Consider the following 121,896-nt stretch of genomic DNA (forward strand, 5'->3'; position numbering starts at 1 on the left):
ACAAGTGCGAGTTTTGGGCACTAACCCTGAACTCTGTTTTCTGAGTACCCCCAAATTTCTGCAGCTGTAGCTGAACTGAGGATTAGAACATTGCGATGACTCTACAAATTCATTTGCATGGAATGGAAAAAATGAACTAAAGTTTTTCTTTCTTTCTTTCTTTTTCTTTCTTTCTTTTCTTCCTTCCTTTTGCAGGTGCCTGCTAAGGAATTACACTTGTGATTCGATTTATAAGACCAAAAACTAGATCTCTGTGTCTTGAAGTTGTTAGTCTCTTAAAAATCAAATAGTTTGGACCAATGTTTTTTTCTTGAAAAAACATGTTAAAATGTTGTTTTTTTGTAACCCGAGTGCAATTTTCAAAGGAATAACGTTAATGTGATATGTTTTTTAAAAAACCTCTAAACATGGATTTTGCTATCTACTGCCTGTCTCATTTAACCTAGCCTCATATTTTAATTTTTAAGTAACAAAGCCTGGTGGGACAAGAAGCCTGATGCGAGATTGATAAAGTGTGAGCCTCTCATTCCAAGTTAATATGGTAGAACATTTACTGCTAGTAACTATTAGTGCTGAAATGCCCCAATTGGGATAGGGGCCCCACTGTGATGGCTGTTTCTAGTCAGACAACTGGCATCAAACAACTTCAGACTAAGAACACAATATGGGATCACACAAGAGGCTGGCTTTCTAAAAGCCTGGAATACTGAATCCCTGGTTCCTCTTAAGGGTTGAACAAGCTCAGCCTCATCAAAGCCCTGTGCAGCTGCTTGATCCAAGCTCCTGGCTACTAGTCCTAACAATAGGTATCAAAATTCTTCCCACCACCTTCCTCCACCCTCCTGTCTCATCATCTGGGGAACAATAGGTTTTTTGCTTTTGTCTGTGCAGAGAGTCAGAGAAGTAATGGGTAGTAGACCGTTCCTCTTAGGAAGATGTGGGGGACCTGAAAAGGCATTTCTCAGTCACACAATTCCCTTTCCATGGGACATGACTGATCCTCAGATGTTAGTGGTTTTCTGTAAGAAAGCTAAACCCACTGACTTGATATACCGCGTTATGCTATATCACCCTTGATATACCACCCTGTAGCAAGGGCATCTTTCTGTGACTAGTAATTACTTGGGATAAGACTGCAGCCAAACCAAAGTGCATGATAAGACACTGGCACTGCCGAGCGCTTGGCAAATGACTGACTTTTCAGTTTGCTGGCAGTTGGGAACAATTGGGGAAAAGCTTGGTTGTAAATAGCATATAAATGCCTTTGTTAAAGGCTCTTCTAGCTTGAGTGTGGACAGTGCACCAGGAATGTGGTGAGCTCTCCCTAAAGGATAAGTGGTTTGTTCTCCCCAAGCCCCTAGTCTGCATTGCCCCTGGTATTTAGCTGTAACAGAAGTATGCTAGTTGAGGCTAGCACAGTCTGCTCACTGCCCTTCCAAGAGAGTCTTCAATTGTCAGGAAGGGGAGAAAGATTGCTAAAGCCATGGGCAGAACCTAAACCGGAGTAGGAAATGCATAGATACTCCCGACCGGAAAACAATTTAGATACACACTAGTAACCTGTATGTAAACTACTGTCGCGTGTTCTGAATAAACGTACGCAGTCCGTCTGGTCATACTGGACTAATGCAGTAGTCAGTGGAATGATTTAACGCCTTACTAATCGCCTCTCTGTCCTTTAAGGTAGTATCAGGGATGAGTTGGGTCAACTTAGGACTCCATCTCAATTGATTAGAGAAGCTAAAGTCTTAACTTTAGCCTTTGATGAAGACCCTTGGACCAATATGCCACCTTCTGGAAAACTGGGATCTTTAATGCTCATACATAATTAGGACCTGGGTGTAGCCCAATTGGTGTATTGAGTATTGATTAATTTCTTAGACTCCAGTGGTTGGTAAGAGTTCAGTCTCCTAAACAGCTACAGCACCTGGGAAATTATTACCAATGGTATTAGAATAAGAGACCCAAGGGGCACTGGAGAAACAACTGCAATTTATCACAAGTCCCTTTATTAACAAATCTGCTAAACAGATAAACAATCCCGCCAACACTGAACAACCTCAGCAGACAGGGAGAGAGTACAAAGTGTTTAGCCCCGTGCCTGGCATTACTTACATCTCCTAGCTCCATGACAGCAACTGAGCCCCAACGCTCCACTGCACCGGTGTGCCCTGCAGACCCGCTATGCCAGGGGCCAGGACTTGAGGACACCAGGGGCCCATTGCAGCCAGAAGCAAGGGCTGTCACTGTCCCAGCAAGGGACACCCACCCTTCACATCCAGCTACGCCTGGGGTGTGGGGGGAGACTGGGAGCATGTGCATTATTGTTAGTGGGCATGTTTCAGAGTGCAGTGCGATGGGTCAGTTATTTGACATCCTGGAGCCAATTCCCTTTCTAGTCTTTTAATTTATCCCCATCCTTTACAAGAATCAAACATTGTTTATTGTTCTCTATTGTCTTTGATATCCCCTCACAATAATCCGGGATGTCCTAGAAATCACAGTGGTTGTCTGTCATAGGTGAAGGCTCTGTGCACAAAGAACCTCAGACCCACCGCTCTTATGGTGAGTCACTGAATAAGGGTGCCACCATCCTGGGGGCTCAGGGCTTTCCCAGCAGGGGCCTAGATAATGAAAAGCATTACAGGAAGAGTGGGTAGCGATGCCTGTGGTGAAGGTTGCTGGACACTGCCCATTATAATAGCCTGTTTTCAGTGCTTTTAGATTTTAGCCACTTAGGCTGAAATTTTCCATGCAGCAAAAGCTACACCAGTATGTTTGACATATGGTAACCCCAAACCTGAGCTTTCAGAGCTGCTAAACACCTGCAACTCCCATGTAGGGCTGTGGATGCTCAGCACTCCTGGAATCCCCCATGTCTATAAGCCAGGAAGCACTGGGGGAGAGGAAATTCACTATAGCTCATAGCAGTGTATAGGAGGGAGGAAATATACTAGAGTAACAGTTCAGGATAGAATTTCAACGAGTGGGAGCCGGTGATGGATCCTTACGGGAACATCATAATAGTTTCATTAATACAGAACTTATAAAGAAAAAACCACCCTATGGAATTCACTGGCTAAGCCAGCCTTCCTATAAACACTGAACCAGCCTATGGCATTATTCGCCTGCAGTGGCATTTAGCTAAGGATTTGAAAGACACTTGCCCGTTGAAGTAGAGTAGTCTGAGGAGTGTTAGCTGCTCCATCTGTGGATTAGAGCCAAGCTCCTAGAATTCTATTTCTTGGTCAGCAGAGGCTGAGAGATACGAGAGTGAACTGCCCTCTTTCCAAGTGCTGCCATTTCATCAGCACGGAGCTGCCAACCTGCCACCACAAAGGCCCTCCCCACGCCCCCACCTCCCTCAAGGCAGATGTTGCTTTGCTCATGCTGAGAACAATGAATGGCCATTCAGAAAGTGGGCCTTTCTTCATGACAAACTTTCAGTTATGGAAAATAATGGCATCTTATCATTATGTACCTTTTCAAAAGCTTCTCATTGCACCAGAGCTCCTAAAGTGGTCATGCAGGCAGGAGGTGGGTATTCGGGTGTACATATGTATAGCTAGAGGTGCAGGAGAGGGAGGGATTTGGGTAGTATGCACACAGAGGTGTATGGCAAGAAGGAAGAGGCAGGAGTATTTTAAGGTATGGAAGTGCATAGTTAGGACAACCACTCAACTTTAATTTTGCCCTGTTAGACTCTTCTAGCGTCCCATGGCATTAACTCACTGAACTCTTGGGCGTGAGCTACACTTGAATATTTTGAGTGTCAGCTCCCCCCCGTATTCTTAACTTAAATTCTCCTTCAGCAGAAACCATGGCAAATACCTACCCCTGATTAGATCATTTATTTTGAAAGCTAAAAGTTTCCCCCTCCGCAAGGTCTCACTTCAGGATGCAGCATTAAGGGGCCTTAGCTCTGCATTTCTAGGCATTAACATTGTTGGATGTCTTTTAAGTTAAACGGTAACTGTCTTTTCTGGTTTTGACGATCTGTACGGGAACATGTACAACATATCTATAGTGTATTTTCCTCTGAATTACTGAGCTCTACGGCGATGGAGTGTTTACACGGTATTATAATGTTCAGCCACTAGGTGGTCTCCTGTGTAACCTGCCTTTCTTGAGCTGGGAACAGCCAGACCTGGCAGTGCATTGTATACTTAAGAGAACACATCTCTAGTATCTCTCTCCACAGTGAAAGTGATATAGCTAGTCCATATCTTGTACAGGAGTAGCAGCCCTGCAACCTACTGTGTACAAGGAGTACATGACCGCTGCTCTCAACCATCTTAACTTCATCTTGGGGGTTGTTCCCTAGGCCTATAATCAACAAGGTAGCGGAACAAAACACATGGTGGTGGTGGTGGTGGTGGTGGGGAATTGCTGATGGCAGTGACACAATCCTGACACTCAAATGTGGAGGTGGACCAGTCGCCTTTGAATCCACAATGCCAAATGCTTCCTCCATCTTACTATACAGCTGATTTCATATTGCAATTCAAGTATGCATGCTTTGTTATACCGGTGAGGTATTTTATATCATCACAGAGAATATGTTCATAACAGAGGCTTGTTCCTCCATTGTAAAATAGCCTAGCTATTTCCACTGCAGTGATCTTTCCCTCTCTGAGTACTTTAAAAACACAATACAAAGTGCTCCAATTCTGAGGGACCCGATTAAACCCACAAAGCGCTTTGAGTTATAAAATAGTCATTAGCAAGTGCACAGAGGTCTCATCTAGAACTGTGCAAAGTAGCAGATTTTTCAGTTTGGGGGCCACAGTCTTTCAGATCAAGGTCAAACTACACTTTGTTTTGTTGGAGTTTTTACCTTTTTAAATAAAACTGAAGCAAAATTCAGAACAAAGTTGCTTTGAATCCGAGTCAAAATGTTTTGTTTTGAAATAGGGTCAGTTTGTTTGTTTCTTTTTTTGTTTTCTTTTCCGACCAAAACAATCTGGCAAATTTGACACGAATTCATGCGATGTTTTGTTCGCCCCAAATACCCATTTTTGGTGAAAAAATTTAATCTGACAAATATTGCCCAGCTGTGCATTCATATGAGCTCAATATTCATTACTCCTTTGTTTTGTGTGAGGCTATAATCTGCTGTAAAATACTGCAAAATACACCATTCCCAAGTGTAGATTTTCTAGTTTAAAAACATGTCCATTACCAGCCATCTGTCACATACAAAAGCATGTAATGCCCAAATCTGATAAATTTATAAAAGCCTCTAACTGGAGCCTCTCTAACAAACATTTTGCTGGCCATGAGGGTAGCCATGGCCCAGGATTTCTGTCATAAGGCCTCGGTTCGTTTAAGACAAGGCACACTGGGGGTTGTAGTCCGCAGCATGAGCATGTGACTGGGAGGAAGCAAGGCCTGCTGGGAAGAGGGAAGTAGGATTTAAAAGTGCAGTGTAAAGGAAGGTGAGGTGAGAACAGCCGCTGGCTGGGGATACTCTCCAGAGACCCAGCTCTGAGCTGGCGCTATGGGGCTCCCTGCTGCGAGGGACCGAGATGAGGCCTGAGAAGACCAGTGGGGGTGAACAGCCAGCGAGGGAAGGTGGCTTGAACCTTCTGAGCAGAAGGGAGAATGAAAGAGGCCAGGGTCTGTGCTGGTGACGCCTGGCTGGGCGGGGGGGAAGGTACCCGCAGCCCCCTGAGGCGGAAGGACTTTGCTCATGCAGGCGAGGGCCCAAGGGTGAGCAAATGGCTGCCTGGAAGCTGCTGCACAAAGGGGTGAGGAACGTTGTACTCCCTGCTATAGAGGGACAACAGACTGCACTGAAATCCCAGAATCCCCCGGGGCAAGGAACTGTACTAATCCCTGGGAGCCGGGGAGAAGAGGAGGGCAGAAGAGGCTGTTCTGTTCACTCATTGGGCCCAGCAGCAGCAGCCCAGCCAGCCAGTATCCCACGTCCAACCAGCACTGCAGCTCTGGTGAGGAAATTCAGTCCCAGCCGTACCTCCCCTCACAGGAGAACACTGTCCTCCGGGCCCAGGGCGTGAGTTGCTGGCTCTGACTCCATACATCGACACCAGGCTCCTGTTACCCCAGCATTCGGGCGGACTAGCTCTATTGCAACCACTTGAGTTCCACCGGCATGTAAGAGGCCAGGCCAAGGCACAGTTATTTCTTCTTCACTTTCAAATACTGTTTGGGACGATACTTGTCTTCAAGCTCCAAAGAGTTCGCAGCGAGAACAGGAGTAGAGTGTTGTAGGCTAACCCGCTAATTCCCTTACTAGTGAGGCTGGAGTTGCACCAGAGGGTTATCGTTTGCAGCAGCATAATCCCACTCTGCTGCGCGCTGGAGACAGATGCAGATTTCTCTTCTGGCTGTTGGACGGTTTTGCACTCATGCGAGAGCTTCAGTGTACTGCACAGGAATGGAGAAGAGGCCTGGCTTGCTCCAGTAGTCGACGGCACGCACTCTGTAAAAGCCTGAGACCGTGGTTCCTGCCAACAAAAAAGTTAAAGCGCGGTCACTGCAAAAGACCAACATCTGCTGGGTGCTCAGAGAGGCTGGGACCATCCCTATTCCTGTGAGAGACGTATTGGTGGGATGGGACTGGGGGCTGGCTTCTAACAGGAGTACTTGGTAAGTGTGGCCCATTTGTTCCCAGCCCATGTACCTGGCCAGCTCTACTGCCAGCTGTAATGATAATCCTGAGGAAGTTAAATGTAATACTCTCCCCAGCAGCTCCAAATATCTCCCCTCTCCTAAGGCAGATATGTGGGAGGATCCAGTTTTACACGGGATGAAGTGAATAGCTGGGGATTGTCTTTAAAAAACACGAGAAAAGTTAAATGCAAAAAGCTGGCAGTGATAAGCCAGGTAAGGCATAAGCCAACATTCCAGCAACATAAAAGGTAGCTAGGCCATTCAGAGGGGAATTATTCCTGTCAAAATGCAGAGTTTACTGGATTAAGCTACACATCCTGTGGGTAACTGTGATACAGCATGGCCAGAGGGCAGCAGGAGAGGGTTAGAAGGGAGCCTTATTCCCTGTAGAGGGAAGAAAGTTTGCTATAGATTAATTAGAGCACCTGAAGCCAATCAGTGCACCTGAAGTCAGTCACATGATACAACCCCCCTGCTTCAATCAGACAGGGGAAAGTGTTGGAGCAGAGAGGATTGGTGTTGGCACAGAGAACAGTTTGAAAGAGTAGAAACAGAGTGGATTGGAGTTGGAGCAGAGAGCAGTTTGGAGGGAAGCAGAGGACAGTTTGGAGAAGTGCTGCGGTGGGCTAAGAAGACCAAGACCCTAGGTAAGGGACACCTGGCTTGTGCAGAGGGAGGGCAGGAAGCGCCCACAAGCTGAAGGGCAGGAGAAGGAAGTAGCCCAGGGGAAGGAACCACTAGTTCAAGTGGTTTACCGCTATCCCTAGGGCCCCTGGGCTGGGACCCGGAGTAGAGGGCAGGTCCGGGTCCCTCCCTCTCCGCTCCCCTCCTCTAGGACACTAGTGGGGCAGTTAATATCCCAGTTCAGGGACAAGAAACAGTGCCCTGACCCCCCCCCCCCCCCCCACCAGAAGAGAAAGCGCGAGACCCATCATAGTAGTGCTGGCAATTTGCCACAGTAACATTATATGCAACAGTTCATATTGCCCTTGGGGTCTTCACTAAGGCACTACCTTTCTTTGTGCTTATCTGTGCAACTTTAACACTGCACGAACACAGCCTTTTGAATTTGAAAAAGCACCTGATTTTAGTGTGTCATACTCAGGGGCGTGCTGTGATGTTTTCAGCAAGGCATGCAATTCTGCACTGGCATGCAAAGCGTGACCGCTTGCATGTGTGTTCCGGGGGCCAGAGAGACTCGTCCCCCAAGCACAGCTAGTCCTGGGGCACGCAGAGCATGCACAGCATACACCGCTGGCATGCCACTGGTTGTACTAGATGACGTCGGGCTGTTTCCAGTTGATGGCTCTGTATCTCATTAGAGCACATCACTCAGAAGCCAAGTTCTCCTCTATTCCATACAAACCGGATCAGTTTTTATTAATGTAACTAAGAACATGCAGTTGAGTCGAGAAACTTGTCTGGAGCGCTCTGTATTATAGATACTCATCCCGCATTGTTTTCAGCTTCTTTCTCTGAGCCAGTTGCTGGAGCACTTATCCCTTACTTTGGCCAAATACTTGTTGACTTCAACAGCCATGTTCCCTGATTCGCAGGGAGCAGCCCTGATGTCGTTAGGGCTGTATGTGGTCTCACGTTTGGCCATGGGAAGGCTGAGGCTATTTTGTGTTCAGCCCTCTGCCAGTCACCGGCAGCACACGTAGACCTGAGCCCGCACCCAGTTTTCCAGCTGGTTATTCAGACCCTGTGGGGTTGGCTTGCTGTTTGGTGGAAGTGCAGAATCATGGAATTAAGACAAGTTTGTGAAAAAAAATCACGGTGGATTGCACCACCTGACTGTCCAGGGTCAGAATCTGCCACCTGTGCTGCTCCGGTCATGCCACCTGTGTGGCACAAAGGGAGGACGTTTGGCTGGGAGGGCAGCCCCAGCCTAATAGCAGGTATAGAGCTGATGTGGCTGGCTCCCATGCCCAGGGAGGGGCAGTGTGCTCTGGCGATCCCTCCAGGAGCCTTTGCCAGCTGGTGCAAATAAACAGCAGCTCCCAAGATGTTCTAACTTCAACCACAGCAGAAAATCAGGGACCCATACCCTGCTCCTGCAAGACCTCTTCCCCTCGCCCACGCTGCGGTTCACCTTGTGGCCCTAAGAATCCCTCTCAGTGCCAACCGGCAAAGGGTCCACTGTTCTGTAACAGCCACTCTCAGGCCTGACAAACTCACTACACCTGTCACACTGCTTTCATAGTACTTACTCCAAAAGGCTTGCGTGAGGTGTCTAATGGGAGCTTACGTCACACTGAGCCTCACAGGCACTGGGTGATGTACGTACGGGTGACATTTAAGAAGCTGTGCGTATGAACTGAAAATAGGTGGATTTAGACTGTCTCCCAGGCAGGGTTGGTAAGTTGGTTTTGCCAGACAAAAGGATGTGAAATCCCCTGCCCTCCGTTCATATGTTCATCAAGCACTGTAAAGCCAGCACAAAGGCCGTCCCATTTACACCTGCGAGGCAACAGGTCGACGGGGGATGGGAAAGAAAGAGTAGCTGGCACCCCTGGAAGGAAACCACAGGGAAGTCACCCTGAGTCTGGGGACAAAACCAATGGGCTCAGGGGGGTGTAAGAGGAAAGCACAAGGACTCCTCTTTTATCCTGCACTTGGCGGGTGACCGGGCAGTGCAGTTACACCACAAAAACAGGATCTCAGCCAACCTTGGCTGAAACGCTGCAAGACAGGGCTGAGGTGAGAAATCGCTTTAGACAAGGTTAACCTCCTGTTAACGTTAAGTCTGAGTCTAGTGCAAGCAGGTGATATTTCGGTGTTATTTGTAACCTGTTGTTGTGGTTACCCGTGGTCACAATCTCATTTCCCTTGGTTAAGAAACAGATTTGTTTTCTCGATCAATAGATTACAGTGCTGTGTTGTTCTGCTGCAGCTCATACTCAGCTGAATCAAACAAGTGTGTACTATTCCCTTGGGTGTATCGAACCTGGTCATGGCTGTGAGTGTCCAGCAACACGGGCTGCACGTTACGGGGGATGGCTCGGGGGCCTATTAAGGTGCAGAGCAAAGGACGGGCTGGCAGAGCCCTGAGGAGAGTGCTTGAGTGGCTGGAGGGGTCCGGGAGCTGACATCCAGCTTCCACAAGCAAAACTCCCTCACACAGGAGGTGGGGGACAAGGTGACTCACAGGCCTGGGCACCCCAAGAGAGTATCACACACCTACACCTTGAATTGAAGCACAGCAGCTGATCTGGCCACTGATGTCATCTGTCTAAAATGAGATTCTGCCCTGCTTCTGATGAAGTCACTGGCAAAACTCCCATTGCCAATAGCAGAGTCAGGATCAGGCCTGTGGCGGGTAAGCGCCCGGGGCATGGACCATATCCTCCGGTGCTGTAAAGAACCACGTCCACACACGGCACGTAGTGACAGGAATATTACTGTGAATAACTGTGTGGATAACTCAGTACAGCAACATTTGGCGTGAGCTTTCCTTGGGTGTCCTGTCCGTCCTGCCCGTGTGCTGTGGCAATGGAACACAGGGGCCAAGGATGGAGGTGCTTCTAGCATTCGAGCCACAGTGGGAGTTTGCTTCAGTGAAAACTGAGCAAGGACCTCAGGATCGTGTGCTTTGGGACAGATGGTACAACCACTGTCCATGGTGACCAGGACTTACTCACAATAAGGGCTGCATCCGCTAGCCCTAAGGGTATGATCCCCGGGAGAGGAACCTGGTCTCATTTTTGGCAATGAAGCACTTTGAACACATCGGGCTCTATATTCCCTAAACTCAATGACAAACATAACTTAGTACACTTTCAACCGAGTGAGAATGCCGAGGGGACAGATGAAGCTGAGTGTGAGTGCTGACTTTACCTGGACTGTAGATCCAGAGAGTGAAGATCGTGTCTCTGGCATTAATCCGTCGGTATGCTTTTCCGTCCGATGAAAACTCAACTTCGAATGTTTTCAGACATCTAGGAAATAAACCAAACACCTCAACAGGCTGCTGGTGACCACGGGATGGCCACATCTCCCCGTCCCCGTCTCGTCTGTGCAGGAGGGTGAGGAACAGAAATGCCTGGCATTGCACACAACTGACCAGGGAAGTCCTGTGCTGCAGCAGACACCCCAAATACAAAGAGCAGGGGTCATGGCTCGAAAAGGCCACAACACAGCACCAGAACCAGCTGACCTGCGAGGTGGTGAGAGCCTTTGACAAACTGGTGAGCCCCTTCAGCTTCCCCAGATGCCAAGGGGGGAGACAAGGCTAAGCACCTCAGTGGAGACATTCAGCATCTCACAGGCGTAGGCCCAATATGCAGGAAAGCCAGCACTTCCTGAGGGGCACTAACCAACCCCAAAGGATGCACTGAGTTGGCTGTCCTGTGTCCCCAGTCTGCACATTAGTCTATATTGGTTGGTTTCTGGGGTAGCATGTCTACAGACAGACGGCTACGTCTTCTGACCTGGACACAATCCTCCCCCTTTATCTCCGCATTGCTCGTTACTCACATCTGGCAGGGGCAACTTGGACAGGATTGGATAAAGCAGCATCTTTTAGTACAGGGGCTTTGTGGAGCCTCCCATCTCCTCCAGGGGAGCAAGACACCCTGAATTGCCATCAAAAACAATGCAGAGTCCTTGTGGCACCTTAGAGACTAACACATTTATTTGAGCATAACTTTCGTGGGCTAAAACCTGCTTCACAGATGAATTGCCATTGTGTGTCAGTGAGGCTGCAAGCTCGGCTCACGCTGAACGGGCAGGGTAGCCAAGGACCTGCTCAAGATTTCCTCCCGAAGATATCGCACATGGGTTCGAACAGTCGTTTTGATGTTTAAAGCTACTGTGCTTTGGAAAAAAATTGACAAAGTGCCAGGGATAATGCCTATCACTTCACTGAGAGAGTAAACATTGCTTAGCTATTTAATACCTAGGCCTGATAAGATTACATCTGTGTCCTGGTCTTACCTCTACCTCTGTCTTAAAAACGCACTTACTTCGAATCCACGCAGTCATCGTCCCAAAGTACTGCAACCTGCCCCTTTGTCAGAGGGATCAAGTGGACGCCTGTCACCTGAGAGCAGAGAGAGGCCCACGTTAATATAGAGGGAAGAGGTGCGTTGCTATGATAACACACTGATGATGCAGCAGCATCGGATCATATTTCACCCCTTTAATACGTAGTCTTGGCTTAACTATTTTGAAGTAAAGGGGTAGCTAAAATTCCGGTGCCTCAATATGGACTTCAAATGAAGTAGCCTGGTTTTCCCAAGTCGGGAGTAACAAGGAGCTCCCTTTGATTTCAGTGGGAACCTTGAAAAAAAATCATTCCACTTATTTTGATGTCTCAATCTGGACTTAAACTCAGTTTTAGATCCTTTTGCTCCAACTTCTTGGCCCCACAGTTCTGTGGCCCAATGCTCTCAACTCCCCATATGTCCCCTGGCAGTTAAGGGTACTCAGCACCTCATGCTTACCAGGCTAACAGGTGTCATCTCAGCTATGACTGCGTCTTATGTGTGGTTATAAACCATTTAAACAGGCCCTTAGCTGAAATGTTATTTTTAATGTTTGGCTTTTAAAGCATCTGACCCATCTTCAAGACTAGGAAATGTTGTACTTCCCATCATTTCATTAATGATTTTTTCCAGCAATGGGTAGGTTTGACTTTTAGCTCAGCTAGTTGCTCACACCATCTGCTGTGGGGATGTTAATCCTGGAAGGTGAGTCATGGAATCACTTTGTCACAGGAAAATTTGGCTCCTTGCTTAAATAATTCTCCTATGCTACCTTTTAACAGTGAGCAGACTCAGGCATTGCTGCCTTCATTAATTGAAGTCTGATAGCCCAACAGGGTATGTCTATACTACAATCACACACCTGCGGTTGGCCCGTGCCAGCTGACTTGGGCTATGGGGCTGTTTAATTGCAGTGTAGCTGATCTAGCCTGGGCGCAGCCCAAGGGCTGAGACCTTCCCCCCATGCAGGGTCCGAGAGCCCAGGCTCCAGCCTGAGCCCGAACGTCTACACTGCAGTTAAACAGCCCCTTTGCCTGAGCCCCATAAGCCCAAGTCAGCTGGCCCAGGCCAGACCCTTCAGTGTAGACATGGCCGTAGACAGGCTGTACGGGAACAGTTACAAACTCAGTCCCCTGACACCAGGGGGGCTCTAGGCACCAGCAAAGCAAGCAGCTGCTTGGGGCGGCCCATTTGCAGGGGCGGCAGCTGGCAGGGATCCAGCCTGGGAGCTGAGAACCAACAGGGGGCCCTGGGAGCTGTAGTTCCTTGGTTAGCTCCCTGCCTATAGAGCCAGCCCTGGAGCAGGGAAAGAACTACACTTCCCAGCATTCCCTTGGCCGCTATCAACAGGAAAGGGAGGGGGAGGGAGTATGGTAGCTGAAACCTCATGCTGCAACTTGCTGTGAATGGAGAGCTCACTGCTAGAGCGGGGTGGCACTGTGAATGGGGAACAAATGTGCCCAAGGAGTAGAAGGATTTGGCCCAGATATCCCCTTCGGAAAACATCCCCAGACTGGATTAGGGTTACTCCTTGCAGCCCCCAAAGAAGGAATTGGGTGGACTAAATGGACAGTGCACCTCTCTGTCTGAAGCCTGGCAAGGGAGGTATGTGGATCCCACTAGAATTTAAAATGAAAAGTAAGGGAGGGGAGGCTCTGGACCTGGGCAGCTTTAGATACAGTACCAGGCACGTAGGAGGATTTCCACTTCTGAGCCATGGAAGCAGAAATTGACTTTTCCTTTCCAGATTTAGCTAATATTCAGAAAGGGAATCTAGCACCTGCCTTCCAGAATTGAACACATAGAATCATAGAATCATAGAACTTGAGATCAGAAGGGACCATTATGATCATCTAGTCTGACCTCCCGCAAAATGCAGGCCACAAAAGCTGACCCACCCACTCTTGAAATAATTCTCTCCCTTGACTCAGCTGTTGAAGTCCCCAAATCCTGGTTTAAAGACTTCAAGTAGCAGGTAATCCTCCAGCAAGCGACCCCTGCCCCATGCTGCGGAGGAAGGCGAAAAACCTCCAGGGCCACTGCCAATCTACCCTGGAGGAAAATTCCTTCCCGACCCCAAATATGGTGATCAGCTGAACCCCGAGCATGCGGGCAAGACTCTCCAGCCAGACACTCAGGAAAAAGACTTTCAATATCCCAACATTGACTCTCGGTACTAATTACCAGTGGCAGCACGTTATTGACCTATTGACTAAATAGTGTTATCCTATCAAACCATTCCCTCCATAAACTTATCAAGCTTAATCTTAAAGCCAGAGAGGTCCTTCGCCCCCACTGTTTCCCTCGGTAGGCTGTTCCAGAATTTCACTCCCCTGATGGTTAGAAACCTTCGTCTAATTTCAAGCCTAAACTTCCCGACTGCCAATTTATATCCATTTGTTCTCGTGTCCACATTAGTACTGAGCTGAAATAATTCCTCTCCGTCCCTGGTATTTATCCCTCTGATATATTTAAAGAGAGCAATCATATCTCCTCTCAACCTTCTTTTGGTTATGGAAAACAAACCGAGCTCCTCAAATCTCTTTTCATACGACAGGCTTTCCATTCCTCGGATCATTCTAGTGGCCCTTCTTTGTACCCGTTCCAGTTTGAATTCATCCTTCTTAAACATGGGAGACCAAAACTGCACACAGTACTCCAAATGAGGTCTCACCAACGCCTTGTATAACGGGACTAGCACCTCCTTATCTCTACTAGAAATACCTCGCCTAATGCATCCCAAGACCGCATTAGCTTTTTTAACGGCCACATCACATTGCCTACTCATAGTCATCCTGCGATCAACCAGGACTCCGAGGTCCTTCTCCTCTTCCGTTACTTCCAACTGGTGCGTCCCCAGCTTATAACTAAAATTCCTGTTAGTCATCCCTAAATGCATAACCTTACACTTCTCACTATTGAATTTCATCCTATTACTAATACTCCAGTTTACAAGGTCATCCAAATCTCCCTGGAGGATATCCCGATCCTTCTCCGAATTGGCAATACCTCCCAACTTCGTGTCATCCTCAAACTTTATCAGTCCACTCCTACTTTTGGTTCCAAGGTCAGTGATAAATAGATTGAATAAGATCGGTCCCAAAACCGAACCTTGAGGAACTCCGCTGGTAACCTCCCTCCAACCCGACAGATCACCTTTCAATATGACCCGCTGCAGTCTCCCCTTTAACCAGTTCCTTATCCACCTCTGGATTTTCATTTCTATCCCCATCTTTTCCAATTTAACCAGTAATTCTTCATGCGGTACCATATCAAACGCCTTACTGAAATCAAGATATATTAGATCCACCGCATTTCCCTTGTCTAAAAAATCCGTTACTTTCTCAAAGAAGGAGATCAGGTTGGTTTGGCAAGGTCTACCTTTCGTAAAACCATGTTGTAATTTGTCCCAATTGCCATTGACCTCAAGGTCCGTAACTACTCTCTCCTTTAATATTTTTTCCATGACTTTGCATACTACAGATGTTAAACTAACAGGCCTGTAGTTACCCGGGTCACTTTTTTTCCCCTTCTTGAAAATAGGAACTATATTAGCTAATCTCCAGTCAAACGGTACAACCCCCGAGTTCAGAGATTCATTAAAAATTATCGCTAACGGGCTTGCAATTTCATTCGCCAATTCCTTTAATATTCTAGGATGAAGATTATCCGGGCCGCCTGTTTTACTACCGTTAAGCTGTTCAAGTTTGGCTTCTACCTCGGATACTGTAATTTCCAACCCCGTACCTTCCTTCCCATCAGTCACTCTGTCACTATTCCTAAGCCCTTCATTATCCTTATTAAAGACCGAGGCAAAATATTCGTTTAGATATTGTGCCATGCCTAGCTTATCCTTGATCTCCACTCCGTTTACAGTTTTAAGCAGTCCCACTTCTTCATTCTTAGTTTTCTTCCTATTTATATGGCTAAAAAACCTCTTACTATTGGTTTTAATTCCCTTCGCAAGGTCCATCTCAACCCGGCTTTTGGCCTTTCTCACTGCATCCCTACACCCTCTGACCTCAATAAGGTAGGTTTCTTTGCTGATCCCTCCCATTTTCCAGTCCTTGTACGCTTTCTGTTTTTTCTTAATCACCCCTCTGAGACGCTTGCTCATCCAGCTCGGTCTAAAACTGCTACCTATGAACCGTTTTCCCTTTCTCGGGATACAGGCCTCTGACAGCTCCTGCAACTTCAACCTGAAATAATCCCAGGCGTCTTCCGCCTTTAGATCCCTAAATATGTTAGTCCAATCCACTTCCCTAACTAGTCACCTTAATTTCGTAAAGTTAGCCCTTTTGAAATCGTAAACCTTAGTCTCAGATGCAATTGTGTTTATCCTTCCATTTATTTTGAACCGAATTAGCTCATGATCACTCGAGCCAAGGTTGTCCCCTACAATCATTTCCTCAACAAGGTCCTCACTACTCACCAAAACCAAATCTAAAATGGCATCCCCCCCTTGTCGGTTCAGTAATTACTTGATGAAGGAATTCATCAGCTATCATGTCTAGGAAAAGCTGAGCCCTATTATTATTACTAGCATTTGTTCCCCAATCTATATCCGGGAAGTTAAAGTCTCCCATGATCATACAGTTCCTATTAGTATTTACCTCCTTAAAAACATTAAAGAGTTCTCTATCCATATCCAGGCTAGATCCCGGCGGTCTATAGCACACCCCAATCACTATCCCAGGAGAGGCTCTAGTAGTTTTCTTCCCTAATGTGACCATTGCCCAAACAGACTCCTCAACATTCAGGAGTGCTCAGGCTCAGTTTGGGCAGTTCTTACTTCATTTCTCCCAAATCAAATATACGGATCCACTGTAATTTGCTGTAGAAAAAGTAGGATAAAATTGAGCAAGAGATGCTTCCCAGTGGTTTTTAGGACTGGAACTGCTATTTTCAACAGCCACTGCCTTTTTTTTTTTTTTAAAGTTTTATTTGTTTAAAAGGAAGACAGTGACCTGCATTGGCAAATTCCCCATAGAAACAAAGAGTGGAACAAAAGAATAATAAAGGCACCTCAACTTTTCTTCATTTATAGAGGACAGTCTTATAATATACATCCAGATATCCTCCAATCACACAAGCTGAAAATTGTTCCACTTTATTGCAGTTCTGTAACCATATGGGAACCAATACTGTCTGTGTTCTGTGCACATCCAAAATTCCTTCTGAATGACCCGCCCTGGGAGCAAGTTATCAGTGACCCAGGGCTGGGGCGGAAAGAGGGTGCAGGTGGGGTGGGGGGAGTCCAGGGCTGGGGCAGCAGGGGCGTGCGGGGGGGACTCCAGTGCTGGGTTGGGGTCAGCCAAATTTTTTTTTGCTTTGGGTGGCAAAAAACCAAAGCCAGCCCTGCCTGACACTGAATCATGGTACCTACTTGATTGGGAACAGAGTGAGGTCTTGCACAGACATGGATGAGGAAGACCGATGGAAGTGGGAGTTCCTGTTTCAAGATCAGGCGGCCATCCCCAGGAAATGGGAATGGTCCGGTCACCACCGGGTCCTGCAAAACCAAAGCCGAATGGAGGCGGTGTGTAAAGAAATCAATATTCACCATTCTTTCTACACTCATTTTATAGCTGTGCTGATTCCGCAGAGTAATGTTGCTGTACCTCTAAATTAGCACTGCCAGTTTTAATGGCATTTAAAAAGTTTACAGCCCGCTAGATCATAACTTGCAGCATTTCTCAGTGAAACAGGAGACTAATATCTATTCCTCTCCTTTATCTAACTGTTCAGTGATTGTAGGGCCTGTTTGCCTGACTAATTAGTTAGGACCCAGATGCCCCAAATGTGGGTTGTGACCTCGGAGAGGGGGAGTCAAAGCAGGTCATACAAGATGCCCAGGTTTGCAAATTTGGTAATGTTGAAAACAGGGAAAAAAGGACAAGCGAGAGCTGTGTAATGTGTTCCATATGGCCAGCCCATTGCTGGGACCTCCGTTCAGTGTAGATTAGTGCAGGATGTGAGGGGGTGCAGCAGGCGGCTAAGAGTATTAGACCTCTTCCCGTGTGTGTGTGTGTCTGATACAGGACAAGTCCCACGAAGAGCCCTTAGGATGACATGAAGTGCAAGACGCCATGCACGAACCCCACGGCAGGACTGGAGCAGAGGAGCAGTTGGCCAAGCCTGAGAGCATGGCTGAGCCTCGCATGGACTGGCCGTTGTTTGGTCTTCGCCGGAGCTCAGTTCCGGTCGAGGGATGACTGGGGGAAAGGGCGGTGTCAGGCTGTTCCCATGCCAATGTGGAACTGGGATGGACACGTATGATATATAGTTTATTAGCTTTGTGAGTGACGTGTGCAGTTTGTTCCAAAGGGCTGCATCGGAGTATGAAGCCTGCAGAGTCACTGTGATCTTTAGAAGCCAAACATCCATCACTGAAAGGAGTCTGAGGTTTTAAGGAGGGAGCCTGAAAACCAAGGCCACTTGCATGCCAGTTTGAGTAATGACACAGTAACGCCCTTCTGATTAGCTATCTTTGCAAAGCTCACCACAGTGCATGGTGTGCAAAAGAGGCACCTTCCCCGTGCAGTGCAAATGACTAAGTTTGAGTAATGACACAGTAACGCCCTTCTGATTAGCTATCTTTGCAAAGCTCACCACAGTGCATGGTGTGCAAAAGAGGCACCTTCCCCGTGCAGTGCAAATGACTAAGTTTGAGTAATGACACAGTAACGCCCTTCTGATTAGCTATCTTTGCAAAGCTCACCACAGTGCATGGTGTGCAAAAGAGGCACCTTCCCCGTGCAGTGCAAATGACTAAGTTTGAGTAATGACACAGTAACGCCCTTCTGATTAGCTATCTTTGCAAAGCTCACCACAGTGCATGGTGTGCAAAAGACGCACCTTCCCCGTGCAGTGCAAATGACTAAGTTATAGGAACAGCTACTCGCTTGAAACCAGCGTCAGACCCTTTCATGCCAGTGAGGGCGTTTACAAGCTGCCAACTGGGCAGTTGAGGAATAGGTTAAGTGTCTGGCCTGCAGACAGAGCCTGTAGTTAGCTCTGTCCCTCAACATCTGCCAGGTAATTCAAGCCTGGGGGTGTCCTCTGCAGCTGGAGGGAATAAGTGGGAGAAAGCAGGTTTCAGAGAGCTGGTAGAGCAAGGATCTCATGGACGCCTGAGCGATAGGTAAAGCAGACTGGGGGGAGGAGACGGGAGAGTGCTGGATACCCAAACCAGGGGAAGTTCCTATCTCCTTCGGACTGAGAAGGGGGAGTTGCATTGCCCCACATCACCCTTACCTTAGTCCCTAGACCTGAAAGTGCAGAAGGAAGCCAGCAGGCTTTCCCTGAGGGGAAGGAAAGTGCGGGCTACAGACTGTTCATTCACACAGTCAGTGGGCAGATGGGGCCGGCTGTCCTCAGTCCCCCAGCCCGCTGAATTTAAGGCACCGGCTCTTTAAATGCCCAGTGAATGAGGGCAACTCCAGACCCCTCTAAGGGAGAAGGGACTCACAGAATCATAGAATATCAGGGTTGGAAGGGACCTCAGGAGGTCATCTAGTCCAACCCCCTGCTCAAAGCAGGACCAATCCTGGGAGAGGGAAGGGAGGCTGGGAGAGACCTACAGATACATTGATTTTTGTCCCTCTGGATCTGACCCCAGCTGTTGACATCCAGCACAAGATGCTGGTTTTGTTATGGAAGGGTTCTCTCTACCTCTCCACGCGGGGCTTTTCTGTCTAGTTCTACTGCGGCCAGTCAGCTCTCTCCCACTGGCTCCTTGGTAAAGCTGGCCCAGGACATACAGGGTGCTTATTTGAGACTTTCCATGAAGCAGCCGCAGAGCTCTGCTTTCCGTGTGAGTGGCGTATTGCAGTCTGTGGGGACAGAGCCCAGCTGATGACAGTTAAAAGCAACCTCATCATATGGATCCTAAACATCCAACCCAGTGCCTCACACTTTCATACGCTGTGTGCCTGCAAACCTGAGCCGGCCCTTCATCAAGCTCTGCACTAGTGACCTTCCCAGAAAGCTGTTCAGTGAATGTAGAGCTTTTGCATTGCCCTAGTTTGCAATAGCGAGGTGGCTTTCATGCAGCAAAGTTCCCGTTCTCCTCTTGATTTTAAGGACAGAGGTGCAGGTTTTCCTGCATGATCAGCATTCTCCCCTTGCTGACGCCTTGACCAGTTCATCCTTAGTTTAATTTACTGAGGTACGTGGGCACGTCATCGAACTTCACTCTTCTCTCCAGCCGGGAATATCTATGTTCTGTCCAGGCGCAACAAGGCAGAGGCACTTAATGTAGAAAACACCTGGAAGCTGATAATCAAGTGGAGTTGTTTCCTCTTGTTTCAGACTCTATTGAAGAAACTGAGCAGCTGATAACTCAGCATTTGCAGGGAATTTCAGACAAACCCTTTGTCCCCCTTTTAAGATGCTGCAGCACTTGGCAGCAAGATTCATGCCAGGCTCTCAGCCAGCTTTGGATAGCTCTAAAGGAGGAGAATGACTAAGGTGTCAGATCTCATCCCACTTTTCTCCTTGTAGTTCAGCCAGTCAAGTGCCTAAGATGGTGGTGATAAGTGTAGAATTGCCGTAAACTGTCAATCAAGGTTCCTTAAGCCTGTTTAGCCAATCCAGTCTGCACAGTCTTCCACAGCCAGACAGGTTTCTCCACTGTACCGAGTACAATGTTTCTCTTTCATGAATTTTGCTAGTTAGAGCATGGGTAGTTACACGCCTTTCACCTAGTCATGGTTAGGGATCAGAAGTCTTGAGGGAGGGTTTGCAGATATTCTTTAATCTGTAAAATTAGTATCAGCTCCAGAAACTTGAGAAACTCTGTAATAGGGCATTAAAAAACCACAAAGGTGAAGCCCAGCCCGTATTAAAGTCAATGAGAGTTTTGCCACTGGCTTCAGTGGTGCCAGGATTTCACCCAAGTGTCACGTTCACTTTCTGGTTTGGATTTATCTTCAGAGGAATGAGAGAGGAGATGTTACTGCTTGACCAAGGCAGGGCAGTCACTTCCTAAAGGGCGAGACAATCGGTAAGGCAGGTGGGTGATCTGCATTCAGTCCTTTTGGCTGAATGATTAGTAAAAGCTGCTACAATGCCAAAGGTGTTTGAATTGCCCATCTCTAGTGGTTGGAGGGCTGCATGTGCTAACTGACTTACAGCCACCTGTCTGAGACTTGTCCTACACTTTGTTTCGCCTGGTCAGTACCACTATGGTCTTAGATTTAAAATCTCATGAGAAAAGCAAAGAGCAGCCACAAACAAGAGGGTTCCCACTCATCACTGCAGTCCCTGAGCAGTCTGAAAGCTTTCGAGCAAGCTGTAATGCAGCTCCCTGTCTAGGCTTCTCCTGCTAATCAAGGAGGAAGGAGGTGATAACCACATGACTCAGTCCATGCTAAACTCAGTATCTAAATAATCCTCCAGAAACAGTGGTTCTCAAACTTTAGCAACCTGAGGACCCCCATATTGTTTTAAAATTTTTCAGGGACACTCCCCGCAAGCCCTCCGGATCAGCCTCAGGCCCCGCCCCAACTCCACCCATTCCCCCCAGGCCCCATCCCCACCCCACCTCTTCCTGCCCACACTCACTCCATCCCCTCTCCCTCCATCACTCGCTCTCCCCCACCCTCACTCACTTCCACTAGGCTGGGGCAGGGGGTTGGGCTCTGGGAGGGGGTGCAGGCTCTGGGAGGGAGTTTGGGTGCAGGGTGTGGGTTCTGGGATGGGGGCAGAAGGTTGGGGTGTAGGAGGGGGTACGGGCTCTGGGAGGGAGTTTGGGTGCGGGGTGTGGGTTCTGGGATGGGGCAGGGGTTGGGGTGTAGGAGGGTACGGGCTCTGGGAGGGAGTTTGGAGTGCGGGGTGTGGGTTCTGGGATGGGGCAGGGGTTGGGGTGTAGGAGGGTACGGGCTCTGGGAGGGAGTTTGGGTGCGGGGTGTGGGTTCTAGGATGGGGCAGGTGGTTGGGGTGTTGGTGGGGGTACGGGCTCTGGGAGGGAGTTTGGGTGCGGGGTGTGGGTTCTGGGATGGGGCAGGGGGTTGGGGTGTAGGAGGGGTTACGGGCTCTGGGAGGGAGTTTGGAGTGCGGGGTGTGGGTTCTTGGATGGGGCAGGGGGTTGGGGTGTAGGAGGGGGTGCGGGCTCTGGGAGGGAGTTTGGGTGCGGGGTGTGGGTTCTAGGATGGGGCAGGGGGTTGGGGTGTAGGAGGGGTACGGGCTCTGGGAGGGAGTTTGGGTGGGGGTGTGGGTTCTGGGATGGGGCAGGGGTTGGGGTGTAGGAGGTGCGGGCTCTGGGAGGGAGTTTGGAGTGCGGGGTGTGGGTTCTGGGATGGGGCAGGGGTTGGGGTGTAGGAGGGGTGCGGGCTCTGGGAGGGAGTTTGGAGTGCGGGGTGTGGGTTCTGGGATGGGGCAGGGGTTGGGGTGTAGGAGGGTGCGGGCTCTGGGAGGGAGTTTGGAGTGCGGGGTGTGGGTTCTAGGATGGGGCAGGGGTTGGGGTGTAGGAGGGGTGCGGGCTCTGGGAGGGAGTTTGGGTGCGGGGTGTGGGTTCTAGGATGGGGCAGAGGGTTGGGGTGTAGGAGGGTACGGGCTCTGGGAGGGAGTTTGGGTGCGGGGTGTGGGTTCTGGGATGGGGCAGGGGGTTGGGGTGTAGGAGGGGGTGCGGGCTCTGGGAGGGAGTTTGGGTGCGGGGTGTGGGTTCTGGGATGGGGCAGGGGGTTGGGGTGTAGGAGGGTGCGGGCTCTGGGAGGAGTTGGGGTGGGGGTGGGGGTTCTAGGATGGGGCAGGGGGTTGGGGTGTAGGAGGGGGTGCGGGCTCTGGGAGGGAGTTTGGGTGCGGGGTGTGGGTTCTGGGATGGGGCAGAGGGTTGGGGTGTAGGAGGGGGTCTGGGTTCTGGGATGGGGCAGAGGGTTGGGGTGTGGGTTCCGGCTGGGTGGTGCTTACCCTGGACGGCTCCCGAAAGCAATGGCTCCTAGGCGGGGGACGGAGGGAGCAGGGGGTCTCTGTGCGCTGCCCCTGCCCACAGGCACTGCTCCCACAGCTCCCATTGGCCACAGTTCCCAGCCACTGGGAGCTGTGGAATCAGCACTCGGGGCGGGGGCAGCATGCGGAGACCCACTGCCACACCGCCCCCTCTGGGGTCGCAGGGACATGCCGGCTGCTTCTGGGAGCAGTGTGGTGCCAAGGCAGGCAGGGAACCTGCCCTACCTCCGCTATTCCGCTGGACTTTTAGCGCCTACAATCTCCCGGCGTGCAGGAGGCGCTGGGAAGGAAGGGGAGCAGTTGAGGAAAGGCAGGGGAGGAGTTGATCAGTGGGGCACACGGACCCCCTCGAGTACCTTTGAGGACCCCCAGTTCTGCGGACCCAATTTTTAGAAACACTGCTCCAGAACATAAACCAGTCATCAGGTTCCCTCGCCATAATGTCACCAGTTCATGAACAGTGTGTTGACACTGACAATTTTTACCGCATATGCATCATACCTCGGCATCCCTTATTTGTTGGAATTGCTTTACAGAAGGAAAATCGGGGCTTCCTACTTTCTTCCACTCCAAATAGGGATTGGTTAGGTTGTTGTCCAGGTAGTATGTCACATACACAAGGTCTTTGGAAACACAAAGGAAACATGTAAAGCTCCTGATCTGGGTTTAAAGACGAAGGGTAAAACTTTCAAAAGTGCTTAAATGACTTAGGAGCCAAAGTCCCATTTTCAAAAGTGACTTCAGAGCCTGAATCTCACTGAAATGGGACTCAGGGTAAAATTTTCACAAGTGCCTAAGACTAAATATTTTCAAGCCTTGGTCCTTAATGTTATTCTCTTAAATTCCTATCTAGGCTCCTAAATAGAAGTGCCCTGACTGCCACAGGTGCTGAACCCCGTAGTAACTGTTGAAGACAACACCAGTAAATCCTACACACTGAGCAATGTTCAATATCTGGATTACATTGTGATCAATCCCAGAGGGAGCTCTTTGCTCAGCGAGACCTGGCTCAGGGGCAGCTGGGCTGAATCGTTTCTGAAAGGACAGAATTCACTGTATCCCTTAAAGGCCAGAGGCAGGCCCAGCTCTGGGATCAGGATCCACAATCTTTCCTAATACAGTGCTCCTAGTCCCCAGAAAATCGGGGGCTGCCAGGTAAGGAGAGATCTCTAGCTTGGTAATATACAAATTCTAGATGTGACCTCAGTTATGAAATGAACGCTTTGGAAATGTTTAACGTGAACCTTTTCCTGGGGCTCCAGTACCCAAATCCCCCCCCACCCCCAGCCCATTTACCTGCATGCCTGGGGAAATGGGTAACGTTCACTGTCACAGCACTGATGTTAGAGGATGTCCGGTTGTCATCACTAGCGTAGATCAGTACGGTGGCCTGCCAGCTGTCTGACGGCTGTAGCTCAGCAGGACTGTGCACCGTGGCTAGTACTCCAACAGTGTCGGTGTTGGCACTTTCGTCTTTGCTGATAATATCTGCAAAAACTTGGTTTTCCCCTGAAAGTAAAAATACATTTTTGACACAAAAAGGAACTAGACCAGCGGTAGACCTGTGACGAGGTGAAACACAGAACTGTCTATACGCAGGGCTGAGCTATAGATTACTTGGTTATACCAGGATGAATTGGGAGGAGCACTGGTGAAGTCACTGGATTTACCCTGGCATAACTGAAACTGCCCCTGGTGGTCAGCTCTGGAAATACAGCCCTGGTTCTGCAAAGCACTTCAGCATGTGCATAAATCTCATTTACGACGTTTGTACAGCATCCAGCACAGTGGGTCGCCAGCCTATTTGGCCTTTAGGTACTACATGCCTAATAACAGTTTTAAGTCAATAAGACTTAAGTGTGTGTCTAAGAGAACCAGGGCCTAGATTAACACCTTGGCGGGAGCTCAGAGGGATTGAGAGGCCGGAGAGCTTATTAAAGAGAAATATAGCTTGAATGGACCTGGCCCGGGGGGATACCAGTCCACAAATATAAACAGAAAGGTACTGACCGAGGTGGCATATGGGGGTATAAACAGAAGCAATAGGATCAATTTAGAGCAGAGGTGGCCAACCTGAGCCTGAGAAGGAGCCAGAATTTACCATTGTACATTGCCAAAGTGCCACAGTAATACGTCAGCAGCCCCCCATCAGCTCCCCACCCCGCTCCCAGGGCCTCCTGCCCACTGGCAGCCCCACCTATCAGCGCCTCCCTCTCCCTCCCAACACCTCCCAATCACCTGTTTCATGGCGTGCAGGAGGCTCGGGGAGGGGGACAAGCGAGGGCACTGCAGGCTATGGGGAGGGGGCAGGAAGGGGTGGAGTTGGGGGCAGGGCCTGTGGCAGAGCCAGGGCTTGAGCAGTGAGCACCCCCCGGCACACTGGAAAGTCGGTGCCTATACAAGGAGCCACATATTAACTTCTGAAGAGCTGCATGTGGCTCCGGAGCCACAGGTCGGCCACCCCTGATTTAGAGGATAACAGGCTGTCAGGAAAACAGCCTGACACCAAGACTGCTCATCTCCCAGGGGGAGGGGTGGAAGCACCATTCCTTGTGACACATCCAACTGGACTGGACAAACTGCTAGTAAATGTGGAGGAGGGACTGACCCCGCATTAGCAGGAAGAGGGAGTAGATGACCTGTTGATAGATTTTAAGCATGTAACTTGCATGTGACTGGAGATTGGCATTTAGCGACTTAAAACAAACATTTACCATACCTAGCAGTGCCAGCAATCCCATTACGGTCAGCACAGGCTTCCTCACCATCTGGACATGAGGTGGCTTTGTGTTGTTCATCTGGAATCGGGCAGTCAGCGTTCTCTGGGTGAAGTAATGGGGATGGTAGTTCATGAAGGCATTGTCGTTACTCAGTAAAGTGTAGTTGATGGTGTTGTTGGCTTTGGAAATGAGCAGGTTTTGATGTTGGATGATTACCTGTAAAGTAACGGGAAAACTGGCCGTCATGCTGGGGGAAAAAACACTTCTTGCTGACACTCTAACGAATAGATTCCTGTTTTAAAACCAACAGTCTTATTTCTGTTGAACTGCATATTCAGCCTACATGATCCTGCAGCAGTTCTACATGATGGGCTGCTTCTGCCTGGGGCCACTTTAACTCGTTTCCGTGCATTCGCTTACCCGCTGGAAACAGCAGAGTAGAGCACTCTTGCTTCATTTGGATACTGTAGTGAAGCTACTGAACTAGTTTCATCCCTACATCCTGCACACACGTGTGGCAGTGAAGATCTGTACATGCAATGAAAGCAAATGCATGCAACGTTTTGGCTTCAAAATTCATGAAGATCATCTCAGCGTGGCTTTAGTTCACATAAGCTCTCAGGTTGGCTAAAATCAGGGCATCAGTAGGACTGCGGCAGTGCGTTGACTCAGATGTGAAGGATTAATCCTACCTGTGGGGATGCACGGGGAGCAGCGGGCTCTCTGTGAGAATGCCAGGTGCTGCACAAAGAAGAGTTCTAGACACGCTGTGTAAGCAGGCGGTGAAGGGGCTCAAGCCATGTTAGCTGGACACTGGGATTACAGTCAATGGAGATAGCTCTACTAGCTTTATGAAGAGAGTTCTGCAGTCCTTTCGGAAAATCTGGAGACTTCACACCATCCCTGAGCGGCTCTTTCATGAATAGTGAAGGTTGATACACACTTCCTCAGGAAGTGAAGTCTTACGTGTCCAGAGGATGGAATTACTAGCTTGGTTTAGAACTTATGTAAAGAGCTCGTATGAGAGATGTGATTTCCATCCACATTTTTGTCAAAATAATGTTTCATTAGTGACCTCATTGTACTTCATTTATAAGAACTTCGCAGCGTTCGGCCGTGTTGGTCCAGTATCTTTTCGTGGCCCAACTTCTGTTGGTGAGAGAGACAAGCTTTCGAGCTTACACAGAGCTCTTCTTCAGGGCTGGGAGATGTACTCAGTGACACTGCTAAATACAAGGTGGAACAGATTGAAACTACTTACGCTAAACAACCTTTCCCAGACTTGAAGAAGGGCTCTGTGTAAGCCTGAAAGCTTGTCTCTGTCCATCACAAGTATACTACAGACAGGAAGTATTTGAGAAATGAGATGCGCCAGCTCACACTTAGAGGCTTGTGCACATCCAAGTGTGCAAACCCAGTCGATTTTTTGGGTCAATACTCCCATGGGCTTTCCAGGGATCCATCTAATTGCTCACATCTCCTCTCCACATGCAAGGGTTCGGTTCAGCAGAGACCACAGGGAATATTCACAGGTTGGTACAACTGGCATGCTCCCAAGAGCAGGGGCAGTCTCTTCCCCAGCATTGCAGTTGCCTCCATGGTTATGTAGTTCTGCACTGCCCCCCTAACTCATGGCCATATGCCCATTGCATGGCCTGCCCCTTGGTGCGGGCAGTAATAATGAGGTCATGTCAGCCCTCTGTGCAGAGACCTCACCCAAAATCCAAGAACTACTGCATTAAGCAGTCAAGAAGGATGGTAGTGGTGCTTAGGGCTTTCTGGGAAAGGGTGATTTTGTACAGTTGTGGGTGTATAATGCACCACAAGAAGATAGTGGCGAGCCTATTACAGGGAATGAGGGAAAGTGAGTTTAGCCAATCATGCAGAAGGTTTCACGGTAACAGTGTCCCCAGCACATTCTCCAGTTCTCCTAGGAGGAGGAGGAGTTTTCATAGAGTTGTTTTCTACAGGGACATTCGGGAAAGGGCAGATGAATTAACTACAGCTGTGAAGTTAAAGCACCTGACACCCTGGTGGGAGAGCATTCAAACCTCAGGATTTGGCTTGTAATTTTTTCCTGAAGTCCATTCAGAAACCTAATAAAACATTCTTTTGGCAACACACTTGCTCTGCAGATTAGCGTATTAGGTGAGGACACTAAGTGAGCGTTGAGTTACCTTCACCACCATGGCTGCATAGGTCACATCAGCTCTCCACGTTTGTGGAACTGACCATCCAACCAGTGGGTCTGCTTCATCATTGTATACAGGAACCGAGGTGAAATTTGGGAACAACTTCTGAATTTGCTCCATTGCTTCTGTTTCTTGCTCTAAGATGTGAAGAGAACTTCCAGCTCCCTGTAACAATGGGAATCGCATTTCATGCAAAGTGAGGAAGCAAAGTGTCATGTACGGTACTTTGAACAGTGGTTCTCAAACTTATTGGTTAGGCCTCCCATCTTTGTGTCTGTAGTAGTTTCTTGCCCCCAAGTACATATATTGATTTAAAAAAATCAACATGCAACTCTCACTAAATATTAAAAACAGTGAAACACTGAGTCAAACAAAGCCAACGATTCATTGTAATAAGAACAAAAGCAAAACTGTGATTGTGGTCGATTTGTTTACCATTAAATATGCCCACCGTGGCATAGCAAACGGATTAACGTGCAGATGGCACCGACTTTGTATAATGCTAGGCATGCTTAACAGGAATACACCAAAATGCACAGCACCATCTAAGGACCTGGTATGGCTGGAGGAGTCAGCGTTGCTAATTATTCATTGCTGTGGGTAAAACGTGTGCAGTGAAGTTTTTCCCCCTAAAGCTTCTCATGCTCCCCCTACCCTCGAATACATTCCGTGCCCCCTCAGGAGGGCCCGGCACCCAGTTTGAGAGCCTCTGCTATGAAAGACAGAGCACAAGCACCTATGTCCCTGTCAGATTTGTGTGCAGTGTTGTAGCTGTGTTGGTCCCAGGCTATTAGAGAGACAAAGTGAGTGAGGTAATATCTTTGATTGGAACTGAAGAAGAGCTCTGCGTGGCTCAAAAGTTTGTCTCTCTCACCAACAGAAGTTGGTCCAATAAAAGATATCACCTTGCTCAACTTGCCTGTCAAATTTAACATTTCTACCCTATCTGCTCAGGCACTAGAACTGTTGACAGGCAGTCAGGGTCAGGACTATTGTTTTAAAGGGGAAATGTGTATATTTTCCCCCTCTCCACGTGTGAAAGTGGCAGAAAAGTTGTTTTCAGGTGGAGACTATACATGGAAGCATTCCGCTTGGAAGGAAGTTTGTCTGTTAGAACATCTTTAAAAGGCCCTCTGGAATTGTAATGGTTATGTACCCCAGCACAGGCAGAGCACAATTCTGAAAGTGAACTTCATAAACCAGAGGGGCTGCACAGTCAACCTTAGCAATAAATTGGATTAAGAAATATTTTCCCATACACTTTTCTTTATTAAACAGCTAGAAGCCTTGGACTGACCTTCTTATGTAGGGCTATGTAGTCCAACCTCACACCAGTCGCTCCAGTGAAGAAGTTGGTTCCATTGTAGCAGTGATGTAGAAGACGCCAGCAGATGGGCGACTTTGGGAATGGATGGAAAGAATCTCCCGGGCCTCCAAATTTCAGTAAAGAACTAGCTTCTCTTAACCCTTCTGAGCATGCGTCGTAATAATTGAGAAACCCTAGAGTCAGAACAATAATGTATACTGGAGATGGTTACAGCTTAAAATTATAATGATGTCTTGATTCAAGTTACCGAAGAGTACGGTCAGTCCTCATATTGCTGCAGCAGGCTGTGAGCAATTAGAAAGTGCGCACAACTAACAGCATACAATGTGTCTGAAGCCACCTTTTTCCACTTCCTCTCTCCATTATTGATCACAACAGGAATCTCGAAGTCCCCCCCTTGGTTTCATACAGTCTCAGCAACAGGAAGCTCCTTTAAAGGATTTTGTCTGGGCAAGCTACCAAGACACACATCTATTAAAACACATGGCTTTAAAGCAGAAAAAAAACCCTTCATAGCACAACTTTAGTTTATAACCCAACAGTGAAAAACGCGATTGTATTGTAGTCACCCTTACTTCCCATTCCCCACCCTCATTTCTGTTTTTGCTCATGTTAAAGTCTAACCTGAGACTTTATGAAAATCAGGGCAGGAATGCTATTAATGGAAGTTACATGGATCACACCCAGGGCCAATCCCTTATAAAACAGAATATACCTGTATATACCCTATTATTTATCACCCACCTACCCCTACCCTACTCCACCCCCACACAAATTAAATCAAGGTCAAAAGAAACAAACTTACCTTTGACACTCATTGACACATTATCGAAGTCATGGTGATCTGGCTCGTTCCAAGTTTCAAAATTCCATTTGGCAACATGTTCCAATCCATATCTATCTGCAGACGAAACTACCCTTCATTACTGCACGGTAGGCTTCCATGTGGCAACGAATAATTCATACTTCAGGGGTAGAGCGCAGGACCAACCCGCAGCCTTCCAAACGTAGTGGATTAAATTCTGCCCTTTGAGGTGTCTATGCAGCTCCCATGGATTTCAATGGCTGTGGTATGTCTGGCTCAAATGGCTGAATTTGAGCCTCTGTGACTAAAAAGTAGCTTATCTTTTGCTCATTCTCTGTGGCTATCAACGCCAGCTTTCTTCCTGTCCATCACTGTTGTCTATCTTGCCCTTTACACAACCAGCGTAAGGCCACGGTGGGATCCAAATGATCATGTTCATAACATATGTACAACATGCAGCGCCTACCTACCTATAAACACACGGCTGCCCTGGCACAGCTCTGGTGGCTCCCGAAACAAAGACAGAGAGGGCTACTAAAGGCCTCGAACTATTCAAAGGTTTGCTATCTAATTGCTTTAAACTACAACCACAATTGCAGCCTTGTTCTCTTCGACGCCCCTCTTCTTTTCTCCTGACCAGGACTTTGCTAAATCATGTCACTTTTTGGTCAGTCTTCAAAATCCATCCCTTCTTCAAGTCTCATTCCTGACATTGTCATTGACTTCCTGTGCGACCCTGGCCATATCACTTCACTTGTCACTACCTCAGTTGACCCATCTGGAAAATGGGGGTATTGGTATTTATTTTATCTATTTCCCAGGGATGTGAGAGACTTAAGAGGTTCATTAGTTGTACAGGGCTTTTAGCTGTGGTTGAACAGCTAATCCCCATAGAATCATAGAATATCAGGGCTGGAAGGGACCTCAGGAGATCATCTAGTCCAACCCCCTGCTCAAAGCAGGACCAATCCCCAACTAAATCATCCCAGCTTTGTCAAGCCTGATCTTAAAAACCTCTAAGGAGATTCCACCACCTCCCTCATGATTTCAGCCTACATAGTTTGGCTTAGCCTAATTTTTTATTGGGCTACGCACTGTATTTGTTGTTTTTAGTGTTGTATTGTCTAATGTTGAGTGGTGAAAATGAAACTAAAAAAAGACAAGAAGTGGCGTTGGGCAGATAATTCTCAGCCTCAATTAGAACTCCTCACTCCATGGGCAAGAAACGTAAATGTACTGAGCTCCATGACTTGTTTCAAGTGGCTTCAGTCTCTCACCCTTCTATGAAGCTTTTTCCAAAATTGAGTTCAAGAATTAGTGTTGCTTAAATGAACCCACTCAAACCTCTCCCATTCACCCAATTGCTGTTATGCATCCTGAAATCAAGTATAAACCACACAACTGTGGAAGAATAAAGGACTGATGATTAAACAATGATTACTTAATGACTCACCTATGTATCTCTTGGCCAGAAGTGCAATTAGGCTCCTCCATTTTATAACCTGTTTTTTGTCTTCAAAATCTGTAAAGTATCCTGAAGGGCTTCCCATCAATTCAAATCCTTAAATAAACACAAGAAGTCTAACTCCCATTTTCATGAACTGGTTTACTTTTGATTAGCTAAGGAAGTCATTGAGTCTTATTGACACTTAAGAATCTGAAACTACATAAGACACAGGAAATTAGTTACATTAAATGGGCTCCCTTTCCTGATGCCACACGCTAATTCCACACCAATAGTTACTTTGGTCTTGAGGTCGTTCAAACTCATTGCTTGTCAATGAAATCAACAGTATAGGAGTTACCACTTCAGCTTCTGAACTGGCGTGTGACTTAGAGGCATGGGAGGTGTGTATAGCTGTATATGGGTAGTGAAAGCAAGATGAGTTTAGGAACGTGTCCTCTTTGGTCCCTTCTTGAGCGTATTTCAGCGAGGAGAGAGTTGATCACAGCTTCCAGTTCAGAGTCTCAGATTAATGCCAAAGCTCTTACAAGTAAAGCACTAATGTGCTGCTTTACATTATTCCCAGGGTTCTGTGTGCAGAATTTCCATTTACATTAATGGGAGTCAAATGTAAGTAGAAGCGAACTAATTTTGGACCAAAATCTGCTCTGGCAAAAGCTGTTTAGTCTGATGACTGTACATTTGATCCGACATGTTTAACTGACCAGGAAAAAGCTGTCCTTACCTGGAATGAGTTTGTTTTTCCAGAGAAGATCCATCAAGTTATCCAGACTGGTAAAGTTGTAGTGAAGTTTTCCATCTGTCACTCTAAAGAATATAGGCAATTTAAAGATACAAAACAAAGAAAATAGCTAAAGTAAGCAAGAGAGACTGAAATATGAACATGACAAAGCAGGTCCCTAACTAAGTTTTGATTGTAAGTTCTTCTGGCCAGGGACTGTATTACTGTTCATATAGCATGTGACACAATGGTGCAGGGCGCTGTTTTTGGTTGACCCCTAGGTGCTACTGTAAAACAAACAATAGCATTTGTTAAATAATGAAACTATCACTGTTATGCTTAATATAAACGAAACCTGTGTCTCAAATAGATCAACTGCTTTAGTTCTATAATTCACAGCAGCATTTCAGTTGTTTAGAAATACATACGTTATTCTTTATTCTGATTTTAAAACAGTTTTGTCATAATGTGATCATTCTAACAAAGCCAGCATGTGGCTCCAGTAGAAAGAAGGCTGTATTACGTCCGGGTAAGCTGCCCATTCTCTTTTAGCACACAGGACCAGTATGGTACTTCTAAAGGAGTGACATATGAGATTTTTTTCTTTTAAAGTGATAGATGTCTATAGCATCTAAGCACAGGCTTTTCCTTGCCCAGCCCATGGCGTTTTCATCTCCCAAAGGCAAGAACATAAGCAACATAGCAGATCTGATGAGAGAGCAGGGGCTTTTTACCCATGCTATCATTTGGACCCTGTGTTATTTGAATCTCCAATTTCTTACCCACGCACAAAGCAGCTTTACCAAGATTTTCTCCACTCCATTTGCTTTCTTGCAGCCACCAACTGGTTGCCTAGTACACCCCTGGTCCAAAATGAAAATATGCCTGACTGTTTAATTCTCATGATTTTAATTCTTACTCTGGTTGTTTAGCTGGATTCTTCATTGCTTTTGGCACAGCTGAGGATTAATAAGTGTATTTGCTGGGTAAATAAAAAGGTCTTTCCTGCACCTGTGGAAGCACACACCTACAGTAACTGTGTTCCAATTTTAACAGCCTTTAATATTTTCCACATACAGTGTGGGTGTAAGACTGCCATAAAAGCCATTCCCAGCTTACATCTAGGGCCAAATTTTTGGATGAGTTTCCTTCTAACCTCCTGTAGCGAGGGGGTGTGGCCTCCCTCAGAGACAGATGGAGGGACAGCCGCGAGCCCTCCCTGGTGGGCAGAGCTGGGACACCCAAACCCGCAAGGCCGGAAGCAGAGGGGCGGGACAGAAACCAGAAATATAAAAGGCCAGTCCTTCAGCTCAGTTAGAGAGGAGCCGTCAGAGGAGAAAGACATCTCTCACCCACTGCTGGGGCTGCCATTAGCCATTTACCCCAGTGAGATGGATGACGACCCTGGGACTCAGGTACCCCCCCTCAAATGGGAGTGTAGGAAGTAGCCCTGAGGAGCTGAATATAGTTCGGCTGTGTTACTGACTGACGGCTGGCTAGCGTGTTGCAGCTGGATTTCCCCGCTGACCTGGGGTGGGACGCAGTGGAGTTGGGTGGGCCTGCATCCCCCTAACCCCTGCCACCCCACCTCTGGGGTGGCAGCCTCCCCACCACAGGCCAAAAAGACTGTTTGTCAGTGGTCCCCCAGAGCCAGGATCCCTGTCTGTTTGCTGCCCCGCCCTATTTGAGGACTTGGGCTTAGAGACTTATTATTGCTTGGTCCTGAGAACAAGCCTGAGCATCCTGACTTTGCTGCCCAGTCCTGTACGAGGGCCTGGGGGAATAGACTGGTTACTGCGCTGTCCCGAGTACAGGCCACAACTTCCTGACTTTGCTGCCTGCCCTGTTCGAGGGCCTGGGGGAATAGATTCCTTAGCTGCTCTGTCCTGAATACTGGCCAGGGCCACCTAATTGCTTGCTGCTTTGCCCTGCCGGAGGCTTGTGGACACTCCTGCTCTACCCTGACTGTAGGCTAGAGCCCTCTAATCGTTTGGTGCCCTGTCCAGTCGGGGGCCAGGGCCCCTAGACTCAGCACTGGATTACCCCGCCGAGTGGCAGAGAACCCGATGCTAATTCCACCCCAAATTGTGCTCATCCAGAGGACTTGTAGCGAGAGGGCTTAGCCTCCCTCCCAGATAGATGGAGGAATAGCCGTGACCGCCCTACACCTCCTTATATGTGCATAACGCTCGGCAAGCAGTGGCAGGTGCCAGCACCCCAATCTGAACACTTGCACATAAGGATTAGAATTTGCCCCACAAAATCCATTTATGCCAATTAATTTTGCAGGTGTAAATTAACACTCGCTAACAGCATTTTTCATGTTCATCTGCAAAATGTGCCCAGGCATATGTGTGCATTGGTAATTTTTTATTTTGTTTTGCTTGGAGGTTGAATATTTAGTCCTGAAATTTGTCCTTGGTAAAGTTGAAACTTGATTTTTAAATTTGTGGAAGTTTTTAATAACAATATCTCCACTTGGTTGTTCTGGCACATACCAATTGTCCAAATAAAGAATCACTATAATCCTATGTAACAATATTCTGAAAATGTAATTTATTGTTGCCTTGGCATAAAACCTGTGCATGTGTAAAAACTGATTCACACCATATTCAGAGTAACTAGTTAATTAACCATTTAGGGATTGATCATAGTGCAAGAGATGAGTGTAGTGCATAGAAATCCAGTGTTGGACACTTTAAATCATGTAGCAGGGGAAATTGTGAGATGGAACTTCTGCCTCTTCTTTAACTGCTCTCCTTTATGGGGCAGATTTGAACGGAGAGCCTGGAAGTTAGTGATCCTGGAGCAATGCATGAGCTAAGAGGATTTATAAACTACCTAGAGAAGAAAGACCGGAATGTTGGTGACCTGAAGAGGAACCAAGACTGTCAGTGTAGAATCACAGACATAGAGCGCTAGATGGGACCTAGTGCAGTCCCCCACACTGAGGCAGGACCACGTATAGCTAGACCTCACCAATCTATTAGAGTTCTGTGAGGGAGCCAACAAGCATGTAGACAAGGGGGATCCAGTGGATATAGAGTACTTAGATTTTCAGAAAGCTTTTGACAAGGTCCCTCACCAAAGGCTCTTATGCAACGTAAGCTGCCACGGGATCATAGAAGATTAGGGCTGGAAGATTAGGGCTCAGGAGGTCATCTAGTCCAACCCCCTGCTCAGAGCAGGACCAACTCAACAAAATCATCCCAGCCAGGGTTTTGTCAAGCTGGGCCTTAAAAACCTCTAAGGATGGAGATTCTAGCACCTGCCTAGGTAACCCATTCCAGAGCTTCACCACCCTCCTAGTCAAATAGTTTTTCCTAATATCCAACCTAGACCTCCCCCACTGCAACCTGAGACCATTGTGCCTTGTTCTGTCATCTGCCACCGCTGAGAACAGTCTAGCTCCATCCTCTTTGGACCCCCGCCTTCAGGTAGTTGAAGACTGCTATCAAATCCCCCCTCACTCCTCTCTTCTGCAGACTAAATAAACCCAGTTCCCTCAGCCCCTCCTCATAAGTCATGTGCCCCAGCCCCCTAATAATTTTTGTTGCCCTCCACTGGACTCTCTCCAATCTGTCCACATTGGGATAAGAGGGAAGGTCCTCTCACAGATCAGTAACTAGTTGAAAGATAGGAATAAATAGTCAGCTTTCCTAACGGAGAGAAATGAACAGTGCCCCCCCCCCCCAAGTATCTGTACTTGAACCTGTGCCATTCAACATATTCATTAATGATCTGGAAAAGGGGGTGAACAGGGAAGTGGCAAAGTTTGCAGACGATACAAAAATTATTCAAGATAGTTAAGTCCAAAGCTGACTGCGAGTAGTTACAGGGGAACTTTCTAAAACTGGGTGACTCAGCAACAAAATGGCAGGTGAACTTCAATGGTGATAAGTGTAAAATAATGCACATTGGAAAAAATAATCCCAACTATACATATACAGTAGTGGGTTCTAAATTAGCTATTACCACGCAAGAAAGAGATCCTGAAATCAGCATGGATACTTCTTTGAAAACTTCATTGCGGATGCACAGCAGTGGTCAAAAAGACTAACAAAATGTTAGGAACTATTAGGAAAGGGATAGAAAATAAGACAGAAAATATCATAATGCCACTATGTAAATCCATGATATGCCCGCACCTTGTATATTGTGTCCCGTTCTGGTAACCCCATCTCAAAAAGGACATAGTGAAACTGGAAAAGTTTCAGAGAAGGGCAACATAGATCACCAAAGGTATGGAATGGCTTCCGTATGAGGAAGACTAAAAAGATTAGGGCTGTTCAGCTTAGAAAAGAGATGAATAAGAGGGGACATGACAGAGGTCGATAAAATCATGAATGGTGTGGAAAAAAGTGAATACAGACGTTTTATTTTCTCTTTCACGCAATACAAAAAACTGAGGGTCGCCTGATGAAATTAATAGCAGGTTTAATACAAACAAGAGGAAGTACCTTTTCACACAACCCCAAGTTAACCTGTGGAACTCATTGCCATGGAATCTTGTGACAGCCAAGAGCATAACTGGGTTCAAAAACGAACTGGACAAATTCCTAGCAGATCAGTCTATCAGTGGCTATTGGCCAAGATGGGCAGGGACACAACCCCATGCTCGGGGCGACCCTAAACCTCTGACTGCTGGGGGGGAAACACTACATACTTGCCCTGTTCTGTACATTCCCCCTGAAGCTTTGGCATGGGCCACTGCTGGAGATAGGATACCGGGCAAGATGGATGACCCAGTATGGCAGCTCTTATGTTCTTATATTCTCAGTCTTCTTTTCTCAAGACTAAACAGAACCAATTTTTTTTAAACCTTTCCTCCTAGGTCAGGTTTTCTAACCCTTTTATCATTTTTGTTGCTCTCCTCTAGACTCTCTCCAGTTTGTCCACATCTCTCCTAACGTGTGGTGCCCCAAACCAGACACAGTCCTCCAGCTGAGGCCTCACCAGTGCAGGACCACCTTTGACTTACATTCAGGTAAAAAAAAAAAATTAAGTCTGACAGTCAAGGTCCAAAGCTGAATTCGATTGTTGCAAAGAGCAGTTCTGCTCACTCAGATCCATTAACGATATTTCCAGTTTCGCCTTGCGTCCCACTGAAATATTTGCTTACACGCAGTCAGCAAGTATAACAATGATTAACTTTACTTTCATGCAAAAAACCTGACAACACAGTTCAAACAATAAAACAGAAGTGTGTCCTTCTGACTTCAGGGGTCTAATTCAAACAGTATACATTGTAAAAAAAACAAGGCCCTGTTTCCTTTGCAGGCACATTAGAGATTCCAGGAATATGAATGTGTTGCCAAAACATCCCCTTGTCTTCCCTCTTAAGCAGATTGCCTGCTGCCATCCAAGAGAAGCAGCTGCATTTCAGTGATGCTGCATGCGTATAGACAGAAGCCTTTCTGTGTTTATTTCTGCCAGTAAACCGCATTAACAGAACCCTGACTGGGAGGCAAATTAGGGTCACCCACTCCCATTAATAAGCAGTTACCTGTCAGTGAGAGTACTTCATCCTCACAATCTGGCCCTTTAAGTGTCAACACTTGTTGTGTGGTTGTGCAGAAACGACACCTGCTTCTCACCTTTTTTGTCCCATTTGTCATGGTACTATGGCTTGAGCTGTATCTTCCTCACCCTCAATGAAATAACACTACTGTCCTCAAACACAGGGACACTTTGCAATGGCTGCAGTTTTGATAAAACATTAATATGTAGGTTAATAAATGCTCTGTCAGAGAAGTGAACACCTGCCGCTGTAGGTGGTCTTGAAGAACATCATTGTAGCTACAAAAACAACAAGGAGGCCGGTGGCACCTTAAAGACTAACAGATTTATTTGGGCATAAGCTTGAAAGTGAGGTTTTTAACCACGAAAGCTTATGCCCAAATAAATCTGTTAGTCTTTAAGGTGCCACTGGACTCCTTGTTGTTTTTGTAGCTACAGACTAACATGGCTACCCCCTAATACTTGACATCATTGTAGCTGGCATCCCAAGGAATTGATCAGTTCTTTGTCAAGTCATGATGCTTTTGTGGAAACTGAAGGAATCCCAAACAGTGTCTATTCCACTGGGGGTGAGACACCTAATATTATATCTCCAAACAACCTGGAGACTAGCAGAAGGTGACAGGTTATGAGTCCACGTCTTTGCAGAATTGTTGGAGTGTACTTCTTGGAGTGTTCACTGAAAAGATTTGAGAGCATAATATCCCATTCCCGCTCAATCTCTTCTGTTGCTGAGTTTGCCAGTCTCGGTCCCCTTAGCAGAGAAAGCACATTATCCAAGTCTGGAGGGAGTTACCAGAGGCATGAGGGATCGGAAAACCCTGGGTGCTCGCTCTATCTGCTGAATTTCAGGAGGAAGGCCAAGAACTCTGCAGAGACTGAGTTAATATGTTTATTTTTTCCATTAGGGCTGCTGATTGCCTTCCAAGTCCCTAACTCTTTTTGGTTGCTATTAGCAGTGAACTTGGGCAGGTTTAAAGTTCAAGCTATTACTAATCTCTTATTGGCTCCGAGAGGGCCCTGTTCTGCTGAACACTCAAAGCTCTCGTTGACGGTAAATCCCAAGGAACTGGTTCCCAGAGCCTGGAATGGGCGCAGCATCTTATCAATGCCCACTCTTTGGAGAGCTGTTTCTTCAGCCCTTGCTGGGCGGGTTTTGTTCCATGTGCCTTGTAAGTCAACAACTCCTCCAGCTCTGGGTGGGCACGAAAAACTGCTGCAGAGTAGATATAAGGAAGAGCTGGTATTAATGAGTAACAGTATGCAATGAAAGGGGCAAAGGGTTTATTTAATGGGTAAAGGATTCCATTCTGAACCGCTGACCGCAAGCGCGGCTCCTCTGAACTCAACGGAGTTGCACTGGCTGCACATGTTGCTTGTCATCTCTGCTGCTACATGCAGTACAGCCAGTTATTCTGGGCACCAGCTGACACTGTTTGAGCAGCAGCAGATCCTCAGGCCTTGCCGCTCCTCCAAAATCCCCATGAATCGTGGCACCTGGGTTTGCCTGTGGAGCAGTGCAGAGCCCTTGTGTGGGCTCCTGAGTCCTGCCCCTTCCTCAGTGCACAGAGGAACTTTTGTAAAGGGATAAAAAATAACAAAAATAACACTCTACTCAGATTCCCAGGCCAGAAGGGACCACGGTGACCACCTAGTCTGGCCTCCTGTACTTCCTCAAAGTAATTCCTAGAGCAGATTTTTTAGAAAAACACCCAATCTTAATTGTTGGTGATGAAGAATTTACCGCAACTCTTGGTAAACTGTTCCAGTGGTTAACTACTCGCATCGTGAAAAATGCACATCGTATTTCCAGACTGAACTTGTCTAACTTCAACTTCCAGCCATATGGGTCACGTTATACCTGTCTCTGCTAGACTGAAGAGCCCATTGTTACATACCGTATTTGTTCCCCGTGTAGATTCTTATGTACTCTGATCAAGACACCACTTAACCTTCTCTTTGTTAAGCTAAATAGATTGAGCTCTTTGAGTCTATCACTACAAGGCATGTTTTCTAATTCTTTAATCATTCCTGTGACATTTCTCTGAACCCCATCCACTTTATCAACTCATAGGACTGCAGGCTGGGAACTTCCTGCTTTATCCAGATGCATCACAAACAGTAGCGTAGCTAGACGGGGAGCAGCCGCTCCCCCACCGAGCACAAGTGACGCTTTTTAAATTTTACTCACCTAAGAGCGAAAAAAAAAAAGGCGCCACCCACTGCAGCACTTCAGCGGCGGGACCTTCACTCGCTTCGGGTGTCTTCGGTGGCACTGACGCTTCATAGCCGAAATGCCGCCGAAGACCCATGGAGCGAGTGAAGGTCCTGCCACCGAGGTGCCGCTGAAGACCCGGAGCACCACCCCGTCAGTAAAAGCGCCGCAATGGGTGGCACCTTTTTTTTTCTGATCCCCCTCTTCCCTCCACCTGGCTACACCACTGATCACAATGTGTGTGTGTGTGTGTGTGTGTGTGTGTGTAGGGTGGGGGAGTGTGGAAATTCCCCCTGACAAAATCTGAAATAGGGAGGGGTAAGAGCATGTGTCCATCCCCTAGTACTCTGGGTAACTCAGTTAACCCCATGATGACCACTTGGCTACAGGAACTCGACAGGTTGTGCTGTTTCTCGGTTCTTCTGCAGATAGGATTTTCCCTTAACCCGTCGTCTTAAATATAATCACAAGCCTAAGCAGCGGCGTATTTATCGCCTAGGCGAACAAGGCCTAGGCCTAGGGTGGCAAATTTGCGGGGGCGGCACTTGCGCTCTCGGAAGTTGTTTTTTCTTCTTCTCTTTTGCTTCAGCACTTCGGCTCTCGGAGGGTTTTTTTGTTTGTTTGTTTGTTTTTTGCTTCAGCGCTCGCAATCTTGGGGTGGCAAAAATCTGTGGTCCTAGGGGCGGCAAAATCATTAATCCGCCACTGAGCCTAAGAAGCACTGTACTTGTACCCAACCCCAGTAAATCATTTTCTGATTTTTTTCCATTAACACTAAGTATGGATCAGGTTCCGAGGAAGTAATTTCAGTTGTCAACTGAAGACTTAACACCTTCATTCACTTGAATTTGGAAGAAAAAGTCAGATGTTTAACACCCAGCAGAACCTTTGGTGCTCAGATATACAGGCACCCTGCCACACACATCAGTGGGAGCTGTGCCTGTATCAGAGGGCAGAATGGGGCCTTGGCTGCATATAACTAGGCCCCGTTACTGACAGAATGAGCTAATGCAGTGATGAACAAGGGACATGATGTGGATGGTAGGTGCATGACATGCTATCCGATGATCCTTAGCCTCCCTGTTGTGATGGCTTGTCACAGTTCATCTATCCATACAAATGACCTGCATGATATGTGTGAAACAAAGGAGCAGAACAAATCTTTTGCATTTTAGAAACAAGTGAGGGTGCACCTTAAAAAAGTAGAACTACTACTCCTTCAAAGCTCCTGCGTTTTCCATAAACCATCTGAAAGTTGGGCATTGAGCCAAGGTCTTTCTTAATAAGCTAAAACATTTGAAGCCAATGTTCATTAACCTATCGCATGTCACACAGTTTATTCCCCTTTGAAATCAGCATTATTGACCTTTACTATGCCCCTCAAGTCATAAATCACCATGATATGGGTACATTTAGCAGGATACAGGAGAGATACAGAAATGTGAGCAAACAATGCAAGCTTTCAAGCAGATAAGATATGGCCTATGATTCACCACTTTTCACTCAGCCTGCTTCTGTCTCCTCCGTCCTTTCCTCAGCAATGATGCTCTGTGGCAGGAGGGAGGCAGAGACAAAGCATCAGTAGCTCCCTGTGCTGAGGTGAGTTTCTTTGCCAGAAAAATGTTGTTAGTCATTTTTTACAGAGAGCGTACAAAGCAAATTCAAGATTTGGAAGGGGAAACAGGCTAAGAAAATAAGCAGTTTAGTCTACAGTATAAGGTCTTTTAATAACCGGACACATTCACATTTCAAATCAGGCCATTTAAGCACGGATCATTTGAATCTAAGCATGTCACAAAGAGAGTCATGATTTCGTCCCTCTTTTACAAAGACATATGATAGGAGGAGCGATTTCATGGCAACAAATGCTTCTGACAGTTTTTCACTACAAATCTAGGGTAGCATTTCAAGCTATGCACATTCACTGTCCTCTCGCTGCATTTACTGAGCTGACACTTTTCCCGTATCAGATTTGATTTAGGGAATACAATGCCTAACTACATCTCTACAATGCATGATTACAAGAAAATCCTAAATGTGATTTTTATGCTAACCTTGCCAATAACATTCTGATGTAACATATGATTTCTGCATGAATACACACCCTGGAAAACAATACATCCTCGACAAAAGACTAAGAGGGAGATTTTTTTCAAAGGCACAGATGGTAGCTAGGGTGCCCAACTACAGCTGCCAGACTGAGCTGGATGTCTAACTGCCTTTGTGCTATTGAACGTCTCCATTTAGCTTAGCATTTTTAAACATGCCCATGAAAATGGTTATTGAAATTCCCTTTTAAAGTGGCTACTGAACTGAGTATATACAGCATTAAATGAAACAGCCTAGATTCTCGTTTTCTGGGTAATGACTCTGAATGGTACTGTATAAACTTATTTCTTTTTGTTTTATTAACATATGAGACTATGTAGTATTGCATTTAATAACTTCTATATGTTTCATATATTTTTTTCCTTTTGTAATTGATAGTTTTATAATTATTTGACCTGTCAATTTTAGCTGAAATCAATGTATAATTCCAAAATGTATGTTTTGTTGAGAAGCTTACTAACTCTTAGAAACCTAGAGATCTTTAAAAGGTGTTTTTGCCATATGCAATGTAACGGCCTAATCCTGCAAACATCTACTTAGGCAGATCCTTGCATCCAACAGGACTTCAAATGGATATACGGTTTTTCTCCCGTAGAACCCTTTGAAAGATCGGATCTTAAGTTTTCACTGATTGCTTCATTTTTAATTTCAGATTATTAACTACTTTGCATCTTATTTTTTCAAAGTGTATGGAGAAACATACAAACTTCTCAGTGAGAAACATACTTAGGAATCTCTCAAGGGACAACTGACAATCTAACAATATTATGAAATATTAACAGCCTAGCTCACACGTGAATGAGTAAAGATTTACGGTAACGTGGCTAAGTTTCCCAGTTCTACTGTTTCCATAATGCCTACTTTGCATATACCTATCTACTTGACATTCCTGCACCTGTCTGGAGTCTGTTTTATACCTTCAACTTTTTCCTTTTACCATGACCTGTACAGGTAACCTTTACCTACAGGTAACCTTTACATGGCCGCTCACATTTGAGTTGCCAATGTTGTTTGAAAAAACAAACAGAACCTCACTAATTCACATTAATGCCTGAGGTCTACTGCAACTTACTGAAGTTTGGCAATTAGCAGTAACAAAAAGGTAAAGAATAAATGCCCTAGGGTAATTTGTAAAGTGTATGCCTTAGTGATATGGCAGCTCAGTACAGCCTCTTAGCTGAGAGGTGAGGGGGGCTGTTTTTGTGCAGATTATGAAGTGTTTAGTGAGGTTCTACTATAAATGTAAAAACAGCAGAAGCCTCTTAAAAATCAGAGCTATAATACAAATATGTTGCATTATGTTCCACATTCTATAAAACACAGATTTGAAGTGAGAGGACTTCACTTCAAACCAAACCTTCAACACGGGGTCATTATTTTCATTCTGAATCCATTCTTGGCATTTCCGTCCTGCAGATTCGGCTAGTGACTCTGTCATTACAGTGGAGATAGCACTTTCACTCCAAACTTTGGTTCCCATGTAGTATTTCACAGCAGCTACCGTTGGTGCTAAAAAGGGCCCCAATTCTTCATTTTATCTAATCTAATCTATCTATCTAATTTGCCTTTTTCAATTGCTAAGATCCTGAGAAAACTAATTAATTAGCTGATGAACAAAATATTTAGATAACTTTCTTGCGCTCAGCTCAAAAATGGGATTCAGTTGTTCCAACTTATTATGTACGTGGATCACAGAGAGGAATGGGTGCTTCGCTATGTTTTTAAAAGGCTGAACGTTTTATATGTATAAGTAAGAAGTTCAGATTCCTGTGCATTCACTAATATCTTAGTAGTTGAAGAATACAGCAGTATTGCTAATGCTACACATGTACGTTGTGCAGCTCTTGCCGAAGGCAATGAGAGTAGGTTCACACCAAGCTACGTCTGTTAGGGAGGCTGTCAGGCCAACTAGCATATGCTCCCTCAGGCCTTGTGATCCCCATCAAAAACTCATCTTAAAACAACCTAATTCAAGTAAGAGTTTAAATACTTTAATCTCTGTGTCAGTTCATTTACCTCACAAGTACCCCATACAGTTTTCAATTTAACATGTCTTGCAAACTAGATGAAAAACTGCACAATATTAATATTGGGTCCCTGTACATAAGTCAATCATACGACAAAAAGCAATCAGTAAACAAGTATATTTGATTAGTACTTAATGGTCAAGATTAGCATTTCTTTACTGACTAATCCTTGTCTAACTTTGCTTCTTAAAGCTGAGTGCTGGATTGTACCACATAATTTTCTATTACTTATTCCAATTACTATTGCTTCTCTGACATCCTCAAATACCGACACAGGAAAGCAGTTCACTCAGACCTCAATCCTGCAATCAGTCAGCCCCTGCCCCTGTGTCAAGCCTCACTGATGTTAGTGGTGCAATGAAAGTACAGGGACCTACCCACTCAAAACCCATTACAGGACTGGGACCCTAGCTGACGACTTCATGTTGTGGAGGTGGCCAGTGACACCGCAGTTAAGGTCCCAGCTGGCTTTCCGTTATGAGTTGATCTAAGGTTAAATACTCTCAGTTTTTAATTTACTAGGACGACATGCTAGCCGTGGGGCAAACCTCAAAACAAGCTGCCCATCAGAAGGAAGTCTCCATACTTGTCTATTTTTTTTAGCAGTTTAGAAATAACATGGGGGTTCTCACTAGGAGGTCTTGAAAAAAATATTTCACAGTGAGCCTTGGGTAGCTTTGCCCTCTCACGTTGTCTAGTGACTGACAAAGATTCTTCCTCTGAAATGTTTGAGATATCACCTGCTCTTTGAAGTCTTCCATAGGATCCCCATCTGTTTTATGGGTAGGGCCCTACCAAATTCACCGTCGATTTTGATCAATTTCATGGCCAGAGAGTTTTTCAATTGGTCAATATCACGTTTTCAGATGTTTACATCTGAAATTTCACAGTGTTCTAACTGTGGGGGTCCCTCTTCTGGCAGCGGGGACTCGCAGCTAGGAGCCCCCCCAGCTGGGTTGTTCCCAGCAGCAGGGGGAGGTCGATGCATGTCCACAAGCCTCCTCCAGCTGCAGGAACCTTCGGAGCACAGTTGCCAACTTTCACACGGTAAATAAGCTCCCCGACTTTCACAATAAACCCAAAATCAAGCTAGTCCCATTTCAAAACAAGGCTAAAATGAGCCAATCCCTAAGAACCCCAACACTCTCTGTGACTAGACCCCCCCGGTATGCAGTCAGGGACTGTGGTGGGCCCACTGTGCACCCTGACTCTCTCCCCACCCCCTTGCCCCTGCTTGCCGGGAGCTGATAAACAAAGAAGAAGCAACAAGCTATAAGCCACAAACTAGCCAACAAGCAACTCACAAGCCAATTAAGCCAAAGCCAAGTAGAATTTCTGCATTTTTTTCCGCGGGTTTGGCATGTCTGCTTCAGAGCTTCCTGCAGCAGGGAGGCACTCAGAGGTGGATCTGATCTCCCCACCCGCTGGGGCGCTCCCAGCAGCAGGGGGAGATCAGACCCACATCCACAAGCCTTCTCCCGCTGCAGAAACCGTCTGCACCAGAGCTTCCTGTAGCAGGGGGAGGCACCCGGAGGTGGGTCTGATCTTTCCCTCCCCCTGTCCCTCTCCAGCCCAGCGGGGACTCACAGCTAACAGCAACAAGGGGGAGATTGGATTTCACTGGGAAGGGCTTATTTCACGGTCTGTGACACGTTTTTCATGGCTGTGAAATTGGTAGAGCCCTATGTATGGGATTTAAATTTCTTGTCATCACCCTGAAACTCTATCCTCTATCTATCTTTCCTTGTTGAGCCTTGCTCCATGGCCAGGCCCCAACAATATTGTCTCTCTGCCAGTGTCTCACTCAATCACCTCTATGCCTTCTATTCAGCCCTCCTGTGCTCTGCGCAACCTAAGTGTTCACCCCTGTCCACTTTAAGTCCTTCTTTAAAGGCCCACTGATGCTGTGCTGCTTAGTTTTTCTAGCCAGCTTTTATATCAGTGTTGTAGTTTGTTTCCCTTCATCTAACTGCTTTCTACTGGGCTGCCCCCCCAATTTTCAGCTCCTTGGACTGTCTCTTCTTGGATATCTGGAAAACACCTAGCATAGCGTGGGTGCCACCATAAACAGATACTGAAGTTCTACCAGAAGCTCGAGACTTCAGATTCTGTGACTCTGTTTGGCTCAGTTGTTGACTAGAGCCTTTACCCGTGAGATGCTCAGGAAAGACCACTCTTGCCACAGTGACTCTGGCAGTGCGGAGAAGTCGGTCACTTTTCACAGTGCACTTTAGTGTCTCTTGATTTGATGGACCCTCTTGACACCGAAGCAGGAAAGTGGTGCATTTTTGGAGGCTGTGCTCGGTAAGGGAAAAATACTTTCAGAAGAGCTGCCTCTGACCGTTAACAAGGAGCAGGCCTTTCCATCTAGGACCCCAGGATGGAGAACATTTCATATATGAACTTTAATTAGGGGAGTCAATATTTCAGGTGGCTGAGATACACAAACATAAGTATATGGGGGGAGGGATAGCTCAGTGGTTTGAGCATTGGCCTGCTAAACCCAGGGTTGTGAGTTCAATCCTTGAGGGGGCCACTTAGGGATCTATGGCAAAAATTGGTCCTGCTAGTGAAGGCAGGGGGCTGGACTCAATGACCTTTCAAGGTCCCTTCCAGTTCTAGGAGATTGGTATATCTCCAATTTAAAAAAAAAAAAAGTACTTGTAAGCTTCTTAAAGCCATCACAGCTGACATTTAACTGAAGGAAGCTGATACTAAACCATATGTTTCCTTGCACATGAGAGGTAGAGACAGAGTGAACAAGGAAAGTCATTAAAGTTATGTATCGCTGAGTATCATCAACATAAATATTATAGTTAATAACTAGTGCACATAATATGTTTGCTTGAATGTGAAATGTGACTTAAATAGCGGTTAATGTGTTTCTATGAATGCCTGACTGCTCCACTGCACATTTAAATAATTCAGTGCACTTGAATGTTCCAGGTATGGCGTTTACAGGTGCATATATCAGAGCACTGTATCTTGGTACACTGTAAACACTATATTGACTAGTAGTGTATTGCCCACGAACTGTAAGCTTGTAATTCCCCTTTGTGCAGAGGCTAATGCACTTCTGAAGTCCTGAGTGCTCTGTCACAGATGTGCCTGAAGTAGTGCCTGGCCTAGACCTCTGCTAGCCTTCTGCACAAGGGGAAATATTGCCTCGAGTGACTACTGAGCACCTTGGTTGTTGTGCAGTTTAAGCATTTAACATTTCAGCCAGGTCTCTGAAGACTGCATGCCCACCAAGTTAGAACGGTTAAAAATTAAGCAGGTTTCGAAATACCTGATGGTCAAGAAAAAGTTGGAGCAATTTTCTGTGCATAGGAAACCTTTTATTCATGCTCTGATAGTTCAGATATGGATGAACTGACTTCTCCCCTCCACCCCCCAACAGTAAGAAATACCATTTTGGGCTTGGAAGAATGAGAAGTTTCAGAACAGTGTAAGCTTCTGAGAACGGGATCTTGGAACGAAGCCCTGATGTTTCAACTTAATAGCACTCAGGTGAAACCACTCATCTTGGAACTGGATTTTCCCAGTTTGAGTTGTCTTTCTTTGGCCCCCTTCAGCTCCCCTCTTCCATACTTTCATGTTGTAGAGCCCTGGAGCCGCTTGGCATCCCTTCCCCATTCCTCCGCAGCACTTCCAAACCCTGCTACCCTAGTGAACGAGGACTTGAGTTAGTCTCAGACGTCACATGGATGACTACATAAGAATTTTGATCACATTCATCTAACTTTCAAAATCCAAAGCCATCCTCGCCCAAAGCAGCCGACAGCTCAAATTCAAATTGGGAAAGTGATTTTAAATTCAACAATATTCTGACTCAGCTCAATATAATTTTGAGGTTGCCAGCAGTTAATGTTTAGCCATTATTTATACCAAGATCATACTGAAATATAGCAGGCAAGAATGTCTATGATCAAGGTTATCTAATACTTTCCATCATCAGACTGTTTTCAATGGCTAACTTTTCCAAACTTTAACTATTTGAGATGAACTTTTCCCTGCTTGCCCTTTGCCTCAGGCTGAATTTTGGCATATTTCAGCAAAAACAGCCAAGCTGTTTCCAAGAATGAGGCTCCATCATGCACATGTCGGGTGTGGGGTAGCTTCTCCTTAAAAGTCAAACTAAAAGGAAAATTAAACCAAGTTTGTTTTAGAATCATGGTTTATGAAATCATAATGTTTTGCAAACAAACTCCTGCAATTAAGGTTGTCCTGCAATTTTAATTTTCTCTCCTTGTGCATACACTTAATGTGTTAAACTAATGTCCTCAGCTACGTAATGACATGCTATTTATTGTACAGGACCTCTGCTCCACTGAGTACACAAGATGGATAGTGAATGAGGTGCATTATTGTAGGAAGAAATGGGATGTTCTTTTGTGTTTGAGACCCTGGACTGGGAGCCAGGAGCACAGAGCTCCATTTTTGGTTCTGCCACACACTGATCTGGTCCTGACGATTAATATATATGTTCGTGGGGGGAGGGGGGGGGTAAATGAAGGATTTATGGATAACCTTAATTCTGGCATTTCCTATTTGTGAGTGCTTGGCTTTGCAACCTTAGTTTTTAATGTTGTTTTTAATGTAACCTGCTTATGTTTTCTGAAGCTAAACAATTATTTGTAGCCCAAAAAAGCAGAACTTTGAATATTCAGTTACAATTAACTGTAAGTTTTCTAGTTATTAAATATTACTATAAAACAGGGTAAAACTTCACTGACATTTATTGCAATACACACTAACCACAGTCAATACAGTGAACACTCTATTCAGGTTGAAACAACCCTCAGGTGAGAGTTAGTGAAAGCCCGGAGCTCTGAGCCCCAGTGTCCCTGCAGGGCTGAAAGCCTGGAGCTCCGAGCCCCGGCGCCCCCCGCGGGACTGAAGGCCAGAGCCTGGAGCTGCGGTGCCCTCACGAGGCTGAAACCTGGAGTCACGGGGCTGAAACCCAGAGCCACAAGCCCTAGTGCCCCTGCGGGGCAGAAGCCGCAAGCCCCTTGCCATGTGGGACTAAAGCCAGAAGCCCTGAGCCCTGGCACTCTGCAAGGCAGAAGCCCTGAGCCCGGTGGCTGAAGCACCAAGGCCACCCCCCGACCTGGCCTGGTGGCTGAAGTCCGGAGCCCCAAGCTCCCCACTCTGTGGCTGAAGCCCCAAGCTCCAGCCTCGCAGGGCCCTGGAGCTTTTACAGCATGTTGGGGGTGCCTCAAAGAAAAGGGTTGAGAACCCGTGACTTATACCACAATAAAACAGTCCTCAGATAAGTACATTTGGTTAGCAGTTATTGGTCAAATAGGCCTGTCTCGATGGACTTGAAAAAGTACTGCTGAGTTAAATGTGTATTGTTAGTAAAAGCTGGGAAGAACTTAGGCTGCGATGATGATGAGAAGTTTATTACCTACTACAAACAGAAATCTGAATACAGTGAAGAACGTAAATCCATCAGTTAAAGTACTCCCACTCCCGAGCTGCACAAGTGCCCTTATCAGAGTAAAACTAAGTGATAGTTCAGAACATACGGGCATTAGTACAGCAATAAATCAGTACTATAAAAGTCAAGCGATGACGTAAGCATACGGTCATATGCAGTTTCAGACTGAAATCAATATTTGCAATGAACGTTTGAGAGCCGTGCAGTTTGACTAGAAACAGTTCAAAGAAGTTCCACTTGCGGATTAAAATGTTCTGTTTCAGGTTAGTCCACACTAACTGGATGTGCGATAGCTGACCCGGTACTGAGGATGGCTTCTACATGGCAGAAGTGCCCTAAGGACTGTGCCCAAAGGCACACCATCAAGGTATTTATATGCTCATGCCTTGTGCACGCTGGAGACTCAGCACAGGCTCACTTCTGTAGCACTCATCCAGTGTACCTTTCCATCTCTCCACTACTCACCTGGTGGCAGAGGATCTTACTAAATAACCCAGACCAGACCACTGTTGGACACTGGTGGCCATTTGCTACGTAGGCTCCCTGTACGCATGTTTGAATCCATTTAGCTAGAATAATTTTCTGAGTTCTAAACCCCTCCTTGCCACTTATGCAAGCCAGATGAAGAGCTTTTCCCCCACCGTCAAGTCTGTGTTAAACTGAAATTTTAGAAGTTAATGTTCTGAACTTCGGTAGTACATCCAAGGGTCTCGAAGGACTTTACAAACAAGCCTCCAAACACCCCTGTGATATAGGTGGCATTCCCATTTTATAGATGGGGAACCTGACAGAGAAAGGCCAATTGACTTGCTCAGTGTTGTACCAAGTCAGCAGGACAGCCATTAACTCTTTTGGATTTGTCCAGATTTCAAGTAGTGGTGCCTAGTCTCTGAGCCATTAAGGTCTTTCCTCTACAAACACCGTGCCCAGCAAGGAGAACAGATCAGATGGGCATAAAATATGATGTATGCAGGATATAGCTTCCTAAGATAGCCAGAACGTCAAGGATGGCCTAGCTGAGCTCTCAGCCATAGATAGTTTGATTTCTAAAAACAGAGCATGAGACTGATGAGCCTATATCCGCCAAGGCCTCAGATGGCTGCTAGAGCTGGCTGCATTGCACACATCCCAGGCTGAACACTTGCGTGGATCCTTTACTGCCTTTTTCTAATTTGTGTCACCTTGCTGAAAAACTAGATCCTACTGACTACAGTATTACTGGCCAGACAGTCAAGAGACATCTGCTTCCACTTAGACATTTACGTGGCCAGATTTTCAAAATGGGGCTCAGCACATTGTGTCCAAAGCACTTTTGAGAATCGGGCCTTAGTGTCACAACTGGAGTTTCTGGGTGCTGGACACTTGAAAAATCTGGCCTCCTTCAGCAGTTCTCCAGCTGTTAGTCCATGGAGTGGCTGGGGGTGGCTTGCAGAGAGCTGTCTGTCCGCATTGCTGGCTCTCCTCTGTGTTTCTGTCACATGGCGGCTGGCCCTTTTTAAGGGGACGTGGGCCTAACCCCAACGGTGACTAATCAGCTGCCTCCACTGAGCCTAATCAGCTGCCTCCCAAGTGATAACATGAAGATCACCTGGTCCTCAGAACAGCCAGCAAGTAGCTCAGTCATGTGGAGAGCTGCAGGAAGCAGACAGGCCCCTTCAGGAAGCCCTGCGGCAAGGGAAAGAAGTTCATACGAGACTGCCAGGCAGATGCCTGCAGAGTGTCATCCTGCGGAAGCAGATCAGACCCTAGAGCAGAGGTCTTGAGTTGCACAGTTTTATTTTGAAGAAATAAAACCAAAAGGCCTAAAGAAAAGGACTGAAATCCTGTGGCTGGAGCACATGCTTCTATGGTGCATGGGCTAGTGAGAGAACCCACCTGCTCACAGTTTCCAACTGGCAAAAAAGCATTAAAGAGCAGCTAACGTATCAATACTTTCCTATTATTCAGATAATCAATGGCTGTCGTTACCTCAGGAATACTGCGATGGCAAGGGGGCGAGAAGATGACCTAATCAATGTTACTAACATGTAGTCCACCCTGTGAGCTAGTCCAAGGGGTTGGAGAGCTCTAGCTTGACCTTACTGTTCTAGAGGAAAAGAGCAGGAGAAAAGGGTATTATTCCAATGTCGACAAGCCCATTAACTTTTGGACTGAAAATAAGCATGAGAAATGTCACAAGGGGTAATTATCAAGTGCCTGGTAATAGCTGAATGGTTTTATCTCCGCTCCGCATCCTCATTTACGTAAAAAAAAACCAAACCCTTCTTGACCTGGGCTGTCTGAGGACAGGCGGACTTGGCTGCATTTAGTGCTCACTAATGTTACTTCCATCCCCCAGTGATTCTGCAGGCCTAGGGAGGGAGGCACGACCTTTGACTAGGCAATGAGATGGCTTTTAGTCTTACTGCTTTGTACCTACCAGCTGAGATCCTTCTCGCAAGGCATAAACATTAAAAACCAAATATCGCCTCGCTGTGATGGGGTGTACAAATCCCACACTGGAAAGGAAGGGGTTAAAGAGCTGCTCTAGGTCCCACACACCTGCACGACAGGCAGGGGCTGGAGAAGGAGCTTGAAAAGGGAGCAGAGGAACTGGCAGACAGTGGAGGCGAAGGCACCTACACCCTGAACTCCTGAGCCCCGGCAATAGCGGCTTGGTCAAGCCAACCAAGGAGAGACTTGCGACAAACCTTTACCTCTGGGTGCAGTTATTTACTGGCTTTATCTGCTGGGAAGTGAGGCGACAGGTAGGAAGTGATCCAGGGAGGCAGCATTATAGCACTTAGGCGTGCAGGACATAGCTGCTTACCCCCAGGCCCTGGATCGGAATTCTGTGCAGAGGGTGGGTCCGGGTTCCCCTGCCAACCCCTGGCGAAGGCTGAAGACAGCACACTACACTGGTGTGGGGAATCCGGTTGAGGGAAGGCCTAGAAGACAGAAAGGTCCAGACCATGAGGCCCCAACCCAAGGGGAAACCCACAACCCCTCGCCTAACCCAGAGGGCTACCCCTTTGCTGGATTCTTCATGTACCCCAAAAGAGGCAGACAAAGCGAGTGACCTGGCTGGAGGGCTGAGTCATGACAAAGACAGACCACTGCAGGACGGGAGCAGCTGCCATAAGGGGGTGCCCAGAAAGGAAAGGACAATTTCATGCCCCCATCTGACCAGCAGGTGGCGACAGTGATAAGCAAACGCCTTCACACACACCCATTAGTAAATTAGTCTTATTATTTGAACTGTGGTAGCACCTAAGAGCCCAGTCACGGACCGGAACGCCACTGTGCTAGGCTCTGCACACACAGAACAAAAAGGCAGCCCCCGCCCCAAAGAGCTTGCAATCTAAGTCTTACAATCCTCATTTTATAAATGAGGCGATTGAGGCAATGTCCATCACACACAGGCAGTCTACGGCAAAGCCACTAATGGAACCCAGACCTCCTTGAATCCCATCCTGCACCTGAATCAGCAAGTCATCCCTACTCCCCTTCTAAATGCTAACAAGCTGTATCTGCTCTTGGAGTAGCCTCGCACTTCATTCCCATTCATCCAATATACAAAATCAAAAGCCACCCTTCAGCCAAGGACACGCAAAGCAGAAAAAATCTGAACTAGGAAGAGGAAGCAAAGTTCATTGATATTCCAACTGATGCTCAGCATAATTCTCAGATCACCAGCAGTTAATCAATAATCTTAGCCATTATTTAAACTCCGCTGCTTTGAGTGAACAGCACTTATTCGTAAACTTTCACTAAGGCACACAGGACTCTTTATAGCCTGAATGACGAGAGATTGATGATTCACGAATGCATAGTTATGACATTTAATGACTAGGCACATAGAGTAAAGCTTTGCTGAAGACTTTACTGAAGGTACAAGTTATAACCAGTAAGCTGAAAATGCGCCTCATGATACAATTCAGGTAAGAGTTATTTTTTTTCTGAATAAAACGTTTCATGGCGTGGTTTTCAAGGCAGCAGTTCTGCTCCTGTCAGCTTCTATGGAAGCAGGGGGGTTTGTTACTTTTGAAAAAACAGGCCATTCATCTGGGTAACTTTGTATGCTACTGATACTCGTCAATAAAGCATGGCTGGAAAATGGGCAACAGTCGTGGTAAAATATTGTCAATGTGCTGGGATCTATAGATAAACCATCTGCACCTTGAATGAAGGTATTGGCTGGTAGATATTGCTGAAAAGTAGCCTATTCACATAGCGGCTTATGAGCCACAAGTGGCTCTTTCATGTGTCTCCTGCAGCTCTTTGCAGCATATGATTTAAAACACCGTGTGATTTAATTATTAACCAATCTAAGCTAATAACCAATCAGGATGCTTTTACTATGCTGTTAACCAATTAAGTTATAATTTTGCACTAAGTTATTAACTTATTTGCTGTGAGAATATATATATAGTTTATATATATAAACTAAATATTTCCCATCATACTGTTTCAAAATGAATAGTACTGTAGTAAATGAAACAATGAATTTATACAACTGTGGCTCTTTTGGGTAATGTTGATCACTGATTTGGCTCCTGGACCACTGAGGTCTGATGATCACTGCAACAGACTCACCTGACTCTCAAATGTGTCACATTAAAGCTGGGTGTTTGATTCAGTGATGTGCTGACACTATTTATAAGATCTCCTTAAAAATATTCCTCATAATCATTTCTGGAGTGCCCGTTTTCAATGAGAAGAGGGGGAATGGAAAATCTACTTTGTTTTCTCCACAACTATTTAAGGAGGCAGCACAGTTATGCAAACAAACACCTAATACGAGCATGTACTAGGAAACTATCCACAGCACATTGTTTAGTTTGTGAGACTGGGTATGAAGACCCTGTAAGGGTGTCAACCTCTGGGATTTTTTTTCAAATACCTAATATTTGGGATAACCTGGTCTTTTGCTCTTAGGAATGTTTTTATGAGCACAATAGAGACCTCTTTGGCCGGGTTGGTTTAAGCAGTATCCTGAGAGGACTGGATATCCAAAGCACAGAAAGCATCCCAACCTTGCCTTCAGGTGCATGGCAAACTTTTGACAGGTGATTCCTGGGAGCTTTCTGTAATAACTGTCTGCCTCTTTTTAGTATTGCAGAACCATCCTGACTAGTCACAGCACCTCCACAGGGACCTCAGATAGAAACAGAAACTCAGACTGGAAATAAGGTGCAAATTCTCCACAGTGAGAATTCTCCGTCACTAGAAATGTTTAAATCAAGATTTGGATGTTTCTCTAAAATATATGCTCTAATCAAACAGGAATTAATTCAGGCTAGTCCTGTCTCTGGCCTGTGTTATACAGATCAGACTAGGTGATCAGAGGTTCCTTCTGGCCTTAAAAATCTATGAATACTATGGTAATGGGCATGAGAAAATAACCAGAACAGCTAACGGGAGAGTTAACCGGATTCTTTTCTGGCTCGCCCATCATCCCTGTAGTTGTTAAGCAACTACCAATGCAGAATCTGCACCCTGAAGAGTACGCTTCAACTAGACTAACTACACTTTTAGTAAAACATTAGCTGAGTCATGGCTACTGCTGATGAGGTGCGTGCCAGAAAAATCCAACTTGACTTCCACGTCCCAGGCTAAGTTTTTAGAGTCCATATTAGTAAAGAGAAAAACTGGTTTACTTGTAAACATTTTAATTAGAATGAAACATAGATCATGGCAATCTCGCTTTACTCTGAAAATGACTCTGGACTACTAATGTGTGGTTTTAGTTTGTAGGGGATTTTACCAACCTTGGTCCATGTAGGCTTATGACCTATGAGGTTCACTTTGACTTAAAATTCAAATTATCCTGAAGCTCAAAGTAAAATTTATTGAAGCTACCATGTTTTGCTTGAATAGGAATAAAAAAACAAGCGAATATATGGTTTCCAACCAAAAAAACCAAGTCAGCACAGGTTCATTCAAAACTCTGCCTGCGCTCATTCAAAACTTTGCTCAGTCAATGTTCTGACAAATGAGTTTGGTCACAAAAATTTTACTCAACTCTAGTACCAAGTGCATTTAGATCCTGAGGGCCTGGAGCTGACCACACAATACTGTTTGCAAGGTACATATGGTCACTAATTTAAGAGATTTAAGGAATGGTGTCCCCAGCCTCTGTTTGTCAGAAGGTGGTGATGGACGACAGGAGAGAGATCACTTGATCATTACCTGTTAGGTTCACTCCCTGACCTGGCATTGGCCACTGTCAGAAGACAGGCTACTGGGCTGGATGGTCCTTTGGTCTGACCCAGTACGGCCATTATTATGTTATTTCTGACAGATACTTCCAAAACCTCATGGAGAACAGAGGAGCGCAGCTACATCGAGATAGCAACAGCAAAGCTGAAAGATAGTTTATGTGATAGAACAACTAATGGCCATGATTCAGCAAAGCACTTAAACGTGTGCTTAAAATTAAGGACCTGCTTACGTGCTTTGCTGAACTGGAGCCAGGATCGCTGTTGTGTCTCTTGCTCTTTACTGAACAAAAATACGAAGAAACCACATGGTCATAATTTGGGTCCCAAATCACAGCATTTACTAAATATACTCAAACATGCCAGGTCTAGCTACACACTGCTGCTCTGGTTGGTTTCTGGCAGCTCCTAAAACAGAACGCAGTGGGCACCACTAGAGGGCTCAACGTATTTACAGTAAAAGGATTCTACCCTGTTCCTGTCCACTACAATCACCCAATCGCAATAAGGATTCTGTAGACCGAATTCAGAGGCTGGTGCAGAGAGGTGTAAATTGTCTGTCTATCAGCACAACCATAGCACAGACAGAGAGGAGACTGTGGTTGCTTTGCACAGCCACAGGCCCCCCCTCCGCCCCATTTCCATCACAGGGATTGTCTGTCAGGATTTCAGTCAGTGGAAACCCAGCTGAACATGGCCTTGTGAATGTCTCCCTTTTTCCAAAGTGTTTTTGTCAATTCAGTGGCTTGGTAAAGAGACAGGAAGGAAAGTCGGATTGAGGCCACTGAGAAGGTGGGCCAGCTTGTTGGCCTGAATGGTCTTGTATTGCTACCTAAGTTCCTAGCCATTTCCTTATCCCACAACATAAACTAGCGTAGTCACTGCAATTGAAAGGAGTAATGAGCAATGGAAGGGTAAAAGAGCAGCAGTGCCACCAACTCTCACGGTATTTGGAGCCTTCCTTAAAATAACTGCTTCTGGAATCACGAGAATCTCAACTTTTATTTTAAAAATTAAGTTTCTTGCCCTCCTGACTATGGAGAAAAGTTCTAAAAATTAGAACCCAAGTTATTTATCATTGTTAATTATATGTATAACAGATTAGACATCTATTAATGCTAATGTATAGTTGTATAAATGTTGGGTTTTTTAGGTAATTGTAATTTTGGGCTTGACATTTTTAAATACTTGGGATTAATGCAGCAGCAGGGTCCAAATATCTTGGTTAGAATATTCAACCAGGAAATACAATATACCATATCCTGATCTTTTCTGTATTGGTTTAAGTCTGGAGTGACTCTTGTGCAGTCACTGCTTCACTGTGCATTTACATCAGTATAACTGAGATCAGGGCCATGGCTACACTTGCAAATTTGCAGCGCTGCAGCAGGGTGTGAAAACACACCCTCTCCAGCGCTGCAAATTGCGGCGCTGCAAAGCGCCAGTGTGGTCAAAGCCCCAGCGCTGGGCGGCTCCCAGCGCTGTACATTATTCCCCACATTATTCTCCCAGCGCTGGCGCTTTGACTACACTTAGCGCTTCAAAGCGCTGCCACGGCAGCGCTTTGAAGTGCAAGTGTAGCCATAGCCCAGCATTTGGACACTAAGCATGTAAGCAGAAACTTATAAGGCCATCAGAATTGCATGTTGCCTTTAACAATGGCTGCTTCAGCTGTGTGCCCTCTCTACAAAATGGCTCTTTAAGCAAGAGACCTGAAGCTTTCCCTTGAATAAAAGGCAGATCTTACTTCCAGGGAAATCTGTGAAAAAATATCTAGTGATTTAAATGGGAGCAGGATTGAGCCATAATACACAATATCAGCAGAGCAGTACTTTGTGTTTCAGACACAGCTTTTAGAGCAGATAGCAAAGATGGGACTCCTTTTATTATAGGTTACATGATCAGAGTGATATTTTGCTGGGGATTTAGCACATCTTTATTTGGACTGGGTTTGTTACATCCTAAAAACAAGAATTCAATCTTTAAAGTGAGCAGAAACATTTTGATTATGTCAAGTATCAGAGGGGTAGCCGTGTTAGTCTGGTTCTGTAGAAGCAGCAAAGAATCCTGTGGCACCTTATAGACTAACAGACGTTTTGCAGCATGAGCTTTTGTGGGTGAATACCCACTTCTTGCATCCAAAGAAGTGGGTATTCACCCACGAAAGCTCATTTTGATTATGCAACATGTAAGAGATGCCTAATACAAACTGAAACCACTAGCTCAAAACATCACAGCAAGTGAATTACAACCAGCATATTTACTTTACCCGACTCTTCAAGATGTATAAAGTCTAGCAGAAATTATGGGAGATTTTATTTTTTTATAAACAGTAACTAATAGTCAATAATAAAGTAAATTGAACAAAGTGATCTAATCAACACATGCCTCAATTTTATACAATATAATGGCCTCATTCCTCCAATTTAAATACAAAGCCACTGCTTGTTAGTGATACTATTTAAACCAGCACTGTTTATTGTTTATTCAGTTATTGCTGCTTTTTGCAAATAGTGACACCTCCAATTTTCCAACAACAATACTAAGTCACTATCTATACTCAAGATAGCTTAATAGATTCTCAGATAAATTAACTTCCAACAGCCATACCAACTGCCAACACTGTAATTATCCTTCAGTCTGATAATCGTACATACTGCACTTAGGTGATCATTACCTATTTTTTTTGTTTTTTGGAACTGTAACATTTTAAAGTAAACAGCTGGCTTGTTAGCTTAGACCAGCAATAACAGTGTGCTGACAAGTCAGTCTACTTTACGGATCCCAGTTCAGTCTTTCTAAGTAAGCTTATCAAAAGTGTCAGTTTGATAACGGAACTGCCCACTCGTTTGTGATTAGAGCCATGGTGCTCCTTGTTGCCTGGCTGCCTGCACAAACTGGGCTGTGAGAAGACAGTGGAATTCTAATGGGACTTGCATTCTTTGGGTACAATCCTTGCATTTTCAGAACTCGTTCAGGTAAGAAAGCATACGAAAGTATTCCTTTTCCTCCGTGTTTTAAAAACTGAACTTTGCTATTAGTCAACTACTTTGTTTCATTCTTTCGTTATGGGTAAACTTTGATCATATGATCTTAAATATGAAATTGTCTGGTATTATTTTGTTCTCATTCTTCCATTCAAATGTATCTTTTTTACTCCAAGGAATTTCTGACCAGGGACATTCTGCTTAGTGTAAACAGCTCAGACGGTTGCAGCCCCGATTTAGGACTGGTAGTACTAGAAGCAAAAATAAACATTGGCTTTGCTAAATTACATCATCTTGCACAGCTGAAATAAAGATTACTCAAAAGCATCTACAGTAGAGGTGCGCAAACTATGGCCCACGGGCCACATCCGGACCCGTGGGACAGTCCTACCCGGCCCCTGAGCTCCTGGCCGGGGAGAGTAGCCCCCCTCCCCTGCAGCCTCAGCTCACCGCGCCACCAGCGCTCTGGGCACTGGGGCTGCGAGCTCCTGCCGGGCAGCGCGGTGGCGGGGTTGGCTCCAGCCAGGCAGCGCGGCTGCCAGTCCTGGTGCTCTGAGCGGCATGGTAAGGGGCCGGGGAGCGGAGGGGTTGGATAAGGGGCAGGGAGTCCTTGGGGGAAGTCAGGGGACAGGGAACACAGGGCAGTTGGATGGGGCAGAGCTGTCAGGGGACAGGGAGCGGGGGGGCTTGGATAGGCATGGGAGTCCCGGGGGGCTTGTCAGGGAGCAGGGGTGTGAATAGGGGTGGGGGCAGTCAGGGGACAAGGAGCAGGGGTTGGATAGGAGGTAGGGTCCTGGGGGAGTTAGGGGCGGGGGGTCCCAGGAGGGGGCGGTGAGGGGACAAGGAGCAGGGGGGTTGGATGGGTTGGGGGTTCTGAGGGGGGGCAGACAGGGAGCGGGAAGTGGGAGGAGGCAGATAAGGGGCGGGGGCCAGGCTGTTTGGGGAGGCACAGCCTTCCCTACCCGGCCCTCCATACAGTTTTGGAACCCCGATGTGGCCCTCGGGCCAAAAAGTTTGCCCACCCCTGATCTACAGAGTTATATTAGTAGAAGTTAACGATTATTCAATACAACCAATTTACGCTCTCCCTAGGCTGCAACAGTGCCAGACATCATGCCTTCAAACACGTTAGTTTCCATCTTTAACAAGTGTTATGAGGATTTTTGTCCCAATTGTGCTTTGCTGACTGAACTGAGTTGACAACTGAATAACATACCCTGTTTGGCCCATCAAGACATGGCCTTGAAGAGGTAATGCACATGTTAGAACTAGGGCTATCAGTTAATCGCAGTTAATGCAAGTGATTAATGCAAAACAAATTAACTAGATTAAAAATTAGTTGTGATTAATTGCAGTTTTAGTTGCACTGTTTAAAATAATAGAATACCAATTTAAATTTATTATAAATATTTTTGGATGTTTTTCTATATTTTCAAAAATATTGATTTCAGTTACAACACAGAATACAAAATACTTGCACTGTAAAAAAGATAAACAAAATGGTCCTGCTTCTTGTTCAGCCAATGGCTAAGAAAAACAAATTTGTTTACTTTTGCAGGAGATAATGCTACCGGCTTCTTATTTACAATGTTGCCTGAACGTGAGAACAGGCGTTCGCATGGCACTGCTGTAGCCAGTGTTGCAAGGGATTTATGTGCAGACAGGCTAAACATTTGTATGCCCCTTCGTGCTTTGACCTGTAGGCTCTGACGTTTTAGTGCAGTTATGTTAAAAAAATATTTCTCCATTTTTAGGCTGCACTTTCAGGCTAAAGAGATTGCACTACAGTACTTGTATGAGGTTGTGATGGGGGCATCTGCCCCACACTGGTCCATAAGGGGTTTATAGAGCCCTAGGGAGGCTGCACAGGAGGCAGCCAATTAGAGAGGGGCTGCAAGAAGCAGCCAATCAGTGCCGGGCTGGCCCATATAAGATGGGCTGCGGAATAGAGCAGTGTCAGTCACCCCCTGGAGCTTGAGGAGGGAGGACAGGCTGCCTTACAGGCTGAAGGCAGCAAGCACCCTGGACAGAGCAGTGCTGCAAGCAGAGACCCAGGGAGCTAAAGGCAGCTCCTGGCTGGCTGCAGGGATCTGTCGGCTGAGGCTCTGAGCCACAAGCAAAGAGGGTGCTGGGGCTGCAGGGAAGTGGCCCAGGGAGATCTACAGAGGAGTCGGAGGGGGCTCTGCAAGCAGCGGCCATCTACAGGGTCCCTGAGCCGGGACCCAGAGTAGTGAGTGGGCCCAGGTTCCCCTCCCCCCACCCCCACTCGCCACTGAGGAAGCGGATGGACCATCGGACTGCAACATTCCCCCGGAAGGAGGGAGCACACAGTGCGGCACGGACGGAGGGCTGTGTCACTGAAGAGGACGCTGCGATCCTGGGAGTGACATGGGTCCCAGAGCAGAAGTGATGGTGGCGAGGCACCACCAGAAGAAGGTATACTGGTGGGCAGAGCTAATTCCCATGACAACCAGCAGGAGGCACCAGAGTGCTGAGTCCCACCCTGTCACAGAGGTGAATTGAAAAATGCTATTTCTTTTGTTTAGCTTTTTTACAGTGCAAATATTTGTAATAAAAATAATAATATAAAGAGAGCACTGTACACTTTGTATTCTGTGTTGTAACTGAAATCAATATATTTGAAAATGTAGAAAAAACATCCACAAATGTTTATAATAAATGTCAACTGGTTTTCTATGATTGTTTAACAGTGGAATTAAAACTGTGATTAAGAATGACTGTTTTTTTTAAATCTTGTGATTAATTGCAATTTTTTTTTGATCGTTAGAACATTAGCAAGCCCTAAAGTGCTGCAGAGATTTTAGCCTGCGTCTTGTGATGCGGGTGAAGAGCTAGACTCAGAAAATCATTTGCAGTGCGCAGCAACACTGCTGAACCTGCCGACTTATGAACAACCTATTCTTGAGGCCAATAGATCGTACACGGAACGAGCACCATCTGCAGACACAGATATATATTGCTTTTCATATGAGTCTCTCGGAATTCCTTACTACCCCTTGCAAATGTATGCATTAGAGGACAGGATTTGCCATAACTCTGCAAACATAGCTTGGCTCAGACTGGAATGGAACTTGGCATAAACTGCTGGGTATTTTCCACCCTCCTTATCCTTTTTTTGACTGTCCATCTGTCTTGATGTTTGCCCTTTGCAGCATAGCCGAGGCTGGGGAGACTACAGGTTCTAAACTTAAAAAGTTTAAGACTTCAGAACTCACACCCTGGCACTGCATGCTTGTGAACACACGGACTTGCTCTAATGCTGAAAATGCTTTCTTAACTGAACCCTCTTGCTGTAGACAGAGAACATCTGGAAGTTATGGATAACCAAAAGGCATGTTGTTTCCAAAGCAAGGGTCAAATGCTTTCTTAGGAACAGAATGCCCCTCCCACTGCATTGGGAGCATTCAGCATATCAAGCTGTAAGTTTCTATTGAATTACAGCATTCAAGTAAGTGGCTTTTCTGCAGGGAGGCACATACTGTGCTGCATTATTCAGACAAGCAGACTGAATTGTTTATCATCAAAAAGGGTTATTAATTCAGTTCTGTTTTTGCTTAATGAGCCAAAGCTGATTCAAGTGAATTTATTGTTAAATATTTGCCAGATAACTTTAAGCTGTTGGTTCTTTACAAGCTTTGTTTTTCAGATTTCTTAACTAGTCTTGTGTGGTTGATCACTCAATAAGTTGTATGGTAATGTTTATAGTAGCTGATTGAATTAGACTTTATTAAAAGCATAATGAATAGTAAGCAATGAACTTCCATAGTCAATATTTAGAGTTAGAAATATTTGTGCTGAAATACTCAACGTTTAGGCCTCTTGGACTGTAAAGCACAAATCCTGCCATCATTAACAACATGCTGAGAAGGAACCTAACCAGCACTTTCTTTACATCTTAGGAACTGATGTATTAAGTGGACGCACAGAAAATGGAAAGCCAAACAGAAACTATCAAGATGGATATTGGCCCCTCTCTGTCATTTCCAATGGAAAGAAAGGTTCACATCCAGATAAGTGGGAGACAGCTCATCAAAACCAAACTGAGGAAGAGCTGTTCCTGCACCACTAAGAGACTGAAGAACGTAGTCATGGACTTCTTCCCTGTGTTACGATGGCTTCCCAAGTACCGCTGCAGAGAATACATATGGGGGGACGTTATGTCTGGGGTGGTGATTGGGATCATTTTGGTACCCCAAGCCATAGCGTATTCTCTGCTAGCCGGTCTGAAGCCTATTTATAGCCTTTACACGTCATTCTTTGCCAACATAATTTATTTCCTGATGGGCACCTCTCGCCATGTGTCTGTTGGCATTTTCAGCCTGTTAAGTTTAATGGTAGGGCAAGTTGTGGACAGAGAGCTACTCTTGGCAGGGTTTGACCTGAACGATGAGGATGACGCCAACAGCAACAGCTATGAATGGAACGGCAACAATTCTAATGGAACCGCCTTCAACCTTACCCTGGGGGGGTTGAGCACTGAGTGCGGGAAAGACTGTTATGCTATTGGCGTCGCTACAGCCTTGACTTTTCTGGCTGGAGTTTATCAGGTAAGTTGCTGCCTCGCCTATGGTGAGGATATGAAGCTCTTAGAGTGCCTTTGCAGGCTTCTGACTTCCACTGTAAGGAATTTTAACACATCAGCTCAATCAGATGCTCACTGAAATTTATCTTCCACCGAGACTCCTGGCAGCACGTTATAAGGTTTATTTTAAAAGTGTTTGACCAATAGGGTTTATTAGCTAATTACTTGGAACACAATCCTATTGGCCGCAATGGAAGGGCTACTTACACTGGGTGCAATTCTCCATTGCATTGTTGGCCCTTTATGCTGCTCTGTGGTCACAAAGAGGCCTGGTCATGGGGGAATTTCCAGGTACCACAGACACAGTGTAACAGCTCTAACAACTTCACTTCACTGTCCCTTTTGTGGCACATGACACAATCCCAGTCTTCCCCTGCATCAAGGTAAGGAGAGCTGCTCCCCCTCCCTTTCCCAGCCCCCTGCTCGGCACCCCACAACCCCCTTGCTATTGCTGCCCCAACTTTGCCCGCTCCCAGCAGCCCCAGCTGGCTAGGAGTTGGAGAGTGAGCCTCATCCTGCAGCAGTGGCTTCTGTCCCATGGCACTGGACCCAGCCGGCTCCCTGCTCCAGACAGTGCGTCCTGGTGCATTGGGTTGCAGTGCCACTCAGGTTTGGCCTGGCTGCCCCTTCATCATGAGTGGGACTGCAGCCCCATGCACCAGGTCACAATGCCACTTGGTTTGGGGACCCTCTCAAATGGGGGATCCAGGGCAAACTTCTCCCCCCATGGGCATGCACGGGGTGGGGAGTGATGGAGGGTGGGAGGTAGCAGGCAACCCATCTAGACCTGTCCAGCAACTTATTGGTTTGGGAAACACTGGGTTAGGGCACTAGCCTAGAACTTAGGAGACCTGGAGTCAAATCCCTCCTCTGCCACAGACTCCAGGTGTGTGGCCTTGGTCAAGTCACTTAGGCCTAGTCTACACTATGGGGGGGATCGATCTAAGTTACGCAACTTCTGCTATGTGAATAGCATAGCTGAAGTCAACGTACTTAGATCGACTTACCGTGTGTCTTCACTGCGGTGAGTTGACTGCTGCCGCTCCCCCGTCGACTCCACCTGCGCCTCTCGCAGCGCTGGAGTACAGGAGTCGATGGGAGAGCGCTTGGGGTCGATTTATTGCATCTAGACTAGATACGATAAATCGACCCCCGCTGGATCGATCGCTGCCTGCCGATCCGGCCGGTAGTGAAGACATACCCTTAGTCTCTCTGTGTCTCAGTCCTCCATCTGCAAAATGAGGTTAACACCATTACCTCGGTGGCCTGCTGAAGATAAATGCACTGAAGGCTGTGAGGCTCTCAGCTGCTATGCTGATGGGATATGGATAGAAAGTTATCTCAGGTGCCCAGTGCAGGTTACCTTCAAGGGCCTTGATTTGCCGAGGAAAGATGCTCAGCACTTTCTGCACGTCAGGCTTCTTTACTGCATCTCAAAATGGCCACCCAAGCCCTGAGGCACCCAAAGTCACTACTGTCTGCTGAATATGTAAGGCACGGTGCCCAGGCTGGAAAGCAATCCCACTTCAGTCTGCAACAGCCTGAACTCCAGAAATGAGCTTGTTCATTAAAAAATGAAAAAGGAGCCATCTTTCCCCTTACTACTGAAGCAGTAATCGCCATTGTCCTCACTGGGAGTTCTGCTGACAAAGGGATGGCAAGCAGGGCCCCAAGCTGTTCTACTCCCTTTAGCGGAGCTGAGAGGAACATTCAGCTCTCAGGACAATAAAAGCGCTGGACTAAATTCTCCACTGACTTACACCGGCAACAACGCAGTCAGGTGGCAGATCACTTCAGTGTGGAGTTCATTTGAATTGATGCTGGGGTACCAGTTCCAGTTAGTCCACTTCAAAAACCTGCTCATTTACCTCTGGAGCTCATGGTCTAGCAAGACAAATCCATCAATTGTAAAAACAGGCCTGAAATAACAAGTTAACAGCTCTTTTCAGAATTACAACTTTCAGGGATCTGTCCGCAACTGATGCTTTCTCCGTTTTTTGCAGTACCCTTTAGTTCTTACCCTCTTGCTTTTCTTTCAGGTTCTGATGGGAGTCTTTCGTCTAGGCTTTGTCTCTGTGTATCTTTCAGAGTCTGTGCTGGATGGATTTGCAACTGGTGCTTCTTTAACCATTTTAACAGCCCAAGTTAAGTACCTTATTGGAATAAAAATCCCACGCAGCCAAGGCCATGGGATCTTCTTAACGACCTGGATTAATATTTTTCAAAACATTTCTCAGGCTAACGTATGCGATGTAATCACGAGCGTGGTTTGCATTGCTGTGCTAGTCGCTGCGAAAGAACTGGGAGATCGGTACAAGCAGAAGCTGAAAATCCCACTGCCCACAGAGCTGGTGGTTATTGTTGTGGCTACGCTGGTTTCACACTATGGGAAGCTGAATGAAGTTTATGCATCCAGTGTTTCGGGGGCAATTCCAACTGGATTTATTCCCCCTCAGCTGCCAAATTTTAACATGATGCATCGCGTGGCTCTAGATGCTGTTCCTCTTGCCATAGTTGGCTTTGCATTTACAATCTCCCTCTCAGAAATGTTTGCCAAGAAATATGCCTACACTGTCAGAGCGAATCAGGAAATGTTTGCCATAGGATTCTGTAACATTATCCCATCCTTTTTCCATTGTTTTGCAACCAGTGCAGCTCTTGCAAAAACGCTTGTGAAATCTTCTACGGGCTGCCAGACGCAGGTCTCTAGTGTTATCAGCGCAGCGGTAGTGCTGCTGGTGCTGCTCTTCCTCGCTCCGCTGTTTTATTCTTTGCAAAAATGTGTTTTGGCTTGCATCATAATAGTCAGTCTCCGAGGAGCCCTTCGGAAGTTTAGAGACGTGCCCCAGCGATATCACATGAACAAGATGGACACTCTGGTGTGGTGCGTTACTGTGTTCTCATCTGCCCTGATCAGCACAGAAATGGGGCTTTTGATTGGGGTCCTCTTTTCCATGCTGTGCATCGTTGTTCGTACGCAGCGACCCCGTACTGCCCTGCTTGGTCAGATCCAGAGCACTGCCTTCTATGAAGATGACTGGGAATATGAAAGTCTCTGTCCTGTTCCAAATGCCAAAATATTTCGTTTTGAGGCACCACTTTACTATGCAAATAAAGACTTTTTTCTGAAGTCTCTCTACAGAATGACTGGGTTAGATCCTACTCTGGAAGCTGCTAAAAGGAAAAAGAATGAGAAGAAGCAAAAAGAGCATTTGAAAGAGGGAAATAGAGGCACGATTGTTAAGGGATTGGATCAGGCAGATACAGCCTTACACCTGGTCCCTAAACAAGTAGATTTCCAGACTATCATCATAGACTGTTCCTCAATCACTTTTCTGGACACAGCTGGTATAATCACATTAAAGGAAATAGTGAAAGATTACAACGAGCAAAAAATCACTGTTCTTCTGGCTTGCTGCAACCCCTCAGTGATTGACTCTCTGAAAAGAGGGGGCTACTTTGGGAAGGATTGCAAAAAGATGCACAAATTGCTGTTCTATAGCATTCACGGTGCTGTGCAGTTTGCCAGAGATAGAAAGTTTTTGGCAGATGGGTCTGCTGTTTAGTTTCAAAGGCCCATTTATTTCCCTCTGCTGTGCTGCACAAAGGGGAACAGGGTGCAGTCACTTAGAAGTAGGCAGACACCGCACTTGCTGCGCAGGAGCCACCTGCCTACAGGACATTCTCCCAGGAGAAGGTGTGCAGTGCTGGACCGCCGCATCCCATCTGCAGATGGGGCAAACAGGGGTGAGTGCACCCAGTTACCACCTGACCTGCCACTTCAAAATGCAGATGTTGGACTGTAAAAGAGCTTGTGAGTTACTTCTCCACTGTACTGTAGTAACTTACATGCATCAAACTTACGCACCACCGGTCTGGTGTATCTGCAAGTCTGTCTAGTGCCTGAGCAGAAAAGGCTAGCTGTCCCCCTTGAATGTGCTGGTTTATGGGTACAGGAGAGCAGTCTCCGAGAAACCACTTGTGGTCTGGTTCCTTGGCCACACCACAGTGCTATCTTTTAAACTCTGGCCTGTAAGGTCTTTTCCCTTATCATATCACTACTACAGGCATGCTCTTGTTTCAACGGGCTTTTAGACAACCCTGCTGTTTGCTACACACTTGTTAGGAGCATCAGCTGGGATGATGTAGCACCTCCTTCCCACATGCCCATGAGCCATAACAAATGTGTTCCCCTCAGTTTCATTATTCCTTAGCAAAACCTCCCTCAAAGCTACCATGGAATCATCCATATTAAAAAGAGCCTATTGAGGGCATATTTCTGTTCTTAAAGATGCAGGAAGAAGTGTGACCATTAAACTCAGATTTGCTGTAGCTAGTGAAATTAATTAAAGTGATGTTAAGAAAAGGGAAGTGCGTTCATTAGAAATCTTATAGCTACACTAGTTTAACTGTGAGGCAAATCTGACTTTCTGGAATTTAGCTATCTCAAGCTTAAACCCTAGAATTCAGGCCAAGCACATCATCTTTGTAATGTAACTGTCAGACTGGGTGCAGGGCAGTGGGGAGACATGGGAGTGAAAGAGACAGGGGAGGGAAAAAGATGCAAGAAGGGAAGCGTGAGATATGGACGGGAATGGGAGAAACGGACTGGGTCTGAATCTGGAGTAACTCCACTGAAGTTTTACGCTGGTGTATCTGGGATCAGAATGTAGCCTAATGGCTGAAGCAGAACTTTTTTAAGTCATTCATTTCATTATGTTGTCGGAGTACCCCCACGATCCGTATACATTTCAGGCCATAACTTTAATTTGTAACTCTGGTTTCTAATGACAGCTAAGAGATGTCTGGGATGTTATGCAGAGTCGGGATATGTTATTTTTATATTAATTTCTATGACTAATTATTCCCTGTAATATCAAATGGCAATTTAAAATACAGCACACTGCACATCAGATGTGTGCGTATATATCACACCTATTTGTGCAGTATCTGTACAAAAATACACGTAGAATAGGGCTAGAGCAGAAGTCAGTTTAAAGACGGCGCTGGATTGCAGCCAGAAGTTCTGACGCTTGGCTTTGGCAGTGTGGCTTCTCCAATGCTCAAACTGAAGAGCTAGACCAAGGCACCGTTTCGGCTCATTCAGCAGCTGCTTCTCCCTCCTTTCTCATGTCCCATCCCACAGGCCAGGTGCTGGGCAGTGTAAGGAAGCTCAGTTTCTGGTCCTGGAGCCTTTTTTCCTTTCTCGTTTTGGCCATTTTGTGTGACCCTCCACCCCCATTTCAATGGCAGAACCTTCCCCCTTCCCAGTAGCTCTCACTGTCTTTCCTCTCCCATCCTCTTCCCTGGGACTAGCCACTCCTTCCATCCATGAGTGAAACGTGGGGAAAATGCAGGTTTGAGGAATGCTTATAGGGCTACATTTAGTCTAACTCCATTGAAGCCAACAGAGACGCACTTAAACATACTCAGTGCGATAACTCTGCTCTGTAGTCCCTAAAGAGACTACTGGTCTCATGCTACTTTTCAAGCAAGCCCTTTGCCACGATACACAACATTTTGTTTCAGAGCACTACACAACAGTACCGCAGCACCAAGCAACTTATTTCCACTCTCTAGATCAACAAGTGCAAGGATACTCTAAGCAAAGGTCTCCAGATTTTCCCATGTCCCCTCCCTATTTAGGAACACCACAACAAATAAAGGAAGGGCAACTCATTTCCAAATAGCAAAATTCTGGTGATTGACTCTATCTGAAGTGAGGGCAACACTGGGATGGGGTGTATAGATCCCACGCTGAGGAGGGAGGTGCCAGAGAGGCTCTGGGGACAGGACGAGCCCTGCTCCTCTGGCCTTGTCAATCATGTATAAAAGGGAGAAAATGGAAGTCAATTGAGGGAGGAGGAGCAAGACTGTCCCAAGCAGAAGACTACTGGAGCCACTTGGGGAACAACCATCCAGGAGATCTCTACCCCAACCCTGTGGGAAGTGCAGTGAACTCCCAGGGAGAGATTTAAGAAGGCCTGCAAGGGGTAGCACCCCTGGTAAGAAGTAAGAAATTGGGGGTCTGTGTGGGAGCTACCCAGTGCAAGCAACTGTGTGGTCAGGTTCTCTCATCCTCTGGAAGAAAAGCTGTGGGGGCTCCTTTACAAACACATTTTTAATGAGGATTAGTAGTTAGGTAGTGAAATTCCCCTGCTCGCCTCATTTATTCAAAAACATATGTGATGTCTCGGTGCTATTATCACAACACATGATGTCAACAGTAACAAACTAATTCTGGAAAAGCCGGCCTGACTGATGTCTGTGTTAAGAGATCAGAACTGACCAACCATTTTTAGTATTAGTGTTTTTCTGCGGTAAAGTCAATTTAACATGCAACAACATCATCCATTAAAGAGCTGGTGTACCATGACCACAGCTTACCATCTTCTCATTGTTACCTTGTGTTCTCCTGAAATGTTTGTTGTAGCCACTTAGTATGCATGCTTTGCTGGTCAGGGACCATCTTTGTCATATGTCTATACAGGGCCTAGCACAAAGCGACTGGGGCCAATGTACTTCGCTGTATGATACAGCGAGTTACAGTTGGGAGTTAACAGCAATCCCTGGGGAACAAAAGAGCAAGCTCTTTAACAAGCTAGTCTTATTCACTCTGTTGTCTGAGCCCCAGAGCTAGAACCTTGAGAAGAATTATAGCTTTGCTCTCCCCTAATGTTATGAGACTAATCTGGTTTCCGAAAGAAGACGGGCAATTGGGGAACAAAATTAAGACTTATCCTTACCTGAAAAAAAAAGTTAGAGTTGTAGCCCATGCCCCCCCCCCACCCCCCAAAAGAGGGAGAAGGGAAGAGAAGCTGATCTGTCAATCTTTTTTTAACAAAGCATGCTGGGAAGGGGTGCAGTCTGGTGGCTGTTTACAAGGTAGGCTCTTTGGGTTGTTTAGTTTTTATCAGAGCAGCATCCCAGCAGAAGAAGGAGAGCTGCATGAAGATGCGGGATGAGGGGAGAACAGGTTGTTTTTTTCTCTCTGATAAAAGTTGTTTTAACAACCAGAAAAGACTTCAGGAACCATTTGTGTTTTGAATGTTAGTTCTGGGGACTGGCTTATATGTAAGTTACTGTGTTTATGGCTGTAAATGACTTTCTATGATTAAAAACTGCTTTATTTCTGTTCGCTTACTGTCAGGGGTCAGGGCAGGCTGTACTGACTCAGTGTGCGGCTGGTAAAGGGCTTTTAATTCCTCTGTGGTTTTATACTATTCTCAGTGACTTGGGGTTGGGTAAATACTAGAATAAGATACTTAATATGAGACTCTCTCTTTTCTTGTGTAGCTGGCATACAACTTTTGTCAAGCATGGTGTCTTTGGCATTGACTATATATTTAACAAACTACAGGTACTGATAAGTAGCAAGGGAGGGGCTCCCAACCTCGAGGGGGAAGAAAACTACATTACTTCAGCCTGGAAGCAAAAAAGCTGCCCGTACATACAGTGTGGGGAATGGTTACAGCTGCGGGCTGGAAGCAAGGGATGTTTTCAAACAGCCCCTGATTAGTGATGTCTCACAACTGACAGTTTTTCCCACCAAGAGAAACTATTTGGCTCTACATCACTGCTTAGTCATGCCTGGGATTTAAAGGCACAGTCTTGCCATAAGGATTCACAGCTGAATACAGTAATTCCCCTATGTCTGCTTCTCATGCACTCCCAGGACTCTCACATCACAGAGGCATTTCCATTACTTCTAGGGAAGAGCAACCCTACCAAGTGTACATAGGAACATACAACTTACTTAAAATACACAGGTTGAGGTATTTAAAGAGCTGAAGCACTGTCAGAGGTATTAACAGGACTTTTTGGACAATGTGCATGAGTCAAAAAGCAAATCTGAGCTCCTAGAGCAGGAAATATGATTTTTTCCCCCCCTAACACATTCCAGTATTAATTGTTGAGTGTCAGAAATGTTCACTCACCCAACGGTAATGAGTTCCAGTAACCAGTGAATTCGAACTTGTTCAATGCCACCATGCGGTACCGAAGACACATAGGCAAGGTTCAGTTCTTGGTCTTTACTGAGGTCAAATAAATCCGCTCTGCTGTGAGGTAGAGGAGGACTGGAGGTGGTAAAAACAATAGGTCACAGAACAGATCAGTGCCAGAGCCAGGAATAAAACCCAGGCCTCTTGAGTCCCAATCCAGGGTCCTGTCCATGGGGATACAGTGCTTTTACTGGAGTAGTAAGGGCAGCTCAGCAAAGTGGAATAAGGAAACTGAAACACGACTTGTGGTTTATATCTTTGTGTTAGCTTACAAGTTAGCATCAGAGTACAGGACCCATGAATCATTCCATGAGTAGCAGGGCAGGAAGATTTTGTCTCAGGTTACTCAAACTCAGCAAACAGGCATAAGGAAAACTGGCAATGAGATAATTCCCTGGGAGTAATTAACACTGTTCTAAGCATCGTGTCAGCCTGCCTGACTCCCACCTCTACTGACACCAACCAAAAGTCATGTAGGGCAGAGGTCCCCAACGTGGTGCCCGCGGGCGCCATGGTGCCCACTGGGGCATCTAAGTGTGCCCACGTACTGGCCAGCAGACGAGCATCTGCCGAAATGCCACCGATAAGTTGCATCATCGAGAGGCGTCGCTGCCGAAATGCTGCCGATTTTCGGCGGTATTTCAGCGGCAACGCCTCTGGATGACAGGGCATTTCACGGCGACACCTATTGACATTGCTGCTAGTCAGCAGAATTTCAGTGGATGCTCGTCCGCCACCACGGTCCTCCGTCTGGTGCCCGCCACACAAAAAAGGTTGGAGACCACAGATGCACTCCATTGGCACACTGTGCCTTGCCCCTGGGCACATGTCACAGGGGTGTTTGCCATGGGACAAGCAGGCTGAGAAACCCTGAGCCATATTTAACTCTTCATTGATGCACAGTAACACACTGATGTTAACACTGACTCTCTGGTGCCCATTGAAAACAATGGAGGCAGGCTCTATGTGCCTTTTGAACCCACACAGAATAGCTCCCATGGGGAGGGAAAGTGTTTTGTCTAACAGTTGGAATATGCTCTGAGTCTGTTGGGTTAGGTGCTAAATGTTGGGGTTTCAGCAACAGCAGGGGACTGGACACAGTAACCCAGGAGAGCGTTTCCAGACCTATGTTCCTAACTACAGATCTCCTGTGAATGCTCCAGTTCTCTTCGAACATGCTAAATCACTGCGAGACTTGGGCAAAATATATCCCGATACACTCTGCACTTTTTATATACATATGAAACTTAACAGAACTGTATATTGTGCTGGTTTATTTTGTTATGGGAGCAGAGCTTAATTATACTGATAAGGAACCTATTGCAATGCCTGCTAACTCATTGTGGGTAGTTGTCGCCTTCTAGCGGCTGCACCAGATAGAGGTTTGAATCTGCTACTGCTTCCAAGCCAATGGACCTAGTGCTTTAGCTCAGTGGTTCTCAACCAGGGGTCTGTGGCCCCCTGGCAGCAAATCCTTTCAGGGGGGCCACGGAGCACCACCGCTGAAACTCCCAGCTCCGGTGCTGCCCCCCACCACACTGAGGGGCTGAAGCTGGGAGCAGCACAGGGCTGACACCCCAAACTCCCCTTCCCCCCTGAAGCCAGGAGCAGAACAGGGCTGAAATGCCAAGCTCCCCTCTTCCCCCGCTGAAGCTGAGAGCCACACCTCTAGAACAAGGCAAAGACCTACGCTGGATTTAACATGGGTTATACTATCTCAGCAGCAGCTTTTGTCCTCTGTGGCTTGTTGTCCTGGTATCTGTCCTTTCCCTTTACTTTTACATTCTAGTTTAAATATATCAAGTCTGTAGAATCTCAGAACTTGGTGTTTCTAAGGTTTCATCCATGTTCTCTAGTAGGTTCCAAATCTGGTCTCTGCCAGATCATCTGATATTCCGACATGGAAAAGGAAACTACATGCAACAACTAGAGCCTGCTTCTGATTCAGATTTCCAGGTCAGTCCTTTTGATCGACCAGGGTTCCTGTCTGACTAGATGTGACTGTGGCCTGATGTAACAGAACTGTTGTTTGTTCCTTTTCTGCTTTCCTTTTAATCTGTTTTTCTTTCCTTTTGGAGAAACTGTAAATGGGGCTTTGTAAATTGTTACCAAGATGTTTTCTTAATGATTATTTTTCTTAATAATAACCTCATCATTTAAGAAAGTTTAAGAAAGCTGGCTTTAACTTTCCTTTCCTGTACACTTAGCAATATGAAATAAATGGTTTTTTTATAGCATGGTGTGGTTCAGAAGTTAAACCTTAAACTGTGGTAAAAATATCTTGGGGTTTAGCACTAACTATTCGGTGTCTTTGACGATGTCTTAACAATCTATAACATGGACTATCCACGCCAGAAACATGAGAGTCACAATCAATACTGCCCTCGGTCTCAGCAGAGAGAGGCCACGTATTGAAGAGGCCCAAAACCTGAACTAGTCTCTCACACTTGGAAGTAGCCACTCCTAGGTTGGGCTTGAGGCACATTGGCAAATTAGGTACCTTTGTACTTTTTGCTGTCTGTGCATGTGTAGTGCACGGTCATTTGATAAACCACATTTCCAGTGGTGCTAATCTGCTACTCTTCCTGAGCAGTAAAAACCCCTTTAAAGATGACTTGCAAAATTAAAAAATGGGATGGTGCCTGTTTTGCTATTTTCTGATGGATAAAGAACTGTTAGCTTTATTTATTTGATAGGTGGGCATGGTGCTTCTAATGTTCTGGCATTTCTAAAAGCACAAGTGTTGATTCCAGCTTTCCCTCATCTTGTTGTCTTGGAGATCTTAAATGCGAGATCTTAGCTATTAATTTAAAGAGAGGGAGGGAAGTGTGTAAAATCTTCCAGACTTTCTTACAAGTGTTCCCTTGGTGTGAGTTGAACACTGTATGTAAATTAAGAGGAGTTATTTGAACAGTCTAAGTAAAAACCACTTTCCATTTCTATCAGGTTTGACTTCCAAGGTTTTTTCAGTCTCCTAACACTGGCAGTGCCTAGAGATTCAGGAGATAAGGTGGGAGACCTCGTATCTTTTATTGGACCAACTTCTGTTGGTGAGAGAGACGACCTTTTGAGCTTACACAGAGCTCTTCTTCAGGGCTGGGAAAGGCACTCAGAGTGTCACAGCTAAACACCTTGTAAATAGTCTGCCAGGATGAGGCATCAGAACCCTGCTCCATTGAACCAGCATAATGTAATAAGGTCTCATGGTCACAAATACCTTGTATTTATCTGTGACACTGAGTGCCTTTCCCACACCGGAGGAAGAGCTCCGTATAGCTTGTCTCTCTTCCCAACAGAAGTTGGTCCAATAAAAGATACCTCCCAATAAAAGACCGTCCAGCTTAACCTATCACAGACTTCCAGTTGCAGAGTAACCAAGGCACTGCTCTGATACCAGTAATGTGGCAATGGTGTGGATTGGGAACTCTGGCTCACTAGGATGCTCGACTGGAAAAGAAATCACACATTTCTTGGGCAATGGGCACATGTGATAGATACTTATGTAAGATGCCACATATTAGTTTAACTGTCTACTTCGGGGTCTGCCTAGGAGGCAGAGCAGTACAATCCTATCCATGGAGGGGGAGTAAATATGTGAGCCTGTTACAATATGCTGGGTTCCTGGACCCACATCGAGATGGAGCAGGTTCTGATGCCTCAGACTGGCTGTCAGACTATTTATCCAATGCAGGAAGACACATGTAGAGTCTCTAAGGAAAAAACAAGGTGAGGGGATGAGAGGTGCACTTGCTAGGAAAAAGCCCTAGGAAAAGTCAGCTCAGGAGAAAGGTGGACTATAGTTTGTTTGGGGCTTAGCACTATAAGGGAGAAAGGATAGTTCAGTGGTTTGAGCATGGGCCTACTAAACCCAGGGTTGTGAGCTCAATCCTTGAGAGGGCCATTTAGAGATCTAGGGCAAAAAATCAGTACTTGGTCCTACAAGTAAAGGCAGGGGGCTGGACTTGATGACTTTCCAGCTCTATGTGATAGGTATATCTCCATATATTATATTAATTAAAACACCAAAGTGATGGATGAGTTCTGACTGTTTAACCCAGCATGTACTGTCCTGGGAGAAGACCCTGCATGTTCACAGGCCCCTGAACGGGGTGGGGAAATAGCTTTCAGCTGAATCTTCTAACCTGTCCTAAGACCCATTTTGCTGCTTGAGACTTAGCTATAGGAATATAGTACCGGGCCATGTTCTGCTCTCTGCTATAGCTCTGTGACCCCCTGCACTAGAAGAAACTAGCAATCAGTAGCTAAGTGTGTGTGTGTGGGGGAAACTGGATATTATGCTTTGACATCTGCAAAACTGACCCTGAAAATCTATCTGACTTAGGTATCTGCCTTCTCAAAGTTACGAGACCGGTTTCGCTTATCTGCGGGGCCTGTTTAGGCCATAAAGAAACCCCCTCCTGCCCTACCCCCGGGGGGGGGGGGGTGCCAGTGCACTAGGCAAAGGGAGTGCAGCCTGGCTCTCCTACACACGGCAGGCACTTCAGTGGGGAGCTGGACGTGGGTGTGTTCAGGGAGCAAAGGGCGCTTACCAGAAGCCGGTGCTTTTCCAGAAGTGCTTCAGGGGCCTTTCAACCTGCGAAACATCCACGTGCAGCACGTAAGCGCCCCAGCCCGCACGGAGCAGCATGTGCAGGATTATTGCTCCGGCCCCCCAGCTCCGAACCGGCGCCATGGGGCCCAGGGAAACGGCACGGGATTACATGGACGCCGGCCCAGGGTCGGAGCGCTCACCGGGAAGCAGGCACCCTACCAGGCTTCATCCCACGGGGGTCCCCGCAGCCAGGCAGCTCAGCTCCCGCTCCGCCGGTCCCCGGGCACGGGGGCTCTGTGAGCTCCGGCTGCCCGCAGGTCCGCCGCTCTCTTGGTCCAGGGGTGGGAGAGATTCTCCCTTCCGCGACTCCTGCGAAAGCAAAAGCGAAGCCCTTGACACACACCCCTCTTCGTGTCACACACATGGTTTCCCCTGCTTACTTCCTGCTTTCCAAATCTACCAAGTGGTAAGGCAGACCTGCAAACGCAGGAAAGAAACAGGGACTGGAGAAATCTGCAGAAACCCGGGGAAGCCAGCAGTGCTTGGAACCAGATCCCGGGGGGGGGGGGGTATTATAGTATATGTTAGAGGAATTCGGGTTTTATAGCAAAGCAGAAATAAAGATGTTTTCGGCTCCCACATAATCTGCAGTGGCTGTGTGCTGTAACCACACCTTTTCCCTGTAATACTTTGAAGCAATTTTATATAGTGTCTTTCTTTTCAGTGTATCTGTCTTTCCATATCTTCCTCCTCCCATCTTTAAATGGGGGGGGGGGTTCTGCCTTTTGTTGCATTTTGGAGGGAGGGGGTGCATTTTTGTTTTCCAGGTTTTGCTTTCTCTTTGAATCTGTCTGTTACGGCTTAGTTTACTTTTCATTTTAACTTTGCTTTTCATTTAGTTCCTCAGTATCATCTATTTCCTTGACTTTGTTTCAGTATTTATCATTTCTGCTGATTTTGTCTTTGTTTTCCTCCTCCCCTCCCCCTTTCTCCATCCTTCCTGTCCTATTACAGTAGGGGTGTCTGGAAAATAAACTCACCTAAGGCGAGGGACTAACACTTACAAAACAAGGAGGAGTCCTTGTGGCACCTTATAGACACTCCCCTCTACAAACACCCCAATCTACCACACACAGACATTCTCCCCTGTATGGTCTCTGTGCGTCCCCAGCAAGACTGTATACCCTTACATACACCCACTATGCCCCCCAGAAACCCTATAAACCCCACAAGCCCACCAGAGACCCTATACACACTCATTATGCTCCCAGACACCCTATCACCTGTACATGCCCTCCAGACCCTATACTCCTACAAACACCTACTGTACTCCCCAGAGACCCCACATCCCATATACATCCACTATACTCCCCAGAGTCTCCATATCCCCTACATACACCCAGTATACTCCCCAGAGACCCCCCCTACATACACCCACTATACTCCCCAGAGTCCCCATATCCCCTACATACACCCACTATACTCCCCAGAGTCCCCATATCCCCTACATACACCCACTATACTGCACAAAGACCCTATAGATCCCAGTATACTCCCCAGAGACCCCATATCCCCTATATACACCCACTATACTCCCCAGAGTCTCCATATCCGCTACATACACCCAGTATACTCCCCAGAGACCCCATATCCCCTATATACACCCACTATACTCCCCAGAGACCCCATATCCCCTACATACACCCACTATACTCCCCAGAGTCCCCATATCCCCTACATACACCCACTATACTCCCCAGAGATCCTACATAATCCCGCACTGTCTCGAAGATTTCCTACCCCCCATTCCTCCCTAGTCACATGACCTTCTACCCACGACCCCACCTCCGCGTGGTTCTTTTCGAGAAGGAAAACAAGGGATCTCGATTCCCATTGGTCCCTTCCCCTAGCGCCCCGCCTTCCTTCCTGACGTAAAGCCTGCTCTCCGGTGTGACAGATGGTGGGCGTGGTCAAAATAGAACACCGCCTTCCATCCGGGCACCGCTCTGTACGTCACACGCTGCAGCCCAGAGGGTGGGGGTGAGGATTTCTGTAAGCGACGAGCTGGGCGTGGCTGGGTGTTTGGCCAATCCAGGCGCGCTCCTGTGTTGTGCGGCCGGTTTGAATCCCGGGGGCTGCCGTTAGGTTCGTTAGCCGGCGGAGAGCTGCTTCAGCCGTGCGCCCGAGCCCCCACCCGCGCCGCGAGGATGCCGAGGACCCCGCGCAAGAGGTGAGTGCGGGGACCCCCGGGAAGGGGGTGGGCGGGGCTGGCTGTCCCGGGTGACAGCCGCTCAGGGCCCCCCCGCCCCGGCGGGACCCCGTGTCTCCCTCCGCACCCCGGCAGCCCTTCTCCCGCCGCGCGCCCCGGCCTGACGAGGTGTTTCTCCTCAGCGAGGTCCTGGCCTCCTCCCTGGTGAGCAGCGTCAACCACGCCCTGGGGAAGCTGCTGGACATCTGGCACCAGATCGGCATCAAGGAGGAGATGCAGCTGGAGCGCATGCAGGCGGTCAAGCAGCACATCGAGGTGTGTGTGTGGGGGGGTCTCCTCCTCCTCTCCCCCCCGCCCATTGTCCCTGCCCCCTGCTCGTCTCCTCCTCAATGGGCTCAGCTCAGCCTCACCGCTGTTGCCTCCTCCCGCAGTCCCTGGGGTTCGTCACTGCTAGTGGGGGCTGCAGCTGGGTCCCCCCCCCCCCCCGACGGGGTGTTGCAGAGGAACAGCCCCAGTTCTCACAATGGGGCGGGATAGCAGGAGGGGCTGAGTTGCTGGGCTCTTTCTCTTGCTTCCTATGAGAATGACAGTCCCATCCTGAGGGGCTCTGCCCCCTTCCTGCACCAGCCCTACCCCACTTCTCTTCCCCAGGAGGCGGGCGGGTGGGGAAAGCAGCCATACAGAGGGGGGGTTTCTCCCACTGGCACTAAAATCATGTGCCTGTCAGTGACCATCTCCCTTCTCAAAAGTATTATTTCCTGGGTTGCAACCTGGCCCACTTTAAGCACTGGTGCCCACCTGCTGCTAGACGCAGTTTTGGGTGAACTCCTGCCCATCCCAATATGTCCAGCACACAAGCCAGAGAATGCCAGAGCTGCAGCTTTGTATGTAACCTCAACTCTCAACCCCCTGTGCAGAGGCAGCAGTGGAAGGGTAAGTCCCTAGCATCCCACCTGGGAGTTAAACCCAAACCTCCCTTTTCTGTCACAGACTTCTTGTGTGACCTGTACGTTTCCTCTAAGGGTTTTTTGTGTCACTGACATGCATCTAACAGTACTTCCTTACCTCCTAGTGGTGCTGTGAGAAGAAATACATTAAAGGTTATAAATACTACATTAATGAAGGCCATATAAATACCATTTTCACATCTTTGAGTGCTTCACTTTGCCACTGGGCTATTTCCAATGTAGTTTTTAGATGAACTCTTTTGAAAATAAAATTTTGCTTTCTAGAATTTCTGTTCTGCTAGATAGAAGCAGAGTGCTGTGTCCTACACACCTTGCAAGGCCATTTCTTACTATATTAGACTCTTCTCTCTCCTCACCCCTCTCCAAACCCTCACTAGCACTGCAGCTCTTGCCTTAAAAAATAAATAATGAGCCAGGACTCTCCCATTAGGAAGATTTTCTTTCAAATTCTCACAGCACAGGAAGATTTGACAGAACAAGGAACAGTGGTCTCACATTGCAGTGGGGGAGGTCTAGGTTGGTTATTAGGAAAAACTATTTCCCTAGGGAGGTGGTGGAATCTCCATCCTTAGAGGTTTTTAAGGCCCAGTTTGACAAAGCCCTGGCTGGGTGACTTAGTTGGGGCAGGGGGTTGGAATAGGTGACCTCCTTAGGGTTGGAAGAGACCTCATCTTCTATGATTTGTCACATGCATGTCCTGTTTGGCCACCTTAGCTGTGCATGCACAGAGTAATTTTAAAAGGGTTGCAACTTGGTAAAATGAAACAAATCTTCATCAGTACACTCAAAATCACTCTACTCTATGCAAAATTTCAACTCTACTTGGCCATTTCAACACCTTAAGTTGGTAAGTTTCTTTTCTCGTGTATTGTACCTGGAAAAGTTTGTTCAGACTATGCCTGAAAAACTTCAGATTGAAAGATAAAGGCTTTGGATGACTGAGCAACTGTGAACGGGGTTAGAACAATAATTTCCAGGTATGTTTAAAACTATACTTTTTTTGTTGGAATAATTATTGGTACAGGATACCACCATGACACCAGTTTGATCACAAATTCCTTTATTAAATCCACAAACCAAATTATATTTATGCAATTGCTCTAAACGTGCCTTAAAAAGCCTACATAACAAGCAATTACTACATCCAACCAGTATCAGATGTTCATAAGCATTTAATTAAGACACAAATGGACTAAATCCAGGGGTGCTTAGACCTTTGTTAGTTTACTCCAGGGGTCGGCAACTTTTCAGCAGTGGTGTGCTGAGTCTTCATGTATACACTCTAATTTAAGGTTTCGCATGCCGGTAATACATTTTAACGTTTTTTAGAAGGTCTCTCTCTAAGTCTATAATATATAACAAAACTACTGTTATATGTAAAGTAAACAAGGTTTTCAAAATGTTTCAGAAGCTTTATTTAAAATTAAATTAAAATGCAGATCTTATTAGTTTAGTGTGATCCTTGCCCTTGCTGAGTTTTCCAATGTCTGGTGGCACGTATTTAGATACTTTAAGCTGCACACAGGCTTCTGAGTTATAAGTTGATAACCAGCTGGCAAGAGGTCAGTGGCTGGAACCCCAGATCGGTAGCTAAGGTGAGTGGAGCTGGTGACTGGTAGGGCTGAGCAGGGCCGGAGGCCTGGACCCTGTCTGGCAGGGGGCCTGCGCTGGAAGCAAGGTGGGTCGGGCTGCGGCTGGAACCCCAGAGCGGCAGCAGGCTGAGCGGGTCAGCCTGTCCAGCTCTGGTGTTTCAGGGGTGGGCTGAGCGTCTCCGCCAGCCCCCCTCTGGGGTTTCAGCTGCCAGCTTCTGTCAGCTGGGGTTCCTTCCCCCAGGCCAGCAGCGGGCGCTGAGTGGGACTGGTGGCAGGACCCCAGCTGGCAAGGGGTCAGTAGCGGGAACCCCAGAGCGGCAGCGGGCTGAGCGGCTCAGCCCGCCCCACGTGCCATCGATTGCCGACCCCTGGTTTACTCTAACTTGGTCAGGCAGATATTAGTAATGAACTCCCAAGAGTTCACCTTTTTATACCCTTTAACAAACAAGAGATTGCCAATTCCTGACTTCAGCTAAAAACTAGTTTCGGGTTGGGAATGCTTATGCTTGGCATAGACAAGAGTTATGACTGAGCCCTTTTCTTCAAGATAACTAACATTAGTGTGTCAGGGATCACTGTAAATTTATCATATCACAACTTTTCTCTGTCTCTAGTTATCAGAGCTGATTCTAATAAACTTATGAGCTACATTGAGTTCAGCATTTTTACAACTTTCTTGCCAGTTACATTTTTTTTCCTTACAGACTTCCCACAAAGGCTTTTGTTTTACTTAAACTACAAAGCACACATTTTCCTTCATTCCTACACTAACTACCATGTACAAGAGTGATGCGCTAAAACTGAATTGTACTAAGCACCTAAGTTTCTGCCTCCTCGCGTTAGTATAGAGATTTGAGCTGACACTAAGTTTACTACAAAACAGGCTGATGTTGTATGGTTATCCTAGCTTTCCAGAATGAAACCGTAGAAGCTGTTGGTTGGAAAGGGAATGTAAGCTTGGTATACCCCATATGGAAGGCCATTCTAAATGTATGAAGTAGTGCAACAGGTGCCAAATCAAAAATGGGCTAGAGGTCTTAGGAGCTAGGGGAGTTGGACTGTGGAGTCCCACAGTCCAAGGAAGTGGGCCCGACAGATCTGCACCCAGAAGTACCATAGAGGCTAGAGAGAGAAACAGCAGCTTCCACACATTTAGACCCAACTTTAGAAACATGTGGGATCCAAAGGTTGGGTCCAGTTACAACAGATTGTCCCCTATGGGGATTCAGCCAGGTCTGTACCATGGAATTCACTAAATCTACGTAAGTATGCTAGCTCTGCAGTGATGGAAGGAGCAATACATTAATTGGTGGTCAGTACATTGAATCTAAATACACATAGGGAGCTGTTTTGCTGATCATTTTTACTGTTTTTCTGATCATGACGACACTTAGGTCAACAAAAGATTTGTCCAGGCTAACTAGTTTGAGCTAGTTGAACTACACAGATGTACAGTTTTCTTTACACAATTTCTTAATTTAGGTAAAATCTTGGTGCAAGATTTGGTTTATATGGGTTTATTACTTGAAGATGAGTCATGTCCTGAGCTTAGAAGCATTGGCCTTTAAAATTTATTAAAAAATATAGCACAAGTGAAAGATTTAGGCCTGTGCAAGATCTAGAGGTGCGCTTAGGAAAGGTGATTAAATCTTACAGACCCCAGGCTTGCAAACAAGTTTAAATAAGTAACAAGATAGGTGCACAGTCAGATGTTCAGTATCTTCTATTTTGAGTCAACCATGGACCAAGTAGACCAGGATCATGCCATTTGAGAACTGGGGCTCGTAAATTGGATGTAGATATCTTGTTAGGGAATTGGTAGCATGTACAATTACTGAGGCTATCTTTTATGCCAAAGCTACCCTGAAGCACAGTAGCAGGCAGTTTTGACTTGTAAGATTACATGCATACTAAAGTAAAAGACCCATAGATTGAAATAGTTTATATCCATATGGGAGCCACTTGTAAACCAAGTGAATGTTCACAATACTCGACAAACCATTCAATTGTTCTCCTGTTAAAGCAAACAAACCAGATATTGCTGGCTAGACTTAAAGAGATTGGGAAGGATTAGAATTAAAGGGTAAGTCACTAATGATTAGATTGAGAGCCCTTCATAAAAAGCAATGGATGCCTATATACCTCTGACTCCAACATGCGATTTTAATATTGATGATTTTCTTAGCTAAGTGTGTCTGAACAGATTACCACAGAACAGATGGTAAAGCTTGAGGACCAGAAAATGCTGAAGGTCAATGTGTGAATTCAACATCTGTAATTTGTGTCTCATCCTATTGGCTTTGATATAATTTTGTAACAATAATTAGTATCTCTTTTACAATACAGTAGTGCACAGTGCAGAAGTTCTGCCAGGCTGTAGCTATATTGTATCCCCATAGATTAGAATAATCAGAGCAAATGCCTCATGACTTTCTCTGAACTCGTCTGACTATACTGATGTTTTATCCAGTCTATTGGTAATCAGGATGGAGGGTTGTATCTCACTTAGCTCACTGGATATCAGTTGAATTCACAGTCTGAAGTTAGGTACTCGACCAGGCTGAAGTAAATAGCTCGTGCAATCCTGCAAGCTGAGGAGATGAGCTTAAGCCTAAAGTTTTCCCTTTCTCTATTTGTAAGCTCTAGAGATGTCTGGAGGCCACTGTCTCCCTGTCTGAGATGCAATTAGTCTTCAGATATGGAGCAACTAGGTAAATGGTATAGTGAAGGGAAGGGACAAACTAGTTTGGAACCTATGGGCAGTGTAGAAGGAGAGGTGTGTGTGTATATAGATATATCCATTAGTTTCTCTTTCATTTAAAAGTGAATTAAAATGACTGGCTTCTAGTTAAGCAGGAGAACATTAAACTTGCTCCAAATCTTTTACATTCAAACGTTCCATTGGGTGTCTGCTTTCATCTTGCTCTTCTTTCAGGCACGATGATCCCTGCAGCATTGTCTCAACAATTTCTGAAAAGTAGTAGTGAAACTTTTATTAGGATCAAATATTGGAGAGAAGGCTCATGCTAGTGGTGGTTGATTTTATTCTCTGCGTTATTGATTTGACTTATAATTCCATTGATGATGGAGACAGAACAGACCTGTTGGGTCACAATCTTACAGTTCATGGAAGACAAAAATACCATACCTCCGATAAGCTTTGGGGGTGGGGTTTACTAAAGTTAAGCATGTATACACTGAAATACATAGACTGTGGAGTTTGTAAAGTGGTACTCAAAACTGGAAGGATTCTACATGACTCACATAACAAATACTGGATTATCAGGCATGCAGTTTTTTGTTTTCCTTGCAACAACTAATATTGAACTTTGCAACTAGTGTCTAGGTGGATGGAGGCAGGAGTGGAAAACATGCTACAAGGACCAGTAAATAAGAAGAGTCTCCAAAAATGGCCATGTTCCTTATTTTCATGTGAATTAAAGATCTCTACTGCTTCTCTCAAACTGCAAAAAAAATGTTGCTCTGTATTCTACTATTTAGAAAATACCCAAGCTAAAAAAACCTTCTTTCATGCTCACCATATTGTTTCATCTGATTTCCCCCCACCCCCCAAGTTACTTTTTTAGAGCAGGGTTATATTTCAAGAAGCTTCCTTTCACTAATACACAAACAACTTGAATCTGAGAAGCTCGGAATAGTAGCATGTGCTACCATGAATAAGGAACTGCTAAGAGTGCTCAAGTATCCCATTATATAAATGGATTCTGATTGGGGCTGCCAATTGGAATTAATGCAAAACAAATTAACTAGATTAATCATGACTTTTGTAATCAGTTTTAATTGCACTGTTAATAATAGAATACCAATTAAATTATAAATATTTTGTATGTTTTTCTAAATCTTTTAAAAATTATTTCAATTACAACACAGAATAGTGTAGTATTCACTTTATACTATTACAAATATGTGCACTGTAAAAGATTAACAAAATAGTATTTTTCAACTCCTCATAACTGTACTGTAGTGTAATTGCTTAATTATGAAAGTGTAACTTACAAATGTAGAATTTTTTTACATAACTGCACTCGAAAACAAAACAAGTAAAACTTCAGAGCCTACAAGTCCACTTAGTGATTGGCTGAAGAAGAAGTAGGACTAAGACAAACAAGTTTGTTTACAATTACAGGAGATAATACTGCCCACTTCTTATTTACAATGTTACCTGAAAGTGAGAACAGGTTTTTGCATGGCACTGTTGTAGCTGGTGTGGCAAGGTATTTATGTGCCAGATATACTAAACATTTGTGTGCCTCGTCATGATTTCACTTGTTCATTGTTGTTGGGTTGCTTATGTGGGTACCTAGAGGCTAAATATGAGACTCCTGCAGGAATTCTGCACATGCTTAGAATTTGTCCCCCACAGATTTCTTTGCTTCCCTGCAAAATAATGACTTTCTGATGGGGAAGCAAAATGAAGTCACAAGAGCAGTCATATGACCCTCCCTAGCAGAGAAGTAAATCACTGTGGGGAAAGGGGTGGGACTGGGGAAGACCTGACTGGTGGCTCCTACCCTGCGCTGGACTCAGCTGCTAGTCCTGGTTGGACTGGGGAGGATGGGACTTCCCCTTCACATCTTCTGGGGCTATCATACCCACCCCCAGATTTCTTCCCCTGGTTGTAGGATGCTCTGAAAACTCCTTCTCACCCCCCCCCCATCCTCCTGTGCTACCTGCAGGGGGAGGGATCACTGTACAGGGAGCTGCTCCCCCATCCACCCAACCTCTGTGCAGCCAGATCCCCCTCATACTGACCCCACCTGATGAGCCCCACCCCCCCTGCACCTGGACCACCCTGAGCCACCTGCACCTGGATCCCTACCCTACCAAACCCCAACTAGCTGCACCTTGGCCCAACTCCCCCAGCATCTGGACCCCCACCCCCACCCCCCTGCCGAGCTCTATTTGCACCCCCCACCGATACCTCTTTGACTGAGCCCCAACTACCTTCACCTGGACTCCCTGCAGAGTCCATTACTGTTGTACCCTGCTCCCCCCAACAGGCCCCTGTGCATCTGGATCTCTTCTCCCTCCCCCACCCCCACTGCACCTGGGTCTCACACTGAGCAACCCACACCCAGATTGCCCCACACAGAACCCTCTCAACCCACACCTGGATCCCTCTACACTTGCATCCTGCCTTGCTGAACCTGCCTGCCCATGCCTGGTGCACCTGGCACACAGGGGCAGGGCCCTGGGGTGTTTCTGGGCAGGCCTGGTCCTTGCGCTGGGTCAGGGTTGGGTGCAGCCTCATCGCTGAGGCCGTGTCCCAGGGGGAACCTGCACAGTGATCTCCCACCTCTGTGCAGCCAGTGGCCTGTGCTCCCCACTGTCATGCTGGAGCCTCCATGTTTATCTGACAAATACAATTTGCAGAATTTTAAAATACTGTGTGCAGATTTTTTTGGGGGGGGGGGCACAGAATGCCCTCAGGAGTAATAGGAAGAGGGAGCAGGGGCTGTATTGTGATCAAGCAGAGATACTAAGAGTAGCTGCATCTTGCTAGCTAATATATGGGCAATATGATATCTTATAGATGCTCCCTGAAGAAAAATAGTTCATATAAGTTTCCTGAATGCGTGGTGATCATCCACATAGGGGGAAGGTTTACTGTGACAGGAGTTCACTGCTACAACAGCCTTTCTGAGAGACTGGAATAGGGATAACAGAGTTACAGACTCTGAGCCAAATGATCAGAAAATGAGATGGGGCAGCTGGAGAGTATTGACACCTCATTTGTGTAGCTGAGTAGAGGCTGCCTGCAGTCAAGAATACCAAAGCTGTATGTTAAGTAACTACCACAGTGATCATGATGGGGAGGGATAGGGGATCCATGCTGAGTTGGTGAACTCCTCTCCCTTGTGACTCATGGTAACTTAAGTTCAGGCTACAAAACTAAACTTTGATGCCCATGTTTGTTCACCCAGATCAGACCCTGCTTAAGAACCATAGTTACTAACAGGATGCTTATATGGAATGTATTATCTATACTGTAGGAGCCACAGTCTTGGACCAGGACTCCATTATGCTAGGTATTGTATGTCAAAGACCATCCTTGATCCAAAGTGCTTAGTCTGTTTTTTATAATGCACTTCAATAGCCAATACCAAATGCACCCAGAAGAAAATAGCACTGTTTGTATTTAAGTAAGGATTTGAGAATTATTAAATAATCTCTCCTCTCAAATGAGGTACTAACTTTAGAGTTGCTTGTAACAGGTTGTGACCATTTACATCTAAAATTCTGAAACTTCATTAACTCATTAATTAAGGGCTCCTGCATACAGGATAAATCCCAAATTTTAACTGACTTTCCATCTGAGGTCAGAGAGTCAGTTGTCTTGGATTTAAACCAGTTAAATGCCTCTAAAGTGAAATATGCCATATGTAGTCCCCTAAGAAGCTACTTATATCTTTACAAAGGAACTAAGAAAAGACCATTTGACTTTTTCAAGGGTCTCTTAGGCGTGAATTGGCAAAATGTGCATTAGGTCAGATTTCATAAGTGGATAATAAATCTCTCATGTAGGCAAAGCCCACTGCCCAAATTCTAGTGAAATAAAAATAAGACTGAACTTCATAAGAGATGCTTGATGGGCATACCTTCTCACCATTGCTAAGGTACTTTCTAGTTCTTAGGATCACACATGACATGGAAACACATGGCCCTTACTTAGACTAGTTTCCCAACTAAATGTTAGACATGACAACAAGGATTAAAATACTGGGTTGGGCCAGTGGTTCACAGGACCAGTGTTCTGCCTAACAACGGTTGTTACCAGATGCATCAGAATAAGGTGCTAGAAGTCCCAAAATGGGCAATTCTAGAATACATGGCCTATGGGAACTTAATTGATTACACCCCTCAGAGGATGGCTAATTCCCTTAAACCTGAGGGTTTATTGCATCCTAACACTTTCTTTTTAATCCTGTCTTGTAATTGTGGGTGTCCTCATCCATATAAACAACCAACATGTATTGATCCAGCCATTTGCAGGCTCCAGCTGTGCTTCAGCAGCCAGTTGTAGCTGTAGTTCAGTAGCTAGGCCTATATTTTCACGAATAGGGTGATGAAGAACTGGAATGGGTTACCTAGGGAGGTAGTGGAATCTCCTTCCTTAGAGGTTTTTAAGGTCAGGCTTGACAAAGCCCTGGCTGGGATGATTTAGTTGGGTTTGGTCCTGCTTTGAGCAGGGGGTTGGACTAGATGACCTCCTGAGGTCCCTTCCCACCCTGAGATTCTATGATTCTATATTGCCCCAGGGATCATATGCAAAGTAGCTCCCAACTTTCTGGTTCAACTGGTGATGGATATAGGCAGCAAGTGCTGTACAACAGAATTGTACAGAATCTCCTAGAGCTGATTTATTCTTCTGTTTCCATGAACATGGTAAAACATAGCCTATTTGTGGCTTAGTGGTTTGGCAGTCTGAGGTAGCAAGCTTTGAAAGATTCCTAGGGACCTATTCCACTTCCTTCCTGATCTCCAAATGGTTGGAAGTCGTCGGAATGATCTGAATTTGTACAACTTAAAACAAGTCACTGAAAACAAAGTTCAAAATGGAAACATTGAGTTCTCCTTGACATGTCTTCAGCACTTTCCTAAATGCTTAACCTAATCAGATCATTGCACTGACATTTTCTCAGGTTCTCTTGTGCATTTCCAGAACCTTTTGAATGTAGCTCCTCTCCTGGAGCATAAATTAATTAATTAATTGGGATGTATCAGCAGGAGTGTTGTTGTACGCAAGACATGAGAAACCTTTTACTCTACTCCATGCTGACTATGCCTCAGCTGGAGTATTGTGTCCAGTTTTGGGTGTCACGTTTCAGGAAAGATCTGGACTTTCTCCAATTTGTCCGTAGGAGAGCAACAAAAATGATTAAAGGTCTAGAAAACGTGATATATGAGGGAAGACTGAAAAAGTTGGGTTTGTTTAGTCTGGAGAAAAGAAGACTGAGGGAGGCTATAACAGTTTTCAAGTACATAAAAGGTTGTTACGAGGAAGAGTGAAAAATTGTTTTCCTTAACCTCTGAGGATAGGACAAGAAGCCGAGGTGTTAAATTGCAGCAAGGGACGTTTAGGTTGGACATTAGGAAAAACTTCCTAACTCTTAGAATGGTTAAGCACTGGAATAAATTGCCTAGGGAGATTGTGGAATCTCTGATATTGGAGGTCTTTGAGAACAGATTAGACAAATGTGTCAGGAATGGTCTAGTTATTACTTGGTCCTGCCTTGAGCGCAGTGGACTGGACTAGATGACCTATTGAGGTCCCTTCCAGTCCTAGCAATGAAGTCTGTTAGTAATGAAGTCAACCTGTTAGATTAGGGTCGGTGAGGGGACTTAGTGTTGAAGATAGGCCTTTTAAAATGAAAATAACTAAAATGGTGCATTGCTGTGACAGTCTATATAAATGGCAATTGATTGATCACTGTAAATAATGATAAAAAGGATAGCTCAGTGGTTTGAGCATTGGCCTACTAAACCCAAGGTTGTGAGTTCAGTCCTTGCAGGGGCCATTTAAGGAACTGGGGTAAAAATCTGTCAGGGGACTGGTTGTGCTTTGAGCAGGGGGTTGGACTAGATGACCTCCTGAGGTCCCTTCCAACCCTGATATTCTATGATTCTTCTTCTATGAACTATTTAATCATATCTTGCTTTTATAAAAGCTTTTTATCAGTTGATATTGAAGTGCTTTACAGAGGAGGTTAGAATTATCCCCATGTTATAAATGAGGAAACAGATGAAGTGAATTTGATGAAAGTCATTATAGCATCTGCAAAAGTGGAAACTTGAAACTCAATGTGCAAAATCTAGCGACATTAAGGGACCATAGCTCTAGGTTTTGTCAAAACCTTAATGTGCATAGAAAATAGGGCCTGAGAGGCAAGGTAATAATCCTCAGGGACTATTTTCAAAGGGTTGCTACCTTCTTTCTTTCTCTGAGGCTATTTTCTAAGCATATGAAGCTTCTGACTATATCTAGGCCCACAGTTCTCAAACTTCATTGCACCACAGCCCCTTTCTGACAACAAAAATGACTGCATGACCCCAGGAGTGGGGACTGAAGCCTGAGCTTGCCACCCTGGGTTGGGGGGCCCCAAACCCCTCCACCTTAGGTGGGGGGGGCAAAGCCAAAGCCCAAGGGCTTCAGCCCTGGGCATAGGGCATGTAACCAGAGCCCTGCTGCCCAGGGCTGAAGCTATTGGACTTCAGCTTCGTCCCCGAGCATGGGGGCTTCAGCTTCGGCTTTGGTCCCAAGCCCCAGCAAGTCTAAAGCCAGCCCTGGTGATCCCATTGAAACGGGTCCCCTGATCTAGACCTATGTTCCCTTAACGTCCCTAGATTTTGCACATAATTGAGTTTCAAAATGCATGCCCACTTTTGCAGATGCAATAATGACTTTCACCAAATTATTTTCATGTGTCTAAGAAATATGATTTAACAACTGTCATAACTCTAGTCAAGTGCCACCTCTTGGCCATTCACCAGAGTACTGTGCAGGAATCCAGCAGCTGAATCTTCAGCTGCCTTAAGCATCCAGAATCTGACTGGACTTCAGGCACAGCAGTTTTCTTGGATCCTCTAGGCACACTTGGGGTGCAGACGTTGTGTCTGCTCTCTTCTGAGAGCTGAAACTGTATGGCCTGCTGCCCAGTCCCTAGAACCAGTGCTGGCCACTCAGAGTCTCCCCATAGCTTAAACCAGGGGTCGGCAACCTTTCAGAAGTGGTGTGCCAAATCTTCATTTATTCACTCCAATTTAAGGTTTTGTGTGCCAGTAATACATTTGAACATTTTTAGAAGGTCTCTTTCTATAAGTCAGGGGTCAGCAACCTTTCAGAAGTGGTGTGCCACGTCTTCATTTATTCACTCTGATTTAAGGTTTCGCGTGCCAGTAATACATTTTAATGTTTTTAGAAGGTCTCTTTCTATAAGCCTATAATATATAACTAAACTATTGTTGTATGTAAAGTAAATAAGGTTTTTAAAGTGTTTAAGAAACTTCATTTAAAATGAAATTAAAATGCAGAGCCCCCCAGACCAGTGGCCAGGACCTGGGCAGCGTGAGTGCCACTGAAAATCAGCTTGTGTGCTGCCTTTGGCATGCGTGCCATAGGTTGCCTACCCCTGGCTTAAACATACCCTCTTTCAGAGCTCCTGCTCTGGGATGTTCTGGATTCATAGTTTACTTTCTCAAGGGGAATATGAATAGTGTAACACAAATGCACACTTTGCACAGGCTTCTAAAGCCAGTGCTGTTACTCACATGAGGAAATGCAGTTCTGTACAAAAATAAAACTTACATTCCTTTGTCTGCTGCAGTTTCTTCACCATTCCAGAGCATTCTTTGGGCTGGCGTCAGTTGTCTGGGCTGCTCCAGGGTCCTTCTGCTGCATGGTTTGTGTTCTGAAACATGGACACTTCTCTCTCTCCTGCCCAAAAGTTCCTGTGTGGCTCTCCCAGTCTTCCCACTGAGAGTATATCTACACTGCAAACAGGAGGTGCAATTGCAGCACATGTAGACATAGCTGAGCTAGCTCTGAGTCAAGTCACTACAAGCAGTAGTGTAACTGCAAGGGCACAGGCTAGCCACCCAAGTAGCCTGGAACCATGGGTATGTAGTAGGGCAGCAAGCATGTGCTGCCACACCTACATGGCTAGTTTGAGCCAGCTGGCTAGCTTAGGTGTGCCTACATATGCTGCAGTTGCACCTCCCCGACCATAGTGTAGGTGTACCCATAGTCCTTTTTAACCCTTGCTTTATCTGTCCTCTCAGGAAATTTTCCACTCCCCTCCCCCACCCAACAAGTAGGCAGAAGTGTAGCTACTCCTAGGCTCCAGCTATCAGTATAGCTATTGGCTAATCACAGTACAAACATTAAAGTTAGGGATCCTCCATTGTCATGGTCTACACTTAAAATTTAGATTGATCTAGCTACATTCACATCGTGAGTGATGTAGCTATGTCAACCTAACCCCTGATGTAGACGTGGCTAGATTAATAAGACAAATGATTCAGTTGACCTAGCTACCACCGCTTAGGGAGATGTATTACCTACAGCAACAGGAAAAACTTCCATTGTTAGACACAGTTTATATCTATGCTACAGGGTTTGTGTGGCATAGCTATGGTGCCAAAGCTATGCTGCTGTAGTCCCTGTAATGTAGATAAGCTCTTAGTCTGGTGTGTTCCTGATACAGGTCCTGTCAGCAATGGTGGCCACACAGAAATAGAGGCATTTCACGATACCACAGTTTTCATAGTGGCAGCCTCATAACATTAACCAGAACTTGTACAGCAATTTACAAATTATATTGATAGTTTAGTGCTGGGCCCAGTGTTGGGCTTGGTTACTGTGAAGTATGTTAGATCTGGCCTACTTATTGATAATTATTTTGTACCCTTTCCTGGGCAGGATCTGTTGAACGAAATGATTACAGAGGAATGCCAGTTAAAGGAAAGAATCGAAAGCAGCATTGAACGCCGTAAAAAGGAATTGACGTCACTGAGAAATGAACTGTCGCTGGACCCCTACCTGGTAAGATGGCTCTAGGTTTATTATGCCTGATACACAATCTACTAGTTGACTCCAAGGTTAAATTTGCTGTTTGAAACTGTTCAAATGTGGATCAAATGTTACCATGTATGTGGTCTTTTGATGTAAAATTTCAACATTAATATTTATGCTCTTTGAATTTTCTATACATGTTTTGAGTTTTTTCTTTTTCTTTTTGGTGTTTGTCTCCTCCTCCTCCCCCTCTCACCTCACCATACAGTTTTCATAAGAAATCTAAAGTTTGTCTCTAGCAGAAATTCATTAGGGTTTCTAACATCTACCTCTATTTTAAAAACAAATTATAAGTGTGGGTCTATAGGGATCAATCCTGAGCAGATCTGCTAAAACAAGTACACCTCTGCCTCGATATAACGCGACCCTATATAACATGAATTCGGATATAACGTGGTAAAGCGGTGCTGGGGGGGGGTGGGGGGCTGCACACTCCAGTGGATCAAAGCAAGTTCGACATAATGCGGTTTCACCTATAACGTGGTAAGATTTTTGGTGCCCGAGGACAGTGTTATATCGAGGTAGAGGTGTAATTTATAGAAGAATATTAGGGTAAGGGTCACTTTTCTGTCTATCATAACAAACAGTTAATCTAGATGCAGAGGCCATCAAATCTCTCCCTTCAGAGAAATTCATGAGTTGTCTATTTAAAAATGATTGCTACTGTGGTCTGAAGACTGTGAGGACTCAGGCCGCATAAGTTAAAATGGTTGCCATTTTGCTACAGTAGGAAAAAAAGGAAGCTTATGAAGCCTTTGGCAAATATGACCACTGCCTCCTCTTGTTCCCAGTGGGTAGGATACCCTGTTGATATCAGGAATGATTGCAGCCCCTCCCTACTGTTTCAGGAGTACAGAGGAACCCTGTGAGGAGTGAAGGAATATGAGGGGCCAGGAAAGCAGGAGAGAAAACTGGGACGTGTTTCATAACCTCAAACCTGTTTACTTGTCTTGCAGAAAAAATATTAGACTACTTCCTTCTCTTGCCTTACATTATCTCCATCTGGTATGTTCAGCATCCATTGTGAGCTGTCATGAGTTTGTCCAAGGAAGACCAGTCTCCGTAATTCCATGTTGTCTGGTACACATGGAGCTTAACCTTTGTGTAATCTTGTGGTAAGCCCCCCACAACATGGGACGTTGGTCCTGACAAACTTGATAAAGTCGCCTTTGAGTTCCTTGGTCCACGTAAGCTTGTTTCTTAGACGAAAAGTCATTTTCCTGGTAGCAGTGACTTGTGGTCACAGTGACTAATCTGATTTAAATCAAGTCTTAAGAATAATGTGGTGGTGCAGACTCAGTTCTGAAAGGAGTTCTGCAGTAGTGATGCTGTTCTGCTCAGTGTTCCCATGCCTATGTCAGTCTGGCCCAGTGTAGCTCTAGATGGCCATGAGTCTTGTGAGTTGACCCAACTGCTGGACCCAAATGATTGGTCTCTTTTCCTAGGTCTGGGGGTTTCAGGCAACTCCCAGGTGCAGACTCCATATCTGACATTCTTCTTAGGCAGTGGGATACCAGAGTTTTTGGCCACCTTAGACCCCAAAATAGTACCTCAGATCTCCTGAGCCACCAATTGCTTAGACATTTTTTCCCTAGAGTCTTGCAAGCTCCACAACTCTGGCTTCAGGGACAATGTGGCAAAAACACAGGCTTAGGTATCTGGTTAAGAAATTCCTGTGTGAACTTTTTAAAGCATGCTAGTGTTACACAAATTTGAACATAGCCACCGCCTCCCTTCGTTCCTTGTCTGATCTTGCCACTCCTGTGACTTCTAGGTTAGGGCTAGGAAGCACTGTCTGTCTGCCTTAACCTGGTGGTCTTGCACATGCCGGTTGTCTGGCCACTTTGTTTTAAGAAGAGTGCTTCTCTAATAGTCTTTGTCCCTCTTTTGCCCATATGCTTTGGTAGGGGAGTTCCAAGTCTCAGCCTACCTCCCACGCCCCGTTGGCTTCTGTGCAGTGTCAAAGTCAATGGCTCTACCAGTTGAAAACCCATTGTTGCAGTTGGAGAGAGTCTTTGAATGTTGATTGCTCTTTAAGGCTCTGTACCAGTGTCTGTCTTTTCACTAGGTGTCAGATCCCTGTTTCAAAATGTTCTAATCCATAAAGGAGGTTGCAGCATAAAGTAGACCCCCTTGAAACAAAATGAGGTTCACCAAACAAAATGGGTTTCATAATTTGACATAGACATATATCCTCAACTTGTCACAGCCTTCATCTCTATCCTGGGAGACTCACCTGCATATGCTTAGTTAAAATCCTTGGACATCTACTTAGAGCACACTGAAGCCCCTAAAGTCCACCCAGCGCATAAGGTTTTCATACCAATTTGCTGGTTAATGCGATTACCAAGAGACTATGTCAGAGTGTATGTCTGTTTCACACTCCTTTGACTTGGTTGGCTTGAAACGACAAATCCATGTCAATCAAGGCTTGCTTAATTGGAGGTAAGAGTGCATAGCTTGCTTTAGGAATATTTCCATCACACACTTGCCAAGCAGCTTACAGGCTCCCCTCCTCACATACACAAGATGCTGTTGCTTGGATTGATTCTCTGTATAGGACTCCTTGTGCTCCAGAATGTGTTCCCAGGGTTAGGTGGCCAAAATCTTCTTGGGACCTGTTTAATTGGATGGTCCTTATTCTCAGTTGACTGACTTTTGCCTGAGTGTTTACTCTTAGAAGTGGGCTCTTGTGCTTGAATATTGAGAGACCTTGAAGGTTTGGATCAGGTATACATATACTCGTTATTTAACTCTAGTTTAAAAAACCAAACAAACCTGCTTATACTGTTGGCTATATTGCGCCTCACTGTAATTGTGCTGTTTTCTTCTGCAATATCCCTTGAGATTCTTGCACTAAAGAGTGTAAATTCTGCACACAAGATGTTCTCTTAAAGTAGGGGTGGCCAACCTGTGGCTCCAGAGCCACATGCGGCTCTTCAGAAGTTAATATGCGGCTCCTTGTATAGGCACAGACTCCGGGGCTGGTAGGGGATTGTCTATATAACCCCTAAGGTTTAAACTTCTGGGGTAAGAGAATGTTATCAGTCTTCGGTGAAGCAACTAAGATCTCAAGAATTCGAACGTGAGAAGGTAAGTAATTTCAACAAACAGAAGTACAGGTCTGTTTCCCTTCTAGCAGCACACCCTGAAGGTTTTGCTCTATCACATACTGATTGTATCTGACGGCTTTTCTTGATGCCAAATCACAACCAAATGTTACAAGCCATTATGTATCCTTACGATTACAAAACATGCTTCAAAAACTCTACAGGCTGAAGAGGATATATCCATCCTTCAGATGGAGAAAGATCTACGACTGGCATTAGATGCTACACTCAAAGAAAAAAATGAGAGGCTGGAGGAATTGAAGCAACTTCAGCAGCAAGATGAAAAGCTCTGTGCTGAGCTTTTTACCACCCCTTACTATATTCCTACTGGCAGCATTCCAAGTCGTTTACAGCTGGAAGAGTTAAAGGAACATGTTCGGATGCGTTCAGATGAGAAGGTATGTGGTGTTTTTTTTAAAAAAAATGTTTTTTAAATCCAATACATGAAATGTGATTTGAGGCTGTAGAGAAAAGTGTTTTCCACCTCCGCATTTTAACTGGAAAAGAATGCTAGTTGCAGTGTGTCGTCTGATCACCGAGTGTAGCTAATACTACAGTATTTAGTTTAATGCTGATTTTTAATTCAGTTTAATTAAATCATATTATGTCCTCATTATCTGTATATATTTAAAGGCATTATATAGCTGAGACATCTCACCCTGTTTAAGGAGTTCTTTAAGTTATTGTGGAAAACGATAGTGATGAAATTTTAAAATGTTTGTATGAAGCACAACTTCACATTGCCTAAGACTAAAATTTTAAATGCTGTTCCTATGAACTGAGTTCCCTTTTCTCCCTTTGTGATTAGCAGATAGTACTTGGATGATGGTGTACACTTCAGCTTCTGTGCAGTGCTTTTAAGTTTTAGATAGTTTTTGTACAGTATAGATACAAAGCTATCAATCCATACTCAGAAAATGGAATTACCTGAACTAGCCAAATCATACTACCTTCGATATCGTCTTGACATGGTATCTTAACCAACGGAGCCTTCAGTATGAGACAATATTCTAAGCAATTGTATATAAAATGCTTGTTTTAATTTTTCAATAGAAACGACGTCTGGAAGTTTTTCTCAAACTAAGAAACGAAATCAGGCAGTATAATGAAGAGATTGGGCACACACCTGATTCTACTCTTGAAAAAGAGGCGCTCTCTGATGATGAGGAACCTTTTTGTCTTACCAATAAGAACATTGAAGCTCTTCAAACACTTGTTTATAAGGTTAGATTTTTAAGTGACTAAGAGAAAATATAGTAACTGTTTTTAACGATCACATGTAACACTGACACCTATAATTAGGCTGTATAAGCATTGCCATTCTAATACTTCCTACATCCTTAAGAACATAGGAATTGCTATGCAAGAGCAGTAGTAATCCATCGTGTCTACTATTTTGTCTGGCAGTGGCCAGATCTAGATGCCTCAATAGAAGGTGAAAAAACACCCAGTTTTTACCCTTGGTCTCACTTGCAACACTCACCTGCTCCATGTTATATTATTTTCCTTTGGTCCTCTTCTGCTCCCTGTTCCCTGATTACTCTCCTTTCTTCTCTTCACTCCATGCCTGTCTGTATCCTATGTTCTGTTTTCCTGATCATTGTCACGGAGTCCCTGGGCGATTGCTCTGGAACTGCTCCCCACAAAACCAGTCAGGACTTTGGGGAGCCTCCTCTCCCTTGGAGCAGACTTTTTCAGGGCAAGAAGCTCACACGTCTTCACCTCCTGGGTCTCTCCTTGGAGCATTCAGCATCCTCTGCCCCTCTGTGTGCTTCCCACAGCGAGCCCGCCTGTCCTGGTCTGCACCCTCACTTGAAACTGGGGGGTTTCAAAGTGAGGACCAGCATGTCTTCCCCCCACCCCAAAATCCTAGGGTAGGTCTCCCCTTCGGCTGCCACCACCCGGTCAATTTTGTGGGCCGGGACACCCCTGTTTCCCCCCTGTCTCCCTTCAAAGACCCTCCCTGGGAACACAGATCAATTCACAGAGGAGGAAAGATTTCTTTCACTTCCCTCTCCCTTCCCTGCTTTCTCTGGTGGAGACAACCCTTGTCTCCACAGAGTGGCGCCTAGCTTCCTTCCCCTGAATCCACAGGTAAGGAACTTAACCAAGTCCAAAGAAAAGAAAAGAATTTATTAAGAGAACAAAAAGAAAATACAGAATCTCTATGAGCCCAAGCTGGACACTCATAGGGTCTAAGCTTATCAATCTCTGGAGAGAATCCCCTCTCCCCCTTTCTTTCTCAGTGAAAGCAAAATCAGCAAACAGGAATAAAGCATTTCCTTTAGCAAACACACAATTGCAAATGTAGAAAACAAATCATAAGACTAATTCACCTTTCTAATTAATACTCACTATTAATTAGTAGAAACTACTCCAGGAGAACTTGGAGACATGACTGTCTCTCTTAGATTCAAAAAGAGTTCTAACTAGAACACAGACAAAGGCTTCCCTCCACAGAGATTTGAAATTATCTCGTCTCTGATTGGTCCTTTGGTCAGGTGGTCACCAGGTACTGCATGTTAACCCTTTACAGGTAAAACAGACTTTAACCCTTAACTATCTGTTTATGACACGCCCCCCAAATCGCCAACAGTGGGAACTACTGGTGTTGATTTCCTCCTAGAACTGTAAAATAAACAGATAACCAAAACACATGCACTATTACATATACTATTAAGTATGTAAACAACAAGATATTTGACATTGAAGAACACTTTGTATGCATTTGACCGGATATACTTGGCAACGTCCTTGCCCATTCCCTCCCAGTGGAAGGAATGTTTTTAACCTGTTTTTGCTTTGTTGACCCCAGAATGCCCACTGGGATGTCAGGGCCCAAGCTTAAGAGCTTGTCTCAGTACTTAGTTGGAACTACCAACTGTCTTTGAGGATGCTGGCCTTCCTGGTGTCCACCAGAAAGAATGTCCTTATATAAAAGTCCTTGTTTTACAACAACCTGGAATCGATTCGAAGAGCTGAGAGGCGGTGGGTTGCTCCGTGCCGCCGCCCAAGCTTTTTTAAGGCTGTTTTCGGCTTCCTGCTCAGTCTGGAACTGTTCCCTTGAGGCGGGAGACACCAGTTCCTCTGGGAGCGATGTAGGTGATGAGGTTGTTTCCATTGACTGTGGACCGCTCTTCGCTGGTGCACAAGGTGATATTTCAGGCTCTGGCTGAGCCTCTTGGGTAGAGTTGTCTGCTGCTTCTGCCAGTTTAGGCCAGTTGGCGCCCCCTGGCGGTGGAGTTGCAAGCGCTGGCGTCAGTGCTGGCGCTGGTTCTGCCGCTGGTTGCTTTTCCAGTTCCGGTCCTGGGACTGGATGTACTATGGCTGCTGTAGTTGTTGGCATGAGATCCGGTTCCACCACCTCTGTCTGGGTCTCTGGTAACGGCTCAGGAACAGGGATGGGAGTGCCTGCTTGTTTGGCCTGGCTGCGGGTGACCACTCCCCCCCTCTTGTACAGCTGCACATGGTTGGACAAGTCTTCCCCCAGTAGCATGGGGATGGAATAATTGTTATAGACAGCAAAAGTCCACTTTCCTGACCAGTCCTTGTACTGGTCTTCAGGGATGCTGTATCCATGGCAGGTCTTTTTAAAATTTTTTCAAGAAGGCCTCAGTGTTCTCACCTGCCATGTAGGTGGGAAATTTCTTGGGATGGGGAACAGTGCCTTCTGGTGTTGGCCACACCCCTCTGCAGTCAGTGAATTTTGTGTGTGGCTTGCTGGTGTTGCTATTTGGTGCTGGTCACACCCCTCTGCAGTCAGTGAACTGGTTTCCCCAATTCCTAACCCTTTCTATTTCTGAAGAGACTGAATAGAAAAGAAACAAAAACTTTGTATTTGCATTTGTGTAGCTGCTGTTTGCTGATATACTGAGAAGACCAAAAAAAAAACTGGTTTGTCCTGTTTCTAGCACTTGCTAAGTACCTCACAGTGGGGGTCCTTTCTAACAAGCCTCCTAGAAAAACTTGCACCTCTTTCCTAGCTGTTTTTAAGCAGACAGAAAGAAAAAAGAAAAGAAGAAGAAAAAAAATCCTTTTCTAACACAGCCCGTTAGAAAACCTTATTTCCCCCTTTGGTCAGGTGGTCACCAGGTACTGCATGTTAACCCTTTACAGGTAAAACAGACTTTAACCCTTAACTATCTGTTTATGACACCGCCCCAGCAGGGTCCTGGGGAAGCCACAGGGTCCTGCACCCCCACTTTGCAGTCAGACGTGACTCTCAGCCAGCCAGTAAAACAGGTTTATTCGATGACAGGAACATGGTCTAAAACAGAACTTGTAGGTACAGCGAACCGGACCCCTCCACTGGGTCCATTCTGGGGGGCAGTGAGCCAGACCCCCATGTCTGCACTTCACTCCTTGTGCCCTGCCAGCTCCAGACTCCCAAACCCCCTCCAGCCCCCCCTCCTCTGCTCAGTTCCTCTCCCGGGCCAGGAGGTCACCTGATCTCTTTGTCTCCAACACCTTCAGCTAGCACCTTTGCAGAGGAGGGGCCCAGGCCATCAGTTGCTAGGAGACAGAGAGTCAGCCAGGAACTGAGGCCCCACCACAGTATTCAGAGAAAACATTAAGAATATTCCCAGTTCGTCACAATCATAACCTCTGTTTTGTCCCAAAGATTTTCAAATCTGGCTCTCCCTTGTCTACAGTCAGTCCTTCACTCTGCAACCTTGGCTTTCAGTCAATTTTCTGCATGTCCAAGGCCCACTAATTGTTGTTGTGCTTCCCTCAGCCCTCTACGAAATGCACAATCTGTCATCTTCCCACCAATCCACTCTCATCTCCATCAGTCTATCATTTGCCTTCCTCCCATTCCAACCAATCCATCCTCTGTAATCAAAGTTTTGCCCCGGTTTACTCTTTCCCTGTCCCCTAGACAATTCATTCTTAGCCTCTGCCTCTCCCAGCCAATTAAGCTTTTTAGATAACTGATGATCAGCTCCCCTTCTCCAGTCTCCCTCCCAGCTGCCAGACAACTGATCCTCTTCCCATTGCAGGCCATTGGGCATAAGAACATAAGAAAGGCCGTACCGGGTCAGAGCAAAGGTCCATCTAGCCCAGTATCTGTCTACCGACAGTGGCCAATGCCAGGTGCCCCTGAGGGAGTGAACCTAACAGGCAACGATCAAATGATCTCTCTCTTGCCATCCATCTCCATCCTCTGACGAACAGAGGCTAGGGACACCATTCTTACCCATCCTGGCTAATAGCCATTTATGGACTTAGCCACCATGAATTTATCCAGTCCCCTTTTAAACATTGTTATAGTCCTAGCCTTCACAACCTCCTCAGGTAAGGAGTTCCACAAGTTGACTGTGCGCTGCGTGAAGAAGAACTTCCTTTTATTTGTTTTAAACCTGCTGCCTATTAATTTCATTTGGTGACCCCTAGTTCTTGTATTATGGGAATAAGTAAATAACTTTTTTCCTTATCCACTTTCTCAACATCACTCATGATTTTATATATCTCTATCATATCCCCCTTTAGTCTTCTCTTTTCCAAGCTGAAGAGTCCTAGCCTCTTTAATCTTTCCTCGTATGGGACCCTCTCTAAACCCCTAATCATTTTAGTTGCCCTTTTCTGAACCTTTTCTAGTGCTAGAATATCTTTTTTGAGGTGAGGAGACCACATCTGTACACAGTATTCGAGATGTGGGCGTACCATGGATTTATATAAGGGCAATAATATATTCTCAGTCTTATTTTCTATCCCCTTTTTAATGATTCCTAACATCCTGTTTGCTTTTTTGACCGCCTCTGCACACTGCGTGGACATCTTCAGAGAACTATCCACGATGACTCCAAGATCTTTTTCCTGACTCGTTGTAGCTAAATTAGCCCCCATCATGTTGTATGTATAGTTGGGGTTATTTTTTCCAATGTGCATTACTTTACATTTATGCACATTAAATTTCATTTGCCATTTTGTTGCCCAATCACTTAGTTTTGTGAGATCTTTTTGAAGTTCTTCACAATCTGCTTTGGTCTTAACTATCTTGAGTAGTTTAGTATCATCTGCAAACTTTGCCACCTCACTGTTTACCCCTTTCTCCAGATCATTTATGAATAAATTGAATAGGATTGGTCCGAGGACTGACCCTTGGGGAACACCACTAGTTACCCCTCTCCATTCTGAGAATTTCCCATTAATTCCTACCCTTTGTTCCCTGTCCTTTAACCAGTTCTCAATCCATGAAAGGACCTTCTCTTTTATCCCATGACAGCTTAGTTTACGTAAGAGCCTTTGGTGAGGGACCTTGTCAAAGGCTTTCTGGAAATCTAAGTACACTATGTCTACCGGATCCCCCTTGTCCACATGTTTGTTGACCCCTTCAAAGAACTCTAATAGATTAGTAAGACACAATTTCCCTTTACAGAAACCATGTTGACTATTGCTCAAGAGTTTGTTTTTCTACGTGTCTGACAATTTTATTCTTTACTATTGTTTCAACTAATTTGCCCGGTACCGACGTTAGACTTACCGGTCTCTAATTGCTGGGATCACCCCTAGAGCCCTTTTAAAATATTGGCGTTACATTAGCTAACTTCCAGTCATTGGGTACCGAAGCCAGTTTAAAGGACAGGTTACAAACCTTAGTTAATAGTTCCGCAACTTCACATTTGAGTTCTTTCAGAACTCTTGGGTGAATGCCATCTGGTCCGGGTGACTTGTTAATGTTGAGTTTATCAATTAATTCCAAAACCTCCTCTAGTGACACTTCAATCTGTGACAGTTCCTCAGATTTGTCACCTACAAAAGCCAGCTCAGGTTTGGGAATCTCCCTAACATCCTCAGCCGTAAAGACTGAAGCAAAGAATCCATTTAGTTTCTCCGCAATGACTTTATCGTCTTTAAGCGCTCCTTTTGTATTTTGATCGTCAAGGGGCCCCACTGGTTGTTTAGCAGGCTTCCTGCTTCTGATGTACTTAAAAAACATTTTGTTATTACCTTTAGAGTTTTTGGCTAACCGTTCTTCAAACTCCTCTTTGGCTTTTCTTATTACACTCTTGCACTTAAGTTGGCTGTGTTTGTGCTCCTTTTTATTTGCCTCACTAGGATTTGACTTCCACTTTTTAAAGGAAGTCTTTTTATCTCTCACTGCTTCTTTTACATGGTTGTTAAGCCACGGTGGCTCTTTTTTAGTTCTTTTACTGTTTTTCTTAATTTGGGGTATACATTGAAGTTGGGCCTCTATTATGGTGCCTTTAAAAAGGGCCCACGCAACTTGCAGGGATTTCACTTTAGTCACTGTACCTTTTAACTTTTGTCTAACTAACCCCCTCATTTTTGTATAGTTCCCCCTTTTGAAATTAAATGCCACAGTTTTGGGCAGTTGAGATGTTCTTCCCACCACAGGGATGTTGAATGCTATTGTATTATGGTCACTATTTCCAAGCGGTCCTGCTATAGTTACCTCTTGGACCAGCTCCTGCGCTCCACTCAGGATTAAATCTAGAGTCGCCTCTCCCTTTGTGGGTTCCCGTACCAGCTGCTCCATGAAGCAGTCATTTAAAGTATCGAGAAATGTTATCTCTGCATTTCGTCCTGAAGTGAAATGTTCCCAGTCAATATGGGGATAATTGAAATCCCCCACTATTATTGGGTTCTTAATTTTGATAGCCTCTCTAATTTCCCTTAGCATTTCATCATCACTATTACTGTCCTGGTCAGGTGGTCGATAATAGATCCCTAATGTTATATTTTTACTAGTGCATGAGATTTCTATCCATAGAGACTCTCTATGGAACATGTGGATTCGCTTAAGATTTTTACTTCATTTGAATCTACACTTTCTTTCACATATAGTGCCACTCCTCCCACTGCCCAACCTGTTCTGTCCTTCCAATATATTTTGTACCCCGGAATGATTGTGTCCCATTGATTGCTCTCAGTCCACCAGGTTTCTGTGATGCCTATTATATCTATATCCTCCTTTATCACAAGGCACTCTAGTTCACTCATCTTATTATTTAGACTTCTGGCATTTGTGTACAAGCACTTTAAAAACTTGTCCCTGTTTATTAGCCTGCCTTTTTCTGATGTGCCAGATTCTTTTTTATGTGACTGTTTATCATCTGATCCGGCCCTTACATTATACTCTTCAATCCTCTGCTCCTGACTATAACCTGGAGATTCTCTATCATCAGACTCTCCCCTAAGAGAAGTCTGTGTCCGATCCACACGCTCTTCTGCAGCAGTCGGCTTTCCCCCATCTCCTAGTTTTAAAAACTGCTCTACAACCTTTTTAAGGTTTAGTCCCAGCAGTCTGGTTCCACTTTGGTTTAGGTGGAGCCCATCTCTCCTGTATAGGCTCCTCCCATCCCAGAAGTTTCCCCAGTTCCTAATGAACGTGAACCCCTCCTCTCTACACCATCGTCTCATCCAAGCATTGAGACTCTGAAGCTCTGCCTGCCTACCTGGCCCTGCGCGTGGAACTGGGAGCATTTCTGAGAATGCCACCATAGAGGTCCTGGATTTCAGTCTCTTCCCTAGCAGCCTAAATTTGGCTTCCAGGACATCTCTCCTACCCTTCCCTATGTCATTGGTACCTACATGTACCACGACCACCGGCTCCTCCCCAGCACTACACATAAGTCTATCTAGATGCCTCGAGAGATCCGCAACCTTCGCACCAGGCAGGCAAGTCACCATACGGTTCTTCCGGTCATCACAAACCCAGCTATCTATGTTTCTAATGATCGAATCTCCCATTACTAACACCTGCCTTTTCCTAGAAACTGGAGTTCCCTCCCCTGGAGAGGCAACCTCAGTGCGAGAGGCAACCCCAGCACTATCTGGAAGGACGGTCCCGACTACAGGAAGGTTTCCCTCTGCTCCCATTGACTGCTCTACTTCCCTGGGCCGTTCTTCCTCTTCAACAGCACAGGAGCTGTCTGAGCGGAGGTGGGACAATTCTACAGTGTCCCGGAAAGCCTCATCAACATACCTCTCTGCCTCTCTTAGCTCCTCCAGTTCCGCCATCCTGGCCTCCAAAGCCCGTACATGGTCTCTGAGGGCCAGGAGCTCCTTGCACCGACTGCACACATAAGCCACCTGCCCACAGGGCAGGTAATCATACATGCAACACTCAGTGCAATAAACTGGATAGCCCCCACTCTGCTGCTGGGCTTCTGCCTGCATTGTCTCCTAGTTAATGGAAGGGTGGTTTACAGAAGGGAGCTTTGAAATGTGGTTCGGTTTATAGGTTTTAGGGGGACCACAGGGAAGGGGTTAGGGCTGGCGAGGGACTCCCGGTCCCTTCCACTCCCTTCCCACTCCCTTGCGAAACTCCCTGTTAGGAGCCCCTGTTCGCAAAGTTCCCTGGTCGCTTGTGCGCGGCTTTATAAAGCCCTGGCCTGAGTGAATGCCCCGCCCACTGATTAAGGCTCAGCCAATTACCAGAGGCTTCAAGCTTTCAAACCTGCCTCCAACTGAAGTTATCTGCACTGTTCACACAAGTACGAGGCATCTCTGCTCACTTTGGCTAAACAGAAATTTGTCCCTTTGAAAATCAAACACTGATAAATAAGAGAGCACGACACTGTATGATTTCTAGAGCTGATATAGGGCAATTTGTTCAGCAGAGTGATGTAAGCTTCGTTATGATTGCATCATCCATGACTTCTAGGAATAACATGATGCAATTCACATCATGTATGATGCAATATCAGCTTCAGATTGCATCATTCATTGTTTTGCCTAAAAAGCAAGTACTGTCCAAACCCAGTCATAGATTTATTCATAGATCCAGTCAAAGATGTATTTTAGTCATTTCTGGTTTAAATTGAGATCCCTTCCCTTCATAACTCACTTATCCTCTGCTATTCCCAAGTCAAGGGTCGAATATACTGACCCAATAGCATATCTTGAAAACTAGAGCCAATCAACAATTTTAAGCATCATTTTCGTTCTCAGTGACCCAGAATTAGTAAAGTTTGACTACATTTATTTCAGAAGCATTTTGCCTGTAGAGCAGTGTAATTTGCAGAGTTTCTGGAAACTCTTGATTTCTGCTTGTATAGATGAGTTAAAGATGTCTTTCTAATGGCTTACATCAGGAATGAACTAGACCATTGGACAGTACAATAATATATTTTTTAAAGAGTATACAGCTTGCATCAAAATAGCGATCCATACTTAACTGTACAGATCCCACGTACTTAGTGTCCTCACTGCAATGCTGTAAGAACAAGCTTTCTTCCTTTTTCCATATCTTTACTAGAGCTTGTACATTATTTCTCTTCCTACTGAATAATTGTTGGTTGGTTCACCTTGCTACTATACTATAATTTCTCAGTGTTCTTCTACATTAAGGTGCTATCCTCTCTGAAGTAAGTTTACCTTATGCTGTCATACTATATGCCTTGTAGTTGCAGTTGAAGAAAGAATCTGTAATCTCAACACGGGAGGCTCTGAAGGAGAAGGTACGACTTCTGTGGAATAGACTGCGCTGGCCATTAGAGAAGCAGGAACAATGTAAAATGAATATTAAAGGCTCCATTACTCAAGAAGTTACCATGGTAAGACAATATTTTTCATCAAATTATTTCCCCTGCCTTTCTTCTTACAGAAACTATTTTAGGTTTTTCTTTAAATAGACAAGCTTTGTCACAAAATCCAACTACATAAGAAATGCAAGGTTTACATTAAGAACTCACTTTGCGAGAAATGCAAGGTTTACATTAAGAACTCACTTTGCGAGAAGGCAAACCCTTATGTATATTCAGATTCCCCTTAAAGTAGTGTTTTTGCTGGCAATTGAACTTGAACTACTGTTGCTTTCAAGTTGAGCTTAAATTGCTAAACTGGATGTCTTGTACTAGTTTGTTCAATTGGTTTGTTAGTTGGTGATAGAATTTCAGATTGTACATTGATTATTTCTGCCAAGATGTTTCATACTCAAAATGTTTATATGCTGAAAAAGGCAAGTCCATAGTGTGAACGCAAATTTGAACATTAAATAGGATAATAAAAGCCCATGCTATGTTTATAGTCTGCACCACTTTCTGATATATTGAACTTCTCCAAGTTAAAAATGCTGACCTATTTCAACAAGTTATACTCATCGCTTAAAGCACAAATCTCACCCACATAAATGGTTTTAAAAATCCCACCCTTGGGTGCCTAAATGTGGGTGATGCCTTGCCTTGTCACAGTGCTCACCAGGCATCACAAGCTGTTTAGTTTAGTGTACGATAGCTCATTCAGAATATGTTGGTCTGTACTGACCATTAGTTGAATCTTGAAATCTCATGTAAGTTTTTGTAACAGCTAATGTTATTAAGACCTTGAGTGGTGGAGAGATCACTTAATCAAAACTCTGGATGTTGCATAAATGTTTCTGATTGTGGTAAGTGTTCTATTAATAGAAATTAAGTAGATACCCATAGGGCATCTTGGATTCAAAGAGGGCATCACTTTCTTCTGGAGGCAGAAACAGGTCTCAGGTATATTTCCCATATAATAAATAATCCAATCTCATAGAGCTGGAAGGGACCTTGAAAGGTCATAGTCCAGCTTTGAAGGCAGGGGACTGGACTCTAAGTACCATCCCTGACAGATTTTTGCCCCAGATCCCTAAATGGCCCCCTCAAGGATTGAACTCACAACCCTGGGTTTAGCAGGCCCATGCTCAAACCACCGAGCTATCCCTCCTCCAATATAATAGAACATATATGGATTCCATTACTGATCAGAGAACATAATGGAAGACCAATACAAATTTATGTAGAGAAATCTCTTAAGCCATACTAATTTTTCTTTTATTCTGAAGTGCAGTTATACTCTGAAAATTAACAGATGTCATTAGGCTCTTACTCATTTATCCTATTTCCATATCTTTTATAATCAATGCGCTCAATTTACTGTTTAAGCTTACATTTATTTTAACTGGCAGCATGACAAGGGGCCTCTGATCAGCATCAGAATTTAGCTAATTTAATTGATGCAAGAGGTAAATGGGAACATGTCTTATTCTTCTATGGCTGCATGGACTGTCTACTAAGGGTAGGTCCATACTTACCCGCCGGGTCGACGTGGAGAGTTCGACTTTTCGGAGTTCGAACTATCGCGTCTAATCTAAACGTGATAGTTCGAACTCTGAACGCGCTCCCGTCGACTCTGGAACTCCACCACCGCGAACGGCGGTGGCGGAGTCGACGGGGGAGCCGCGGAGTTCGATCCCGCGGCGTCTGGACAGGTAGGAAATTCGAACTAAGGTAGTTCGACTTCAGCTACGCTATTCGCGTAGCTGAAGTCGCATACCTTAGTTCGACCCCCACCCCCACCCCCGTAGTGTAGACCAGGCCTAAGACTTTTCTCTCAATATGTAAATATAAGACAAGTGCTATTTTTATGACTGGAATTGCAATATCTAAATCCCATTCATTCAGTTTATGGAGCAACTCCCGCTCCTCTTACTCAAGCTAGTAGTCAGTTTATTAGAACCAAAATACCACACAAAGCAGAATTCTTACTCAATTTGGTTGCTTAAACTTCAGTTATAGCCCCTAGAAGGCCTCAACCAGGTCAAGACCCTGTTGTGCAAATTGACCCATGTGATTGGATAGAAGCTTCTTATTAAACGTGGAAGCTGTGGTCTCAGTATTTCAGGAAATCAGGCCACTTAAGTCTAACATTAGGCACACAAATTTGAACACATTCTAGTGGACAGTGAAATATTTAAAACAGCATTAGACTGCATCAGGGCAAATGCAGAGAAAACTAAATCACACTGGGAGGAAACCTGAAGGCTCTGACCTAAGAAGTGTGTGCACCACTCCCTGTTACAATCTATAGGCAGCAGAGGTTGATGGAGTTCTCCGTCCAGGATAATTAAATTGCTCTAATGTCAAATTCAAAGTGCAAATACCACAAGAGGCCAAAAATCTTGGTCAGTGACTTTTTGCACAAATCTCTTGCTACATCAGAAAAGCACCAAATGTTAATTGTAAGCAATACAAGTTGTGAGTCAAGAGAACTAGGTGTCATTAGCAGGAAGTCTGGCTCTATGAACCAATAAAGACCAGATTATAGGCAATACTAATTTGTCAAAGACATGGCAACAATGCTCCAATGTTAATCCCGCCATATATTCAGAGTACTTAACTCTGCTAGAGTAATAACCAGAACAGGAAGAGTTGCAGCTAAACCAGTGGCTCCCCTCTTAAGCGCTTACTTGGTTCAGGATAATTTTAGACCTGGTAACTCTCAGCAGTCCATGCCCCGCCATAATAATGTAAATACTGCTCTAGGAGGCTTAGTTTACGTAAATATTGGAGAGAGTAACTTTTACCTTATTTGTGCTCTGCTGTATCTATTAAGAGCTTCTTGTTTAGTATGTTTCAAGCAGTCCAGTAATCAGTGCCTCATGTCACCAAAGCTTTATGGCCTCTGTGTGTTGATGTGACGAAACCATGCCTCCCACTTGACTGACTGGGTGTAAACACTTGCCTGAACTCGATTACTATTTCAAGTTTGTCCTATTTTAGTCATTCAGGTTCTTTCTGCAATACTGACTTTATAAGGTTATTTTATTTTCCTTTTAACTTGATAAGTGTATTGCTAATCACTATTGTGCCATGTACTACAGTATCCAGAACGCTAAAGGCTCAAAGGCTGTGCTGCTATGTTAAAACAAACAGCATGAAGCTATCCTACGAGTACGAGTGCTAAAAATGTTATGAAGACGCATTGTTGGCCTTAATGCAATGTATTACATTATTTTAAATAACTTTCTCCACTAGTGGGAAGAAGAGCTGCTGCGTCTGGAGGAACTGAAGAAAGAAAACTTGAAGGGAGTGATTGGAAAAGTCAGACAGGAGCTTGACCTTTACTGGGAAAAATGTTTGTATAGCACAGAACAGAAATCAGCCTTTCATCCATATTATGATGGTAAAACTTCACTCCGACTTGCCACTCTTCCATTTCATGTGCAAGGATTGATTGATATAGACTTGAAGGCCAGAATGGACTATCATGATCATCTAGTGTGACCTCTTGCATATTGCAGGGCACAGAACCTTACCCACCCATTTCTGTAATAGCTCCAAACTTCTGGCAAGTTACTTAAGTCCTCAAATCATGATTTAAAGAATTCAAGTTTCAGAGAATCCACCATTTACACTAATTCAAACCAGCAAGTGACCCATGCTGCAGAGGAAGGTGAAAAATCTTGAGGGTTGCTGCCAATCTGACCTGAGGAAAAATTCCTTCCCAACCCCAAATATGGTGATTAGTTAGACCCTGAGCATGTAGATGAGAACCCACCCACCCCCCACCCCCAAGCCAGACATCCGGGACTTAATTCAGAGACTATCCCATCTTTGCCCGTTGGAGATATTTGCCAATAGCTGTCATAGATGGGCCGTATGCCATTGTAGGCAACCTCCTCCATACCATCCTCTCCTTAAAAGTATCAAGCTCAATCTTGAAACAAGTTAGGGTTTTTTGCCCCACTACCGCCCTTGCAAGGCTTTTACAGGACTTCCCTCCTCTGATGGTTAGGAACCTTCATCTAATTTCAAGCCTAAACGTGTTGATGGCCGGTTTATATCCATTTCTTCTAGTTTCGACATTGGCCCTTAACTTAAATAACTCCTCTCTCTACCTGGTGTTTATCCCTCTGATGCATCTATTGTGAGCAATCATATTTACCCTCAGCCTTTGTTTTATTAGGCTAAACAAGCCAAGCTCCTTAAGCTTCCACTTGTAAGGTAGGTTTTTCCATTCCTCGGATCATCCTAGTAGCCCTTCTCTGCACCTGTTTCAGTTTGAATTAATCTTTCTTAAACGTGGGAGACCAGAATTGCACATAGTATTCCGGATGAGGTCTCACCAGTGCCTTGTTCAATGGGAATACACTCCCCTATCTCTACTGGAAATACCTCATGTGATGCATCCTATGATTGCATTAGCCTTTTTCAGGGCTGCCACACATTGCTTGTAGTCCTCTTGTGATAGACCAAGCAGTGCTGGAGAAATTTTTATAGTGAGGGTGCTGAGAGCCCTGGAATCAAACTGTAAACACTGTATATAATGGAAACCACTTCAAGCCAGGGGGTGTGGCAGCACCCCTAGTTCCAGCACCTATGGATAGACCAATACATCCAAGACTTTCTCTGCCTCCACTGTCATTTCCAACTGATATGTCCATGGCTTATGGCAAAAATTCTTGTGGTTAGTGTATGACCTTGCATTGGTAAATTTCATTTACTCCAGATTTGCCTAGAATAGTGGCCGTGTACCATTAGCCATTTTATCAGCTGGTTTCCCTATGTCTTTTTTTTAATACATGAAAGAAATGTTCAGTGATGGCTGTTTATTAAATAGTGTATTTCCCCAAACCAACCAGATTAAGTGTCTTCATACTCTAGTTTTATAAGCCATATTACTCCAGAGTTACTATAACAAGCAGATGGGGTGCTAGGGATTGTATCCTCATTAACCAGTTGGAAAACAGCAAAAAAAACCAAAGCAGGATAGCCCTGAAACAGTGGACTTTTGGAATTAAGAAATCCTATTTATTGGGGAGGGAAGTGCTACTTGGAACTGGGTCTAGAGTCACAGACCTTGGCAGGGTTTTGGATTAGCAACAAAACCTGAAGAGTTCTGCTAGGTAAATCCTTAAAGGACTCACTTAAATGCATTACTAAATTACTTACATTACTTAAATTACTAGAGCTTTGATGTCCACTATGCAACTGGTATTGAAAAGCTCAAATCACATCTAATCTGTATGTGAGTAACTTTGCAGAAATATGTTATACCACAAATAATGAATAAACTAACTTTTTTCAAATCCAGATAACTTTACAGAAGATTTGTTGAACCAACATGATGAGGAAGTTATGAAAATGAAACTCTTTTATGAGAAAAACAAGGCTTTATATGATGGCATTGCTAAATGGGAAGCTACCTGGAAACAGTTCATGGAGTTGGAGGTACCAGTTACTGAAAATTAGTTTACACTAAGGCCTTGTTTGAGCAAGGGTAGTGATACCACTAAGTGGAAGAATTGTGTACTGCAACTTAAATCGATGGGGCACAATTTCTACAGAGCAGTGGGCTGATGATAAACAACATCAGCAGAAAAAGGCTGTTGGGTTGGGGAAAATCGGGGGTTGGACTAGATGACCTCCTGAGGTCCCTTCCAACCCTGAGATTCTATGAAAAGGCTATTGGGGTTGGAAAATCAGGTCAAGTAAATGTACAAAATCTGAACAGCTACAAGTGACTGTTCATAATAACTTTCAGAGGGAGTCTAAATAGAATTCCCATTAAAGATGGGGAATCTTGGGGGATAGCATTTCACTTAGTGAGATTTAGCTTTTGACTTCACAATATCAAAATAACCCCAGTGGTATGTCAGTTGTAGGTCCTATTTATCCATGCTAAACTTAAGGGAAGCTGGATGACATGTCAGTGTTTGACACGTGAACATTTGTTCCAAGTGCAAGTTGGTATCTAAAGCATTTTGGGTGTTAGTTTTATAAGACCTGTTTAGGAGTGTTGTCAGCACATGCTTTTGGCAAATAACTAATCTGAGAAATCTTAATTGTTTCATGGTGCACTTAAGAATCTTTCTTCATTATGCTGAATATATTTTAATTTTTTTCCTAAAGAGGGCAAGTGCTGTCAATTAATATTGCTATTAAAAGACCTTTTTCTCCTTTAATTTTTTTCTTATGACTCATTGAGGCAGCATGTTGCCACTTACAGCCATCTGGGCTCAAACAATTTCCAAGCACCCTTGTCTCGTGTTGATGTAAATACTGTGTTTTAATGCTGAGGAAATAGCTTTAATTCTTTTGTAGCAGACTAAATGATGACTCACAAGTCATCATTGATGATCTCTTCAGAGAAAGGAGATTTTGCTGATCATTCCTGAAATAATGGATTGAATAAGTGAAACTTCCCTGGCCCTGAGTACAGAATAACCTATTCTGTGGGAAATGTAATGAATTATATTACTACTTGGTGTTGCTCCCGAAGGCCCTTTGCCATTCTGGAAGGGAAAAAAACAAGCTTGAAGTATATGTTCACATTTCAATAAATTTATTTTGTTCAGAAAAAATCCACAAATCCAAACAGATTAGTTAACAGAGGTGGCACTCTATTGAAAGAAGAGAGAGAACGCTCAAAGATCCACAAGCTGTTAACAAAGGTAAGCCCTACCACAGCTAGCATGTATGCGCTCTTGAAATTAAGAGTTAAAATTCAGTCGTTTCAATACTATATAGGCAAACTTGTCTGAGTTGATGGAACATAATATGCTATTGTTATAGCTCTCTCTTAGTAGGCTGGATGCTGAGTCAGTTCATTTGCCATGTGATAGATCTGATTTCCATAACACTCCAGAAATTATTATGCTTAAGGGCTAGAAACTGAATTAAATACAATTCCTTCTAATGATGTTGATCCACTTTTGTGGTGATGGTCACCCTTAAACATATTTAAGTGTGAACAAACTTTAGTATTTAATGCTTAGACACCCTTTTTAGATGCTAAAAAAAACCCCACTCAGCAGCCTACAAGAGAGTGTCAGCCTTCAACCTGTAAACTGCCTGCACAATACTAAATGCCTGTTCAAGGAGTCAAGATGGGTGTAAATTAAATGTTATTTTGCTGGGTAACACTTTGTAAAACATCTGTCCTGAACTACTGAAACTTCTGATGCTCATCCTCAGTCTGTCTGATATGCAGCAGCTACATTCATGCTCTGGCAATGTCCAGTCCTTCATTTACCCTGAATGGTTCCAGGTCTTTCTCCACCTCATATTTCTTGGTGTTTTTTTAGCTAGTACAATATAAGGCAAATGAAAAGGCCTGGAACTGTGCTTTTACCTTCACAGTGAGGCAGGACTTGAAATACTTTAAAGGATATAGTCAGCATGTTTCTGAGTATTACACCTACTAGTTCTACAAGCAGTTCTTAACATTAATATAATTAAAATATTTGAGAAAAATCTGTTCAGTTTTGTTCAATTGTTAAGCCTTTGAACAAAGCTAAACAGTACTTTGCTTGCTTAAATCTCTGTCAATTTGTAGTTTTACAATCACTACTATTTTAGAAGTATTTCTCTTTCCACCCACTGTGTGGCAGTTGCACATAGTTATATAGGTATATACCACACCATAGGTGGTGTGGTATAGTAGTGAATAGTAAATATAGTAAAATAGTAGTGATTGTAAAACTATCAATTGACAGTTTTAAACAAGTGCAGTACCTGAAGGAACCTGTTTCTACCTCTCTGAAACTAACCAGTCCTCAAGTTGACTGTCCTAAGCTGATCAAATGGATAATGAAATACAGACAAACTACCTTTTTTTTCTTCATTTGCAAACTTAGTTGGGAGAAGATCTGAAAAGGAGCATTGAAAGCTGGGAAAAAGAACAAGGCTGCAACTTCCTGATCAAAGGTCAAAGGTTCCTGGACTACATGGCAAATCAATGGGAACAGCACAAACTTAAAAAGGAACAAGAGAGAGTGAGTTTGTTTTTTCTTAAAAGTAGACAAGGAATTGGTGTTGCGCTACAGTAGAACCTCAGCATTACAAACATCAGAGTTATGAACTGACAGGTCAACCACACACCTCATTTGGAACCAGAAGTATGCAATCAGGCAGCAGCAGAGACTAAAAAGCACCAATATACTACAGTACAGTGATAAATGTAAATTACTAAAAAGATGTATGGAAAGGGGTTTTGGTTTTGTTTTTTTAAGGTTTGACAAGGTAAGGAAACTTTCTGTGCTTGTTTCATTTAAATAGAGTTAAAAGCAGAATTTTTCTTCTGCATAAGTAAAATTTCAAAGCTATATTAAGTCAATGTTCCTTTGTAAACTTTTGGAAGAACAACCATAACGTTTTGTTCAGAGTTATAACCTCCATTCCCGAGGTGTTCATAACTCTGAGGTTCTACTGTAGTTTCAATTAATTTTAACATAATTCTTCATACTGGCTATCTCCAAAGACCTGGCCTTCATGAAGTAATAAGTGATGGAGGGGCTTTGGTGGGGTAACATCTAGCCAAATTCAATGTGACAGGCAAACATCTGTGTGAATATCATGTTGTTGGTGCTGTTAGAATACAAATTATGCACGTCCTCGCACCCTTGAATGTTTAATTTAGACCTCTTGATGGGAAATGTGGACCCTAGGGTACTGGGAGTTTCTGCTGCTACCCTGTTGGCTTCAGACCAACAGGTTATTTGAAAAGCCCCTTGTTTAACTGTGCAGCAGCTTTGTGATAAACTGCTGTTAAGGGGTTCAAGTCATTGACGAATGTGATCCAATTGTTAAGTGAAGAATTAGGGTAGGATTTTCAAGAGCTCTTCTCTCATTGAAGTCAATCACATGCCTTATTGCCTCAGCTCATTTGCCAACACAAAACTGGTTAGCAAAGCACCTAGTAGCAGTCTGGGGTATCCAGCTTCCAAACAGCTATAGCAACCTGCTGCTGGACCCTCCTTCATACGGGTATCCTGACTATGGAGGAACAAGGAAAGCTGCTCCAAGCTCTAGAAACGTCACTTTCTTCACATGAAAGTTCTGCACCCACTGCTGGTCATTCCAGGTCTGTGATCCCAACAGTCGTTTTTTGTGACTGTAAAGCAGAAGCACTGGTCTACATGGGGACATCAACAGATATATTTAGAGTCACAAGCAGCACTAGCCAATTGGATTCTGCCATATTGCCATATTTGTATTGTTATCCTCTACCAGGTGCATTTGGTGGGTCTGAAAATGTTGCCAAATTGTCCACCAGCATCTAATGGATGTTCTGCCTGCTTCCTGACAGGAGTGAAAGCACAAGCAAGACAAGTTTTTCAAATAGTGCCTCATTTTCATGTTGCTGGCTCCAGTTGCTGAGTGTGTGCACAGCCAAAAAATGCTCAGCTGGATGTGGTGTGCTGCAACAACTTCTAGTAGTGTCACATGGGATGGACAGTCAAGTTTTTTCCATAGTGCACCATGAACCAAGGGCCAGAGCAGCTACAGCTGAGGAAAGCGCTGAGAAGCCTGAGTTAGGCTGGTTTGACTTGACTCTGCATAGTGCATTATGGGTGTGTGACTGTGCATGTGTGTTCAGAGTCTCAGAAATTATAAACCAAGAGTGAGTAATCAATGTGGGTACTCCAGGTCAAGCTTAGAAACGTCGAGCCTAGGGGTCAAGTCCCACAGACTTATGCTGACATTACTGTGTAGACATAGTCAAGTCATAATTGGAAAATTTTAGTGAGTTAGTACACTTCTTCAATATACCTACTAGTGAAATAAAATTCAAGTCTTTTGTATTGTGCAGTTGACGAAGAAGGAAGATTCTGCAGTTCTGAAAACACCCATGAAAAGGCATGCTGGCTCAACCACTCAAACTCCCCTTAAGACAAGGAAGGCAAGTATACGGTCTTTTGAAACATACGGTAGAATCTCAGAGTTACAAACACCAGAGTTACGAACTGAGCAGTCAACCATGTACCTCATTTGGAACCAGAAGTGCACAATCAGATAGCAGCAGAGACTTAGCTGTACAGAAAAAGCAAATACAGTACAGTACTGTGTTAAACATAAACTGCTTTAACAAAAGGGGGGGGGAATTTGGCAAGGTAAGGAAACTGTTTCTGTGCTTGTTTCATTTAAATTAAGATGGTTAAAAGCAGCATTTTTTTCTGCATAGTAAAGTTTCAAAGCTGTATTACGTCACTGTTCAGTTGTAAACTTTTAAAAGAACAAACAAGATTTTGTTCAAAGTTACGAACATTTCAGAGTTACAAACAACCTCCATTCCTGAGATATTGGTAACTTTGAACAAAATCTTATGCTTGTACTTTTAAAAGTTTACAACTGAACAGTGACTTAATACAGCTTTGAAACTTTACTATGCAGGAAAAAAATGCTGCTTTTAATTTAAATAAAACAAGCACAAACAGTTTCCTTACCTTGTCAAATCTGAGGTTCTACATCAGGGGTCGGCAGCCTTTCAGAAGCGGTGTGCCGAGTCTTCATTTATTCACTCTAATTTAAGGTTTCGCTGCCAGTAATACATGTTAATGTTTTTAGAATATCTCTTTCTATAAGTCTGTAATACATAACTAAACTAGTGTTGTATGTAAAGTAAATAAGGTTTTTAAAATGTTTAAAAAACTTCATTTAAAATTAAATTAAAATGCAGAGCCCCCCAGACTGGTGGTCAGGACCCGGGCAGTGTGAGTGCCACTGAAAATCAGCTCGCATGCCGCCTTCGGCACCTTTGCCATAGGTTGCCTACCCCGATCTACATTATAGAGACAATGACAAATATCCATAGGGAAAGAGGTATTATGGGTTTCCCTTTTCCTGGCTTCTGCCATTAATATTTCATGCAAATAACTTCTAGTTCAGTTCTGAATCAAATCGCCTTGCGTCAGCTGGTGCTCTCCCAGACAATTGTCACTTGTCTCCTTGCTTATTCTGCAAGATGAAGGAAAAAGGCACTGGCTCAAACTTTTTTCTAGTTGTTAAAATTGGTATATTCTGTTGTAAATATAGATTCCTTTGTAATCAATGATTAATTTAAAAAAGCTGCAAAAGTATTTGAAAATGTGAGTGGGACTGCATCATTCGTGGAAGGAAATCATAAGAATTCATTCCTACTCCTTAATTAGGAGATAAAAATGAGTTTGAAAAAGTCTCTGTAAAACTGAGAACCTATTCCTAGAGGACAATTGGAGTTCAGTCTTAGCAACTTTGAGCTATCAGACATTACTGGAGTTCTGATAGCTGTGCCAGCTTTGGAGTGCTATGGGAAAATGAGGTGCATTGCTTTGTTGGGGATGAGTGAGCTAGAAAAGGGACAGATTTACTGGAGACCTTCAAGTTGTTGGCAGGATTGGTGGTTTAAAGAAGCAAAACTACGCAACTTAATATAGTCTAGGTTTGAAATGGCAGGAAGCCAGTAATGGATGGGGCATCAGGCATAGCTTCTCTGGAGAAAAGCTGTACAGCAGTTCTGTATTTAAACAAAACTTGGCATACCTTCTAGAAACTAGTCTAAAATGTTTTGTCACCTCATAGATGCTGCTGGAATTAAAGGTCAGCATGCCCTTTACTAGCCTAATTTTTGTGTATTTAATGTTAGAAATCTGAAGTGTCTCATTTTTAACCTTTAGTTACACGGAGTCACAAATTTCACTGTGCTGCGGGCAGCCAGCTGCATCAGTCTGACCAGCACGGGTACTGCAGCTGTTGCCAGAACACCCATTCCAGTTTGTAAGGTGAGTTAAGCTCTTGGATTGATTCTACTGTAGTTATTGTCAACAGTAAAAGCCCTTCTTGTGGGCCCAGAATAAGTGGTACTATCCCTATTTTTATGCGGGGCTCAAGCCCTGAACATTTGTATATGTGTACACAAACATAACTTGAATATGAACTACAAAGGTTTGACTGAACTTATTTTTCCACTTTAACAGCCATGTAATTTTTCTGGCAAAAGTGTTCTGTGTTTATAAAGCCATACGAGAAAAAAACTGCTATTCAGTTAAACCTCAACTTGCACTCTGTCAAAGTGGAGACTACAAATGTTTGGTAAATGGCTATGAAAACCTCCAGTTCACCTTTAAATTGACTTCTGTTGAAGTTCCAGCATTTACTGTCTTATTATACCCTTTCTTTCCTTTGTCTTGTAACTTGCACACAACCAAGATTTAATCTGTGCTGTCAAAGAAAAGCAATCTCTATGACCAGTGAGAGAAATAATTCTGGGGGAAAATGTCCCATGGTATGAGTTGTGTCAGAACCAACCTGGTCAGTTGTCATTTATCTAATTGCTGAATGGGTAACTTCACATCACATTTCAAGGTCCTATTCAGGGTACATTCCATTGCATGTAACCATCAATCTTCCACATGTAAGTTCTTTGGAAAGTACAAATGAAAACGTTTTCCCTCAACCAAGCACGCTAGTTGTAGTATTGCGTAGGAGTGTTGGACTTAACATCTTAAATAGAAGTTAATTTCTATGGGAGGAGCAATATGTGACGCATCCATTTTTTTTAACAAGTGAGGGAGCAATAGGTCAAACTTGACAGTACTTCTTCAAATAGAATGGTTCAGTTTTTTAGTTTCACTACTTTAACTTATCAAACTGGGCTTCCAGTGCTCTAGGATGCTACCAGTGTGACTGTCTGCACATGTAGAGGAAGCAGAGTTCTCTAGTCCTCTCTCCAGTCTTCTGGGACTTGAGATGATAAAAATATTGAAGTTGGGGATATAGAAGTAACCACATCCATTTGTGGACCAGGACAAGTGGATGTTTCTTCCAAACTTCTTGACTTTCCCAAAAAGATTTAAATATTCTAATGGAAACTTTCAGGCCACAAAGCCAGAATCCAAGTGCATTTCTTACAGAATTATAAACTTTAAGAAAATCTCTCTGTATTATCAACTCTTAACAGGCAGAATATATACTTTAAAAGACTAATATTTCTGATGAACAAATAGAGATTAATTGGACAGTAGAAAACTTTTTTTTTCCTTTTTGGAGTTAAAAATTGACCGCCTCCTTCCTCATCCTTAGCCAGCACTCAATCCCAAATGACTTAAATTCTAGTATATGGAGCAGCTGCTGTGAAGGTCCCGGAAAAAATATAAATTCATATTTTACACTACAAGTTAACTGTCAAGATCAATGAATGCCTCCATTATGAGAAAAATTACAGATAAGGAAACTAGCTCTTAATGCTAACATTAATACAGGCTTTGATCTTAAACATTACTGGCTAGCAGTTTGGTCAAATTGAAGTGGTTTGGTTGTCAAGAGAATTACTGAATAAGCTGACTGAACTTTCTAGCACTTCCTGCTTATAGTAGTATTAATGGGAGCAGCATGGTTAAAGCCCCTTCATTAGGTAAGAACTGATAGAAGTCAAACCCTTACTGCAGTATAAGGGAATGTAACACCAAAGATCTGAATCACCCATGCCACTTCATAGATGCATGTTTTACAAGTTTCATTATGAATGGATATAAAAAGAGAGAGGAAGGATGGCCTTATGGTTAAAACACTGAAATGTCTCAACCTAGATTCAATTCCTAGATCTGTTGCAGACTTCTTCTGTGACCTAAGGCAAGTTACTTAATCACTTTGCCTTGATTGTCGTCATCTGTAAAATGGAGATGTTTCTAAAATAGGAATATCAGTGACATAAAGGCCAGTTACAAAAGTTTAAATTAGGCTAGTTTTTGCTCCGAATTATTAATGTGTATTTAATGATAAAAAGTAACTGAGCAGATTCTCCACCTGATGATTCTACATTTTCTTGGTCAGAGATCTAGTACTTTTTAATCAAGGTTGTACGTAATCTGTAGTAGAAAAGCTCACTAGACATAATGACATTACATTTTGCAGACACCATCTAAAAGCACACCACCAGAGTCCCTGCAGCCAGCACGATTACAAGAGGACAAAGAAAACCAGCAAACCAGCAAATCTATCAATCAATTCAGCTACTTAGACTTCACGGTATGTCTTGTTTTTGTCTGGTGACTTTAAAATATAGTCTAATTTTAGAGAGGTGAGTAGAAAACTGACTAGATTTGGATAAGATTAGGTGGTGGGCATATAGCAAACTGCACTCTTACATACTTTAAACTTACCCAAGGGACAAGAAACTAAATTCTCATGTTCTATGCCACTTGAGGAATCTAACAAATTCTGTTTTAAAGTTATTGTGCAGAGAACTCTCAAAAAGCAGTTCAGGGTTACCCAATACATACTGAGAGTAGGGGGATCAAGATTCCACAGCTAATCGAGGACTAACCAGAGAGTAAGGAGTAACGGGAAGCTGGATAGAAAGGGTAGCTATAGACAGGAACTTTGTAAGCATGGACCTGTCTGTCTTCATATCTCAAACAAGGGTTTTGTTAAGATGTCTTTCTGGTGAAAACTAAAATCTGAGCAGCATGAGGGAAATGTAATGACTTCCAAGGTTTTGGCTTATTGAGGGGATAACAAATGCATTTCAGTTCAGAAAATGAACTGAAATTGAGTCCTGGGAGCATGGCAGGGGGTGGAGGGAGAGCTCAGTGGTTTGAGCATTGGCCTGCTAAACCCAGGGTTGTAAGTTCAATCCTTGAAGGGGCCACTTAGGGATCTGGGGCAAAAATTGGTCCTGCTAGTGAAGGCAGGGGGCTGGACTTGATGACCTTTCAAGGTCCCTTCCAGTTTTAGGAGATTGGTATATCTCCAATTATTATTTATTATTATTAACAACTGAGCTCACTAATCAGAAAAAGGGGTTGGTGGAGGGATGTTACTGTTAGCTCTAGTGAACAGACTGGGCTGTGTTGGTAGTGGGATGGAAAACAAGCAGTAATGCTATTGTGTAAGGCAGTTGTTAAATCTTCTTAGGAATATATGGTATTGGTCACCATATCACAAATGGTATTACTGCATCCTCAACTGCAGAGTTGGACAAAAGTTCAGGTCAGAAAAACACAAGGAAAGGATCAAAAGAGGACACTCTAACTGGATAAGCCAGCAAAAGGTGATTTTTAACAGCTGTATTAAATCATAAATGAGTAAGTTCTTAAGTAAGAACACAAATCAAGAGAAATGAGGAGGGTGGGAAATCAGGCAGGACCCACTTCATTTAAACAGCAAAAATACATTCAGTAAATTATTGGTGAAGGGAAATGAGGCAGGCTAAGTTTGGAAGAAGCATAGACTTCCTTTTGCAAAAGACAACTGAAAAGTATGGTAAAGCAGGAAGAAGGAGTTGTCCTACTTAGATCACTTTAATTGGGTGTACGTACCACTGACTGTGCTGTGATTATATCGTAATGTTGTCTTGTTACTACTTAATCTTCCTAACAATTTCTTAAATATTTTCAGAAAGATCTTTCAAAGAAAACTAGCAATACCAGTGGGATTTTCAACTCTACAGTAAATGAGAACAGATATTAAGGATCCTGTTGCTGCACCCTCTGAAATGCCGGGATAACTCATTTCTTTGTGGCACTTGAGCTCTTTTAACTATTTTCATAGACAGGAGAGAAGATGACTTATACTGTACCCTTGATGCCAGTGCCTTGACTAACTCCGGCTATCAAATTGGCACATGCGGCAAGTCAAAAGGATTTGTGTGGCACCACAATTGTACCTTGAACTCTATTTCCTAGCTAGAAAATAAAAATAGAAAGTAGCACTTAAAAGTAACATGTTGAATTAGTGAAGTCTTTAAAATACTCTAACCAAACATCTGCAAGTCTTAGTCTTCAGTTCAACTATTTACCTTGTCTTTCTTTATTGGTGTGGCTGCATGATATTGAACTGGCTCATTTTGTTTTACTGATGAACATTTTGTTTTTTTCTAGAGTGCTAACATAATCCTTTTTTAAAAAAAAAAATATATTCAAGCCTTTGAACTGTCTCAACTCCTTCATGAAGTTCAGACTTGCAGGTTTCATGTACTTAATTATTCTAATTGTTTTACCCTGTCACGCAATTAACTCTCAACCTTGGTGCTTTTTAACCAAGCCTTGCAGGCAATTATGAAGCAATGCGGGGGGGAGAGATGCCGGGGAACCCTTAGTTGAAGTGAAGTGATCACAATCCCTAATCATCTGAACTGTTCAATGCAACTTTGTTTACTTTCTCTTTATCGTATTAATATCATGTCTTGAACTGAAAATGTACCTTCACATTAGTGAGTAAACCGTCTGAACTGCTTTGAGGAGATCTGAATAATGTTGTGGCTAGAATAAAAACGTGTGTTTACAAGTGTTTAAATATTTCTTATTGTATATAGTGTGATTCTGAAAAGCAATTGATATAATAAAAAGATGTGTGTTGTGCTCTTAAATAAAAAGCTGCACTAGTCAAGATGTCTGTTTTCAATGGGTTACCACTTCCTGGTTCTGAAGAAAATCTCATGTGTCTACAGTATTTGCGAAACACATTTTGTTATTTTGTATGCTGTTTT

General features: G+C 44.8%; 4 protein-coding genes across 17 annotated transcripts in view; 3 read left to right on the forward strand and 1 right to left on the reverse strand.

Moving 5' to 3' along the window:
• LOC120408627 (purpurin) overlaps positions 1-1,623 on the forward strand; it is a 22,346-nt gene extending 20,723 nt beyond the window's left edge. For both annotated transcript variants that reach the window (XM_039545767.1, XM_039545768.1), the window contains exon 6: positions 196-1,623. In XM_039545767.1, coding sequence (XP_039401701.1) covers positions 196-206 — 11 coding nt within the window. In that variant the 3' untranslated portion in view covers positions 207-1,623. The remainder of the gene's footprint in view (positions 1-195) is intronic.
• Positions 1,624-6,347: 4,724 nt separating this feature from the next.
• Positions 6,348-78,097, reverse strand: IDUA (alpha-L-iduronidase). 6 transcript variants are annotated; one of them, XM_039543868.1, is made up of 15 exons: positions 78,083-78,097; positions 75,664-75,832; positions 70,846-70,986; positions 31,808-31,890; positions 31,072-31,179; positions 29,619-29,714; positions 28,784-28,986; positions 27,472-27,651; positions 25,294-25,510; positions 23,871-24,083; positions 23,076-23,197; positions 17,011-17,136; positions 11,604-11,680; positions 10,477-10,577; positions 6,348-6,470 (listed from the first exon to the last, which is right to left on the reverse strand). In XM_039543868.1, exons 2-15 carry the CDS (start codon positions 75,690-75,692, stop codon positions 6,370-6,372), a joined length of 1,797 nt encoding a protein of 598 aa, XP_039399802.1. In that variant the 5' UTR covers positions 75,693-75,832; positions 78,083-78,097; the 3' UTR covers positions 6,348-6,369. The 6 variants fall into 6 exon arrangements, with proteins under 6 accessions (XP_039399802.1, XP_039399801.1, XP_039399798.1 ...); XM_039543867.1 differs by lacking the exon at positions 78,083-78,097 and adding an exon at positions 77,800-77,815; XM_039543864.1 differs by lacking the exon at positions 78,083-78,097 and adding an exon at positions 76,528-76,840 and having other exon boundaries at positions 75,462-75,832.
• On the forward strand, positions 23,605-70,198 carry SLC26A1 (solute carrier family 26 member 1). Of its 3 annotated transcripts, XM_039543858.1 has the most exons (4): positions 23,605-23,729; positions 36,684-36,791; positions 62,226-62,873; positions 64,948-70,198. In XM_039543858.1, exons 3-4 carry the CDS (start codon positions 62,256-62,258, stop codon positions 66,472-66,474), a joined length of 2,145 nt encoding a protein of 714 aa, XP_039399792.1. In that variant the 5' UTR covers positions 23,605-23,729; positions 36,684-36,791; positions 62,226-62,255; the 3' UTR covers positions 66,475-70,198. The 3 variants fall into 3 exon arrangements, with proteins under 3 accessions (XP_039399792.1, XP_039399793.1, XP_039399796.1); XM_039543859.1 differs by lacking the exons at positions 23,605-23,729; positions 36,684-36,791 and adding an exon at positions 49,431-49,485; XM_039543862.1 differs by lacking the exons at positions 23,605-23,729; positions 36,684-36,791 and adding an exon at positions 58,246-58,296.
• LOC120407789 (protein regulator of cytokinesis 1-like) lies at positions 77,439-121,130 on the forward strand. 6 transcript variants are annotated; one of them, XM_039543872.1, is made up of 15 exons: positions 77,439-77,693; positions 77,855-77,987; positions 91,673-91,795; positions 95,100-95,333; positions 95,989-96,159; positions 105,309-105,458; positions 108,684-108,783; positions 110,743-110,879; positions 112,007-112,102; positions 113,288-113,425; positions 115,243-115,332; positions 117,086-117,190; positions 119,322-119,435; positions 120,324-120,459; positions 120,807-121,130. In XM_039543872.1, the coding sequence occupies exons 1-14, from the start codon at positions 77,671-77,673 to the stop codon at positions 120,438-120,440; spliced, it is 1,731 nt and encodes a 576-aa protein (XP_039399806.1). In that variant the 5' UTR covers positions 77,439-77,670; the 3' UTR covers positions 120,441-120,459; positions 120,807-121,130. The 6 variants fall into 6 exon arrangements, with proteins under 6 accessions (XP_039399806.1, XP_039399803.1, XP_039399807.1 ...); XM_039543869.1 differs by having other exon boundaries at positions 77,441-77,693; positions 108,684-108,831; XM_039543873.1 differs by having other exon boundaries at positions 77,441-77,693; positions 108,684-108,831; positions 120,381-120,459.
• Positions 121,131-121,896: the final 766 nt, after the last annotated feature.

This window comes from Mauremys reevesii, linkage group 6 (genome assembly GCF_016161935.1).
Source record: "Mauremys reevesii isolate NIE-2019 linkage group 6, ASM1616193v1, whole genome shotgun sequence".
In the NCBI taxonomy this organism is placed as follows: Eukaryota; Metazoa; Chordata; order Testudines; family Geoemydidae; genus Mauremys; species Mauremys reevesii.

Excerpts from the sequence above, each read along its gene's own strand:
- LOC120407789 (XM_039543869.1), top strand. The coding sequence starts at position 77,671 with ATGCCGAGGACCCCGCGCAAGAG. Across the intron at positions 108,832-110,742 it reads CTTTCATCCATATTATGATG|ATAACTTTACAGAAGATTTG; the intron begins GTAAAACTTCAC and ends TTTCAAATCCAG. Across the intron at positions 113,426-115,242 it reads TTAAAAAGGAACAAGAGAGA|TTGACGAAGAAGGAAGATTC; the intron begins GTGAGTTTGTTT and ends TGTATTGTGCAG.
- IDUA (XM_039543864.1), bottom strand. The coding sequence starts at position 75,604 with ATGGCGCCGGTTCGGAGCTGGGGGGCCGGAGCAATAATCCTGCACATG. Across the intron at positions 70,987-75,461 it reads TGGAAAAGCACCGGCTTCTG|TCCTCCTCTACCTCACAGCA; the intron begins GTAAGCGCCCTT and ends TACCACCTCCAG. Across the intron at positions 6,471-10,476 it reads TCTCTGGATCTACAGTCCAG|GAACCACGGTCTCAGGCTTT; the intron begins GTAAAGTCAGCA and ends TTTTGTTGGCAG.
- SLC26A1 (XM_039543858.1), top strand. The coding sequence starts at position 62,256 with ATGGAAAGCCAAACAGAAACTATCAAGATGGATATTGGCCCCTCTCTG. Across the intron at positions 62,874-64,947 it reads TTCTGGCTGGAGTTTATCAG|GTTCTGATGGGAGTCTTTCG; the intron begins GTAAGTTGCTGC and ends CTTTTCTTTCAG.